The sequence below is a fragment of the Miscanthus floridulus genome, chromosome 2 (assembly GCF_019320115.1).
Source record: "Miscanthus floridulus cultivar M001 chromosome 2, ASM1932011v1, whole genome shotgun sequence".
NCBI classification, from domain to species: domain Eukaryota; kingdom Viridiplantae; phylum Streptophyta; class Magnoliopsida; order Poales; family Poaceae; genus Miscanthus; species Miscanthus floridulus.
Window position 1 is genome coordinate 14744256 of NC_089581.1, and position 144179 is coordinate 14888434.

The window sequence follows — 144179 nt, forward strand, 5'->3', positions numbered from 1 at the left end:
CAAACACTGCGCCCAATAAAATAAAAAATTAATTTGGCCTTTAATAATTGTTGCAGTTAAGAGATCGGGGTATATATAGTTGCTAGAGAGACTAAATTACCCTTGGATAATATCTATCATGTCTTGGTACTATGTTTGCTCTTTTCTTAACGAGTCTAAGATGCTCAACCGACTATTGGCCATATCGATGACCATCAATATCCAGTGATTGCTGCATATGTTTTTATACACAAATATGATCGACATTAACTAGAGTCAACGTATATATATATATATATATATATATATATATATATATATATATATATATACTCAAGTGAGTGTACCAAGACATATGGACATTTGCTCAATTATTTGCTTACTAGCTAAGCTATCTCTCATATATAAAAATATAGTGTGAGGATATATAATTTATATATATACATGTAGCTTTATATATATATACACTTTAATAGTAGAAAATAATCACACTTACAGACAATAGCAGCTAATGAGACTTTTGTCGAGAGAGTCTAGGTGGCATAGTTGGTGTAATTCTAAAAACTCGACATATATAACGTCATCGCCACGAAAGTAATGTTGGTTTCTAACTCTGACAGAAACAAAGTTCTCTCCCTATTCACACGCCGCCATGTACCACTTGTTTAGCAGGTACATTTGCGTACCCAGTTCACCTAAGGCCTTAGGGTTGTATAGACTCTTTTCATGTTTAAATTTCTTTCAAGGATCCACTTTCGGAGCAGATGGTCCTTCAGCGAGCACTTGGGCAAGGTCCAAACCGGTATCCTCGTAAAACCGAGCCAGGTCCTCAAAATCGACGTCCAGTAAGTCTAAGTTTGAACCATATTCATTAGGAATGACAAGAAGGGGGACTGATTGTTGCGATTGTTGTCCGAGTTGTGCAACACCTTTCCCTGCTCTAGTCTTTTTCTACGCCGCCTCAAATGACTTGGTGAGAGAGCGGTCGTAGTTCGATTTTGACAGGGTCTTTTGAGATTCTCGCTTTTTTTTGGTCCACCTTCTTTCTTAGAAGATCTGGAAGTAGGTAGAAGTACGGTTTCTCCGGGTTCTCCCTCGCTTCTCGTTGCTTTCTTACTTTTTTGAAGAAACTGTTCACATCTTTTTATATTGTAGCATTTAATTCATTTTCACTTTTCTCGTAAGACAGTTTTTGGGGAATAACTGAATTAGAGGAGGCTTTCTTCTTTGCCGGCTAGTGGGCCAACGGCTTCGTTTGCGGGGCGGACCTCTTAGGAGCTGGCTGCTTCTTGGTCATCAAGGGAGATGAGGCAGTCGTTGGAGACCTCCTTGGAGATGGCGGCGGTGGTGGCGTTGCCACCTGATTGCCTGGAGCACTATGATGATCTGGAGATTGAATAATTGGACTTAGGTTGGCGGAGGCCCTACTGTGTGAGTACAAAAAATAATAATTAGGTATAAAAAATTGTTATTATTAATCATGCATGTCAATAGAAAATTAGTGAAAAAATTATTTCATTCACTTTTGTCCGCACCTATTGTCTGGCAGTTGAGGAAGCGGCGGTGGACTAGAGACCCCAGGAATAATGATGTAGCGCTTACGCCATAGTATGAATGTCTTCTCTGCTTCTCCTAGAGTCTTCTCCCCATCACCTCCTGGAATGTCAAGAGCCAGATCACTAAAACCTTTGTTAACTCTATCCACTGAGACGCTAACATATCTAGGTGGTATTATTGCCCCATGGATTCTTGGTGTCTTGGTAGGATCTGGAGACGAAAAAACACCAAGAGCCACCATGATTGTGGCATTCTCTTTTGGAATATGTAGCTCACATGATGTAAACAGTGCAGTGATATCATCCACGAGAAAACGTAGCATATTGCGTCATCTTGATTTGGCAACTCCGTGGAAGCGCAGCTGCTTTTCAACTGATCAAGGGGGCTAATATTAATGTTAATTCCTAGATCTGATGTCTGCCTTTGGGCACTCATTGCTATTTACACTTGCTTTATGATTTCATCCTGCATTCTAGCATGCATGTCTTTTTCGTGCTCCTGTGCTTGAAGCAACGCCTCCCATGACTCACGAATATATTCCTCCAACCTGCTGATCCGCACTGCTTCCTTATCCTTCCTTCTCTGTCGGCTTCTGTAGGTATCTCTGTCGTTAGGGAAACTATGCTCCCAAGAAATGTTCCGTCCTAAACCTCTCATTCGGCCACTGTATTCAGTAGTCCCGATGGCATACGTCAGTTCATCCTTCTCTCTATTGGGCCTAAACGCACCAATAGCTTTAGCTTGTAGAGCATAAGAAAATCTTTGTGTTGCTCTTTCAAGTTTTGGGCCATGAACCAGCTTCCCGGTCTCTAGGTCCAATCTTTCCCCATGAGCGAAAAACTAATTCTTCGCGTGTTTGGGCCAATTGAGTGATTCTGGTATGATACCCTTGGCAAGAATGTCTGTTTTCATTTTTTTCCCACTTGGGAATGGTAGTCGTGTAGCCACCTGATCCCATCCCATGGTGGTATACCTTCTGTCGGGCATTCTCTTGGTTCCTTCTCACCCGTTCCTCACCCTCTTCCGATGTCTTGTACTATACAAAATCATTCCAGTAGGGCCTCAACTTCGCGAGCGGGCCACTAGTATTGAAATTGAGTGTTAGGTTCTTCTTGACGTATTTCGTGTATAGGGATTTCTTCTAAGTCTGGAATTGTGTGGCCATCTTCTTCATAGCCCACTTTTGAACTAGCTCCTTCAATTCATCATCGTTGATATCATCATAATCATCCGCTTGCAACGTGAAATGTTGAAGGATATCATCCCAAATTAAATTCTTATCAAGATAAGAGATAAAACTAACTTGAGGCTCGTTGATCTTTTGCTTCCATTCACGGGCACTGATCGGAAGTCTGTCCCTTACAAGGCACCCACAGTGTTGCACGAATTTCCTTGCATGTGGACCAAGTGATTCGTCTGTCTCGATATTGAATTCCGATATTATGTAGCGCCCCTCCAATGGCTTTTTCGGGCCTCGAATATTTTTGCTTTTCGTCGTTGTGGTCGTCGATCCAGAGGGCTACGTATAAAAATAAATAAATAGATATCATGTGTACACATAATAGCTGATAGATATTCAAATATATATATATATATATATATATAATATTCAAATATATATATAAATATATATACCTCGCCAGTATTTTCTTGATTATTTTCAAGAGCCAGGTATTGACTCCCATCATCTACATCCTGCTGGTCATCATCGGCAAATTGAGTGCCGGTGTTGATAATATCCATCCTTTCTTCATCCATGTTGTCTCTCGGGGCAGCCATCTAGCTTTTACACCACTAGATATATCTATAAAAAATAAAAACCATATAACTATAAAATAGATCGAGTCATGTGCTTAAATTTAATTAAATAACTACACTCGAAATTCAAGTCTCCAAAGCATAACTTTGATTTCTTATTTTCTAGAAATCCATACACTAGTCATGCATATGCTATTTAATGGATAGAGCTAGGGGATTAAACTTAAATAATTATAGAATTTAGGGTTATTATTTACATTGAGCTCTGGTTAGGGTTTGCATGCGCGGAACTTGATTAGGTATATATAAGAGTTTGGAGTGGAGCTCGGCCGGGTTAGGATTAGGAGCGAGTTCAGGATATTAGGTTATATATATCCTGATCTACATTGGTGTATATAAATATATCAAAATTCATGTCACCTTAATTATGAAGAATCAAATATATATAACTATAGAATTCAAGGTTATTATTTACGCCTTTGTTAGGGTTTAGAGCGAAGCTCGGCCGGTTTAGGGTTTGGAGCAGAGCTTAGGATATTAGGATATACTCACTGTTGCTCGCATATAGTACGACGAGCACAATTATGTACCATGCTTAAGTTACTACAATATATAGTTACTTTTAGTATCCAAATAAATTAACTCAAGTGCTGATATATATGTACCATGCTTAAGTTAGCAAGTCTAAAATATTTTATATATTTGCAACCAAGATGAGTGGTTTGAATAAATTTGCGTTCATCTGAACCATTATTAAAACTAGTTGTTTTTAAAGAAATGAATGAACTTTTGGTTGATATTTGAAGAAAAATACATTGAGTTAATACAATCATCTTGAAAATACTCTCCACCCTAGATATATCATGCACACAAGCACAGTAAATGGATAATAACCTGTAAATAAAGGAGATGAAAATTTTTCTTTTTGATACTAAATCATTCCTGCAAAGCAACAAGCAACAAGCAAGTAGTAGCTGCCGCTCCTAATAGGACTAGCAGTTTCAGACTCTACTAATTGCAAGCACGATGGCGAGACGAGCATGAGCACAAGCACAGTGAGGAGATTGAGGACGACGAGCGTGGAGGATGACGAGCGCGTGGAGCCGGCCAGGACAAGGTGCGCGTGCGCGTAGAGCTAGCCGCCGAGGACGAAGGACGAGCTCGAGGCGCGGTGCTGGCCGGAGGTGATCTCTCGACGACAAGGATGAGCACGTGGCAACGGGAACGACGACGAGCGCTCTGACAAAGGGGACGACGACGAGCGCTCTGGTGCTCCGGTGAAGGGGACGACGAGGATGAGCGCGCGGCAATGACGAGGAGGTAGGCGCACGCGTGGACGACGACGACGACGGAGGCGGTTCCAGATCAGATCTGGGTGAGGGCGAGGACGACGGTGGCGGATTTGGATCTATGTGTCGCGCTCGGATGGGAGAGGTGTGAGCCAGGCCACTGGCGGAGACGGCGAGAGAGGTGCACGTGTGTGGAGGTGGTGCTGGAGGCGATGAGGAGCAGTGGCGACGCGGTGGCTCTCGGCGAAGAACAAGAGATGATGGAGGGGGAAAGAGAGGAGGCGCTATATAGGGGGACATTTAGTCCCGGGTTAAGCCACAGCTCGGGACTAAATTTCATGTAGTTCCAGGTGATGGTTAGGTGAAGCCATAGCCCGAGACTAAAGGTCCTTTAGTTCCGGGTGATGGTTAGAACCAGAACTAAAAGTCTGACCTTTAGTCCCGGGTGCAGCCACGGCCCGGGAGTAAAGGGAATTTTGGCGGGCCACGAAAATATAGCCCATCTTTAGTCCTGGGTGGTTGATCAACCCGGGAGTAAAGGTGAGCTGCAGTTTGGCTTCCCGCCGGTTTCTAGAAGTTTTTCTTTTTTTATATATTTCTTTTATATAAATATGCAGAGAGTTGTTAATTGCCTAGTAAATAAAATATTAGCAAAAAAATTACAAAAAGAATTCCTGGACCTAGTTTTGCATTATTGTACATAAGAAAAATCTGTAACCTAAACTCTTTTGTTTTACCGTATAAATATTTAACATAGTGTAAATAATAATCATAATTTCACCATGCAAAAATGTACTACTTAATTAAAATCATTAAAACTATTGCTTTTCGATAGGAAATTAGTTTTCACATCTTATTGACGTTGAAAATTCATTTAAGCCATAGAAAATATGAAAACACGACAAAAAAATCTGAAGTCATAATTATTACATAATAGGTCTAATACATCACCATATCAAGTCAGGACTAAAACAATTTTTTGACTAATTTTTTCACATCAGATGCATTGCTTTTGCTTTTTGCTTTGTGTGACATGGAAATCCCACCATCAAACACGAATTTAATCTAAACATAGAAAAATAGGAAACACCTAATAAACATCTGTGAATTCACAATTATTACATAATACCTCTAATACACAATATTAAATATCACTATATATATCAAGCGGGCACAGTAGTGAACTTCTTCTTAACGTATATCCCTTGGTTATGATCGCGTCGTAACCATGGAGTGTCCTCATTATTTAGCTGGATGCTTGGGTCTTTGTTCACTATGAAGGGTGGAATTTGGTCATTCTTTTCATAATCTTCTGATATGTCTGACTTGTCTTCAATTCCGACGATGTTTCTTTTACCTAAAAGAACTATGTGGTGTTTTGGCTCATTGATTGGGTCGTTGTTGTTTTTCCCTCTCTTCGGTTTTGTAGACATGTCTTTGACATAGAACACCTTATTCACATCCTTGACAAGGATGAACGGTTCGTCTTTGTACCCAATATTGTTGAGGTTCACGGTTGTCATTCCATACTGGTTGTTGACTGCTACCCCGCCTCCAGTCGCCTTTACCCATTGGCACTTGAACAAAGGTACCTTAAAAGTAGGTGCATAGTTTAGTTTCCATATCTCCTCTATGCGGGCATAATATGTTTGCTTATTTCTATTAGGGTCGGTGGCATCTATGCGGACACCACTGTTTTGATTGGTGCTTCTTTTATCTTGGGCTACTATGTAAAATGTATTCTCATTTATCTTGTACCCTTTGTATGTGAGGATATGCCATGATGGCTGCCTAGCCAACAAATACAATTGCTCAACAATACTCTCATCACACGGACATTCTTTTCGCAACCAGTCGCTGAAAGTTTCCATGTGCTGACGCGTAATCCAAGCTTCAGACTTTCTTAGAAACTCAGATCGGAGTAACTCTTTATGTGTCTCGATATACGGATCCACCAAGGAGGAGTTTTGCAGAACTGTGTAGTGTGCTTTATTAAAATAATTGTCCTGCGTACCAATATATGTTTTCTTCCCTAGTGTCCCCTTTCCACTTAGTCTCCCCTCGTGTCACGATTTAGAAACACCAATCGGGTCAAGATCGGGAATAAAGTTAACACAAAACTCAATGACCTCCTCTGTTCCATAGCCCTTAGCGATGCTTTCTTCTGGCCGAGCACGGTTGTGAACATATTTCTTTAGGACTCCCGTGAACCTCTCAAAGGGGAGCATGTTGTGTAGGAACACAGGACCGAGAATGTTAATCTCCTTGACTAGGTGAACTAGGAGGTGTGTCATGATATTAAAGAATGAAGGAGGGAACACCAACTCAAAGCTAACAAGACATTGAACCACATCATTCTGTAGTTTAGCTAGATCCATTGGATCGATTACCTTCTGAGAAATTGCATTAAGGAATGCACATAGCTTCACGGTGGCTAGACGTACATTTGGAGGTAGAATTCCTCTTAATGCAACTAGAAGCAATTACGTCATGAGCACGTGGCAGTCATGGGACTTTAAGTTTAGGAATTTCTTCTCTGGCACATTTATTATACCCTTTATATTCGAGGAGAATCTAGATGGTACCTTGATGCTTGCTAGGCATTCAAACATGCTTTGCTTCTCTTCTTTGCTAAGAGTGTAGCTGGCAGGACTTAAGTAATGGCGTCCATCATCTGTCTTCTCTGGATGTAGGTTGTCTCGTTCTTTCAAACACCGCAGGTCCTATCGTGCTTCAAGTGTGTCATTAGGCTTCCCATACACACCCATGAAGCCTAGCAGGTTCACACAAAGATTCTTCGTCAGGTGCATCACGTTGATCGTGCTACGGACCTCTAGGACTTGCTAATAGTGTAGCTCCCAAAATATGGACTTCTTCTTTCACATGGGTGTGTGACCGTCGGCGTCGTTCGGAACAGGTTCACTGCCATGTGCCTTTCCAAATACTACTTTTACATCCTTGACCATATTGAGTACATCCTCACCAGTTCGGTTGTTCGGCTTGGTTTGGTGGTCTGTCTTACCTTTAAAATGCTTGCCTTTCTTTCTTAGGGGGTGATTCGCAGGAAAAAATCGACGATGGCCAAGGTACATGACCTTTTAATATTTTTTCAAGAATATACCTTTAATGTCATCAAAATAGTGCATGCATGCATTATATCCCTTGTTTGATTGTCCTGAAAGATTACTTAGAGCAGGTCAATCATTGATTGTTACGAACAACAATGCTTGCAGGTCAAAGTGCTCCTATTTGTGCTCATCCCACACACATACACCTGGTTTGTTTCACAAAAGTAGAAGTTCTTCAACTAGTGGCCTCAGGTACACATCGATGTCATTGCTAGGTTGCCTTGGGCCTTGGATGAGCACTGGCATCATAATAAACTTATGCTTTATGCATAACCAGGGAGGAAGGTTGTAGATACATAGAGTAATAGGTCAAGTGCTATGACTACTGCTCTGCTCCTCGAAAGGGTTCATACTATCCGTACTTAAAGCAAACCTTAAGTTTCTTGCGTCATTTGCAAACTCCAGGAATTCTCTATCGATTACTCTCCACTGGGACCCATCAGCAGGGTGTCTCAACATATTGTCTACCTTACGATCTTCTTTGTGCCATCGCAACAACTTTACATGGTCTTTGTTTCTGAACAGACGTTTCAAGCGTGGTATTATAGGAGCATACCACATAATCTTGGCAGAGATTTTCTTCGTGGGACGTTCGCCCTCAACATCACCAGGGTCATCTCGCCTGATCTTATACCGCGATACATGACATACCGGGCATGCATCTAACTTCTCGTACTCCTCGCCACGGTAGAGGATGCAGTCATTAGGACATGCATGTATCTTCTGGATTTCTAATCCCAAAGGGCAGACTACCTGTTTTACTTCATACGTAGTGGCGGGCAATTCGTTATCCTTCGGAAGCATCTTCTTTTGGATTTTCAGTAACTCCTCAAGTCTCTTATCAGATACACCATTCTTTGCCTTCCATTGCAGCAATTCCAGTGTGGTACTCAACATTTTCTGCCCCGCATCACAAGTTGGGTATAGCAATTTCTTGTGATCCTCTAGCATATGCTCGAACTTGATCTTCTCCTTTTTACTTTCGCATTCTTTTTGTGCGTCACAAATGGCCTGACCAAAATCATCAGTGGGCTCATCTTCTGCCCCTATCTCTTCTTCAGCTTTCCCCATTACAATATCATTGAAGGCACCATATTCAGCAATAATGTCATCATCGTCCCATTGCTCTTCTTCACCTTCTTCCATTACAACCCCGGTTTCTTCGTGCTTCGTCCAACAAATATAGTTTTGCATGAAACCCGACTTCAACAAGTGTGAATGAAGACTCTTTGAGCTAACATATTCTTTCAAATTATTACATATGGCACATGGGCAGCACATGAAACCATCATATTTGTTTGCCTCGGCCACACGTAAGAAAGAATGCACGCCCTCAATGAACTCTTGGGAGCGGCGATCAGCATTGTACATCTAATGTCGGCTCATCTGCATTACATGACATACATACCGTATTAAAACCTAGAACATAATTAGTTAATTATACGACATGCATGCCACCACACAAGGTATTAATTTATGAAAGTCTCGCTACAATGTAGACAATCCCAACTACCACTAAAAAAACTAAAGCTAAAATACACTTCAGCAGCATAAGGATTCCGCGACCAATCCTAACTAAAACAGGCAGATCATGTGTTTGTTCAACATCTATGGGCTTCTTCCGCAGGATCACTGCCTCATCAGCCGCCGTAGCCGCCTGTGCAAGAGAGTTCTGCACGTGTTCAACATACGCTTCCTCCCAGTACCAGCCTGAACATCCAGTGCCATCCCACTGAAATTAAAACAAAAAATTAGAACTTTAATAACAATCATCAGGAAAATAAGTATAAATTAACCATAATCATTAAATGCGATAAAATAACTCACATTGCAATCCGGACATTTGTAGAAGATACGGCTCTTGTTGGGACACTCCTTTCTCACCCGGTACTCCATCACAATCTTCTCCTCACACTTGCCACATGCAATGAGAGGGAGGTCCGGCCTCAGTCGCTTTGGAACCCGATGAGAGACTAAGGACTCAGAAACAGTTGTCATCTACTCTCTATACTCATTTTTAATATAATATAAATTTCTCATTTTATAAACAAATAAAATTAAAAAACTCTAAAATTCTCTATATCTCTAAACCATGAAGTGTACTATGCACAAGAAATGAAAGCTGAATACTAGTTTTGAATAACTACTTTAACCTTTATTCATCCAAATATGCAAACTTTAAAGTGATTTTGAGCTTAAATGGCTTACAAATAAAAAAATCCACGATAAAAAACCACATATATCTAGTCCACAAAATGAGATATGCTACTGATGAAACATTAGAGTATAAAGTTGGTAACCTTTAGAACCGAAGAATCGATGGAGGAATCGAAGAAATCTTGTGATTACCGGCGATGAGAAAGAAGAGAGGCCGGCGATATGAAGCAAGAACACTGAGCTCGAAATGGCTCGGGCTCAGGGAGGAAGAAGGGGTATATAGGAGGGGACCTTTAGTCCCGGTTGGAGACAGAAACCGGGACTAAAGGTCCCTTTCTAGTCTCGGACGGAGCTTCCAGTCGGAAGTAGACTTTTACTCCAGATTGGAGGGACCAACCGGGAGTAAAAGTTAACCTTTAGTCCCGGTTGGTAGCTCCAACCGAGACTAAAGGTCCTCTGCAGCAAAAGCCTGCTGCAGTAGCCGTTGGACAGGGGCCTTTAGTTCCGGTTAGAACTACCAACCGGGATTAAAGATTTCTCTAGTCCCGGACGCGAAAAATACTGGAACTAAAGCTAAATTTTAAAATGGATCAAAAGTCATTTGTCTACTAGTGAACTCTATCTCACTGCCTCTTTGTTTCTTATGACATCCAAGCCTACATGTCTGTCTCTGTGGGGGGTTGCAGTGCATGTGTCGAGTCCGTCTTCATACGAACTTGCAAAATGAGTGAAGCTACTTTTTCAAAGAACCAACGAACTCGCAAAGTAGTTTCTGGACTCCAGATGTGACGCTGTAGTAGTTTTTCCCATTTACAAGAGTGGTGACGGTAGTTTTTTTATTATGAATGCGAGTGTGTGACGGTAGTTGTTTTTTTAAAAGAAACGGGTTGGATTTTATTAAGCATGGAGAGATATTACGTCCATCCCCTTGCAAAAAGGAGCTCCCATAACAAAATAAAATTACATTGAAGTTCTTCGTAGAAGCTCCTGGAGGTCGACGTTTCAGTCGACCGGAATCGCTGCTGCTCGCTTCCCCTCCATCGCCAGCAACAGAGAAGAAAGACGAGGAGGAAGCTCAAAGCGGACACCTCAACAGACGACGCAACATCGTTTTTGAAGATATCCAAAAGTAGCACGGTAGTTGCTTATGCGCATGGCATGGGTATTGTCCAACTGCCAAGTTTTTGAGAGGAAAGCCCACGATGATCGATTCGGCCTGGAATTGAATAAATTGGGCCTCGTTAGAACCAGCTTGGTAAACCTTTATGGGCCCAACTTCTTGCGATTTGATTTGTCCGACTCCGTTTGTGCCTTTGGCAAACGGTCTACGGTCCTAGTTGGTCTCAATCAAAGAAAAACGGAAGGAATTTTTTTTCTACCTACTAATATAATGGTGAGCCTCAGATATTTGATCCACCAAAAACCCATCAGTCGATTGAGCCCAAAATGTTGTTCCGGTGGCCGAGTGCCGAAATATGCACATCTCAGACTATCAGCCTGTTTGCTGGTTGGTTTCAGCCAGCCCAAACCAGCCAACTAACAGTGTTTTTCTTTCACAATAAACCAGTACTAGCTAGCCCAAAAACCAACCAGCAAATAGGCCGTATGAGAGTACTCTAAGTTTCAACTTCATCTCAAAATCTCAAAATACCCATCAGTGCACTGTGTTGGATACGGTTCCAAACAGTTTCATCTTCAGCCGCAACAGTGAGTGTGGGTCAGTCATGTCCTGTCATTCTGTCGATGGAAAAAGGCTAAATGACTCCCTCAGCTATTGCAACTCGGCCACCTCACTCCCTAACCTATAAAATCAGGTATTTAAACCCCTCACATTTGCCAAACCGTTTATTTTACCCCCTGGCTGGTTTTGCTACCCGGTTTTGGCTAGGTGGCACTCCAAGCTGGCAGGTGGAGACATAATAGAGGCAGGCCCAGCTGTCAGAAGCTGACAGCCTTGCTACGTGCCGCCGTAGACACCCTGCGCCTAGCATCACCGTCACTGCACGCAGCCACGCACGCACCGCGCCGGGCTCACCGCTCACGCACCACCGCCTAGCGCCCAACGCCCTACCTCCGACGTGGCACTGGTAGAGAACCGAGCTTTACTCCCGGTGGGGAACCCCCTCTAGTCCCGGTTCCCCACCCGGGAGCAAGCATCCGGGACTAAAGGGGGGGTCCTTTAGTCCCGGGTCAGGAACCGGGACTAAAGGAGGACCTTTAGTCCCGGTGGGTAACACCAACCGGGACTAAAGGTGCCTCCTGACATGCCACGATGGCCGACACCTTTAGTCCCAGTTGGTAATACGAACCGGGACTAAAGGTTTTTTTCTTTTTTCTTTTCTTTTCATTTTTTTGTTTTCTTTTCAAAATAGGTTTTCGAAGTCGTATTGTACGCTGCTAATTATACATTTATACGCGCATATAGTATGTTTCGGTTCAAGCACAATGAACGTATTAAATCACACAATTCAAGCATAGAAAAAAAAATATATATATATATATATATATATATATATATATATATATATATATATATATATATATATTACATGCATGCATGCATATGTGTATTTTACATTATATTATTTCATGTGCATATATTACAAAAGATTGCATTATAGTTGTTGTGACATAACAAGTTTCCTCTCATCCTCTAGCTTGGCTTCAATGGCAGTGTTGGGTCGAAGTAGAACTCGCCCTTGGAATCGATGACCTGCTCATTAAAAAATCCAGCTATAGACTCTTAAATTGCTTTGATTTGGTCTTGCCGTATGACCTTTTCCTCCAACCATCGAGTTTGAATTAAAGGAAAATAAATTAATATATGTACATATATATATAAAGACATAGTAACACAATCAATAATAATAATTAAATGAATATATAGTGTATTTTTAACGTACTTTGAGTCTCTCTGTAGGAGTTCTTTGGGAGAGCACCTTGATAAACTTGCAAACATAGTAACCACAGTAGTTGTTCCCCTGTTCCTGCCTCAGACACCACTTTACGAGAAAAAGATTTGTCATCCAATCTGGTGATCCGGTGAAAGCTATATGTTTAATTAATAAAGATGATGCGATTCAGGGGACTTACTTTCAAAGGGATTACATTCAGTGGCGCTTTGCATTTTTCCATGTGTTGCTTCTCAATAAAGGTTTTCCAAACACTGCCCAATAAAAAATTTGCCACGTCATCAGATATAGTTAATCATCATATTTGTGTGTATATATAGTTGCTAGAGATCCCGAAATTACTTCTAGATAATATCTATCATATCTTGGTAGTCTTGTTATGGTTTTCTCATCGAGTCATAGATTATCAAGTGACTTTTCACCAGATCGATGTCCATCAATATCCAGTGATTGCTGCATGTGTTTATAGGATATAACGCATAACACTCATTAATTAACTAGAATCAACATATGAGCCATTAAGGCTATGATCGACATGATTAACACTCACTTGAAGTTATAGGGAAAGAGTATATCCTTCTTGTGGCGTTGGTTCACTAAGAAGTTCATGAGGTTACTCTCTGACTCAGACTTCCAATTAGTCTTTGGAGTAATTGAGTCTTTGAATACTATATGGGGATCAACAAAACCAATTTCATTGCAGCTTTCCTTTCTGAGCTCTGTCATTGTAAATCTGCATATATATAGTACTTGTTAGGATAATTTATATGCATATACACACATATGATGAGTTTAATAATAGATCGAAAGAATTATTACTTACAGGCAATAGCAGCTAATGATAACTTTGTCCAGAGAGGTCAGGTGGCATAGTTGATGAAATTCTGCAAAGTCAACATACATAACATCATCGCCTCGGAACTAATATTCGTCTCTAATTCTGACACCAACGCAGAAGTCTCCACTGGTAGACGCCTGCATGTACCACTTGTTTAGCAGGTACATTTGCGTTCCCAGATCAGATAAGGCTTGAGGGTTGTATAGACTCTGGCCTAGTACAAATTTTCTCTTCCAAATATCAACCTCCGCCGCACTCTCAATGTTTCCATCACCAAACATCTTGTAAAGGTCGAGACCAGTCTCATCAAGAAATTCACCAAGGTGATCCAAATCGACATCCGGAGGTATGTTTGTCTGATGCATTAATCCTAAATTCGAACCATATTCATTACCAACAACTAGCGGGGGGATTGATTGGTGCGCTTGTTGTCCGAGTTGGGCAACTCCTTTCTCTGCCCGCTTCTTTTTCTGTGCCGCCTCAATTGACTTGGTGAGAGTGCGGTCATAGTCTGATAACATTGATTTGGACGGCTTACGAGATTCCTGCTGTTGTTGCTGGTAAGAAGTCACCTTTTTTCTTAGAATATCTGGAGCTACGAAGAAGTACGGTTTCTCCGGGTTTCTCCTTGCTTCTTGATTCATTTTAAGTTTGTCATAGAATCTAGACATGTCTTTTTTATATGCATCAGTTCCTTCTTCCTTCTCTTCAAATATTATTTTGGGAATAGCCCTTGGTTTCACGGTGGCTTTCTTTACAGGCGGGGACTGGTTCTTCGTTTGAGGGGCTGGCCTCTTGCTAGGCTTCTTGGTAGGCGGGGGCGGGGGAGGCGTTGGAGACCTCCTTAGAGGTGTTGGCAGCAGCGTTGGAGACCTCCTTGGAGGTGGCGGCTGCAGCATTGGAGACCTCCTTGGAGATGGTGTGGATGCAGCCTCGTCTTCCAACACAATGTCATCGTACAGAGCACTATGATGATCTGGCGATTGAATAATTGGATTTAGGTTGGGGGAGGATCTGCTACAAAAAAAGGAATGACATATTATTATGAGTAGATTGTTAATTATTTAAGCCAATACAAATTAATGATGTAGTGTTTTCATCCGCACGTACCTATGGTGAGGTAGTTCAGGAGGAGGTGGAGCCGACATCCCTGGAATGATGATGTAGCGCTTGCGCCATAGAATGAATGTCTTCTCCGCTTCTCCTAGAGTCTTCTCGCCATCACCTCCAGGAATGTCAAGAGGCAAATCACTAAAACCTTTTTCAGCTTTATCTACCGAGATGGTAGCATATCCTTCTTGGATTATATTCCCATGAATCCTTGGTGTCTTGGTTCGGTCGATAGGATTAACAAGACCGATAGCCACCTTGATTGTGGAATTCTCCTTCGGAATGTGTAGCTCACACGTTGTACAAGGTTCAGTGACGTCATCCACAGGGAAGCGCAGTCCTGTGTCCCCTTGATTTGGTATCTCCGTGGAAGCGCAGCTGCTTTTCAACTGAACAGATTGGCTAATGTTGATTCATGGCTCTGATGCCTGCTTGCTTGCACTCACTGCTATTTGCACTTGCCTTCTGATTTCCTCCTGCATTCTCGCTTCAAGGTTTTTTTCCCGCTCCTGTACTTCACGCACCGCTTCCTCCAACCTCTGGAGCCACTGTGCCTCTTCTTCCTTCTTTCTCTAGCGACTTCTGTAGGAAGGTCTGTCCTGAGGGAATCCATGCTCCCATGAGACACTTCCTTTGCCTCTAGTTCGGCCACCATGTTCAATAGTCCCGATGGCGTATGTTAGCTCATCCTTCTCTCTGTTGGGCCTAAACGCACCACTAGCAGTAGCTCTCTAAGCATAAAACAATCTTTCTGCTGCTTCTTGCAGTCTTGCGCCATAAACACACTTCCCTGTCTCCTGGTCTAGTGTTCCCCCATGACTGAAAAACCAATTCTTTGCACGTTCTCCCCACTTGAGTGATTCTGGTCTGATACCCTTGGTAAGATGGTCTGCTTCCATTTTGTTCCACTTCTTAATGGCAGTCGGGTAGCCACCTGATCCCAAGGTATGGTGGTATGTCTTCTATTGGGCATTACGTTGGTTCTTTATCACCCGACTCACACCCTCTTCCGAAGTCTTGTACTGTACAAACTCATCCCAATAGGGCCTCTGCTTTGAGATCGGGCCTGGGACAGTAAAATCTGGTGCTATGTTCTTCTTGACATACGTCGTGTATAGGTGTTTCTTCCAAGTCTGAAACTGGGTGGACATCTTCTTCATTGCCCAATCCCTAACTCACTCCTTCAATTCATCACCATCTATTATATCATCATAACCATCTGTTTGGAGCGTGAAATGTACCAAGACATCATTCCAAATTAACGCCTTGTCACGATCGGAGACAAAACTGATATGAGGAGCATTGGTCTTCTTCTTCCATTCATGGGTACTAATCGGGAGCCGGTCCCGTACAAGGTAACCATAGTGATGCATAAATTTCATTTTATTCGGCCCCCCCGGTTCTCCTGTATCCACATTGAACTCCGAGATGATGAAGCGACCCTCCAATGGCTTTTTGGGACCTCGAAAATTTTTACTCTTCGTTGTAGTTGTTGATGTCGATCCAGAGGGCTACAAAACATAAACATTATTTTTAATGTCATGAGCACACATAAGACATATGATAATATATATAGCTAATAATAAAAAATATATACTTGGCCAATATGTTGTTGCTCATTTTGTTCAAGAGCTAAGTACTGACTCCCGTCATCTGCATCCTCTTGCACGTTATTTTAGCACCATCATCGCCGGCAACTTGAGTGCCAGTGTTGATCAAATTCATCATCAACTCCTCCTCATCCATATTTCTCGGGTCGGCCATCTAGCTTCAAAAAACAAAACCAATATATAGTACATCAAATCTTTGCTTATTACATGCGTAAAATCTACGAACAATATGCATTATTAAATCTTGCCCCTCGGTCACGGACGCAATTCGCCACACTAGGACGAACTACGTCGGTACTAGGGCGAATTAGGGCTATACATAAACGGCCGAGGGCAAATTGCGTCGGTGACTAGGGCGAACTACGTCGGTGACATCAACAGCGCGGTTCGCCCCGGTGTGCTGACGACGATGACGTGAGGCGGGCCGGCGTGCTGACGACGACGACGACGTGAGGCGGGCCGGGGCGGTGTCGGTGCGTGATGTTGTGATCCTATGTACCATGTGAACCATGTAGTCATTCGTCATATGAGAAAATTCTATGTTAATAATGTAAGTATAAGTCATTATGAAATGTAAGTATATGTGTCTTATTGCTCATATAACCATTACTATTTTCGAAATGATAAGAATTTATTTTCTTTTTCTACAGGCGATCTCTGATGCTATGATATAAAGTTTGAAGATAGTCTTCTCGGAAAAAAATATGTAATGCTCATATTACTTTAGCAACATTAATATATTATATCTGTATATTCAAAGTTCACAAATGAAGAAACATTGAAGTTTTCCTTCATTTGTCTGTAGCCAAGCATGCAAGTCCAACCAAAACTGCTAACATCATCACATGTGATATTTTTGATAAACTAAAAAACGCTTAGTTTACAAACTGGGTATCAAAATTGAGTTCCTATTTGACCATTATATATCCTACAACAAATCCTTCAAAAAAAAAGACCCTACATGAATATATTTGGATAAAATTTCGTTAACAAACATTGATCTATGAAGATAGAAAAAATTCTTCTATTGAAACTGCATCTTGGAATAATGGCATATCATATAGTGATGAATATATGGCGGTTGATGGGCTGGATCATTTTCAGCTTTAGTGATAACGACAATGGTTGCCATCCTGAGGAGTTTGTAACGAAAGTTCATTAGCGGATGGTTCGTAGCGTTGTTTCCAAATAATATATAGCGTGTTTATTATACAAGCCATGGATTTACATTGATCTAATTAATTTCTAAAGTAATTTCATTGGTGGTCCTTAATTAAACTTGTCATGAGTTCAGGTCCCAGCAGTGATCTTAAAATGTATTTTTGTACCATAAAATGCAGTTTTTGACACTCTAATTAAACTTGCTAATTTATCCATATAATATCCAAATATTCAAAACTTGCGTTAAGATATGTTTTTTATTTAAAATCATTTAGAGTTCCAAATATTCATTTTTAGTTCCTAGATTTTGTGATTCAAAATTTGGAATTTTCAATCGACCTCGAGCGTTGACATGGCTTACACCAAAGTTGTAGTTTTTGACGTGATCTATAACTCGGCAGTGGAGGGCTCGGACGAATGTACAAAGAGATCGACGAATATATCACCTCGATCGAGCTCGGCAGTGTGGAGGGCCTCGGGCGCGGTGGGGCAACGCGCGGTGGAGGGCCTCGAGCGCGGAGGAGGGCGCGGTGGAGGGCCACGGGCGCGCGCGGAGGAGGGGCATGGGCGCGCGCGGTGGAGGCCGCACGAGGAAGAAGAGGGCGGCGCCGATGTCACGGAAGGCGAACGGACGCGGCGCGAGGAAGGAGGGCGGCGGTGTTCGACGAGGAAGAAGACGAGCGGATCGATCTGCGCCAGGCGCTGGAGGTTATATATCAGAGAGAATTACTCCCGGTGCCAGCCACCAACCGGGAGTAAAAACCCTTTACTCCCGGTGAGTATTATCAACCGGGAGTAAAGGTACCTTTACTCCCGGTGCGTGTTACCAACCGGGAGTAAAGGTATAGGAGTAAAGGGTTTTTTTGGCGGGCCACGAAACTGTAGCCCACCTTTACTCCCGGGTGGGCTTCCCACCCGGGAGTAAAGGTGGCCTGCAGTTTCGTTTCCCGCCTGTTTTAAGCAATAGTCTTGTTAAATACAATAGAAATGCAATAGTTTTTGTTAAATACATAGTAAATTAAATAAAAGGCATAAAATTATTTTGTTAAAAATATGAATTTTCTTTTTGTTTATTGCACATAGGAAAAATCGATAACCTAACTTTTTTTATTTTTTGTTAGAATTATAAAACATAATGTAACTAATATTTATTATTTCATTAATGCAAAAATGTAGTGTTTAATTAAAATTATTAAAACTATTGGTTTTGGACAGGAAATTTGTTTTCACATCATTTTAACGTTAATATTTTAATTTTTCATCACTCAGTATCCTAATTTACCTTTTTGAGAGAGAAATCCCACCAAATCAAACATTGATTTAATTTGAAACATGACATAATAAACATCTGAATTCACAATTATTACATAATATCTCAAACACACACTATATTAAATCACTATATCATCAAGTGGGCACAGCAGTGAACTTCTTCTTTACGTATGTCCCTTGGTTATGATTGCTTCGTAACCATGGAGTGTCCTCATCATTTACCAAGATGCTAGGGTCTTTGTTCACTTTGAAGGGCGGAATTCGGTCATCCTTTTCATATTCTTCTGACATGTCCGACTTGTCCTCAATTCCCACGATGACTCTTTTCCCTGAAAGAACTATGTGGCGCTTTGGCTCTTTGGTTGAGTCATTATCGTTTTCCCCTCTTTTTGGTTTGGTAGACATATCATTGACATAGAACACCTGATTCACATCGTTGGCAAGGACGAATGGTTTATCTTTGTACCCAATATTACTAAGGTCTACTGTTGTCATTCCATACTCGTTGTCTACTGTTACCCTGCCTCCGGTCACCTTGACCCATTGGCACTTGAACAATGGGATCTTCAAAGTAGGTGCATATTCTAGTTCCCATATTTCATCTATGTGTCCATAATATGTCTGCTTATTCCCATTCGGGTCTGTGGCATCTATGCGGACACCACTGTTTTGGTTGGTACTCCTTTTATCTTGGGCTACTGTGTAGAATATGTTCCCATTTATCTTGTACCCTTTGTATGTGACGATATGCCATGATGGTTGCATAGCCAATAAATACAGTTGCTCATGGATGCTCTCATCACCTTGACATTTTTTTCGCAACCAACCGCCGAAAGTTTCCATGTGCTTATGCATAATCCAAGCTTCAGTCTTCCCTGGAAACTCGGATCGTAAGAGATCCTTGTGTGTCTCAATATATGGATCTACCAAAGAGGAGTTCTGTAGAACTATGTAGTGCGCTTTATTGAAATAATCATCATCCGTACCAATATATGTTTTCCTCCCTAGTGTCCCCTTTCCGCTTAGTCTCCCCTCATGTCTCGATTCAGGAACACCAATCGAGTCAAGGTCGGGAATAAAGTCAACACAGAACTCAATGACCTCTTCTGTTCCATAGCCCTTGGCGATGCTTCCTTCTGGGCGAGCACGGTTGTGAACATATTTCTTTAGGACTCCCATGAATCTCTCTAAGAGGAACATGTTGTGTAGGAACACAGGACCGAGAGTGAAAATCTCCTTGACTAGGTGAACTAGGAGGTGTGTCATAATATCAAAGAAGGAAGGAGGGAACACTAACTCAAAGCTGACGAGACATTGAACCACATAATTCTGTAGTTTAGCTAGATCAGTTGGATCAATTGCCTTCTGAGAAATTGCATTGAGGAATGCACATAGCTTCACGGTGGCTAGACGTACATTTGGAGGTAGAATTCCTCTTAATGCAACTGGAAGTAATTGCGTCATGAGAACGTGACAGTCATGGGACTTTAAGTTACAGAATTTCTTCTCTGGCACATTTATAATACCCTTTATATTCGAGGAGAATCTAGATGGTACCTTGATGTTGTTTAAGCATTCAAACATGATTTCCTTCTCCTCTTTGCTTAGAGTGTAGCTAGTAGGACGTAAGTAATGGTGTCCATCATCTGTCTTCTCTGGATGCAGGTTGTCTCTTTCTCTCAAACAACGCAGGTCCTGTCGTGCTTCAAATGTGTCCTTAGGCTTTCCATACACACCCATAAAGCCTAGCAGGTTCACACAAAGATTCTTCGTCAGGTGCATCACGTCGATCGAGCTACGGACCTCCAGGACTTGCCAATAGGGTAGGTCCCAAAATATGGACTTTTTCTTCCACATGGGTGCGTGACCGTTAGCGTCTTTCGGAATAGGTTGGCTTCCATGTCCTTTTCCAAAGATGACTTTCACATCATTGACCATATCGAGTACATCCTCACCGGTTCGGTTGCGAGGCTTGGTCAGGTGGTCTGCCTTCCCTTTAAAATGCTTGCCTTTCTTTCTTACGGGGTGATTTGCAGGAAGAAATCGACGATGGCCAAGGTACACGACCTTTTGACATTTTTTCAAGAATACACCTCTAATATCACCGAAGCAGTGTGTGCATGCATTATATCCCTTGTTTGACTGTCCTGAAAGATTACTTAGAGCAGGCCAATCATTGATTGTTACGAACAACAATGCTTGCAGATCAAAGTGTTCCTGTTTGTACTCATCCCACACACGTACACCTTCTTTATTCCACAAAATGAGAAGTTCGTCAATAAGTGGTCTCAGGTACACATCAATGTCATTGCCAGGTTGCTTCGGGCCTTGGATGAGCACAGGCATCATAATGAACTTCCGCTTCATGCATAACCAAGGAGGAATGTTGTAGATACTTAGAGTAACAGGCCAAGTGCTATGACTACTGTTCTGCTCTCCAAAAGGATTGATACCATCTATACTTAAAGCAAACCTTAAGTTTCTTGCGTCATTTGCAAACTTCGGAAATTCTCTGTCGATTGCTCTCCACTGGGACCCATCAGCAGGGTGTCTCAACATATTATCTACCTTACGGTCTTCTTTGTGCCATCGTAACAATTTTGCATGTTCTTTGTTTCTGAACAGATGTTTCAAGCGTGGTATTATAGGAGCATACCACATAACCTTGGCAGGGATTTTCTTACGCGGACGTTCGCCCTCAACATCACCAGGGTCATCTCGCCTGATCTTATACCGCGACGCATGGCATACCGGGCATGCATCCAATTTCTCGTACTCTTTGCCACGGTATAGGATGCAGTCATTAGGACATGCATGTATCTTCTCTATTTCTAGCCCCATAGGACAGACAACTTGTTTTGCTTCGTAGGTAGTGGCGGGCAATTCATTGTACTTCGGAAGCATCTTCTTTTGGATTTTTAGTAACTCTCCAAATCCCTTGTCAGATATACCATTCTTTGCCTTCCATTGCAGCAATTCTAGTATGGTTCCCAACTTTTTCTGCCCTGCATCACAAGTTGGGTACAACAATTTCTTGTGATCTTCTAGCATCCGCTCGAACTTGATCTTCTCCTTTTCACTTTCACATTCTCTTTGTGCATCACGAATGACCTAACAAAGATCATCAGTCGGCTCATCTTCTACGGCTACCTCTTCTTCAGCTTCTCCCATTGCAGTATCATTGAAGCACGCACCATCAGGAATAATATCATTGTCGTCCCATTGTTCTTCTTCACCTTCTTCGATTACAACACCGGTTTCTCCGTGCTTTGTCCAACAAATATAGTTTGGCATGAAACTCGACTTGAACAAGTGTGAATGAAGAGTCCTTGAGCAAGGATATTCCACCGTATTCTTACATATGGCACATGGGCAGCACATGAAACCGTCGCGTTTGTTTGCCTCGGCCGCATGTAACAAAGAATGCACGCCGTCAATGAACTCTTGGGAGCGGCGATCAGCATTATACATCCAATGATGGCTCATCTGCATTACATGATATAAATATCATATTAAAACCTAGATCATAATTAATTATTTATACAACATGCGTGCCACCACAAAAGATACAAATTTATGAAAGCATCGCTACAATGTAGACAATCCCAACTACCACTAAAAGAACTAAAGCTAAAATACATTTCAGGAGCACAAGGATTTCGCGACCAATCTCAACTAAAACAGACAGATCCCCCGATTGTGCAACATCTTTGGGCTTCTTCGGCTGGATCACTGCCTCATTAGCCGCCGTATCTGCCTGTTGTGCAAGATATTTTTGCACGAGTTCAACATACTCTTCATCCCAGTAGAAGCCTGAACATCGTCCACTGCCATCCCACTGAAATTAAAATAAAAAATTAGAACTTTAATCACAACCATCATGAAAATAGGTATAAACTAACCATAATCATTAAATATGATAAAATAACTCACATTGCGATCCGGACACTTGTAGAAGATACGATCCTTGTTGGGACCCTCCTTCTTCACTCGATACTCCATCACAATCTTCGTCTCATCACGACACTTGCCGCATGGAATGAGAGGAAGGCCTGGCCTAAGTCGCTTTGGAAACCCATGAGAGGCCGAGGACCCGGAAGCAGTTGCCATCTACTCTCTATACTCATTTTTTAATACACTATAAATTTCTCCTTTTATAAACAAATAAATTAACAAACTATAAAATCATCTAGATCTCTAAACAATGATATTTTTAATGGTCATTGTGTTCTCGTCTTTTACTGTGGCAGGTAAGTAATTCATATGATATTTCCGCAAATTAACAGAAGAATGGGAATGTACACACATAATAGACTACTACGACGATATCGGGACGTGTGAATAAATAACCATCCGTACTAGTTGACCTTACTTACGTGATCATCTCGACGAGCATTTCTCCACCGGACGGCACCGTACTTGGCCACGGAAGAGCTCCAATTCTACGAGGAAGGGAACACGGTCTTCCACGACCGTTGCCGCTCTCCCTCGTAGAATCAAAGCTCCTCCTTGACGTCCGTTACCGCTCGGCAGAGAACATGCTCGCCGAAATGAACACGGTCCACTAGTTCAACTAGTACGGATTTTCTATAATTTTCTAACTATTTTCTAAGTTTTTCATTTCATAAAAAGTTAAAATAAAAAGTACGGTGATTGACAGACTACTGCGACGATATCGGGACATGTGAATAAATAACCATCCGTACTAGTTGAACTTGCTTACGTGATCATCTCGGCGAGCATTTCTCCACCGGACGGCACCGTACTTGGTCAAGGAAGAGCTCCGATTCTACGAGGAAGGGAACACGGTCTCCCACGACCGTTGTCGCTCTCCCTCGTAGAATCAAAGCTCCTCCTTGATGTCGTTACCGCTCGACAGAGAACATGCTTGCCGAGCTGAACACGGTCCGCAAGTTCAACTAGTACGGATTTTCTATAATTTTCTAACTATTTTCTAAGTTTTTATTTATATATACTACGTTTAGGTACGGTGATTGACAGACTACTGCGACGATATCGGGACATGTGAATAAATAACCATCCGTACTAGTTGACCTTGCTTACGTGATCAGCTCGGCGGGCATTTTTCCACCGGACGGCACCGTACTTGGTCAAGGAAGAGCTCCGATTCTACGAGGAAGGGAACACGGTCTTCCACGACCGTTGTCGCTCTCCCTCGTAGAATCAAAGCTCCTCCTTGACGTCCGTTACCGCTCGGCAGAGAACATCCTCGCCGACCTGAACACGGTCCGCAAGTTCAACTAGTAAGGATTTGCTATAATTTTCTAACTATTTTCTAACTTTATATTTATATATACTTTAACCTTCTTTCATGTAAATATGCAAGCTTGAAGTGATTTTGAGCTCAAATTGCTTACAAATGAAAAAACCACAATAAAGAACCATAAATATATATAGTGAACAAAATGGCATAAGAAAATGGTAAAAAATGAGAGTATGAGATTGGTAACCTTTACAACTGAAGAATCGACGGAGGAATCGAAGAAATCGACGGAGGAATCGAAGAATGGATGGAGGAACAATGGAGGGAGGGAGGAAGCAAGAACACTACTGCAGTGAGCTTCAAAATGTGCTGAGCTCGGGCTCGGGGAGGAAGGAGGAGACGGCCGATTTATAAAGGGAGAACATTTAGTCCCGGTTGATGGATCCAACCGGGACTAAAGGTAACTTTCCAACCCCGGGCGCAGCCACGGCCCAGGAGTAGACCTTTACTCCCGGTTGGAGCCACCAACCGGGAGTAAAAGTATACCTTTAGTCCCGGTTGGTGGCTCCAACCGGGACTAAAGGTCCCTGCCACCTCTGTCTGGCGCAGTAGCCGTTGGGCAGGGACCTTTAGTCCCGGTTGGATCCACCAACCGGGACTAAAGGTATCTCTAGTCCCGGGCGCAAAAAATCCCGGGACTAGAGCCCATTTTGGCCGAGGATCAAAGGTCTGTTCTCTACTAGTGTGGCTAGGTGCTTCCAGCGCCGCCAGTGTGCTCCACGCCGCAGTGCCACGCTAGGCAGCCAAGGAGCGTGAGCACCGAGACATGGTGGACGGCGCTGCCGCGCGCCGGCTCAGCTGCGCAGCAGGTCGCGGCGACCGCGGCGCCTATCCTGGCCAAGGAGTGTGGGCAGCGGCGCTGGCATCGTGAAGGCTGAAGGGGCACCGGGACAGGCGCTGCTCATCTGTCGCGCGCTAGACGGCGTTCCTCGACGCGCTCGCGGGGATCCCGTCCTCCGATGGTCGTAGGCTGTTCGCCGTCGTGCCTCTCAGTCTCAGCCCAGTGCTCCTCCGCCTTCCCGTCGACAGCGCGAGGAGAGCAACACGGTGCGCCAGAGGAAGGCGAGCGAGGGGAGCAGCACAGAGATGGAGCGCTCCTCCGCTTTCTAGCATGGTCGCATGGATGTAATCAGATTGTGTCGTGGAGCTATTCTTGGCTTCTTGGCGATGCATTGGATCACATGCTGTACAGGTGCGTGTTTCCTCTCCGATAAGCACGCGGCGTGTGGGATCAACACAAGAACGAGATGGATCGGAGGCCAAGGCGCTCGCGGACCAGTCGATGGCCGCGGCTCCCCAAGCGCAGCTGAAGCAGGCCGCCGCCGCGGCGCACGTGAGGGGAAAGGCCGAGGAGAAAGGCAGCGAGGCCCGACGTACGACACCAGATGCTGCTTCACCCAACCCGGCACCGGATCCTGCTGCGTTCGGCCTCCGTCCCGCTGCTCCCGTGCCGCCACCTCTCTGTCCGCGTCGACTGCTACCCAGTCCTCCAGATCAGCGCCGTGCCGCGGGGCCTTCGAGGCCTCTACCCTCCTTTCGCTGGTCGCCGCCGTTTGATCGCCCCCTCTCTGGTATGGGGCCGAAAGGGTCTTACAGGTGGGGCGGGGCTAGCTTGGTCAGCCACATAGACAAAACTGGGAGGCAAAACCACAATAGGGGGTAAACTAAACGGTTTGTCAAAGTTGGGGTGCTTGTTACCTAGTTTCAAACTTCAGGGGGTGAAATAGCCACACTACTAAAGGTTAGGGGGTGATGTAGACTTTTTCCTTCTGTCGATGGAATATGAACAGTTTTTTTTTTTTTGCTTTCCATAGTGGTGGGGGTTAGGGTGGGGCCGGCCGTCAGGGTGCGGGTGATGGGGAATAAAAGCACTCGCGCTATTTCGCAAAGAAAAGAGAGCCAGCCAGCCAGCCTAATCGCGATGGCAATCTACCTGTTCGGTTGGCTGGTTCGTATCGTTGTTGGTTCGTTTATGTGAGAGAGAAGTACTGCTGGCTGGTTCATGTGAATAGTGCCCATGTGAGAGGGCTGGCCAGCCAGCCCCAGCCAAACGGGCGGGGCATTTGGAACCTTCCGTTAGTTACAGCCTATCACACGGTATCATCCGATGGTGCGAGCATTGCTTCGGCTGCACACTGGACGGTGGACGGGCCCAAAAAGTCCAGATCAGTCAAGGATGGCACCCACAAAAACAGTGATGCAGTACTGCAGTAGTGGTCTCACAAAGCAAGGCATGGGGATGGAGCGTACCGGCCGCCCAGATCTACCGGAGCTTCCTTGTCAAGCAACGCCTAACGAAGAAAGACGCTCAGCTCGTAGTAGTGGCTAGAGCTAGCTAGCTTCACGGTGCACGCATGGTTTAGTGCTCGGTTTTGATTCGATCGGTAGCTTGGACTGAGGCTATCATTTTAGGAGATCGATCATCTATCGATTGATCAACCACCAATTGGATCCAATGATGCGTGCCATTTTATGTCGTAGGGTAAACGAATTATCCTAGATAGGCAGGTTAATTATTATTATATTAGGAGGACGTGTGACGTGAATGTCATGTACATACGTGTGCCGACACCGAGAAATCCTACTGATGATGAGTGCGTACGTATGTACAGGTTCTGTCTGTTGCAAGCAGCAGCCAACACCCTGCAGATCGAGCTACTACACAGAATAAGCCCTTGTTTAGTTCCATGAATTTGGAATTTGAGGTTATTGTAGCACCTTCATTTTTATTTGGCAATTAGTGTTCAAATATGGAGTAATTAGGCTCAAAACGTTCGTCTCGTAATTTTCCACCAAACTATGCAATTAGTTTTTTTTTCACCTACATTTAATGCTCCATATATGGGCCGCAAACATTCGATGTGATAGATACTGTAGCACTTTTTTGGAATTTGAGGTCCAACTAAACAAGGGCTAAGAATAATATGCAATCGTACAGACGACACCGGGAGCATCCAATGATCCGTCCAACCATGTCCATGTCGCGCAGGTCGGCGGATCGAAGCGCCACAGCGGCCGCCGCGGCCTGACGCCCTGACCAACCGACCAGCCGACGCCGCGCCGGTGCGTGCGTGAAACGGGCACCGAAATACCAGCTGGTCCGCACGCACGCACGAGGATAAGGGTGTGTTTAGTTGGGGAGGTGAAAATTTTTTAAGTGTCACATCGGATATGTCGGAAGGATGTCGGGAGGGGATTTTGGATACTAATAAAAAAACAAATTACAGAACCCATCAGGAAACTGCGAGACGAATCTAATGATACTAATTAATCCGTCATCAGCGCATGTGGGTTACTGTAGCACTTAAGGCTTTTCATGGACTAATTAGGCTTAAAAGATTCGTCTCACGATTTTGCCGAGAACTGTGCAATTAGTTTTTTTTTCGTCTATATTTAGTACTCTATATATGTGTCCAAACACGTTCTTTTACTGTAGGAGATAATTTTTTTTTTTGAAAACTAAACAGGGCGTAAACCAGCCGCCGCGCGCACCAAACCGTACGTAGCGGCCGCGCGTGCCGGCGTCCAGCCAGGCAGGGCCCCGGCGTAACGATAACGTACGGCCGGGCGGGCGACCCAGCCGTGCGCGGCGTGCTGTGCAGATTCCGGCCGTATCGGAGACGGACGGGACCTACGTGACGATGAGAGTGGTTGCTAACAGAAAGCAGGATCGTGACAGCGTGTAGTGCCAGTAGCCCAGTACTACCACACATGGATGGATCGCACGCAGCTCATGTAGCGGCCCCACGCGCACGTCCCGGCCGGCCGATTTGGGCGTGACTGGATGGAGACTGTGTCGGTGGAGGCTTTAGCGAGTTTCATTTACATTAAATATGTCGTCACATAGTCATTTGTGATGACATGATAGTGTATTTAAGAAGAAAGAGAAGAAATACTTTTTAGCATGATTACCAACTATATATGAGTCATGAAATTAAATGTCTATGAAACTACAGAATGAAACTTTACATTGAGAGTACTGACCATAAACTATCCACTGAAAAACAACGCCATAAACTATCCACTAGTGGGTGTTTCATCAAAGTTTCATTATCTTAAAAACAACGCCATAAACTATCCACTGAGACTGGCCTAACCGTCTCTACGGCTGCTTATCCCGTTTTGAGATGAAATTCGGAATACTTCATCTCTACTGAATCAGAGTTGTCAAAATATTGCAACTCAAGTGAACCAAAGATGTCATGTTCTGTAGGGTCAGCGAATGTAGGCAGTTTACTAGAGGAACATGCATGGTTCTTCTAAATTAATCCTACGCATGCAGTTAATATGGTGAAGAAAGATGAATGTAACATGCACCTTTATGCAACAGAGCTCGTCCAATACTGCCACCGCAAAAAGTGTCCCACTTTGGTATTCAAATTAGACTTCGCCAAGGCTTTTGACTCTGTTAGTTGGGACAGCTTGCTCGCAATTTTACATGCCAGGGGGTTCCCACCAACGTGGATTCAATGGATGACCCAATTGTTCACCACCTCTCATTCCTCGGTCCTAATCAATGGCTGTCCAGGAAGATGGATCAAGTGCAAAAGGGGGCTGCGGCAAGGTGATGCACTGACTCCATACCTCTTTCTTTTGGTGGCTGATGTCTTACAGCAGCTGATCAAACAAGACTCGGGCATCCGTCACCCCTCCATTGACGGTCCATGCCCAGTCTTACAATATGCAGACGACATGCTACTGCTAGTCCGTGCGGAGCTGACTGATGTCAGGCGGCTAAAGACAACATTAGATGACTTTGCACTGGCCACTGGACTTAAGATCAACTTCTCCAAAAGCACTCTGGTGCCCATGCACGTTCCTGAGAACCGCCTTCAGCGCGTTGTGCGTATCCTGCAGTGTCAAAAGGGGTCCTTCCCACAGGTATACCTAGGTTTGCCTCTGTCCAATGTCAAGTTGAATCTCGCCGCTTTCACCCCGCTCATCTCCAAAGTGGACCGTCAGCTTGCTGGGTGGCAGTCAGCCCTCCTGAACCACCAAGGGCGGCTTGTCCTCATCAATTCGGCACTTGACGGCCTTGCAACCTATATGATGCAAGCTGTGGCCCTCCCACCAGGAGTGATCGCGGCCATTGACAAGAAACGGCGTGCCTTCCTCTAGGCTGGAACAGATAAGACCTCAGGAAGCAAATGCCTAGTACGATGGGAGGTTGCCCAGAAGCCAAAAGTTGAAGGAGGATTGGGGGTGCGCGATCTGGCTACACAGAACGCCTGCCTCCTCCTTAAACTGCTGCACCGCCTACACCATACAGAAGAGTCAGCATGGGCAGCCTAGGCATGGCAACACACAGACCTATCAACATTGGAGGGGGCCAATGACGGTAACCACTGGGATGGCCTGAAATCTCTACTGCCAGCATACAGATGTATAACCAAGGTCGTCATTGGAGATGGTGCATCTACGACGTTCTGGTGGGATTCATGGACAGAGGGCACCACGCTGGCACTCAAATTTCCCTGCCTACTCAGTCACTGCACTCAGCCAAATGTTTCAGTCAGGGAAGTATGCATTCGCGGCCTTGCGACCATCCTAGTGCCGCGACTCTCTCCCCAGGCATGCAGCGAGAAGGCTGAGGTCGAGGCTATCATTGCTTCCATCAACCTACAACAGCAGCCAGACGAACGCTCCAGCAAGTTTACTTGCACGGCGAACAGGCTGGACACCGGCAGCATATACCGTGTCTCGACACACTCCGGACAAGTCAGTATGATTGACAACTTCGTCTGGAAAAGCCGTGCTCCCCCCCCCCCGGGTTTGGTTCTTCGGTTGGTTGCTGCTCCATGAAAGAATTCAGTGCCGAGCAAACCTCCACAACAAGCATGTCCTGGATGACGACATTTGCGAACTCTGCGGCCAATCCGCTGAGACATGTGACCATCTCATCTTCTAGTGCACGGTCGCTAGATCTTTCTAGAACCACCTTGGATGGAGAGACCTGCCTATCCCTCCTGTCAACAGGCTCTGGGAATTGCCCAGGCCGGCCGAGGTGCCATCAAAGCTCTTTTCTACAATGATTCTCCTCTGTTGCTGGCAAGTTTGGAACCATAGGCACGACGTCGTCTTCCGTCAGCAACAGCCTTGCCTTCGGCGGCTGCTTGCTACTGCCAAGGAAGCATGTCGCCTCTGGAGCTGCCGCCTAAAAGTCGAAGATCGATGGATAGTTGACAAGTGGTGCGCAATGTTTGTAATGAACTAAGCTCTCCTACCTCCTCATTTGTAATCTAAATATGACTACGGGTCCTCGACCCTGTAGGTGCCTTGGCACCCTCCATCCACCGGCTCGCCGGAATCAATGGAAAATCTATTCAGGTGGGGCTCTCACCCCTCCGGTGATGTCTTCAAAAAAAAAACATGCACCTTAAACAGTGCAAAATGTTGATTGAGTAGTTAAAACTTGGCATCTGTGCAATTGCTCCGTGACATCGTGTCAGGGAATACTGTGGTCGCACTCCACTTGCTATACATAGAAAAATAGGATGTGATAAAGGGAATAAGACAACAATAAAAGAAGCGAGCAAAGAGAGCCATGCATGCAACTAACGGACATGCATGCATATTATTCATGGACAAAATAGGATCTAACCAAGATGACTTCCCATGCAACACAACGAGAGTACGAGACATATTGTATAAACTAGCTGGACAACGAAGTATATTATCAAAAGCTTTGCCTCGATCCAGTTATCAAAAGTTTTTTTTTTTGATAAAACGTATCTGTATTACTTAGATAAGGAAAAAAGACAGACACAGACACATACAGATACGAAGGTACGGAAAATAGAGACAGCTGTCCTAACAAATATGCACGGAAGCCCCTAGAGAAAACAAAAATCACAAGAAGGTCCTTGGCCACCATGCTCGTTCGAGAACGCCGCCACCGTCCATCTCCGGCGTCAAGAGCACCCGCCGCCGCCCAGATCTGGAGGAGCCCCATCGCGTAGAAGCTTTGTATCGAGCTACAGTAGTCGCCCGACGCCGAGGCCGGGTCGATTCCGTCGTTGAAGAAACGTCGGCCGGGGACGCACCCCGAGCTCCTCCGACCTTAAATCGAAGCTCGCCGTCGACTCGCGCCGAGGGAAGCTCGAAGCTCGATCCATACTCCAGCAAGCCGCATCACCCGCAGCCATCTCCGCACCCTTGACAAAGTACGCCGCCGACACCGCCGCCTCTCCGAGACGACGGAACGGCAGTCCGCGCAGACTCCTGTACAGCCGGTGAAGCCGGACTACACCTCCACGCGCTCGTCGCCGGCACCGGAGTAAAGCGCCGTCAAGACGGGGAAGAGCACGAGAGGACCTTATTCCTTGACGACGACACCGTCGCCGCCTCGACGCCGTCGCCGGACACCAAAGGCAAACCCTACACCTAGAGGGACCTAATCTACACTGTCGGGTGGAGAGCCACTCGTTCCCCTCACATCCGAGGCCAAAAAGTCCATCAGAAGCGAGGAAGAACGGTGGTCTCGCCGGCGGAACACCTGTGTTTGTCTCCGCCTCCGCAGTCGGCTGGAGAGTGAGAGAGGTTTCGAGAGAGACCGGAAGCGAGGACGGTCAGAAACCGAAGAACGAGCTGCTGCCGCAGGCACACTCGACTGTTCCTCTCAGATTATTACATGGAGGAACTGTGCCTGCATCTTGTACGCATGCATGCTGGACACCAGCGCCCGGCGCCCCGGCCGTAGCTCGATCTCTTGTCACGTACTCCCTCTGTCCCTTATTGTGTGTCGTTTCCGGTTTTCGTGCCACAAGTTTGACTCGATTTGTAGAAAATACGTGCAACATTTGTATCTCCAAATAAATTTATTAAAAAACTAGATTCAAATATCTTTCTAATGATACTAATTATGTACTATAAATATTAATATTTTTTAATATATATTTAATCAAAGTTGTTTCTTGGGAATCGCAAACGACAGATAAAAAGGGACGGAGGGAGTACTGTCTGCTTCATTCGACAGTAAATCCACTGTTGACGCACACGTTGTAATATCGTCTCTTAGCAGGTACTAGCAGTAACTTGATGAGATTTATGTCCCATTTGTAGATTCCGCACGTTACCGTTTGTTACTATATGCAGTACAGCAGGTACGTTTCCCGCCTGTTCCAAATAATATACTTACATATTCCTCGGTCCCATATTAGTTATCATCGGTGGCGGAGCCAGAAGTTCTGCATAGGGGACAGCCAAGTACAATCATAATTAAACTAAATAAAAGTGATTAATCAAACAAAAATGATTTAACAAATTATTGCTAAGTTACCTTGATCACTGCTCACTAATTGCCTAATAGTGATAGGCCTTTGTATAATTGTATAGTTCGTGGCCTAGGGCTCCCTGTTCGTCGCAGATCCGCCCGTTGTTATCATTCGAGCTTTGAACACAAAAATTAAGAAGAAATAAAAAAAAGGTTTGATGCACATGAAACAGGAAAGAGATATAAATAGAGATGTATTAGAAAAAGAGAAATGCGTATTGAGAAGTAAAAATGACAACTAATTCAGGACAAGTGTAAAAGGCTGCCCGTTGTTATCATTTGAGCTTTGAACACAAAAATTAAGAAGAAATAAAAAAAGGTTTGATGCACATGAAACAGGAAAGAGACAAATAGAGATGTATTAAAAAAAGAGAAATACGTATTGAGAAGTAAAAATGACAACTAATTCAGGACAAGTGTAAAAGGCTAAAATAACAACTATTATGAGATGGATGGAGTAGTTCTTGTTTAAAAAATACTCACATTCACCGAGATTTTAGACTTGTAAAATTCTTTGTAACATCATCTACAGAATATATTATTATTGAATTTTTGGCTGGTAAACTTAAGATGCACCTTCCTATATATATATATATATATATATATATATATATATATATATATATATATATATATATATATATATATATATATATATATATATATATATATATATATATATATATATATATATATATATCCACTCATCCTAGGTTGCTTTTATTCCTAATGGACACATTACTAGTGGTAATAATAATATTATAGCTCAAAAAATAGCTTACTCCTTCATGTTTAGTAGCTGGGATCAGCAAATAAACTTTCTTACTTAAAATTAATCTTGCCAAGGTCTTTGATAGAATCGAATGACATTCTTGCTCGCCTCAATCTAGCTAAAAGTTCCATTAGTCTGACCAAGGAGTGCATATCTTGCACCTAACTCTCAGTCCGTCAATTCTAGCATCACCCTTAGTTCCACCCCAACGAGGTCTCAAGGAAGGTACACCCTCTCGCGTAACCTTTATGTCCCGTACAAGATTAATATATGAGTCTGGTTGTTCACTTTGCTTGGATGATAACCCACAACCAAATATCCCCTTCTCAGCGCCGTCACGAAGTCCAAAATGCTACCCTCACACATCCTTTTGGAAGACTTCAGGCCACTATTCTAAATCTATCTTCTACAACTCTTTTCTCAAAGTAAAACATTTCCTGAGTAGCGCAACTGTTTCTATCAAATCCACCAGAGGCACACTAACATCTAGAGCCAACCCTAGCGCTTGGGGTTGGACAATTTTCATGACCATTTAATGCCTCTCTTGGTTCATTCTACCCTAATTAATATAGTTGTTGACCAATCTGGATGTCAAGAACCACCTCCTGGAATACCACTTTTTACCATGTTCGCTTGATCGTATTAGCCATGCTTATCAGCCATGATACAGTATTTTTCTCTCACAACAAAATAGCATAAGCCGGCTTATAAGCCACAGAAATGATCAAACGAACAGGGTGAAGCACTAGCCATACTTATTTATAACGTCTTTAATCAATACAGTTGTTGACAAATTTGGACCCCAGAAACCACCTCCTGAAATACCACTCTTATTTATAATATCTTTGTAGAATTTTTGTATGTGCCAATTGTTTTCACGTAGGATCAAGACCACCCCCTCTGGAAGCTAGCCAGCATAGGTTAGTGCACTACCAAGGAAGTTTAGAAGTGTCTAATCACGTAAGACCATGCCTAAACCCTCTCGAGGACTAGAAGAATCATACGTACCACAAGTAGTGCACATCATCAAAATAGTATGGCAACACACAACTGTCCCCCAATCACCACTTCTCATGGTGGTTGCTTAGACAGGCATTGGCAATAGTAAAAAAGCCTCACGATGCTTTTGTCTACATTGATAAGAATTATAAGTATTGTGGTAAGGAAAATACTCTCCCTAAGCTCCTACAAGAACTTCACTTTTTCCTTGCTATCTTGGGGGCTTACACCTTGGTCAACCACTAGGCATAAGTGAAGGTGGCAGAGGCAACTTTCCAACTCCAAGAGTATCCCGAAGGATAGAGTTGGTGATCAACCAAAAATCGATGTTTGTCAAGCGACTAGGATACCATTGCTGTCAATAATTGAAGTGACAGAGCAGTGGTAAAAAAAAAATCAATGGCCAACATATATCGAAAATCTTAGAGATCCTAGATTGGTCTCTTGCAGAAAAACCAGAGATAAATGCCAAGACGATAGTAGGCTGCGACGACATCGCGACATGCCCTCTTTTTGAGATCACACACATTAAAAAAATCAGAAGACATGACAACTATGTAACACTTTGCCCACGTGTGTTTTGGTTGGTGACCTGCTGCCCCCAAACACTTTTGCCCTAAGTAGACTCTCATTTTTTGACATCTGTGTAGACTATATGGTACTCACTCAAATATTATTTTTTATAAGGTGTATTAGTATTAAGTCAGTCTTTTAAATGATGCTAGCACTATTAATTTCCTTTAAAATACATAATCAATTACTACAATAACAAAGTCTTGTCTTACTTAAAACACGTGAAATAAGAACATATCAATATATCTTTTTCACAAAAATACATATATCCAGACTAATTGATCGACAAAGTCTACAACATTTGGCCTTTTCGAATCCTAGTACGCTCTTCATTTTAAAATGAATGAAATAATATATAAGATTTGTAGTAGTCCACTATCTAGAAAAGATCAAAGGTAGTTTAGTGGATGATTCTAAAAAAAGTAGTTTAGTGGGGGCAAGATAGTATCTATCCGAATCTTAAAACTTCAATTTTCCTAGGTTCCCGAGGCAAGATAGTATGGCCCCGTTCGCTTCGCTAAAAAACAAGCTGAAACACTGTTCCGGCTGATTTGGTATGAGAGAAAAACACCATTTCGACAAAAAAAACAAGCTAAAAAAGACGGATTATAAGAGAAACGAACATGGCCTATCTATGCAAATCTTAAAAACTTCATTTTTTCTAGGTGAATGCGCGGAGGTAAGACACGCACATAGTAGGTCCAAGCTGGCAATCACGCAGTGGATAAACTATGGCACGAGCACATTTCCCCCTGCCTGCGCTTGTCTACAGCCTCGAACCCCGGCCCTATTTGGCTGGCGGAAAAAAGACCCATCCTAATATTGATGTTGATTTATTTTAAAAAAATACTATTATTTTGCTAAAACAATACCGCTGATTAGTTCCAGCGAACCCGGCTCCACTTTCTCCCTCGCGGCGGCAACCAATTGCTTCGGGACAGCTCGAGCCAGGCACATGAGCGCTTCTGTTCTGCGAGCGTTTGGTCGAGACGAGCACATGCCGAGGGAAACGTAAGCGGAACGCGAGAAATCGCTGGGCACGGCGCACGGGGCGGGTGCGAGTGGACCGGCGGCATGGTCCGGTTGCGCTTGCGGCCTTGCCTTGCTTGCGCGCAGGCCCAGCGCAACCGCAGCGGCAGCCATCGCTGATCTGCTGGCTGCTGCCTCCTCCGTTCCGCTGGCCCCACCAGGGCCACCACCAGACGACGACACCGGCCCTTTATTCCGCCCGCTTTTCTCCCTTTTGCCCTTGCGACGGACGGACCCATCCCTCTTCGCCCATGTTTTCACTTGGCTCCCACTCCAGACTCCACTTCCGCTGCCATGCGTCGGCTCCGCTCCCCCCATCATCTTGAAACGAAACGAAACGAAACCCCCAAACCCCAAGAGGCCCAAAACCACCGGGGGATTCCGCGAGATCTGAACGCCATGGTGGCCGCCGGGGCAGCAGCGGCCGCGCCCCGGCTGAACCCGTCGCCGTCCCCGCACCGCCGCCGAGCTTCCTCCGCGCTCTCCCCGGCAAAGTCCAACTCCAACACCAACGCCAACGCCAACGCCGGCGCCGGCGACGCGCGGCCCAAGCCCAAGGCTAAGGTCGTCTCCTCCCGCTACCTCGCGCCCTCCTCCAAGTCCACCTCCACCTCGACCTCGACCTCGACCTCCACCACCACCACTTCGAGCTCCAACTCCACCTCGACCTCGGCGTCCACGCCCTCCCGCCGCTTCGCGTCGCCGCTGCCGAGGCGCTCGGTCTCCGTCGACCGCCCGCGCCCAGGCCCGGCTGGCAATGCTGCCGTCGGGGAGACCGGGGGACCCAATGTGGGCACCACCACCACCACGAGGAGCCTCTCTGTGGCATTCCAGGGCCGGTCCTTCTCCTTCGCGACAAGCAAGGCGAAGCCTGCCACGTCCCCGTCTCCGTCGCGGCGACCACAGGCTTCGGCGGCGGGGTCCATCACGCCGGAGAGGAGTCGTCCAGCTATGGGGACAGTGCCGGAGAGGGGGAAGGGGTTTGAGGGGGGCCATGCTCACCACAGGTGGCCGATGTCGGCGAGGCTGTCGCAGGGGTTTGAGGGGAATCCGCTTACCAAAAGCTTGGATTGCTCTTTGCACAAGAGGGACGCGGCCGTCCTTGCTGCTGTCCGGTCACTGCGGCAGTCCATGGTGTTTGAGGAGGGGGTGCGGCGTTCCTCGTTCGATAGTGGGGACTACCTGATGTCGTCTGACACAGAGAGTGTGTCGTCTGGGAGCAATTCAGGGTCTCAGGATGCGGGCATTGGCATTTCGCACAGAGCACGCCCATCCCCAAAGGGTATGAGTGTGCCAGCACGGTTCTTGCAGGACGCTGCAGTCAGCAGGTCACAAAGATTCGCAGATCCTGGCACTCCATACTTGCCGTATACCTCTGGGTTGGCCGCATCTCCAAGGACGGCGCCGGTCAAGAAATTGCTGCAAAATGGCTTTGTTTCATCTCCACTGAATCGGTCAGTCAGGCAATCTTCACCAAGTAAGCTTACAGGCAATCCATCAAGGAGGATGTCAAGCCCATCACGGGGGAGAAACTGTGTGGGGTCGGGCACTTCATCTTGGGATCATCAGGGAAGAAGCTCATCTGGTTATGCTTTGAATGGTGAAGTGAGGAGGAGGTGGCATGGGGGTAGTAAGGTTGACTGTGAACATCTATTAAGAATTTTATCCAATCGACATTTGCAGTGGCGGTGTGTGAATGCGCAGGCTGATGCTGCACTTGCTGCACAAAAGTTGACAGCAGAGGTGAGTATATCCATTGACAAACCAATTTATGGACTTCTGAATTCTAATACATGAAATGTGTTCCTCCTGTATAATTAACATAAATTGATGTCATCTCAGAATTCAGTAGTATGTGTAAATGGCTATATATTTGGAATTTATAACTTGCTTGATTTATTCAAATTCAGATTAGTTTGTGTAAGATGTAATTGATTAAATTCAAGGCCAGCATTTGCAAGCTAGCTATAAGCAGGAGCTATGTGCTCGCACTAATCATCCGATTTCACTTATTTTCACAAAGTAATTCTGTGAAGTTTACACATCTTATAGGTTGCAATTACCTTTGTCTTTTGCGCCATAGTTTATGTTATCCGAACTTTATATTTATCGAAGTTTTTTAGTTCCTTGGGTGTAGGTTCTTCAATAGAGGCAAACTGGGCAATCTATGTATATCAGAATACTAGATAGAAAGCATCTTGTCAGGTCACACACACGCAAAAACTATGTAACACAGTTGGAACGGCAAAAAGAACCAGGAAAGATTTGACAATGACATGCCTTTTATGTTGGAGCTGTAAACAAAACTAATACCAGTAGGATCTGCTTGAGAAGTATCAGTTGGCATGCTAAAATATGTCATGTTCATTAACTTTTAGAATGGAAGTTTGTATACTGCACCTGTTCATTGCCAAATGGAAGTCTGTCTACCCATTTTTATTATCTTATTGGTTAACTGAAACTCTGAAAGTACTACTATTTCAATTAAAAAATGCTAGGCAAAAGCCTTAATTTCAACCATAATATTTGTGTAGCTAAGATTGCCTTTTCTACTTCATTACTTCTCAATAACCCTTCTTCTTTGGCCTTTTCACCAGAAGTACTTATCTGATGCATGGATTACTACCCTAGGGATGCGTAAATCTGTTGCTCTTAAGAGGTTCCAGCTACAGTTATACCGAAACAATTGGAAGCTCATGACAGTTCTAAAGGGACAGGTAATAACCAATTTTAGTTTTCGGTGCATGACTGCAAGTAGTATGCTGCCTTTTAGTTTTCGGTGCATGACTGCAAGTAGTTTGCTGCCTTTTTCATATCTTTGCAAGATCATTTTTCTGCAAGTAGTTCATCGGATTATCTGGAATTATCCTCCATGTCTGGCTGACATTTGCTAGCCTGTCAGGCATTGTTAGCAAGATAATATTTTGCCAAAGAAAAAGAAGCCCCTGAAAAACTGAGACCTAGTTAGTTATAAGCCCAGGGCCATTGCCCATCTTGACAGATGTATTCAAATATCTGCACAGTTGCAGGCTGGCCGTTTTGATTCTTATTTCCTCTGCTCAATAGATTACACATGGTCCTTTACTATGAACAACTGTAAAGTTAAAAAGGAAGACCAGCTCACCAGCATGTGGACTCTGTAGTGGGGCCTTAGATATAACTGTAAGCTTTTATAGTACTTAATTAGTAACAACTTTAGCTAGTTGTATCTTAACCTGGTAGTAATTCACCTTTTACCTTTGCCTTGTTTCTAAAAATCTAACGAAAACTGCTTGATACAGATGGGTTATCTAGAAGAATGGTCTTCATTAGAGAGGGACTATGTGGATTCTCTATCTGGAACTGTGGAGGCTCTAACTGCCAGCATTTTGTGCCTTCCTGTTACTGATGGAGCAAAGGTTGTTAATAGCACACCATTGTGCATACTTGTTTCTATATGTTTCTCTTCTGTTCTCTGTGTATTAAAGATCAGTTTCTTCTTTGCCACTTTGTATTTGCAGGCTGATATCCAAGATGTGAAAAATGCCGTTGGTTCTGCTGTTGACATCATGCAAACAATAGGAAGTTCAATATGTTCATTATTGGCTAAGGTGCTGTGTACATTGAATTGCTTTCCTGTTTCATTTTCTTTGTCACTAGTTGCTTGTCAACCACTACATCTTAATTTATGGACATGGGCCGTATAAAAGAACTAGCAACCTGCATAACAAGGCTTAACAATGGATGGTTGGATTGGTTGAGACTTAATCCCAGCCAGCCGATTCCCTCATCAGGCTGCTTTAGAAACATTCTCCAATTTCTCAAGCATAGGAGATGATTTTTCTCTTCTCTAGGGTCTGTAGAGTAACGTCCTCATTATGCATTTGCTAGTTGGGGTTAAAAATTAAAGATATTACAACTGAATGCATTTCAAAGCTCCAATTATCTTAGTAATCAATTTTGCCATCACCATACCAAAAAGGGGGGAAAAACTATGAGCTCTTGTGAGGCTTGCACAAAAATAATATAGCACAAAGCAATTTTTGAGAGGCTTACATTTGGTGAAATATTTGTTCCAAGTTGCTGCATTTGTTATTTTGTTTGACTGAAATCATCTGTCGGTGTGCAGCTGGCTGGAACAAGTATTTTGGTTTCTGATCTTTCCAAAGTTGCTACCCAAGAGCGCACTCTAATGGAGCAGTCCAGGGAATTGCTGTCCACACTTGCAACAATGCATGTAAGTACTGAGATCCAATCCAGCCGCCTCCGGTTCTGACCCTATGTATATTTATAGCATTTCTAATGGACACAATCCAATAATTTTGCTGAAACAGGTCAAATACTGTAGTCTACAAGGGCAGAGAGTACAGACAACTCACAGGAGCTCTATGCATTCCTAGTCAGACTACTACTATAACCCCCCACTAACCGAAGAATGTAGGTGCAATTGCAAATTCTGGTGGCTTGGTTGGTGCCCACAGAGCAATCTGACTCATCTGAAGGTGCTATCTAGACTAGTCCCAGTAGTCTTGGCGGATATGGCCCTCTAGTTCTGATTGCTGATTTTGATGTATGCTAACCAATGCAGAACAGATGGCATGCAATGTGTATAGATGTATCTCATTTGTTGGTTTTAGCTGAGGAATAGGTCAGATGCTAACTAGCTAGTAGCTAGATTGGGTTAATTTTGTTAATCATCAGATGACTAACGACTACCAGGGAAATGCAACATAACTTCTAGCGGTACATTAGATTGCTTGCCTAAAAAACACGTCGCTATTTCGATCTTCGGAGTGACATGGTTACTTGTTGCCGATACAAGTATCCGACTGGGGCTCACTGCGTGTGGATGTATGTAGGCTGCCCTCGTGCAACGTTCCATCTGCAAATGGTATCCCATGATTGTTGTAGCCTAATATGGCTAAAAACCCAAAAGATTTGGTTTGTTCGTCGGTTCGTACATGAATCCAGGTCTGTTGGCGTCAACGTTGAGACAAGATCTGCCCCTCCTGGTCTGGCTGGTGCTTCGAAGCGTCCCAAAAAAATGAATTACGCGGCCCTAAAATCAATACAGCTGGTACAGAAATAGCGCGTGGCCACAAACCGTGCCCTCAATTTGCTTCACAATCTGTGCAAATTCACATGGCGCGGTGGTCAGTGGTGACTGAGGAATCACCAGGCTGGGTTTCAGTGAAAGCATAAAGGATCACGACAAGCCGGCACCTGATGCACACGAAGGGAGCAGAGCAGGCAGAAAATGCTGAAAGCGAGGGCGTGGCAATGAATCGGGTCGCTTCACTGCACTCACGGGCACGAGGCGGGGTAGCCATCATTGCAGTTGCAGCAGCGCCCGAGCGGGACCGACGGTTGCACAGCTGCCTCTGCCTGCGCCGAGAGGCCTGGTGCCGGTAGCCATCATCCCATGCCCATGCCGTGGGGCGAGATCGATTTACCGGAAAGAAAGCTTCATCGCCCGCAGCGGCCACGACGAGTCCATACGACGCGACTCGGACCGTCGGACGCCTGTGACCTGTGCCCGGCCGAAAACGGCGTCAATTGCAGGAGAAGCAGCCGCGGCCGACACAAGATGAATCATTGTGGCTGATTAGCTGGTGGCACCTCTTGATCTTGCTACAGCGCCTTTCTGTGATCCTGTCCCGTGTCTCCTCCACGTGATAAATCTGGAGATGTTGAGGGGATTGGTCTCGTCTTACTGACCCTGAGGCTGCAGCATTCAGCAACGACAGGAGTGGCAAAAATCCAAATGCCTTGGCCATCTAGTGCATGGTTCCTATAGCCCTATAGGGGAGGAGAACAGAGAACGCACAAGAACTTATTGAAGTGAATGGTAATACATGCCAGCTATAAGGTGATGTGAGCACCTCTTGTGCATGTAACTCTAACTCTCCTTATTAATACATGCATTTTGGTTTTGGACGAAACCTGGTATAGTATGTAGGGATAGCTCAGCACAGCAGGGCTGCAGCGGTAGAAAAGCGCCACGTTTTTCTATATTGAAGACTGCATATTCGATTCTTGGTTCCTGCAAGGTGAAGAGAGTCAGAGAATATTACAGGAAGAATAGTAAGTCTAGACGTCTAGTCACATCTCAGTTCAGATATTCCTGCGCTTGACGCCTTTGCAGATAAATCAAATTACCTGTCAGCTGCGTCTCAGCAAGTACCCAACATCCATCCAGTCTGCTGAAATCAAAAGAACAGTGCCACAGGCTCACAGCCTTGACGCATAATCTGCAGTCTGGAATCAGGCATGAGATGTGATGAATTGAACTGGCATTGTCAATCCAGAAGACCAAAAATGTATTTAACACCTTTCAATATGAAGCTGAACATCCAGATATACTGAAGCAGTCTTGAAAGAAAAAAAAAATCCAGCACAAGTTTTTGCTCAGATACAAAACATGCTGATGTGGTGACATGTAACTGCATATCTAGGACAAACAAATACGAGAATTAACACCTTTCAATATGAAGCTGAACATCCAGATATACTGAAGCAGTCTTGAAAGAAAAAAAAATCCAGCACAAGTTTTTGCTCAGATACAAAACATGCTGATTTGGTGACATGTAACTGCATATCTAGGACAAACAAATACGAGAATCAAATGAGAACAATCTTTATCAGGGCAAAGTAAACCAATTCAGCCGCAAATATATCAATGTTTGTTTGAATGCCAAAGAGTTTGGAAAATCTGACAAACTCATGACGCAAGACCAGTCAAAATGTTTCAACAACACATGTGGAAGTGGAATGTACAGCATACAAGAGTGTGCACGCATTGAATGAATTACAAAGGTAAATTACCATGGCATCATAAGCTTGATAAGGATAGAGGATAAACAATTGTGGATATTCCATATATTAAAACAACAAAAAATGTGAAAACGACGAATTCACATACATTATACAATAACAAAACAGAATTAGGAGTCAGGGCGATGACTGCATAAGTGCTTTCTTTTCCTTCTTGTAAATGCTATTAACTGGCCACTGCCAATTCTTACAGTCTGATGTCTTTTCTCCTCTGTTTTTGTGGTTCCCATTTTATTAGGCTCTATGGTTGAACGGATCTCAGGATTTTCATGTGAAGTAACCGTCAATTTTCTCTTTTTAGTTATTTCATTTGGACCTAGATTGTCATGGTCCTCAACGCCAGCAGAATCATCCCTGCTAATCGTATCATTCTTTTCTCCAGTGAATGAATTAACACTTCTCTGAGTTCTCTCTCCAACACTAGTGATAAGCAAATCTTCAGCAGGTATAGCAATGGGTTTCTGCACAACTGCAGGGTTCGAAGGGCCATTTTCAATTGGGTACTTGCCATTCTCTTGAAACATATGATTTTGCACAGCATTGACTCCACCCTGAACGACACTGTCCTCAGGTTGTCTCAATAGCATCTTGCAGTTCATTGCGCCCTGAAACTACAGCAGCAGATTCTTCCTGTTCAGAGCCAGAGGGAGGTTTGACATCAGCTGGCACTGAACTTAATTCTTTGTTCATAGACGTATTCAAGGTTTCTCCAGGTCCGATGGCATTGAAGGGTTGACTGATCGTTCCCTCACCTGTACCATTCTCTATTCTTGTGTCTACATCATTCTCAGATGCACCAGTGATTTTCTGCAATTGCTCAGTGTGTGATGATACACTCGAGATCTTGTAGAATTCTGGAAGCACTGAAGTTTTGCACACTGTTCCCTGACCTGCAATTTTACCAAGATGTATATGAGTGATCTACACCATGTAACTGTACATTAATACATTACTAATACACTAATAAGTAATAATGACCTCATCCACTTTACCATTAATCAAAGGTGCACCAGCACACTCCTGCAATTCAGCTGTAACCTTCTTGGGTATTTTAATGCTGTCCATAGATACAACAGTCTCCTGCACTTCCACAGCCTCTATGAACGCATAACCATCCTTCACATCTGAATCTAAAATATCCTCTGGTGTAGCATCCTCCGAGGATGTGTTCATAATATCAATCATAGCATCCTCTAAAGGGGTGCTAATAATGTCCTGAAGATTTACTTCTGTCATGGTTAAATCAAGAGGGTCTTCACGAGGATGCAAATCTTCAGTTTTGTTATTTGTGGTGTCACCTGTTGTGAGAAGTGCTAAATCAGGAGTACCTCCCGTGGGTTGAATTCTCATCATTTCGTCCAACTTCAGTATAGTGTTTCCCTCGACGTGATCATCACCAACCTGTTCCATCTTCGCAACAGTAGCTTGAGTAGGAGCCACAAAATTTAGAGAGATTGTGGCTGATTTAGCACTTCCAATTCCTGTTCCAGTTGGAACACCACTTTGCATAATCTGCACAACAATTCAAGACATAAGCATGTCCTCTCTCTTGCGGTTTAAGTAACTAGATTTATAAGGTCATGATGTGAGAACAACCTGCTTAGCCTCCGCCATTTTAACAGTGATGTACAAATTAAGTGATTGCTTCATCCTTTTTGCATCAATTTCACTTTGAAATAAGGTTCTAATTCGTCCCTGCACTGTATTTACCAAATCAACCTGCTTGTGGTCCAAAACATTCATCAACAACACATGACATGTATTCATTGGACTCAACACAGACAGATCGAAAAAACCATTTTAACAGTATTACCAGAACTTTATCAGTATGCCCAGATAACTGATAGGATATGATTGGACATTCAACTGGAGTGGAGATCCAATGACGTGTAATTCGCCAATACCATTCTAGGTAACAATTCCTTGCATGAGTAGGATCTGAAGTCCCTGTTTCCTGGTGCTTAACAACAGAGATGAGCCTGTTCTCCCATTCCTTAATGTACTTATTATGGTAAGTAGGCCAATGTTGATCAGCTTTACCCTGCATTGTAACACGTTCAACAACCTCAACTGGGTCTGGTATGTGCTGCAACATTCCAAATTGTAGCAAGACGTGATCAGGCACATGCATTTCCACTATCTGGAAGCATATTAATGGAGTCCTTGATAGCCAAACTGCAGATCCAAATGTGCATATTGCAGGAAGCCCAGCTACCAGGTCTGGTGTGTATGGGTCCCATGTGATCTGGAAAGCATAAGAAATATTACAGTGATATCATTTTCCTCTTGTAATGAGCATCTAAAAGCACAAACGCACTTCCTGAAGTAATGGAACACATCATACCTGGCAATCTAATATAGTATATAGCCCATGCCTACAAAACTCATGGTCCATGGATCGGACATTTTCACGGTTCTTGAAGGCAACATTCCACCTAGTTATCAGATGCTTTTCATATCATGGAGTATATATTGAAGTGAAAGAAAGTGGTAATAAAAAGCAATCTGTGGTAAAAAAGAACCAAGAAAAAAAACCTATTGAAGTGAAAGAAAGTGGTAATAAAAAGCAATCTGTGGTGAAAAAAAGAACCAAGAAAAAAACCTGCATCCAAGGGGTCGGTCATCGGGTAGAGCCTTATTCTCTAGTCGTTCAGGACAGCCTATCTGGATATGCTCCCACGCCCATATCTGCAATGTTTCTTGCAGAACATCAATTCTAGCATCAATCAAGAGAGCAATTTCTGCACTACACAACTAAGACATACTACCTGAAGAAGAGTGAGAAATGCACAGCAATTTGCTTTGCCCTTCATGCTGGCTTTTCCGAGCTCTCTGTAGAGGTGCGCAAGAACAGCAGCCCCCCAGGCCATCTCTCCTGAGGCATCGAAATCACGGAGTAGGGCCAAATATCGTAAGTGCACTCTAGTTCCACTTGGATCAGGAAATAAACTGTATCCGATTTGGTACAGTATATAGGCTCTTGCAGCATACTCTACATCTGCCTGATTAGCGCTTTCTGGTAATGTTTTGAAAGTGTCATGCAGCCATGCCATGTTGATAGAACCACCTTTGATCTGTGGAGGTTCTTGACCCAGAAGCTGTCTGCACAATTGCTCCCAATTACAGTTTGTCGGGCCAGTGACAGGAGCACCATGTACACGAAGTCCAGTAAGAATTGCCACATCCTTCAAGAGCACTGTAATTTCTCCAAACCTCAAATGAAAAGTCTGTGTTTCACGCCGCCACCTTTCAACCAGTGCATTTAACAAAGCATGGTCTAACTGGACCCTCTTCAAGAAAGATAGGTGGTAAAACCCAGAACGCTTCAATAACACAAGCATTCCCTCATGTCTCACTTCCCACTGATTAAGCCTGGTGCCATGTTCGATAAATCTAACAGGTTTGTAGATCTGCATAACAAATGGATGACAATCAAGATAAGCTCAATAACTGGATTTTCTTTGAAAGGCCCAATAGATAAACTGAACACATTAATTAATTGGAAATAAACATGTAAATGAAAAATTAAGGACAAGTTCTAAAATGTTACTTTCCCAACAAATATAACTTGTTAGTTCATATATGCAACTGCAATGCTTTAATTTCTCTATGAGAAATATTGATGCTGACAAGCATACGAGTACATGTTAGTAATTACGAGAGCATGGTCAACTGAACGTACCGCATGCTTAAGCGGCAGGCTCCAGCATAAGCAACTGCAATGACTAGCCTAAAGTACTAAAAATAAGCGCGACAGGCAACAGCCTCCTGCTTTTCGTAACACCATGAAACCAATCATAGAAGAAGCTGTAGTTCACATGAACATGCGCATTTGTGGTTTGAGCAGCCTACAACGTTGTAATGCCACTAGCAAGTCCCCCTAAGCGAGGTGCTAGGGTTTAGCAAAAATGACCTGCCCTTGGGGCTGAGCTGCGTCGCGGAGCTCCTCAGCCGCTGCGTCCATGGCAACGAGCGCGCGCGCCCGCGCGAGTCGGAAGATTTTCCTCGTCCGTTTTGGAACAGGGTGGAAGACGGCGGCGTGTTGCGGGTGGCAGGCAAAACCGGCGTCTAGTTGCTCGCGAGCTCCGAGTAGGGACTGGGGACCGTTCGACTTCGACCGGGCCAAAAGCCCACTCCGGCCTCGTGATCGCGGGCTGGACCAACTTGACGCGACGATCCAATCACCCGGCAAATTGGAGAAATCTGAAAAATAGAAAACCAGTTTTATCGTGTATTGGGGCGCTAAAACGGTGAGCAGACGCAGACGCAGGACCAGCGTCTGAGAAGAATCAGTGTAACCTGTTTTTTTTTAAAAAAACTAAACTTTTAGCGAGAACATGTACATGAATATCCTCACAAAAACACTAAATACTGAAACCAATAGAGATCTATCAAGCCAATTAACCATGACACCTCTGGCCTGGTGATCTCTATCTAAAGGTCTCTAAAGGCTGAAACCCTCACTCGAAAAGTGTCACTCGGAACTCGAGGTTCTTAGAATCCAACTACACCTGAGGACTTAGGAGCCACTCTTAAAACCGTGCGAAGCCTAGGTCCGCGCACCCCATAGCTGGCCTCGAATGGCACATGTCATGCAGTGTCAAGCGACACAGTGTGCGCAACGCATCTCTTCTAGCGTTGACCCGTTGACACAATCCCACCTAGCCGGTATGGTGAGGGGTGTTAGCGCCATCCTCTTGAACCCAACTAGACGACCAGAATCATCCGAGATACATATTGACACAAGGGATATATAGGAATGAAAATAAGAGAAAATGCACATGAAAACCTCTCTCTCATTCTTGTTTCTATATTTTGGGTTCGAAAAAACAGGGATAAAAAACTAGACCAGGGTATGTGGACGTTTTGAAACGGACAAATATCAATAGAGAACCGAAAAAATTAAGTTAAGGTCACATGATCTAATAGGTTTAGCGTTTAGTTTCCCAAAGTTCATTCGATACTTCCATTTTGTGCTTTTTGAGAACTTTACTTCATCAGCTAGAGATTGAACTTTGTCATAATAGATGCTTGAGTTCAAAATTCTTATAAAGGCTAGAATAAAAAGAATTATTTTTTCATAAAAGTATCAAAGTTATAGACTAGATTTTTGTCGCTACTTCGTTGACACATGAGCGGCTAGGGATGGCGGTTGGACCCATGGGTGTGAATGCTTGTGAGCATCACGCCCGCTAGCAATATATGTGGATGCCAAATCATACCTGTAGGATTCATCGGGGGCAAGGGCCTGAGATGAGTGAGCCTCACACCTACGGATGCCTATTGTGGCCTAGAACAAAAAGGACCGACCTACCTAATCAAATAGGATAAACTTGCTAATGGGCACAACTTAATATTGAGGACACTTTTTATTTATGCAATTAGCTCTTAGGGCACCCTCAACAATGATATCTCAGATGACTCTTAGAGATCCAACTCAACATTTTGTCTATGTGGAAGAAAGAGAAAACAGAGAAACCCAAGAGATGTCTCTTATTCCCACGCCTAGCTCAGACGAATTTCGAGGCCAATCGTGGGGCCCTCCACGCCCATGCCCATTCCTCTCCCTCTCCATCTTGCTTCTTGCGTCTTAGCTTCTTTTGGTCATGTGGCCCCGTTTGGTAGAGCTCTCGCCAGCTCCAGCTTCTTTGACGCATTCATTGTTCATGCACTGTTCACATTAGCTCTTTTCTCTCTCTCATCTCTCCTCTCACAAAGCCTGTAGGAGCAGGTGAAGCCAAACAAAACTAGCTTCACCTGCTCCCACTGGCTCATGAGAGGAGGAGAGAGGAAATAGAAAAAGAGCTCTTGTGAATAGTGCATCAACAGTGAATGCGTCAGAGAAGCTGGTGAAAGCTCTAGTTTAGTTTTAGTGAATTGATAAAACCCTAAGTGCTAACCTAGTTTATTAAAGTGATCATGAGATAGGTAGCACATTCCAAGTAATGAAGCAAATGAAGATCATGACATGATAATGGTGATGCCATGGTGATGATCAAGTGCTTGGACTTGAAAAAAAGAAAAAGAAAAACGAAAGGCTCAAGGCAAAGGTATAAGTGGTAGGAGCCATTTTGATTCGGTGATCAAGACACTTAGCGAGTGTGATCACACTTAGGTTCGATAGCTGTACTATTAAGAGGGGTAAAACTCGTATCGAAATACGGTTAGCAAAGTACCACTAGATGCTCTAACTCATTGCATATGCATTTAGGATCTAGTGGAGTGCTAACACCCTTGAATATATGTTTGTGAAAATATGCTAACACACATGCACAAAAGGTGATACACATTGTGTTTAACACTTGGGAGCAAGGGTTCGAAACTTCACCGATGGAGCGTCCGCCCGTACAGAAAAGACAAGATTCCACAGAGTGCACCGGACGCTGTCCTCGTGGGACCAGACGCGTCCGGTGGCTAAACCTAGGCGTCGGTCAGTCAGTAGAGACTGACCGGACTCTGAGCGAGTCCGATCATGTGTGACCGAACTCTAAAAAGCAGCGTTCGATCAATTATAAAAGAAAGTGGTACTCTCGGCCTGTGACCAGATGCAGGCGACCGGACTCTAGCTGAACACTGTTCAGCGTCCGGTCCTGCTGATGTTGCGGCGCACAAAGAAGAGGGTAAGTGATCGAACGTTGGGCGAGTCCGGTCAGGCGTGATCGGACGCGTCCGGTCACGACTGGAACCTTACTGGAAGTGCCCGAACGCTGGGGTCCTGTGTTCGGTCCTACACTGTAGAGCGTCCGGTCACAACTTAAGTGCACTGGATGACCATTGGGATTGGGCGATCAGCATTTGAAGCAGGGGCCACATGGCGTGCATCGCGCGACCGGACGCTGGGGTCCTGCGTTCGATCGATCTAACCAGCGCGTCCGGTCGCCTTGATTTTTCAGTGAACAGAGGAGCCAATGGCTCTATTCGTGGGGGCTCTCTATTTAAGCCTCATGGCTGGCTCAAGCTCACTCTCTTGGCCATTTACATTGACATAGCAACCTTATGAGCTTAGCCAAAGCCCTGCCACTCATATCCATTATTGATTCATCATCTTTGTGAGATTGGGATATAATCCAAGTGCATTGCTTGAGTATTTGCATCTAGAGGCACTTGGTGTTCGTGTTTTGCTGTGGGATTCGCTTGTTACTCTTGATGGTTGCCGCCACCTAGATGGCTTGAAGCAGCGAGGATCGTCGAGCGGAGGTTGATGATTGTCTCCAGCTCTAATCGTGGTGATTGTGAGGGGTTCTTGACCTTTCCTCGATGGAGAGCCAAAATGTACTCTAGTAAATTACTCGTGGCATATGTGATCCTCATCTTGTGTTGATTGTGTGGCACCCTATTGAGGGTTTGGCGTGTGAAAGGTCCTAATATGGCTAGAGGGGGGTGAATAGCCTATTTAAAAATCTACAAATCAACTAGAGCAATTTGATTAGTATGATAAATAGCGTAATGCAAACTTGCTCTAGCTCTTCAAGGGTTGCAAGCCACCTATCCAACAATTCTAGTTGCAATGATTACTTAGGCACACAAACTTGCTATGTAACTACTCACTAAGAGCCCTCAATCTTGCTACTCTAAAGAGCTCAACTAGATGAATATAAATAATAAAGCAAGCTCTCAATTCTAATTACACTAAAGAGCTTGTATCAACTAGTTTGCAAGAATGTAAATAAGTAAGTAGGGTGATTTTACCGCCATGTAGGGGATGAACCAATCACAAGATAAATATATAGCCAATCACCGGGAGAATACCAAAGACAAAAGACAATCGATTTTCTCCCGAGGTTCATGTGCTTGCCAACATGCTACGTCCCCGTTGTGTCGACCAACACTTGGTGGTTCGGCGGCTAAGAGGTGTTTCACAAACCTCGTCCACACGATAGGACACCGCAAGAACCGGCCCACAAGTGAGGTAACTCAATGACACAAGCAATTTACTAGAGTTACCTTTCGGCACTCCGCCGGGGAAGGTACAACTCCCCTCACAATCACCGGAGATGGCCACAAACAATCACCAACTCATGCCAATCCTCCACCGCTGCTCCAACCGTCTAGGTGGTGGCAACCACCAAGAGTAACAAGCGAAATCCGCAGCGCAACACGAATACCAAGTGCCTCTAGATGCAATCACTCAAGCAATGCACTTGGATTCTCTCCCAATCTCACAATGATGATGGATCAATGATAGAGATGAGTGGGAGGGCTTTGGCTAAGCTCACAAGGTTGCTATGTCAATGAAAATGTGCAAGAGAGTGAGCTTGAACCGGCCATGGGGCTTAAATAGAAGCCCCCACGAAATAGAGCCGTTGTACCCCTTTACTGGTCACAACGCGGGCTGACCGGACGCTCCGGTCATGTTGACCGAATGCTGGACCTCAGTGTCTGGTCGTGCGATGTGCGCCACGTGTCATCGGCTTTAAATGCCGATCACCCGATTTCAACGGTCAAGTGATGACCGGACGCATCAGTTAGAAGGTGACCAGACGCTGGACCTCAGCGTCCGGTCATTTCCAGTAAGGTTCCAAACGCGAATTTTCACAACCGGACGCGTCCGATCATGCCCGACCAGACTCACCCAGCGTCCGGTCACACAATGTCTCTTCTGTGCGCCCCATGTCAGCGTACGTCAGCACTGACCGGACGCACCTTGCCAGCGTCCGGTCGCTTTTAGCGCCAGCGTCTGGTCGAAGACCGAAACACACGCTCACTGCTGCAACTGACCGGACACGCCGGTCCAACAGAGACCAGCGTCCGGTCACTTATAGTGACCTCCGTCTTTTCTGTTTAGGGCGCTAGTGGAGTTTCTTACCCTTGCACCTAAACTTCACCACCCTTGATCAAATGTGCCAACCACCAAGTGTATCGCCTTTGTGCACAGGTGTTAGCATATTTTCACAAACATTTTCAAGGATGTTAGCATTCCATTAGATCCTAAATGCATATGCAATGAGTTAGAGCATCTAGTGGCACTTTGATAACCGTATTTTCAATACGAGTTTCACCCCTCTTAATAGTACGGCTATCGATCCTAAATGTGATCACACTCACTAAGTGTCTTGATCACAAAAATAAAATGGCTCCTATCATTTATACCTTTGCCTTGAGCCTTTTGTTTTTCTCTTTCTTCTTTTCCAAGTTTAAGCATTTTATCAACACCATGCCATCACCATCGTCATGATCTTCACCATTGCTTCATCACTTGGAGTAGTGCTACTTATCTTATAATCACTTTGATAAACTAGGTTAGCACTTAGGGTTTCATCAATTAACCAAAACCAAACTAGAGCTTTCAGCGTGTGATGCCAATTAGCGCGTGAACCTCCAAGTGAGTGAATCGCCACAACGATGATTAGCTTGCCGGCAAGCAAGTGAACCTCGGTAAAAAATCATTGTGTCATCATTTGATTCCGAGGTGATTGGTCTTCATTGGTATTCATTCTTATGATTGATTGGTTTATTCCTCGACTCGGCGGTATAACCATCTTGCTCTCTCTCTCTTTACATTACCGCAAATTAGTTGTCAAGCTTTTTAGTGTAGCTAATTATGAGAGCTTGTTAGTTTGGTTAGTGTGGCTCTTTAGTTAGTCTTTGAGAGCACACTAACTTAGTGTAGTGACATAGCCATTATGTGGATAGAAACTATATAAACTAGAATTGTAGTAGGTGGCTTGCATTTTTAGTAGGCTAGCGCAACACTTGCTTCACCTCATATTTGTCTAACCGGTTTGCTAAGTATTCTTGTAGAAATTTTTAATAGGCTATTCACCCCCCTCTATCCATTAGGACCTTATAGCTGGATCCATTAGGAGCTCTACAAATGGGGCGCCCTCACCTTCACGGCAAGGATGGGATGAGCGCTACCTGCTACGGTGGTCCAGTGGAGAGGAATGACTATCGACGGTGGACTAGGGTGGAGGAGGGGCGCAAGAAGCAGCGGTGGACTAGAGCGGCGGGGACACGGAGGGCAACGGTTGACTAGCGCACATGACACACGGTGGCTGAAAGCTCTAATTTGGTTTTGGTGAATTGATGAAACCCTAAGTGCTAACCTAGTTTATCAAGTGATCATGAGATAGGTAGCACATTCAAGTGGTGAAGCAAATAAGGATCATAACATAAAGATGGTGAGACCATGGTGATGATTAAGTGCTTCAACTTGAAAAGAAGAAAGAGAAAAACAAAAAGCTTAAGGCAAAGGTATAATTTGTAGAAGCTATTTTGTTTTAGTGATCAAGACACTTAGAGAGTGTGATCATATTTAGGCTTGATAGCCGTACTATTAGGAGGGGTGAAACTCGTATCGGAATGCGGTTATCAAAGTGCCACTAGATGCTCTAACTCATTGCATATGCATTTAGGATCTAGTGGAGAACTAACACCCTTGAAAATGTTTGTGAAAATATGCTAACACATGTGCACAAGGTGATACACTTGGTGGTTGGCACATTTGAGTAAGGGTAAAGAAGTTAGAGGTGAAATAGAGTTGGTCACAAAGATGTTGGCGTACTGACCGGACGCTGGGTCGCTCAGCGACCGGACGCTGAAGGGCTACGTTCGGTCGTGTTGTTGGTCAACACAGTACGAAGTCACAGTGTGACCAGACGCTGGCAGGGTCCGGTCGAGCATGACCGAACACGTCTGATCAGCAAAAATCGGTTTTGGAACCTTACTGTAAACGATCGGACGCTGGGTGTTTAGCGTCTGGTCAACTCAGGCGCAGCGTCCAGTCAAGACTGATGACCATTGAAGTCAGGACACGTGGCTGACTGCAAGCGACCGGACGCTGGGGGCTCAGTGTCTGGTCAACTGACCAGAGCATCCGGTCAGCTCGTGTTATGCCCAGTGAAGGGGTATAACAGCTCTATTTCGTGGGGGCTTCTATTTAAGCCCTATGGCCGGTTCAAGCTCACTCTCTTTGCCATTTACATTGACATAGCAACCTTGTGAGCTTAGCCAAAGCTCTCCCACTCATCTCCATCATTGATTCATCATCATAGTGAGATTGTGAGTGAATCTAAGTGCATTGCTTAAGTGATTGCATCTAGAGGCACTTGGTGTTCGTGTTTCGCCGTGGATTTCACTTGTTACTCTTGGTGGTTGCCGCCACCTAGATGGCTTGGAGCAGCAAAGATCGTTGAGTGGAGGTGGTGATTGTCTCCGGCTCTGATCGTGATGATTGTGAGGGGTTCTTGACCTTTCCCCGGCAGAGAGCTAAAAGGTACTCTAGTAAATTACTCGTGGCTTGTGTGATCCTCATCTTGTGTTGGTTGTGCGGCACCCTATTGAGGATTTGGCGTGTGAAGCTAATTAGCGCATGAACCTCCAAGTGAGTGAATCACCACAATGAGGACTAGCTTGCTGGCAAGCAAGTGAACATCGGTAAAAATTATTGTGTTCATCATTTGATTCCGAGGTGATTGGTCTATATTGGTTTTCATCATTGTGATTGATTGGTTCTTTTCACGACATGGCGGTATAACAATCTTGCTCATACTCTTACATTACCACAAACTAGTTATTAAGCTCTTTAGTGTAGCTAGTTGTGAGAGCTTATTAGTTTGGTTGGTGTGGCTCTTTAGTTAGCTTTTGAGAGCACACCAATTTAGTTTAGTGGTATAGCTATTGTGTGATTACATATACTGTCTAAACTAGAATTGTGGTAGGTGGCTTGCATATTTAGTAGGCTAGCGCAATACTTGCTTCGCCTCCTAATTGTCTAACCATTTTATTAAGTGTTGTTGTAGAAATTTTTATTATGCTATTCACCCCCCTCTAGCCATTAGGACCTTTCAAGTGGTATGAGAGCTGAGGTCACCATTATTTGAGGCTTAACAACCTTCGGTGTTAAAATAGCTAAAATCAACAACACCAAGAATCCACCCCAATTTGATGGCTCAAATTATTCTTATTGGAAGTCAAAGATGACCACACATATCAAGTCAATCAATAGAAAGGTATGGAAGGTGGTAGAAACCAAAATTGAGATTGAGGATCTAGAAAATCCCACCATGGCCGAAGAAGTGCTTCTTCAAAACAATGACATTGCTCTAAGTACCATTCATGATGCAATTGATGTGAGAACATTTGAGCAAATCAAGAATATTGAGATGGCTCATGAAGCTTGGAAGAAATTGGAAGAATCATTTGAGGGCACTTAAGCCGTGAAGGGTGCAAAGGCATATATTCTCAAAAAGAAGTTTGCAAGCTTCAAGATGAAGGAAGATGAGAGTGTGCCGGATATGTTCCATCAGATGGAAGTGATTGTCAATGATCTTAAAGCACTTGGTGAGAAGATAGAGGACAAGGACTTCTCCAATAAGTTCTTGAGATGTTTGCCCGCAAGATTTAGCATGTTGGTCACCTTGCTAGTGAGGACCGGTTTGAACACAATGACACCAAACCAAATCTTAGGAGACATCATGACCGATGATGCTTATAGAGATGATGATGAGAAGGAAGAAAAGAGGGAGAAGAAAGATGAGAAGAAGGATGATAAAAAAGAGCGTGGCATTCAAGGCCACATCATCTAAGGGCAAAGCTAATCAAGAAACATCAAGTGAGAATGATGATTCATGGGATGATGATGATGATGAGAAGATGGCTCTATTTGTCAAGAGATTTGACAAGTTCATGGTAAAGAAGGGCTATCGTGCTAGAAGAAAGAAGTCTTCATCCAAGAACAAAGAAGAGTCAAGAAGGTACTTCAAGTGTGGAAGCAAAGACCATCTTGTTGCTCAATGCCCATATAATAGTGACAATGATGATGACAAGAAGAAGAACAAGAAGGACAAGAAGGAAAAGAAAGAGAAGGACAAGATGAGCTTCAAGAAGAAGAGTGGTTCATATATGGTCACTTGGGATAGTGATGCTTCCTCAAGTGATGATGATAGTGATGATGACAAGATCACCAAGAAGAAGGTTCTTGCAAGCATTGCTATCAATGAGAAGCCTTCTCTCTTCGACTCTTCATCATGTTTCATGGCTAAGGCCACTAAGGTACAAACTTGTAATGATGAAAGTGATGAAGAACATGATGATGATAATGAACATGAAAATGAAAATAATAGTGATAGTGATAGTGATAATGATGAACCTACTAAGGATGAATTATTTGACATGCTAGAAGATGCTAAAGAACACTTTGACATTAAGAGAAGGGAATGCAAGAGCTTGAATAAGGAGGTAAAAGCCCTTAAGCAAGCCCTTGATGAGCTCAAAGCAACTCATAAGAGGCTAGAGGAAGCCCATGAGAAGCTTGGCAAGGCCCACAAAAAGCTTAAAAGGCTCATTCCACTTTGCTTAATGAACAAGATAAAAAAAAGCATGTTGAAACTTGTGATGTAGGTGTAACTTGTGATATAATTGATGAATCACTATCTATGCCTATCATTGTTGCTCCTACTAACCCTTCTTATAGCACTTTCACTTCTACCTTATCTAATAGTGATGGTCTCACTTGTGATGCCTCACTAGTGGTTGAGAATGAGAACCTCAAGAAGGAGGTCAATAAGCTCACTCACACCTTAGCTAAGGCTTATGGTGGTGAGGACCGCTTGCTTATGTGCTTGGTAGCCAAAGAGCTTCTCTCTATAAAGAGGGATTGGGCTATACCCCCAAGAAAGGCAAGGCGGCCTTTGCTCCTCATAAGACTAGTTTTGTGAAGAACAATGATCAATTTTGCACTAGTTGTAAGCAAGTTGGTCATAAAAAGCAAGAGTGCAAAAATAAGAGAAAAATGCTAATGTATCCTCCCTTAAGCTTGATTCATGCTATATGCTTACTAAGGGTACAAATGGTGTGAAGGCTAAGTTCATTGATAAACCATGAATGAGCTCAAAGAAAAAAGTCATTTGGATACCAAAGAGCTTAGTGACTAACCTTCAAGGACCCAAGCAAGTTTAGGTACCTAAAAAGAATTGATCTTCTTTTGTAGGTCAATTATAAAGCCGGATGAAGGCATTGGGTTCTTGATAGTGGGTGCACTAAACACGTGACTGATGATGTAAGAATGTTCAACTCAATCAACACCAATGGCAATGATGGTTATGATAGTATCACATTTGGTGACAATGGCAAAGGCAAGGTCAAAAGGCTTGGTAAGATTGCAATATCCAATAACATGAGCATATCTAATGTGTTGCTAGTAAAGAGCTTGAATTTCAATTTGCTATCCATGGCTCAATTGTGTGATCTTGGATTCAAATGTATATTTGGGATAGATGATGTAGAAATCATAAGTGTAGATGGCTCTAATTTGATCTTCAAAGGCTTTAGATATGAGAATCTATACTTGGTTGATTTCAATGCTAGTGAAGCTAGATTGTCCACATGCTTATTCACTAAGTCTAGCATGGGTTGGTTGTGGCATAGAAGGCTTGGTCATGTTGGAATGAAACAATTGAATAGATTGGTTAAGCATGACTTAGTTAAAGGCTTGAAAGATGTTGTGTTTGAAAATGATAAGCTTTGTAGCTCTTGTCAAGTCGGCAAACAAGTTGGAAACACCCATCCTAAGAAAAGTATGATGAGCACTAGTAACGCATTTGAGTTATTGCACATGGACTTGTTTGGGCCAACACAATACACTAGCATTAGTGGTAACAAGTATGGCTTTGTGATAGTGGATGATTACACTAGATACACATGGGTATTCTTTCTAGTGGACAAAAGTGATGTATTTATAACTTTCAAGTCATTTGTCAAAGGCACTCACAATGAATTTGAAACAACCATCAAGAAAGTTAGAAGTGACAATGGTAGTGAGTTCAAGAACACTAGAATTGATGAGTTATGTGATAAATTTGGAATTACACATCAATTCTCGGCCAAATACACCTCTCAATTAAATGGCTTTGTTGAGAGAAAAAATAGGACACTCATTGATACAAGGTCTATGCTTAGTGAATATAATGTGAGTCAATCCTTTTGGGTCGAAGCTATCAATACGGCTTGCTATTGTAGCTGAAAGCATCTAGGCCCCTAGTTGGGTTTCGGTGATTAATGACAATATAAAATTACTATGACTAACGTGTGTTTTGCAGAGGCAATTAAGTTAGGTCATGGTAATAGAGATCGATTCGGCAATCGAGGTGGTCATGCCCCTATGATGGAAATCGTTTCAGTTTTCAAAGGATGGACGACAAGGTTAAGGATGGACTAGTTCTAAGTGTCGATTGGAGTTGGAGTGACACTTAGAGTAGTTTAGAACTTTGTTTTTCCTTTGGCCATACTATTAAGGGGGTATGGATGGGTAGCTTGACCTAGGTGAGTCTAGTGAGTTAGGTGTGGTACACACTTGTTATAACTAGCACCAGGTAGCTCCAAGATAGCCCTTAGATCTAATGGAGCAAACTTCATTCACATATGATCGAGAGTTGGAAGTGAATGGAGGGTCAAATACTGATCGGACGCTGGCTCCGGTTTGACCGGACGCTGGCTCATGGTCCGGTCAGTTCATTTGACTAAGGTGTTTACGTCTGGTTTGACCGGACGCTGAGAGGTCAAGTGATCGGACGCTGAGAGATAGCGTCCTGTCGACTCCAGTAAGGTTCCAGAGAGGGAAAATCATGACCGGACGCGTCCGGTCATACTGTAAATACTAGAGTTCGGGATATACTGACCGGAGCATCCGGTCAACATGACCGGAGCGTCCGGTCACCCCGTAGAGGCATATAACGGTTTGTTTTTTAGCCCATGTTATAAATAGAGCCTCCACTCGTGTGTGGGAGTACTTTTGCTCATTCCAATAGCTAAGAAACACCTTAGAGAGTGCCAAGAAGAGCAAGGTCCTAGTGAGGTGGTTGAGATTTGAGAATCCCAAATAGAGCCCTCATTAGTGAAGATCAAGAGTAGCAAAGTGTGCATCCACCTTCTCATTAGGTTTGTCATGGTCAAGTGAGAGTTCGTGCTTGTTACTCTTGGTGATCGCCATCACCTAGACGGCTTGGTGGTGATTGGGAGCTTGGTGATTATCCGGAGAGCTTGTGGATGACCCAACTCAAGTTGTGAGCGGTTGTGGGTGATTCACCATGATGGATTGTCAAAGAATCAACCCATAGAGAGCACTTGATCCTTACGCGGATCAAGGGTGAGCTACACCCTTGTGCAGGTGCTCCAACGAGGACTAGTGAGGAGTGGCGACTCTCCGATACCTCGGCAAAACATCGCCGTGTTTCCTCTCCTCTCTTTACTTTATGCATTTACTTTGAGCAATTCAATACTTGTCTTTATATTCATAGAATTGCCATGCTATAGTAGAATTGGAATTGAGGTTGCAAGTCTTTTGTGTGGTAGAACACTTAGAAACACTTTCTAGGCACAAGGGGTTAATTAGGCTAACCATATGATTTAATTATTGCAAAGAAATTTAGAATTAGCCCAATTCACCTCCCTCTTGGGCATCTTAATCCTTTCAATTGGTATCGGAGCCTCATGCTCATATTTTTAGGCTTAACCGCCTAGAGCAAGATGTCTCACGGGGATGGACCTCTGCCTATCTTTGAGGGAGATGATTTTGCTTATTGGAAAATTTGCATGGAGGCGTATTTGGAAGCTCTAGATGTTGGTATTCTTAGAGCCGCCTCACAAGGCTTCTTAAAACCTCGAGATGCTACTCACCTACAAGGCGATGAGGTAAATTACGAGAAATGGAATGCAAAGACTCGAAACACCATTTTTAGAGGCATTTGCAGATATGTGTTCAATCGGGTGAGGAACCACAAAGACGCCCATGCACTATGGTCGGACGTTTATGCGCTCCATGAGGGAACAAAGAGTGAGCATGAGGAACGCTATCATCTTGTCATGAAGAAGCTCAACTCTTTTGAAATGGTTCCTAAAGAATGTGCTAATGAGATGTATTCACGTTTGAATGTTCTTGTAGAGGAAGTTAATGGGCTTGGACTCACTCAAATGCAACCATCCGATGTTGTAAGAAAGATATTGAGTATCCTCCCCATTAACAAATATGGACATATTGTGACCGTGCTACATCAAGGTGATCTTTCCACCGCTACACCGACACAAATCTTGGGAAATATCAATGCTCATGAGATGTACATGCACATCACACCTCAAGATGGCTCATCCTCTACAAAAAAGAAAGAAAAAGACTTAGCATTCAAAGCAAGCCAAGAGAAGGGCAAAGCAAGGCTTGAGTATGAGAGCTCAAGTGATGATGAAGTTGATGACGAAAGCCTTGCTCTCATGGTGAAGAAAACTACCAAGATGCTAAAGAAGCTCAACAAGAGTGGCATCAAGTTTGATGGCAAGAAGAAGAAGTTCTTCACAAGCTCTAGAAGAAAGCCAATCTCCGAGATAGATTGCTACAATTATAGAGAACTTGGTCATCTAGCTCACCAATGCATAAAGCCTAAGAAAGACAAGTTCAAGAACAAGAACAAGAACAAGAACAAGGGCAAGAAAGATGACTCAAGCAATGAAGATGAAGATGAGAAGAAAAAGAACAAGCCATACAAGAAGAGAGATGGCAAGAATAAGGACTTCCACAAGAAGAAGAGTGGAAAGGCTTACATCGTCGGTGATTGGCTCACGGACATTGATTAATCTAGTGGATCATCCGATGATGATAGTGACGATGAGAAGGTGGCCGCTATTGCTATTGATTCTTCATCATCTTCACCGCCACCACCGCCATCATCCTCTACACACCTATACCTTATGGCCAAAGGTGAACGAAAGGTATCACATGACGATGATAGTAGTGGTGATGATCATGCTCATAATGATGATAGTGATAGTGATAGCGATGATGATGAATATGAGTCACCTACTTATGATGATCTTGCTAAATTGCTAAAGAAATACACTAAAATCATTATAAAGACTAGAGCTAAGAATAAAAGGCTTGAGATTAAAAATGATTCTCTCTTAGCTAAATGTGATATAGCCGAAAAGGCTAGTGTTGAGCTTAGAGAAGCAAATAAAACTATGTCATCCAAGCTCAAGGAGTTCAAATCTTCTAAGAAAAAGCTTAAAGATAAACATGATAAACTTGAGTGGGTGCACAAAAAGCTCATCACTAGCCACAACAAGCTAAAAGATGAATATACTACTCTCAAGATTAATTATGACAATCTTGTTATTGCTCAAGAATTTTTACCCAATGAGCCACATGATGCTACTAACAATGTTGTTAAGATTGATATAGCTACATCATATGATGATTTAATTGATGAGAGCATTGAGCAAGGATCTAGTGGCAAAGGCAAACAAGTGGTTGAGTGCAATAACTATGATGAGTATGTCAAGCTCAAGCATGACAATGAAAAACTCAAGAAAGAGTTTGAAGAGTTCAAAATCCACAACACCATTGTGCTAGAAACCTTTGATCATGATGGTGACTTGGTCCATGAGAATGAGAAGCTAAAAGAAGAAAACAAGAAGCTCAAGGAAGAGGGGAACAAGGTTACACTCAAGGAAGATAAAAGTAGTGATGCACTCAAGGAAGAGAACAAAAAGCTCAAGTTGGAAAAAGAGCATCTCAAGATTGGATTGAGTAAGTTCACAAGAGGCGAGCGTTATGCCCAGTGAAGGGGTATAACGGCTCTATTTCGTGGGGGATTCTATTTAAGCCCCATAGCCGGTTCAAGCTCACTCTCTTAGCCATTTACATTGATATAGCAACCTTGTGAGCTTAGCCAAAGCCCTCCCACTCATCTCCATCATTGATTCATCATCATAGTGAGATTGGGAGTGAATCCAAGTGCATTGCTTGAGTGATTGCATCTAGAGGCACTTGGTGTTCGTGTTTCGCTACGGATTTCGCTTATTACTCTTGGTGGTTGCCGTTACCTAGACGGCTTGGAGCAGCAAGGATCATTGAGCGGAGCTGGTGATTGTCTCTGGCTCCGATCGTGGTGATTATGAGGGGTTCTTGATCTTTCTCCGGCGGAGAGCTAAAAGGTACTCTAGTAAATTGCTCATGGCTTGTGTGATCCTCATCTTGTGTTGGTTGTACGGCACCCTATTGAGGGTTTGGCGTATGAAGCCAATTAGCGCGTGAACCTCCAAGTGAGTGAATCGTCACAATGAGGACTAGCTTGCCAGAAAGCAAGTGAACCTCGGTAAAAAATCATTGTGTTCATCATTTGATTCCGAGGTGATTGGTCTACATTGGTTTTCATCATTGTGATTGATTGGTTCTTTTTACGACACGGCGGTATAACAATCTTGCTCATACTCTTACATTATCGCAAACTAGTTATTAAACTCTTTAGTGTAGCTAGTTGTGAGAGCTTATTAGTTTGGTTGGTGTGACTCTTTAGTTAGCTTTTGAGAGCACACCAATTTAGTTTAGTGGTATAGCTATTGTGTGATTACATATACTATCTAAACTAGAATTGTGGTAGGTGGCTTGCATATTTAATAGGCTAGCATAATACTTGCTTCGCCTCCTAATTGTCTAACTATTTTATTAAGTAGTGTTGTAGAAATTTTTATTAGGCTATTCACCCCCTCTAGCCATTAGGACCTTTCAATGGCGCGGAGGGCCGTAGATGGCGAAATGGCCCAATGCGGAGGCCGACGTGTACGAAGACAGCGGCCATCGGTGTGGAGACGGATCGGTGCGGACGGTCACGGCAGCCATAGGTGCTGCAACGTTGGTGGATTACGATGTGCGGCTCATCCCATGGATGAAGACGGAGTGGAGGAGAAGAAAGTTGTGGGGCCCAAGTGGCGTGCTGTATGAGATAGGTTACTAGAGAAGGTGTCTCATGTGTTGGCTCTAAAATGACATGGCAACTTATGAGCTAGTTAGCTAACTCACTTGTTAGGGGTGCTCTTAGGGCACCCGCAATGGTTAGAGCTAGTTACTGGCTCTAAGCCAACTTATCCAATAATGCTAACTTTTAGCACATAGCTTTTAATATGAATAGCCCCATATAACATTCTCACATCACCTTGAAATGTGTGCAAGAGCTTAGCTCTTGATTAAGAGCTAGCTTCTCTCTCTTCTATTAAAATATGAGAAAAATACTTAGAGCTAGCTTAAAAGCCAATGGTTGGAGCTGCCCTTAGACACTTTATCTATTGTCTTAAAATAATAGTTTCCAAGGTTGGAGAGAGAGAGAGAGAAGTTAGCAAATACAAATATTGAATGATGTCCTAAAGCAAATTTACTTAGTCAAGTCATGTGCAATTACTAACAACATGCTTGATATCTATATAGGTCCTAAAGTGTCAATCTAATTTCCAAAAACTACTACTACCTATTGTATGTGTAGAAGACTAAATGTGTAATACAAAGATATAAAATAACCATTATTTTAAAGTTTATATACTTTTTAATACAATGACGATGATAAATGGCTTATATACGGGTATATGTGTGAGTGTGTTGGAGTGGATTATGGTGAAATTAGTTCTACTAAGATTTACTTTAAGAGCATCACCAGTATGAGTCGGTTTATCAGGTTAAAAAGGTGACACACTTAGGCAGTGTTTGGCACCGGCTCCTGCGGCTCTGGCTCCCTACGCGCAGCACTGTGCAACCCTGTTCTTACCTGTAGTAAGGAGCCGGACGGGAGGAGCCCCAACAAAAAGCAACGTGAAAACAAGAGGAGCAGGAGGAGCCAGGGATTCGAGGCTCCAACGGCTCCTCCACAGTACTACTACGTTACCCGGAGCCGAAGTCGCCGGAGTCCCTCCAAACAGGCCCTTACGTTGCGTGGTTCAACTTATGCTTCTTTCGCCACACATATATACAAATAAAAAAGTGCAAGCCTCTCACACATTCTCCTCCTAGTGGCCCTGTTCGGCTACCCTATATTCGGTTTGTTCGGCTTGTTTTTTCAGCCAGAACAGTGTTTTTCTCTCACAACAATTCAGCCAGAAACAGTGTTTTTAGCCAGTTTCAACCAAGTTTCAGACCAGCGAACGGGACCACTGGCTATTTTTCATACAAACTTCATCCATGCCAATTTTTTAAACCACGATGAATCGATGCAACAAGAACATGAGTCAGTTCTTTCTCTCTCCTTGAATGCAACAAACTTCATCCATCGCTGTCGGACGGTTCAATTTATCGCAATCCATGACTATGAGTTGCTTTTTTCTCGCCACTAGAGATGACCTAACCTATGTAGATTAAACTGCAGACACCTAGTGTATTGGGAGTACACATGTGACATGTTGCAGAGTGTTTACCACGCCCGTACCCAACGGCCACCATTGCCAATTTGTCATTCCGGCACGGTGCGAAACAGAAGATTTTCCCGAGATTTTTACGGGCGCGAACCGGGAAGCCGCGAACCCATCCATCCACGAGCCACGGCCGAGAGGGCCCGTACGGCCGTGCGTGTCGCGCGCTCGCTGAGAGGCCTCCTCCGTGCGGCGGCAGCGAGCCCTTCGACGCCCCCAATTAAGGATGGCAACGGGATGTACCCGTCGAGTATCGCCGGAACGTTCTCTTCTCCGCTATGGAGAATTTATCCCGTCCTCATCCCCGTTAACTGTCTCGGATATAGATTCTTGTCCATCTCCGTACCCGTCGGGTATCAGTCGGCTAACAGATATCCAACAGGTACTGCATACCCGATAAACAAGGACACTTGGGGTCGCAGCTTTGCAATTGGAGACGTTTCTTTTTCACCCGGGTATAAGTGTCGGAGTCTCAAAGATGTCGAGGAGAAGGAGCGAGGTTGCGAGGAGGACGAACAAAGGTGGCAGAGAGACCGAACTGAGGAAGCGAGGGGCACGAGCGCTCGTGAGGCAGGGGTGCTTGTGCTGCTGACGGAGATGGTGAGAAAAAATTGAACTAGGGTTCCTAGAACACACAAACTATATATATGATTGTTCAGATTTGGACCAAAATACCTATGTTGAGCGTCTTTGGGCCTAATACTCGCATGACAGCTCAAATAGTCGGGTTCCCCAACGGGTAACGGGGACGGATAAATAGGGAACGTTTCTGTACCCGCTATACCCGTCGGGGATGGATTCTTGTCTATTTAGATGCCCACAAATAAAGATATAATCTCATTACTGTCCCCCTCTGATGGATCAAATAACCGTCGGGTATCAGGTATCGGGCCCGTTGCCATCTTTACCCCCAATTCCCCAGCACGCCCGCGCCGCGGTTTCATGGCCTGGTGCGCCCTGCGCAGCCGCGTCGTTCCGCTCCCGGCCTCCGCCGCAACCGCCGCGCCCCAGGGCCTCCTCCTACGCTTCCTCCTCTCCACCGCGGCCCCGCGCCACGCGCACCACCACCGGCGCCGCCGCCTCGCCCCCACGGCCTTCGCCGCCGCCGCGGCAGCTGCGGCTGAGGCGCCGCTCCCCATGATGCCGCGCTTCGGGCGGGCCACGCGGCACCCCGGGGCCGCCGCCTCCGTGGCGCGCGTCTACGCCGACGCCGACGCCCAGCGGCCCAAGGAGTACTGGGACTACGAGTCGCTCGACATCCAGTGGGGGTAGGCACACGGAGCTGGAGCTCGGCTTTGCACCGTGATCTCCAGATTTGAAGGGTGTAGGGTTTTCGTTCTGATGCGTCTGTCTGTGCAGGGAGCAGGATGGGTACGAGGTGATGAGGAAAGTGGGGAAGGGGAAGTACAGCGAGGTGTTCGAAGGCTTCCGGGCTGGGAGCGACGAGAGATGCGTCATTAAGATCCTCAAGCCCGTGAAGAAGAAGAAGGTCAGGTTTTGCTTTTACAATGCTCTGTTGCGGTGGTTGTCACATTTCTGGCCACCGGTGATGGTGATGGGCTATGGATGGAATCATAAAACTGAAACACTGGGACTGCCTTGTAGTGCTAGATTGTTGTATACCAATGTCTACCAGTCTCAGCTGTTTTTGTGTTAGGTCTGAGGATTATCTAGTTGGCTAGTTGCTTCTACTACTTATCCACTTAGGATGCCAAAGAGCATGTGGCAGTGTGGTTTGGAGACATTGTAGTTGCTTCTATATGCTTTTCAGCTATAGAGACAATTTGATGTTTATCTTTTTTTTTCCTTCTATTTGCTTAGATTTGTGTGACATCATAAGGATTCATGTGGATGTCTTTTATGATGATCCAGATAAAGAGGGAAATAAAGATACTTCAGAACTTATATGGGGGGCCTAACATTGTAAAACTACTTGATGTTGTCAGAGATGATGAATCAAAGACACCTAGTCTGATCTTTGAACATGTCAACAACACGGACTTCAAAGTGCTCTACCCTACGTTATCTGATTATGATATCAGATATTATATTTTTGAATTATTAAAGGCAAGAAACTGAACCTCAAAAGTGCTCATATCTGTTTCTTCTGTTGTCTTGTTCGTGGTTCAGCTATTTCATTTTTTAACTTCTTTTTCATGATATACCTGTTTGATTCTGATAACCTTTGCAATCAATGTAAAATTAAATTCCCTTTGTTTTTCTTGCACGTCACTGAGGTTAGAAGTTTTACGAGTTGCATTAGGCTGATAAGTATTCTCTGATTTATATTCTTTTGCTAATATAATTCATGAATATAAGACATAACGTAACAGAGGTAAACCTCTCAATGCTATAGTACTTAGTGTAGCTTGTTAGCTCCTGTGATCTTATTGCGCACACAGAAAAAGAAAAAAAAGATAACTAATTCTACGAGATAGTTCCATGCCTTTGTTTTCAAAAATACTTTAGCCAATATGCTGGTGCTGACTAATCATTCTATGTTGAATAGTGAATATTAGAATATGGTAACTCTGCATCTGTTTGGAGCTTTAGACGCTCAAGGTCTGCATTCTATTGAGTATTGAGTCACTCATGGAACAGTAATTTAACTGCAGAAAATAATACAGATGACCTACAATACGTTATTTTCTGAAATATCACAGTTCATAAATTCTTATTAGATTCTGAGTACCCATTAATCATATAATATTATTCCTGTAAACAAAATTTAGATGTGCATGATCAAATCAAATTCACATGATGGACAGAATTTGAACCGTCATATAGATGTTTAGAGTTTGAACAAAAAGCAAACGGATTCCGTTATGTATCTGGACAAGCATCGTAATTCATAAAGACCAAAACAGATGCAGCATGTGGTGCTATGATGTATTTTCATGTACAGTTTGTTCTGTGACCTAATCTGGGCTAATAGGTTCAGTTTTCTTGAGGATAGCTAACTATTTTACAGTTTTGCAACTTAATAGTTCAAACCATTCTATTTCTATCAGGCTGCATTCAACTTGATGGTCTTAACTTTTCCAGGTATTTGTGTAGGCACTAGATTATTGTCATTCACGCGGTATAATGCACCGAGATGTCAAACCCCACAATGTCATGATTGACCATGAAAAACGCCAGCTTCGTCTTATTGATTGGGGTCTTGCAGAGTTCTATCATCCCAAGATGGAATATAATGCTAGAGTTGCTTCAAGGTCAGCTGCCCTGCCCTGGCTTCGAAAATTGGCTGTTCTTGGACTTGTTCGGCATTATATTAAAAATATTTTATTTGTCCAAATATTCATGATAACTGTTACTATTAATAAACCATGAATATTTTGTTGATCCAATGACCTCACCCATTCTATGTTCTTCTAGTAGACCTGTAAATCACAATAGGATTTTGATGCATCGTTATATGTTCTTCTAGTTGGATGACTCTTTTGATGACACCAATAGGCGCTTTGTGCGGAGAATCCAAGAATCTGAGGTCAGAGAGGCGTTGAAAATGATGAAAGGAGGTAAGGCGATGGGACCGGATGGTATCCCAATCGAGGTGTGGAGATGCCTCGGGGACATAGCTATAGTATGGCTAACCAAGCTGTTCAACCATATTTTTCGATCGAACAAGATGCCTGATGAGTGGAGGAGAAGTATATTGGTACCGATCTACAAGAATAAAGGAGATATTCAAAGTTGTACGAATTACCGGGGAATTAAGTTGATGAGCCATACTATGAAGCTATGGGAGAGAGTTATCGAGCATCGCTTGAGAGCAATAACGCGGGTCTCTATGAACCAATTTGGTTTCATGCCCGGAAGGTCAACCATGAAAGTCATTTTCTTAATAAGACAAGTTATGGAGCGGTATAGGGAGAAGAAGAAGGACCTACACATGGTTTTTATTTACTTGGAGAAGGCTTATGATAAAATACCAAGGAATGTTATGTGGTGGGCTTTGGACAAACATAAAGTCCCAACGAAGTACGTCGGGCTCATTAAGGACATGTACAACAATGTTGTGACTAGAGTTCAAACAAGTGATGGAGACACGGATGACTTCCCGATTAGGATAGGACTACATCAAGGGTCAGCTTTGAGCCCTTATTTGTTTGCTTCAGTGATGGATGAGGTCACAAGGGACATACAAGGGGACATCCCTTGGTGTATGCTTTTCGTGGACGATGTAGTGCTAGTTGACGAAAGCCGGACAGGAGTGAATCAGAAACTGGAGTTATGGCGGGAGACTTTGGAGTCCAAAGGTTTTAGACTCAGTAGAACTAAAACTGAGTATATGAGATGTGACTTCGGCACTACTACTCGGGAGGAGGAAAATGTTAGTTTGGAAGGTCAAGTAGTGCCTAGGAAGGATACCTTTCGATATTTAGGATCAATGCTACAGAGGGACGGGGATATTGATGAAGATGTTAGCCATAGAATCAAAGCAGGGTGGATGAAGTGGCGGCAAGCGTCTGGTGTCCTATGTGACAAAAGGGTACCACAGAAGCTAAAAGGCAAGTTTTATAGGACGGCGATTAGACCTGCTATGTTGTATGGTGCAGAATGTTGGTCTACGAAAAGACGACATGCTCAACAGTTAAGTGTCGCGGAAATGCGTATGTTGCGTTGGATTTGCGGTCATACAAGAAGGGATCGAGTTCGGAACGATGATATACGTGATAGATTAGGGGTAGCGCCAATTGAAGAAAAGCTTGTCCAACACCGGTTGAGATGGTTTGGACATGTGCAACGGAGACCTCCAGAGGCACCGGTGCGTAGTGGAATCCTAAGCCAGGATAGTAACGTGAAGAGAGGCAGAGGAAGACCGAAGTTGACTTGGGTAGAGGCAATAAAAGGAGACTTGAAAGGATGGAATATACCCAAAGACTTAGCCTTAGATAGGAGTGCTTGGAAGACAGCTATTCACGTGCCTGAACCTTGATTGCTTCTGATGGGTTTCAATTCTAGCTTACCCCAACTTGTTTGGGACTTAAAAGCTTTGTTGTTGTTGTTATATTAGTTCTGGTTCATCTCTTTGTTTAGTACTAAATTCACGTTAGATTTATGTTATACCCAGTATATAAATAGTAAATTATTGTGTAGCACTGTTTCTTAAAAAACATCTGTTTAAAAAGGCGATGCCTAGGCGCTAGCTGCTAGGCAGTGCACTGTCTCACCATCGCCAAGCACCTAGGTGTTTTGTCTAGGCTTGACTTGATGTATGTTATTAAAAAATGGGACAAATTAGGGATGAAGAAAGATAAACTACAATCATATTCTTATAGATGCATGGTAATATCATTTTTTTTTCTCCTGTTCTGATATGCTAAATTTCCTATATCTAGCATGGCAGTACTCTGACTGGGCACAAAAGAACAAACGCCTAGCAATGACTAGAAATGCCTAGGTGCTAGGCAGAGCCTAACCACCTGCCTAGCTCCTAGCGCTTTTTTAAACATTGAAAATATATTACTCTCTAGTTGCCTCTCGTTGCCTCTCTCCCCTTGGTTTACCATGTCCTTTTGCTATTTACAGATGCTACAAGGGTCCTGAACTACTTGTGGATTTGTTAGATTATGATTACTCTTTAGATTTGTGGAGCCTTGGTTGCATGTTCGCAGCAATGGTAAGTGGCAAGACTATGATCAATTAGTTATCTTGGCTAACAGACCTGTGTTGATGTGCTATATGGTCCTAACAGATATTCCGAGTGGACCCTTTCTTTAGTGGCCAGGATAATTATGATCAATTAGTGAAAATAACTGAGGTAAGTTTGAAGCTGCTCTGTGTTGAAACTTCTTGTCATCGTGTTTTTCTGTATCACTTAATCTAGTGCTTTAAATGGAATAATGCAGTGATTGCAAGCCAGCACAAATTAATTGGTTCATCTGACATTATTGTTTGCATGTGCTATGTCTGCTTTAGAGTCATCCTAGAGTTGTTGATGGCAAGTTCATATGTTACTTTGACATCTTTTATTTGGACCTTAATAGCATACTGTCATAGCCTTGGTTGTACAGAAAGTTGACTGAATGTAAACATTACTAAAACTAGCTTATTGTGTATGGTTGATTTATGGATACTGACATATCAGTGGCACGTATCACCATGCATATTTACTGCAAAGTTTATATATTTATAAACAATTACTAGTCCAATTTTCATTAGTGATGGCTAGAGTATTAAAAAAATGTCTAGATGTTGCTGTATCTTCTATGTACTGCCTTTGTGTTCATTGCCATTATTGCATCATCTCCTTGTGTTGCTTTTGAGTTCATTGTGATTGGCTACCACATCTTGTATATGTGGTGCACCACAGTTGCAGTTGTGATTGAATACACCCTAAAGATGCTAAACCTAAACCCTAGCCATTTTAGCTGTACGATTTCCTCTGATCCTCTGCTCCTGCATTTCATGAAGAAATGGTTGTTTGAAAGCATTTTTAATGTCTTATTTGTTTGTATGATACATGCAATACGTGTTACTGTTCTGCAGGTTCTTGGCACAGGAGATTTGTATGACTACCTTGAAAAATATGGCCTGCAGCTTGACCAACAGCTTGAAAGACTTGTTGGAAGGTCATTGTTTTGGAGTTCGGATAATCTTGTAGACTATCATGATCTTTATTTTGGATGATCTAATTATGTTTTCGTGGCTACAGACATAATAGGAAACCATGGCCCAAGTTTGTCAATGCTAGGAACAGACACCTTGCGACACCTGAGGTGACTCTTGTTGCCTTTTGATAACTGTAGCCTACTCCCCATTTCTTGTTTTTTTACACAAGTTTCTACCTTTTACAGGCTATTGATTTGGTAGATAAACTCCTCCGGTATGATCACCAGGAAAGGCCTACAGCCAAGGAAACCATGGTACCTCTCTGGCCTACATTCTTGACGGAAGTTACTGGATGAGTATGCCATGCATATAACTTCAAAACTAGCTTATGCTAAAAACATCTATTGATGTTTGCAGGCTCACCCGTATTTCAATCCAGTAAGAAGTTCCGAAAGCAAGACAAATTCATAATAGCTAATTATCTATAAGATGCACAAATGTGCACATTCTTTTTTCTTCCCCGAGTGGCCCAATACTGTCATGCAAGGCAAATGGCATATTTGACGGTCCTTTTGAACTGGTGCAAAATATGTAGAGAAATACTTGATTTTAAGGCAGGTGCATGCTTTGTTCAGCATGATGTCATGGTCAGCATGTAATGTAAGTGTCAAATTTTTGTGTGAGTTAATTCCTTTTCTCTACTTGCCGTTCTAGTGCGAATAATTTATTTCACCAGTTTGCTTGAACACCGCATGACTGATTTATATGGTCATTATTTACCTAAATCACATTTCAATGTTAACGGATTCTTTTTGTACCCTCTACCAGGGTAGTCGCCTCAGTTAAATTGTTAAAAGTGTTCAGATTGTGTCAGTGACGATGTTTGCTTGGATGGAGGAGAATTTTGAGGTAGCTCACCGTCGTTACTGCCTTTGCAAGCACTAGTTTCTCTTCGTCTTTTCTAAGGCTGGGGCGAATTCTGTTTCCATGGCCCTCGCGTCTCCTTTGAGATACGCAGTGGAGCTTGATTGGGTCCTACTCGTAGCTGTAACAGTATCCGACATTTCGAGACTTGGTCAAAAGTGAACTCATAGCCAGTGATCAATTCGAAGTTGTTGACCTGCCGTAAGCCAAAAGTATACCGAAGTTGTTCTGCCGTATGCCAAATATACCGAGTCAGCGGGGAATTCCAAGTTGTTGACCTGCCGTGAGCCAAAGCCCAAAAGTATAATCTCACCGAGTCAGCGGGGAATTAACAGCACCGCTCGTTCAATGTTCATATATATAGGAAAATTACGAACCAAGTCAGCAGGGAATAGCACCCGCTCATTCAATATTCATATAGGGGTATGGGGTTTAGGAAAACTACGAAACACACAAGGCTGTTTACAATGTCCGGAAGAGATAAATCACGAACTGACCCAGGTACCAACGCTAAATCAAGCTCCGAACTCCCAAGTGTTACTAGAACGATTACAGTGAATAGTTCTGACACAGCAAAAGACGATCTTATCTCAGTGGGAGCTTTCAACCCATCCGGTTCATTATCGATGTCATTTGTTTTGATCGCCCTGTTTCCAAGATGGCGTGTGATATACCATACTGAATTATCGCCCCACCGCCCCAGGGGCCAGGGCAGCAAGCAGTTCTCACTTCTCACCTAAAAAATCTGAGCAGCTTTCACCTTAATCATCTCGATCTGGTTTGGTCGGTAACCGTCTAGCTTGCAAGTACGTGTTAGCAACCAGCAAAGGATAACAAAAAAACTACTAGCGGTTTCCAAAGCTTTTAGGAACAAAAGTATATCATTGGTACATGTTGTAATTCAGAGGAACCAGAAACATTAGTAAGATCGCTGTTGCAAACAAAAAGGAACATGTGTTCAATTCTAAATTGCTCCAAAATTCTATATAGTCAATACATGACAACGGAAAATGCCAAAAGATGATGACAGTGGATGTGCTTGGGCGCAACTTATGCCACCATACTGGCCTCAAAACGCATGCTGAACCTGCTACAAGTTTCCCAGTGTAAATTAGTCCGCAACCTAAACTGACTATAAGCTCTCCAATTACAAACATAAACAGCCGGCCAAGCATTACTGCCACTTGCAGGAGGATTCAGCCTATACCCATAATGGCTCCCCCAGATACGAAGATTAGAAACCAAAGAAACCAAGCTCGGTCGCCCTTTCCTTCTCGAATGTCTCAAAGTACTGGTATATGATTGTGACAGCGAGCAGAATACCAGTTCCTGAGCCGATTGCACCCATGAAATCAGCTAGAACAGTCAACGCACCAATGCACACTCCACCAAATGCTGCAGCAGTTGGGATGTATCTGTTCAGTTCCTTTTGCAGGTTTGACTCACGATGACCTGGCATCACCATTTGTTGTTCCTGTTGAAATGCCAGGGTAAGGGTTTACAGGTCACTCTAGCATGAAAATCTTGCATTTGAAAAATATCGTCCTATTAACACTAGTAGTCCATATCCTGCAGCTTACTAATAACCATGCAAGGGTATCCATTTGTGTGATAATTTTAAATTCATAATATAAGTTAAAAAAAAGCAGACAAGCACGGCAGCGTGTGTTTTGATGGTAATAATGTTGGACAAAGGTCATGACATATAAACTATCATACATGGCAGGAACAGTGACTCAGGGGTCCGCGGGGCAGGGGGTTGCTATCCATTATTTTTACCTTCAGCTGCTTAGCAACATCCTTCGCTGATGAACCAGAAACTTCAATCCATGTCTTTGAGAAGAGAGCACAGGCTGACAGCATAAAGACCACATAGAACAATGCATGGAATGGATTTGCCAGAACATCAGCCAAGCTGCAAATTCAAACATTTGAAGCTCGCATCATTAATAGTTCATTCAATGTTAACAAAATCATAAGCAAAGAATCATCAAAGAGAAGGCAGTAAAATAAAAGAAATTAATTATTCACCTTGATGGTGCAGTCACATAGTAAGCAAGACCACCAACAGGAACAGAATGGCCAGAGTACTCAGATTCCTTCCATTTCCCAAGAAGGTTAACAAGGAAATTTCCACTGTATTTCCTGTAGAGAAGCTGCCATAGAAACATTTTAGTCCTTGCACATTCATGCAAAGATCAATTGTAATCTTTGCATGTAAAGATCAAATGTAATGCAGCACCAGAATTGAAGTACATACCTGGGATATGAAATAGAGGTTGGTAATCAGTGCAGAGTGCAGAATGATAGGCATGTTGGAAGTGTAGAACAGCTTGATTGGGTATGAGCCTTGTTGACCACGAGCATTCTTTGACCTCACTGGAAGCACAACACGGAAGCCTTGGAAGTAGATAACTATGAGGAAGACCAAGACAGTAGCAAGTAAATTGGTCACATTTGGAAGATTCTGACGGTAGAAAGCCTCGCGTAGAGCACGGACTTTATCAGTTCGAGTAATCAACAGATGGAACAATGCAATGACTGCCCCTTCAAATTCAGCACCACGCCCACTGTTGATGGTTGTTGGGCTAAATGCCTTCCAGATGATATTCTCACTACATGGGAAGGGGGGTTTACTGTAAGCTAGCATGTACAGAATAGCAAATCAATGAGTGGTGGCATTTAATATGCTTACCAGATATTAGTAGCAATGAACAGAGAGATACCAGACCCCAAACCATAGCCTTTCTGTAGGAGTTCATCTAGACAGATGACAATGATACCAGCAAAGAAAAGCTGAAGTATAATGAGAATAGCATTCCCAGTTCCAAGTTGGCTCACACTGCCATACATTCCAGAGAGAACATACGCCACAGCTTCTCCAATAGCAATCAGGATACCAAGCAACTTCTGCGCACCATTCCTGAATAAAAAGTACACTATGCATCACGAGAAAATCACCAGACACAAGAATAAGAACCATAAAGCTTTGCAGTTCTCAATGGCATTCAATTGATAGAAGGATGGATATGCAACATAGAGTGTAGCATGTCCATATAAGGAAAGTATCCACCAGTAGATATAGAAGTAAACTTGACGTATATATTATTCAACAATACTTACAGCAGAGCACGATCCTCCCTCACACTGTTGTCAACTTCAATAATCTTTGATCCCACTAGAAGTTGCACCACCATTCCAGATGTCACAATTGGAGTGATACCCAGTTCCATAACAGTACCGCGGTTTGAAGCAAGAATAACACGCATCCAATAGAAAGGGTCAGCACCAGTAGTTGAATGAATGCCATAGAGCGGGAGCTGACTGCAGACCAGGAAAATGAAGAGAGAAATGACCGTGTAGATCACTTTCTCTCTGAATGGTATTTTCCTATCAGCACTCTGTACTTCTGGCAAGAAAGCCAGAAATGGCCTCACAAGATGCAGTACTCGAAAACCGCCAGCCATCTCTCTATATTAAAGAAGAGATATTGATCAGCGTTATGTACAGTGTGCACCAAATCTAGTAGCATAATGAAACCCTGCCTACTCTATTGTGTGGTCACAATTCTGATGAAAAAGATGCATCCATCCATTATAGGTAAAATATAAGTGAGCCTACCAAAATACATGTAAATGCAGACAAAGGAAGAGTAGCACAAGAAAATGAAAACCAAAGCTAATATAACCATCAAACGCGTAATATGGAAAATGTGCAGAGAAAAATAAATTCTTGCATTAATTTGCCATTTAACCCACTCATTTCCTTGTAGTGACTTGATCGATGAAATTCAGTATAGAAAAGCGATTTAGAGAGCTGTACGTAAGTACCTAACTGCACAAAACGAAGAAGTGAATTTGTGGTACCTATTGTTGCCAACACATCTAGAAGGCCAGGCAATTTGCATGATACGGAAAAAAATTGTTATAATCTTCATCGGTGAATTAGCTTGAGTCCCAAACGTAACTAAACTCTAACTACAATCTGCATGACGGTTCTGCTTGACACACGGAATTAACAAAAGGAAACTACCCACAATTCAAACATCAAACACACCGCATATAACGTGGCCTCACAACTCACATACTACACAAAAACAGGCGCGGATCAAAATTCTACAGAACACACCGACCAAGTAACTGTATATGGACCCTAGATTCGTATATGGATCTGGACGTTGCGCCTACTAGCTCAATCACATAAAAGAATGTCGAATCCTTCGAAACAAAAGCCGGAACCACATGATACGCTTCTAAACTTCACGCCCACAGATCTCGGAGAGACCCAGGGTGTACACATGTACACCCGATAATTTTTTAACAAAATCGGAGTTCGTAACTGGATCAGATCCGATCGGAATACAAGTACCTTAAGCTAGGATCTGGGTGCTCGGTTTCACAGCAGGAACGGAAGAGACCGGGTGGGGTGGGCTGGGCGTACCTGTTGGGTGCTCGTCGCCGGCGAAGTGCCTGAGAGACAAACCTGCGCACCTGGCTTAAGGCGGCGGCGATCGCCCAGTCGTCGCCGCTAGAGACAGAGCGCACGCGAGGGACACGGGAGAACCACGATAGAGACAGAGGGTGGAAACGGGAGAACAAAGGCAGGGGCGGAGGCCCACAGTTAAGCTGGAGGCTGCCGCCGATCTGGTAGTAGTTGGAACAGTATGCTGTATGTAGGCTGTTGAAAGAATCAGGTTGTTGTTGGGCCAGAAGTTGTGTGTGCAATCGCTCCCAAGTACAGTTAGATGGGCCAGTGACAGGAGTACCCCATACACGAAAGCCCAAGAAGAACTGCCATATCGTTCGAGGCCACGTTTAGTTCCACTAAATTCCTAACTTTGAGACTATACAGAAAGAAGATTTCCCGTCACATCAAACTTGCGGTATATGCATAGAGTACTAAATGTTGACAAAATCAAAAACTAATTGCACAGTTTGGTTGTACTTTGCGAGACGAACGTTTTGAGACTAATTAGTCAACGATTGGACAATTATTACCAAATAAAAACAAACGCTACAGTACTCTACAGTTACCTCTGTTTCCGACGGCGCTGATTCAGGCCAGCAACTAAACGCGGCCCAAGAGCGTTGGGCTTGGTAGCCTAGGCTGGGTGTCTCGTATATTAATGGACAGGAGGGCAGGACGAGGGCCTGTTTGCTAGAAACTTGCCTCGCACAGAAAAGTTGGCTCGGAGGCAGCATCCAAACAGCCCCTTAAGGCACTGTTTTTCCTAAAAAAAAAGTTAAGGCATTGTTTGGCACGGCTTGGAATACTACCGTGTGCTGAGCAGTAAGAGGAGATGAAGCTAAAATAATGATTCTATCGACTTTTAGTTCAGAGGAGAAAAAAGTCGCTTCTCGTTACCGTGCACGAATTAAGGAGTCACAACTGCATTCATCCGGAGCTCTGCCAAATGGGACCTAATTAAGTTGATGCAACCGATATTGTTTGTTTTCATACATACTAGCACATATATCCACGTGTCATAACAGGAGAGAAAAAATCTGACATGTCTAAACCCAATAAATTTGGTATAAAACAATTTTTATAGGAATTACACATATTGTTAGGAAATAATATCATTTGGATAATCTTGACCATTGGGTTATTTTAACAATCAACCGTACGTGCCTTTAACTTTTCTATAAGTGTATTTGATATATTGATCTAGAGGGAACTACTTGATGATCGTAACAATCAATGTTGTAGATCTTTCTTTTTGTCCGATGTATATGATATGAAATCCTTGGGTTAATGAGGACTAATAAATGTTCATAAAATTAACGATGTAGTTGATTATTTTTATTAACCTTGTAATTTGCAGACCTCTTGTCAGCAAATGTGGTGGTTTTTAACAATATTGTAATAAGATAATAGATAGATCAATCTCACAAAAAGGATCCAATTAAAATCCAATAAACTCCAAATCACATGCAAGCATGATGAACTTAAAAATGCATATATAAATTTAAATTTTAAGGTGAGAGGAGCGTTGATCTTAGGTAAAGTTGACAAATTGGAAATAAAGCATGGCACATAATTGTGTCCGGGGCAGATATATATACATGGTTTAATTAAGGGGTGCGGACACACCCACGGAAAAGTATAAAACAGTGATTCTAACTAAGCTTTCATCACGTACTATTTCTGCAATCCTAGCGCCCACAAAGAAACTAATAAGCACGTCGTCCCCTCCAATTTGCTTTAGCTCCGTCCCTGAATTGTATTATGTCGTTGCACTCCTGATTGATCCTAACTATATCTAACCTAGGTTTGTTTCGCTAATGAAAACGCCAGCTCCACACCCATTCCTTTTGTAACTGAATTGTTGAAAGTAAACTGAAGTTGGATTGGTGATAATAATATACCTTACCCTATGTGCTATGTCCCTATGGCAACTTAAATCGATCGATGATTATGATGTTCTACCTCCATGATATATACCAGTGTACCATAATATCGATCTATAACGACTGCAGTCCCCGGCCCCGGCATCAAAATGAATTTTGTTATTACTGTGTACATACACACCTATCATGGATTACTAGCAGGGAGCCCCGCGCTTTGCGCGGGCATTAAAAAAAAATATGTATAGGGTGGTAGTGCTTATTATCGGGTGTAGTACTGTTCACCGTACCCGTTAGTGTTTACAAAAAAAACCGTTACTGTTTACCTCCGCTGCTACCAGTTATGGACCCGTTACTGTACCCCCGACCCGTTACTGTTTATAAAACCCGTTACTGTTCATTGCTCGTTGGCTGTTACCGGAACCGTGATCTGTGAGAGCGGTCGGAGATCCCAGGCTGCACGTCTTTTATATATATATATATATGTATAGTTGGCTGTTACCGGAACAGTGATATGTGAGAGCGGTCGGAGATCCCAGGCTGCACGTCTTTTATATATATGTATATTATATATATATATATATGTATAGTTGGCTGTTACCGGAACAGTGATATGTGAGAGCGGTCGGAGATCCCAGGCTGCACGTCTTTTATATATATGTATAGATTCATGGCAATGGAAGCTGCCAAAAAGAACCTGAGCTTCAGTGAATGCGAATCCCACGCCCTTACACAGTTTGAACTCGTGCTTCCAACACTGTCGACTCCATCGAGGCCAGCGGGGAGGAAAACAAAAACGTCGTCGTACTTGTACGTACGTACGTCAGCCGGCTCGGCACAGCGCCCACCAAACGCGGCCACCTCGACATGGGCCGGTGGTCAGCCGGTGCCCCTCCTGCGCGGTGCCGGGAGCCAACACCGCGCGCGGCGATCCACGCGCCCTACCCGCACGTGGTCCCGGGGCTACTACCTTAGATACAGTATACGTACGCGGAAAATTCAGCAAAACACGCGCGTACGGGATGCGCGGCCCTCCCTCCACGCAAGTACGCAACGGCACTGCACGCTCCTCACATGTTGGTCTTGGGCGGCGCATGACCGATCGGCGACGGGAACGACGACGACGGCTGCGCGCTGGCACGCTGACCGACTGCCATCTGCTGCTGCTCGCGGACTCGCGGTACTCGCGTTGCTGATGGATGATGGCTGAGCACAGCTGGAAACCGCCGGCCGGCGCCTCTCCTCCTGGCACGGTAAAGCGCCGGCACCGCGCCAGCATGTGGCCCCGCCACTTGGATAGACGGAGTACTCGTACGTCCTGCATGTGCATGGGGGTCTACGTGAACGCATGCTAGCTGCTAGCTGCCAAACCACCAGTCCCGCCGCGGCCGGCCGTGGTTCAATTCATCGGCGGTGTACAGGTAGCTGCAACCCTGCAACGACAGGACTTTTCACTCCATGTCCATGTTGTGCAATCTGCCAATTCAAGTGCGCGGCGTCGAAATCTTTGGTCCTTTTTCTCTGCGAAGCGACCAGTACTTGGGACTCAACTTTTGTGCAATGGGAAAGGCCAAATGCATGCTCAGATCAGCTTTCCTCGTGTTGCACGTAAGATTCTACAGTACGGTGTAGGGCATGCCTGCCCAGCTCTATCTGTCGTCGGCTAAGGCCCTGTTTATTTCCCCAGCACTTTCAGCTCATGTGTTTGGTCAAATCGATCTAAACACCTAGGTCAAAAGTGAGCAGGGGGGGGGGGGGGGGGGGGGGCTTGCACCTAGATCTCCTTGGAGATATTGGAGAGCAGATAGTTAACGATATGCTGGCCCTTCGCAACCCAAGTTTCATACTCAGGGTTGGGGATGAGCTCAGTCGGCTTGTCGACCGCCTTGGGGATCTGCTTCGCCGGCATCACAATGTCGGGCTCGAGATAGTGCGCTATCTGCGCACCGCGAAGAGCAGACAGCACCTGGGCGCTCCATAGGAAAAAATTCCCTTTGCCCAGCTTCTCGGTGACGGGACAACCGATCAGAGAGAACGATTGTTGAAGCACGGAAGAGGAATCCATCGAGAATATTGTGGACTAACCTAGCTCTGATTACCATGTGAAAATGGTTGGAACGTGATGCCCTCTCAGGCTCACGGCTTCGTGTTAATATAGCCAGGAAGAGCCCCTGGCGTGGCGGTACAACTTGTACAACAAGAAGAAGCTAACTACTTTGGTAACTCTAGATCACATCACAAGATTACATCAATCAGGAGATACCTATCCTATCTAATCGAAGTCATGATACTTGCCTTCACCCGCAATCCAAGCCTGAGCGCACAACCAATCTTCAAGAGATATCAATCAACCATCAATCAACCAGATATTACGGTCATGTGATCCTATTGGATATTCTTAACAAGGGACACCTCATGCCCCCACCCACCCGCGCCCACCCCACCCGCGACCGCCCGACGCCTTCCGCAACCCCCTGTGACGCGCCCTCCCTCCACCCCGGCCGGTGCGCCCTCCTCCCCCCCTGCCCGCCGTGCGGCCTCCTCCACCGACGGCGGCGTCATCTCCTCCCTCTCACCATCCTCCTCCCCTGGATCTCGGCGGCTTCCTCTCCTCCCCCGCGCCCTCCTCCTCCTCTGAATCTCGTCACGGAGCATTTGGACCTCGCGGTTGCGGCGAGCGCCTCCCCCTCGAGCATCGCTGACGTCTGCCACTTCAGCTCCCCGTCGCCGTCTGCCGTGCCGCGGGCCGGCCTCACCCCTCGGTGCTGACTATCATCGCCGCCGAGCGTGCGGCTGGGAGGGTAGGGGGGAAGAGGATGGAGGGGCAAATTGGTAATTTTTTATGGAGGACTAAACTTTTGCCATGGATCTAAACACCTCAAGCAGGACTAAAGTTTAGTAGCAAAACTCTAGGGGCTATTTTTTTTGCCATAGCAAATGGAACTAAACAGGGTCTTAATTAGCCCCTGACCATGCATGCCAGTTCCTCCCAAGTGGCAAGTACTCTGCTACTACTACTAGCTAGAGTTTCCGTTTAAGCTTGTCAGAGAAGAAAATTTGTCTGGTTATTGACATGACAGTTCATTATCTATTTCAAATGATAATACTCCCAAGAATGTAATTATGGGAATCGTGCCGGTCAAACTGGCTCATATTTGACCAAATTTATAGTAAATAATATTAGCATTTATGTCTCCAAATAAATTTATTATGAAAATATATTCTATAACTAATGTAATGGTATTTATTTTGTCTCATGAATCTTAGTACTTTTTCATATAATTTGTCAAACTTTTGAACTCTTTGACTCCTCGAAATATGAGAATTGTATTCTTTTGCTAACGGAGGGAGCAATAGAGACCGATCACAAGTCACAAACATGATCAACACTACACAGGCAGGAACGAGATAAACTCTCAGAAATCTGCTGTAGCTAGTGCATACGGCCGGGCAGGAATCGGGCTATGGGTCTCCTTCCTTGCATAAGTACAGCATGGGGTGAGAAAAGCAGCTAGCGTCCTCTCAATTCTCTCAAATTAAAAGGTCGGATGTCTCGGTGTGAAACATATCTATGGTGGGTGTGTCTCCTGCCGCAACCCTAACACAGTGGCTAACACCATATTTATCTTGTTCGCTTGATCGTATCAGCCATGCTTATCAGCCATGATACAGTGTTTTTCTCTCACAATAAAACAGCATTAGCCGGTTTATAAGCCACATAAATGATCAAACGAACATGGTGATTGTCTACATTTGTCCTTTAGTGAACAGTTGGGGTCAACACGAGACCACCCTTGAGGAGAAAACATGGGTGCGTAGGCAACGGTACGAGACAGTAGGACTGCGAGGTGTGTCCTATATACACTGCTATGCAAATTGCATTAGAGACGGCTGCGTATATGACCGGCCGTTAGTTACAAAAATAACCAAAGGCCTATGGAAATGTGTACAAGGACTGCCTACAGGCCTACTGTCTACACTTCTATAGAAGCAGACAAGACTACACGGTTCTGTCAACTCCATGCACAAAAGGAAGATATGGATACTATCTGTTGGTCTCTGTACCTCGTTTCCATGTAGTATATACTATACACACACAGAAAAGCAAGTTACAAAGTCGTATGTATACTATATATAGTAGAGTATATATATCTTTATGCTTGCAAAAATACGTTCGCACGTGAACTCTTCGCCTATGTATAATGTATATCATGAAACATCGTGAATTCTAGTCTAGAGCATGTTTGGATCCTTTCAGATTTCACAATCTAAACAGCCACCAACTTCATAAGCTAGCTAGCTTCTACAATCTTAAAAGCTAAATGAACCTAGCTTCTATTAGCTTCTAAAAGTTAGCATATGGATCCAAACGCATTCTAAGAGTAAGAGTAACGACAAGTCATTTTTATGCGACGACGGAAAAACACCATGATGGTAAATATATCAGCAGTACACCAACGACAACACAGACAGAAAACTCTTATCTCTTCGTACTCTCTAGTCATTTCACATTTTTTTCATGACAAACTCTTTTGTCTCGTACGCTTGGAGCTCATCAGTCAAAAGGTTGATGACCTGAGAGTGGTGAAAAGCCGCACAGCGTGCATGCATGGAGACGGCCGGACGTCTTTCACTGTTCGGGCCTTTTTATCCTCACAACACAACCTTGTCACTGGTCAGCGATAGGATATGCTTGTATGTGCTGTTCCTTTCTGGCTACATTTGTACGAAGTACTATACCTACGTACTGGGCCTTTTTTTTTTTTGATCGCGGTGAAAGTGAAACCGACACTACTGGATTCAGAGCTTTGCCGGGTACCGAATGCACCCGGCAAAGGCTACTTCGTACTCGGCAAAGCCTTTGCCGGGTGCAGCACTCAGTAAAGAGCCTCCGGCAAAAAGTTAGTCAACAAAGATTTCTTTGCCGGGTGCTTTTTATCGGGCACCCGGCAAAGACTTTGCCGAGTGCAAACCCGGCACCCGGCAAAGAAAAGTGGTCGTTACGGCGCCGGCTCCGTCATCCCTTCTTTGCCGGGTGCCATGTCAGAGGCACCCGGCAAAGAATTTTTTAATTTTTTTTTTCAAATTTTCTTTGCCGGGTGCCGTGCCGTGGAGGCACCCGGCAAAGATTTTTTTATTTTTTTTTATAATTTCTTTGCCAGGTGTCGCACAGCGAGGGCACCCGGCAAAGAGTTTTTTTTTATTTTTTTCGTAATTTATTTGCCGGGTGCCAGGTCATGGGGCACCCAGCAAAGATTTTTTTTTGAAAAAACTTTGCCGGGTGCCCTGGCCCTAGCACTCGGCAAAGCTGGGAATCCCAGCTTTACCGAGTGCCAGGGCCAGGGCACCCGGCAAAGCCTCAAAAATTAATTTTTTTTATTTTGTTTTTTGATTCTATAATTACAAACACAGCATATAAAAGATATATATCACATCTGAAGCATCACAAAGACAATATAGCACATATATATCACATCCATCTCATAACAAACTCAATCCCACACATATATATCACATCGCGAATACAATACCTCACATACACGACATCACAAACATAATAGGTCCAATTACCATCGAAACAAGTCGATAGTGGATCACAGTGCATCACATGTCCATCAAGCGGTGAAAAAGAGATACAAACTAAAGGTGGGGAGGAAACTGAGTGCCTGGTGAAGGAAACTCAGCACCGCCTGCTTGCGCCTGAGATGGGTTATTCGAACCCGCCGACGGAGGCTGCATAAAGGACAAGAGATTCAGGTGCTTAGAGTGGGTCATCTAATGAAAGCACTAGTCGAAGCAATATGGATTCATACTCACTGGACTAGCTACAACTGGTGGCGACGCTGGAGCGAACATCGGCACAGGTACACCGTTCACTTGCCCAAAGTTCTACAGGAACATCGTAATCTCCGCCAGCTGCTTGGCCTGTCTCTCCCGCTCGGCCCACTCGGCTTGTCTTTCCCGCTCAGCCACCTCGGTCCTCGCCGCCAGGTCCCGCAGCTCTTGAGCCATCCTCTCGTTCTCGGCCTGCAACATTTCAATCGAATGTTTTAGTAATATAAAGGTAACTAAGTTATGTAAAGATCAATGTACGAAGAGTTAAACTGGACTAACCTGGAGTGCGTCGACCCACTGCTGTGAAGGGGACGGCCGTTGGCGTATGGCCAGGCCTCCGCTCGGGGTACTTGCTCGGATCTGGGAGAGGGAGGGAACAGAGCCAGACTCGAGGGTGCCATCGCCAAGCCAGTACCGCCCATGCTTCTTGCCCTGTCTGATCCTCATGATAGTCGTGCCATCAATGTCGTCGGTGCTCGGATCCCAGTCTGGCCCTAGACCGACCTTGCCTCCGATGCGTAGGAGCTAATGCGGGTGTGGGCGCTTGGGTTGCTGTACGACTCGGGTGGGTCATCCGGGCTGAAGGTGACAGCGGAAGTCGCCTTTCCCTTGCGGGCTAGTCCATACGCCATGAACATGGACAAAGGCTGGCCACCATGCGACGCCGACTGCGAGAAAGACAAGATGATTAGAAGAAACATGCAGAATGGAGCGTCAGAATACTAAAAATGAATTCACGTACCCAAGCTTGCTTGTACGCGCCGAGGCTACGGCTGCCTTGGTGGTGTGTGGGGCATGTTGCCTGCAAAGCCCGCTCCCGGTGGGCTTCGCGTTCCTAGATATAACCCTCTGTGAACCACCTGTCCATGATCATCTCCCAGCAGTCGGCAAAGGACTCGCACCACCATGGAATCATCTACATGTCATAAAGAATTTGAGATGTAAGATGACCAAATGAAAACTGCTTAATCTCAAAATGAATCAGTATTCTTCTTCTTCATTTACCTCAAGGAACTGTTCCTGGGCCAGAGGCATCTGTCTTGCCTGTGTCTTGCTGACTTTCTGACCAAGTCGCGTGGCGTAGTACTTGATGATGCAAGTGAGGCGCTCCTCGTAGTGCATGTCGCTGATGCGTTTCCTGGCACTTTTCACCAAGTTCTTCTCCGCCCTCTCCTCCTGTCCCTCTTCACACCTGAAAAAGTCTGTAGACAGACACACTATATCAATTCATTATGTCAAAAAGTGTCAAATGAATGCGACGTATTGATCAAAGTTGTGCGAACGAGACTTACCCAGAACTCTCTCCTGACCCGCTCCTGCTTGTCTTCATAATCTACGTCGGGGGCAGATTTGTAGTGGTCCCACGATTTGGCCAACCCCACAGTCCCCTTGTGCGTGACAATGCCGGGGTAATGGTGCCTACACACAAGCCCAAGATGTGGTTGGGGTTACGTGAGTCACCAGGCGACACAACCTCCCAGTGCCTGCACAAGTCATTAACAAACATTATTAGTTTCTTTGACAATTTTCAACAGGTTATATGAAGTAGCTGTGATTAAATCTAAAGTTAGTTACCTGTCCCCCTAGGGGCGGATCACTAGGCGTAGGGGAGGAAGCGGAGGCCTAGGGAGTTTTGAGGGACCTCGCAAGTAGGGGCTAGCCATAGCAGAGGCAGTGGAACTACTTCCGGCCTCGTCGCCCTCCTGTGCCTCTCCCTCACTGTCCGTCGCCCGAACCTTGTCCGTCGCTAGAACCTGCTCGTCCTCCGAGGAGTCCGTGGTACGGCGCTCCTCCTCCGGCACATCACGCAGCCTGACTAGAGGAGGCCGGCCCCTCCTGCTGCCGCTCCCGCTGCTCCTAGCCCTCTGCCTCCTCCCGTCCGATGCGTTCTCTCCGGCATCTACGTCTGTAACAGAACCAACCAATTATACGAAATTAAGTAAGAAAATCATCCGCCAGAGCAGACAATTTAGCAAACTTAAGCCCATATAACCCGGTAGTCCGTGAAATCACGAAGGATTTCAAACCAACTTCCATTCCAGCCAAGATCATAATAAGTTTAGCGGTCACCATCACATATTACATAAAAGTTTGCATCTCAGATACATCAGAGTTTAAACATAGTTATTACAAAACAAGTTCAAATAAAAGTAGCGAAAGCCATTTGTTCAAACCACACACACTCTCACACTGAGTTCAAATACAGTGCTAGCGAATGATCATCTCCAACAAAAGCATCAGACGAGACGTAAGGAATGACCATGCCCATGGTCCTAAGCATCACCCATCGTAGGGTAAAGGCAGTTGATACAGTAGCCGTAATACATCTGCCCATCTACAACAAGTGGGAATAAAACCCTAAGTACGAGAAGGTACTCAGCTAGACTTACCCGACATAACCAAAAATAAGTGACACCAAGGATTATGAAGGGCTTTATAGTAGGGTAGCTGACTCATTTGCGAAAAGAAGCATTTTTAGCATTTCAAGACCCTTTTCAAAAGCATTATTGTCAAGTTAATTGTTATTAACCTGTCGACTAGATTTGCACCTATACTAGAGCAAACACGTGATTAAGCAGATAATGATAACCAATGATCATTAAACAACTTCCATACTATCATATTTATTATAACTGTCCAAGTGTTCTATAAACATTTACTACGATGAAGTCACTCAAGTCAAGTGCTCACTGTCCAGGAGCAATGGCGATTTGAATCGATTTCTAACCAGCTGGTGATTTATTCCTTACACAAACCTCACTCACCCGCTAAAGTGAGATATTGATCACCGAGTCAACTATCCAGGAATCTCAAGTTTGCCAGGAACCACATGTACCCGAGGGCCGACTGACTGCACTTTGGTCTTATCATCTTGCCCCCGTGTCCTACCACACTTGCTCCGGCACAGTGCGCTGCGGGCAATCTACTCAGCCCGAATAATCTCCCAGCTTCGCGGTCGGAAGGTACTTTATCCGGCCAGCTAAATGTAAGGCATGCGTTCAACATGACTCGAGGCCCAACAACGGTCGGTCCTTAATCGACACAGACAGAAAGCACTACAGTCCAAAACTCTGCAAGTCTCTGTCCGGTCTCAACTTCATTTAACACTTAGTTATACCATGACTTCATAGTCATCCAAGCAGATCCAGATAACCACCTATAGCTCGTAGGTGACAGGAAATCACCCGACTTCTACCGGTCTAAGCCAGCTAAGCATTGACTCGACTGCGGATACCAGGGTAACAAGGATATAGTATAACAAATGTAAACAAGGTATAATGCAGCAACGGTTGCAAACAACTCCTGAACGTAATGCATCAATCAAAGTAAAGCATTGAATTAATAATTGCAAACCGAGAGAAAATGCTCCGGGGCTTGCCTCTCTCGAAGGAGCTCGGGCGGTGATTGGGGCACTCCGGAAGTTCCTCAACGTCCTCCTCGTCGGCTTCGGGCACTTCCTGCGGCTGCACCTCGAGCTGCTCCTCGGGCTCCTCGGGTATGACGACTGGGTTCTCGGTTTGCGATCCTATATGATGCAATGTGCGTAAGCGCGTATGCAATCGGTGCATCGAATGAGATGAATATAATGGATTTGTTTGAATGCAAGGTAGTCAATATCATCCAAGAACATATACTACAAGCACATGTCATCTACTGGATTCTCTTCTACTACTAATATGCTAAATCAACACATCTTATTAAATGCTTCAAAGATACACCAAAGCTTTACTAATTTCTTAATCACACAAAAAGCAACACTTAATTAAACCCTAATTAATAATAGGTTTGAATAGTAACATCTATTTTTATTGCTTAGAAAAATCTTAGAAAATTACTATAGCATAGTACTACCCTAAGTAGTCTACTATCATATTTTCATGGTGTTTGAATGAGTGGATTAGCCTACACAAAAATAACAAGCTATGGTAAGATTATGAACATGAAAATACTTTGTACTATGAAAAGTGTCCAACAATAGAGTTAGTATTTTTCCTATGTTCTTCATAGCATACAATTACTGTACAAAAATTATCACATGCATGTTTTATACAAAGTTTGCTCTCTAGCTAAAATAACAAAAATCAGCCATTAAAGGTACTTGAACTACACCTCAAAAATTTTCCACAGCACATGCATGAAACATATTTTTCCTAGGAAGTACTTTACATAAGAAGATCAACAAACTTGGAATCATATTTTTCTGAAGCCTATAGGTTTTTCTACATATTTTTCAAGTTTTTAGCAATATCCATGATTAAATAAAGTTCTACGGAGAAGTATCCCAAAAATGACATGCAATAATTTTCCCAAATAGATCTGGTGATAAGGAACCTAGAAAAATTTATTTCAATAGATTTGGAGCAAATTTGAGTATCCAAACATTTTCCAAACCATTTCTATTTTCAAATAATAAAGAAAAATTGAAAACGAATCCTCCTATTGCTACTGGGCCGGCCCGCGGGAATCAGTCGGCCCACGGCCACATTTGGCCTACGTGGCCTAAGCAAAAGGAAGGGGAGGCGGCCCGGCAGGGCGTCGGCCCATGGCCTCTCGGCCTGGCTCGGCCGAGGCGAAGCCACGCCGGCGCTGTGACACCGCGGCGGCGTGGCTCGGCCAACGAGACCGGCGGCCATTGCCGACCGTGACAGGGCGAGCTAGCGGGCGCATGCGGTTCACGAGAAGCTGGCGAAGGTGGGCAGGTAGCTAGGCAGGGTGGAGAAGAGGAGGAAGGTGCCTTCCACGGTGGCCGAGCACAGCGGCGCCATGGCCGACGGTGGCGAGGTGCGAGGAGGCGCTACCTGAGCTCGATAGTCGGCAAAAGCACGAGCACCATGTGCCAGAGAGCTAGGCAGAGCTGCGGGCACACGATTGCTGGCTGAGGTGGAGGAGACGCGGTGAATTGGACCGGTGGGTGGCGGTGGCGCTCGGTGGCCGCAGCGAGGAGAGGCGGGCACGGGAGAGCGAGAGAGCGCGCGGGATGGAGTGGAGAGGAGCGCATCGTGGTTGGCAGGTGAAGGCGGGTGCATGGGTGCGGGTGCAGGCCGGCTGCGACGCGCGGCGACGTCGACGGCGCATGGCCGCCACGCAGCGGGCGTCCTCTGCCGCGGTCGGCGCGTGTGCGAGCGGCGAGCAGGGGAACGACGCGGGGCTAGGCCGAGGCGAGACGCGCGTAGGATGGCGTGGCGCGTGGGCCGGCTCGTGAGGTGGACTGGCGCGCTGGGCGGGCGAGGCGCGCGGCAGGCGGGGACGCGGGCCAGGCCGGCTTTGGCCATGGGTCGGGAAGCTGGGCGGCGACCTGTTAAGCGAAATGAAATTCTTTTCTTTTTATTTCTCAAATAAACGTAATTAAATTCCCATTTTTGTGCCATTTAAAGTATTTTCACAAATTGGTGTAAGAATGAAATTTGTTCCATTTTTCAATATCTACAACTTTGATTTTATGACCAAAGCCAAATTCTTTCTAGATTTTGAATTATAAAATCAAAGTCAATGTTTAACTCAAAACCCTAATTTTTGGGAAATTGTTTTTGAAGCAAAATTTTAAATTAATTTGAATACAAACCTTACTCCAAAAATTAAACTAAATAATCCTAGATGATTTACAATAGTAGCCAAACATGTTTTACTAGCCTAGCAAATATAATCAGAGCAAAATAACTCTAACAAGTGTATGCAACATTCAGGTTTCGCAACATGTTTCATATGTTTCGAAGCAGCGTTTCAGTTGTTATTTATATGATTATGCATGTATGATTTGGATGCTTGATGATACATGATATGTATGATTTGCAGTGCCTAAATGCTGGCATAACACCGGGGTGTTACAACGTCCTCACGTGCCCTCTAGTACCTTGAGTTCACGTTCCTTGGCCCACTGCCGCCCGCCATCTTTGTTCAATCACCTGCAATTAAAAAGAAACAAACAAGACATCATTACATGTATTAGAAATAGATGCTAAGTAAATAAACAAAACACGATTACAAAATAACATAGTATTACATGTATTAGAAGTAATCATCATTATTGGGATTATCTGGATCATATGTCTCGTCATCACTATCAAAATTGTCCAAATAAACAAGACTGTCCGAAGGTTCAATGTTGCCTTCATCGTCATCATCTAAATGTAATCGCTTAAGCATTTATGTCCTTGGCATTTTGCACCTCATCTCCTTCTTCCTCGTCATCAACCCTTTCATTGTCTACTTCCATTCCAATCGCCTCGGTTAAGTCTATCACCAACCTCCCTTATAGCCCATCTTCTTGATAGAACTCTCCATCATATGTGTTTGGGTTGAAGTTGTAATCTTCATCGTTTGGGACAGCTAGTCTACCATGTGGCGATACCTGGTGCACAATAGACCAACCCTGAAGAGCCTTGTTGCCTTGGCATGCGTATGACAAATAATAAACCTGCACGGCCTGATCTACCACAATAAAGACATCTTTTCCTTGATAGATGAAATCGTGTCGAATCTCGACCAATATTAGGGCTCCATTTCGTCAGTCGAGGATTGAACCAGTGGCATTTGAACATGACGAGACGAAGAGGTTTTGAACCATAAAATTCAAGTTCATAGATATCTTCAATTATGCCATGATACTCGAGGCCATCAGTGCTGGGAGTACAAATTCCGCTGTTTGTGGTTTTTCGATGGGGCCGAGCTCGCTCGTAGCTTCTTATGTGAAAGCGATATCCATTCACATCATAACCTGAATAAGCTTTCACCTTACTATCGAAGCCATTTGCAACCTGTCTCAACTCCTTACTCATAGTTGCATCGGTTTGGGCCTGCAAGCGCAAGAAGGAAAGATTGCCGGACTAAGTACGTGAAACTCGGAATCTCAAACTAGGTACGAGGTAAATTGGACAATACCTTTGTTTTGAACCAAGAAATAAAATCAGGCCTCCCTGCTCTCGGACCCTGTGAAAGAAGGGTGTCAGTTTGCCGTGGGGTAGGATCCCTTGGTTGATGCCAGGATACACGAATAAATTCCCTGTGCAAACGAGAAAGAATCAGTTGGATGTAGAATAGTGACAGTGTATTTAAACAAGTTCTTTGAGAACTTACTCAATGAACGACTTCACCTCGGGTAGGTTGTGGAACACATATAGCATGATCATGCGCCACTCTTCATTTTCCAACCTCTTATTGGTCGATCCACTTGACCTGCCGAGTTGCCCTTGGAAAAGGCTAAGGTTGGATTCATTCTCGTCAATATTGTAGCGAGGGAGTGGATTATGCACGCTAGGAAGGTTCTCCGTGTAGTATAGCTATGTGAAGTTTGTCACCTCCTCTAGAATGGAAGCCTCTACAATGGTAGCCTCAATTTTGGCTTTATTTCTACATTTTTTGCGAATAGCCTTCAGACATCTCTTGATTGGGTAGCACCAACGGGCCTACACAGGCCCCCCCATACATGCCTCATATGGGAGGTGCATAATCAAATGCTGCATCGACAAGAAGCCAGGTGGAAAGATCTTCTCCAACTTACAAAGCAACTCAAGTGCCACTTTCTCTAAGTTTGCAACCATGGTCCGAGATAGCTCCTTGGCACAAAGCTGGTGGAAGAAATAGCTCAACTCTGCCAGCATTAGCCAGAGATGCTTAGGAACGTAGCCTTGTACCATCGCTGGAAGAAGCCGCTCAATCCATACGTGGTAGTCATGACTCTTCATGCCGTTGACTCGCATAGTGCCTAAGTTCACTCCCCTGCTCAGGTTCGCCGCATACCCATCAGGGAACATTAACGCCTTGATCCATCATAGTACTTCCCTCCTGTGTTCAGGTTTCAAGACAAAATCGGCCTTAGGCCTTTTCCAGTTCTTGCCGTTTGCAGGAGGCCGCATCACTTGATGTGGTCTATCGCACAACGTTGCTAGGTCCACTCTAGTCTTAGGGTTGTCCTTAGACTTGTCAGTGTCCATGAGTGTTGCCCAAAGTGCCTCGGCGATATTCTTTTCAGTGTGCATTATATCAATGTTATGGGGCAGTAGGAGGTCATCGAAATAGGGGAGCCTCGTCAAGCCAGACTTATGAGTCCACATGTGTTGCTCACCATATCCCACAAAACCACCTTTTTCATTGGGCAAGAGAGCATCTATCTGAGCATGAACCTCAGCACCAGTCTTCAAGTGCGGTCTAGGATCCGTGACTGCGACACCTTTCCTAAAGTTCTTGGTGTCCTATCGAAATGGATGGTTGGAATCTAGGAATTGACAATGTTGATCGAACGACGAATACTTACCACCCTTCTTCAACCAAATGAACCTCACAGCTTCCTGGCATATTGGGCACAGGAACTTCCCGTGAACACACCAGGCGCTGAATAACCCATACGCCAGGAAGTCATGCATGGAGTACTGGTACCAGACGTACATTTTGAAGCTTTCCTTTATAGCTCGGTCGTATGTCCATACCCCTTAATTCCAAGCTTTGATCAACTCATGAATCACAAGCTCCATGAACACACCCATCTTACTCACTAGGTGCCCAGGAATTATCAACATCAAGATCATGTTATGTCATTGAAAGGCGACGCCAGGGGGGAGATTGAGGGGGATAACAAACATGGGCCAATATGTGTAAGGGGCAGACATCATGCCATAAGGATTGAACCCATCTGTTGCCAGCGTGACATGTACATTACGAGCCTCATCGGATTTCAAATGATGCTTGTCATTAAAGCTGGTCCATGCTTCACCATCAGATGGATGCACCATCTTGTCAAGATGGTAGCGTTTGCCATTCTTGTGCCATGTCATCTGTTTCATAGTTTCCTCGGTCATGAATAGCCTTTGAATCCTCGGCACGAAGGGAAGGTGTCGTAGGACTCGGGCGGGTATCTTAAGCTGGGTCTTCTAGCCACCACCATCACTAGACTCTACCTCTAGGAACCTGGAGGCTTTACACTTCGGACAGTACTTTGCCTCCTTGAGTTCTTCCCAAAATAGGACACACCTATTCGGACAAGCATGTATCTGCTCATATGGCATCTTCAGTGCTTTAAGGAGCTTGTGTGCCTTGTACATGGTTATTGGGAACCTAATACCGGGGTACCCCAGAAGGTGGAACCAATAACCACCGAACGTGAAAAACTTCTGGACGCATAAGGGCACCGTTTCATCCCTTGTTCAAGTGACAGGGGTTTGGTTCCGCCTCGCCCGACGCCTTTGGGAGATAACTCTGCCTCGCCCAAGGGCTCAAGGTTAATCTCCGTCTTGCCCGATGCCATGGGGACAGGCTCGGTCTCGCCCGAGGGCCAAGGGATAAACTCTGTCTCGCCCGACGCCTTGAGGGCAAGCTTGGTCTCACCCGAGGGCTGAGGGATAGATTCTGCCTCGCCCAACCCTAGAGGGGCAAGGTCGGTCTCACCCGAGAGATAGGAATTGGTCTCTGTTTCGCCCGATGGCAAGGAGCGAATCTCACCCTGCTCCATATCTAAAGATTGGATTCATCCTCCCTGGCAACTTCTCCCTATGCCCTCAACATGATAAGTATAGGACAAGACAACACGTTCGGGTCAGCTATGGCTCCAAGGACCATACCCTGCGCCCTGGCAGGAAAAGTACTACCAGGGGATGACAGGACAGGTGCTTTGGACCCTTTCGGGCGTAGCAGAGCTCGAAAGGTTGTACAGGTGCGTGCTCCTTGCCCTATAGAGTTGTAGGCTCCGCCTTCAGCCTTGGGACACGGAACCCGACGAAGATATATGACAACCACTATGCTCCAAAAAAGGACTTAATATCTCCACGCACGATGAACGTTCCGTCACCACGCTATAGACCCGAGGGAGCGGCACCCGCTTCTCGACCCCTCAGGTCCGCCAAGACAGAAGGCCTTGACCATGTCGTCGCTCTGGACCCCAACCCCTCGTCCCTCCGACAAAGACTCACAGGAACTAGAAGGCATGCGGAGCAAGGCTGGGGGATGCTCATAAGTCAAAACCACTATACTGTAGCCCATACCCTGCGCAGGGCAGCACTTTGTAACCAACCTGACATTCTATAGAAACATCAACAGTATTGTAGGCGCTTACCTTCCTTCACACTCATCAGAGTGATGGACCAGGCCGGGTAGACGTGAGCCACAAGACTAAGTAGAGTACGTGTCCAAAGCCCTCACCTTTGTAAAACCAGCCCCTTCATCTATAAAAGGGGATGGGCTTCCTCCATCAAAGGGGGACTCGAAAGACCGAACAATACAACGCACTCATACACACAGTCAAGCGGCTACGAAGCTCTTGACCTCCTTTCAACCCTTCCATCAGAGACTTGGGACCAGTCCCTCTCTCGATCGTTTGTACCCCTTACTACAGACCGTTCACGGTGCTAATAACATGAGCAGCAACAAACTGGACGTAGGGACATTCGGCCCGAACCAGTATAAATCTTGTGCCCTTTATTGCACCATCCGAGCCTAACACGCATTACTATAAATTTACTTGACGGTGCTTGTACGAAACACCGATAGTTGGCGCGCTAGGTAGGGGGCTTGCGCGTTCCAAATCAGGCCTCGGATGGCCACCCATGCAATCACCTGGGCCCCGGGCGCACACCTGTGTTTCGGCGACCTAGATTTCATCATCACACTAGGAGGAGAGCTGTCGCTGACTCACTCAGCCGCCCTATCTCCCCCTTCCATCAACTTCAGCCGTCTTAGGCTTGAGGGCCCGCCGGGCAACTCGCAGGGGGTCCTGTCATCAAGGGAGGCCTCTCACAATGACACCCTATGTCCGGAAGGGTTCGTACGGAGTGCCCCGATAGCGTTTCCATTCGGTTTCCACAACGCTGTGGCAACCACTGGCCGCCTTCTGGCGCTACGTATGGTTCAATCCCCCACGGACATCAAGTTCATGGGGGCGATTGAGCAGGATATGAAGACCCTCTACGGCCTCCTCAATGTGGAGCCAAGATCGTTCTCTAGCTCGGATTCCAGCACGAGGAGCCACCACCCTTCTCGGGAGTGCTTCATGACGTAGGCCCTCGAAGGTCACGTCGAAAGCACCTCCAGGGAAGAGGCTAGCCCTACAAACCACCCTAACAGCAGATCTGGTGAAGAGATGACAGCCCCATCTCACCTAAGGATGGAGCAGCTGAGGGCCCGTCAGCAAGAGATCGATGAGGCCGGACAAGGGCTCGTTCGGGAGTATGCGGACATCAACCGCGAGATTGAACGCTGCAAAGACGGGGGGCGCACGCGCGCCATGGCCCGCACCATACACCAAAGGATCCTCACCGACGATGGGGCCCTTCCTTACTTCACCCGAGCCAGTCAGAACATCGCTGCAGCAACCACCTTGCTGCATGGCCTTCTAGAGGCCGCGACATCCGAGGATTGTCGCGCCCGCCGAGAAATTCGCACGCTGCTTGAGTGAGCGGCGGTGCAGCAGGCGGAAAGTTCATTATCTTGATGACACGAACCCGACACCAGCCAACGCACACCCATAGCGCATCCTACCAAGGACATGTCCGTTCACCAAACACCGCCGGCCGGCAGGCAGCCCTCCGTCGTTCCAGTACAGGTGTGCCACTGGGGCAGATCGACCTGCCCGTCACTTTTGGGGATCGGTCCAATTACCGGACTGAGACCCTCACCTTCGATGTAGTGGGGTTCCCGAGGACTTTCCACGCCATCCTAGGGCAACCATGCTACGCGAAGTTCATGGCCGTGCCTAATTACACGTACTTGAAGCTAAAGATGCCGGGCCCCCATGCGGTCATCACCATCGGCGCCTCCTTCCAGCGCGCTTACGAGTGCGAGGTCAAATGCTGCGGACACGCATCCACCGTCATCGCATCCGAAGAGCTCGCCACCCTTAGGGAGGAGGTCACTGAAGGGATACCCGATGCAAAGAAGTCATCCAGATCGTTCGAATCGGCAGAAGGCTCCAGGGACGTCCTCTTGGATCCTAGTAGCTCCGAGGGCAAAAAAGTCCATATCGGGACCGTGCTCTCCTCCAAATAGGAAAGCGTGCTCGTCAACTTCCTCTGCACCAATAAGGACATCTTTGTGTGGAAACCCTCGGATATGCCGGGCATCCCGAGGGAGGTCGCCGAGCATACTCTCCAAATCCTCCCGGGCTCCAAGCCAGTGAAACAATGCCTACGCCGCTTCGACGAAGAGAAATGCAGGGCCATCGGCGAGGAGATAGCCAAACTACTGGCCATAGGATTCATTAAGGAAGTTTACCACCCAGAGTGGTTAGCAAATCCTGTTCTTGTCCAAAAAAGAGCGGGAAATGGTGAATGTGTGTCGATTATACCGACCTCAACAAAGCGTGTCCAAAGGATCCGTTTCCTTTGCCATGTATAGACCAAATAGCAGATTCCACCTCGGGGTGCGAAACTCTCTGCTTCCTTGACACATACTCTGGCTACCATCAAATCACGATGAAAGAGTCCGACCAGCTCGCGACATCTTTAATCACTCCCTTCGGATCGTTTTGCTACATTTCGATGCCATTTGGTCTGAAGAATGCTGGGGCAACGTACCAGCGCTGTATGCTCAATTGCTTCAGAGACCTCATCGGGCGAACCATTGAGGCCTATGTCGACGACATCGTAGTCAAATCCAAGCGAGCTGACCACCTTGTCACTGACCTTGAACGAACCTTTGCAAAACTCCAGGCAAACAACATCAAACTCAATCCCAAAAAATGTGTTTTCGGGGTCCCAAGGGGCATGCTGCTCGGCTTCATCATCTCCGAGCGTGGCATCGAAGCCAACCCAGAAAAAATATCAGCCATCACAAGGATGGGCCTGATCCAAAACATAAAGGGGGTTCAACGGATCACAGGGTGCCTTGCCGCCCTCAGTCGATTCATTTCACGCCTCGGTGAACGAGGACTCCCCCTTTATTGACTCCTGAAGAAAACTGACCGCTTCGAGTGGACGGCCGAGGCTCAGGAGGCGCTTGACATGGTTAAGCGATTTCTAACTAAACCACCGGTCTTAGTTCCTCCATGCAGCGGAGAATCCCTCCTACTATATATATCGGCCACCACCCAAGTGGTCAGCTCCGCCTTAGTAGTAGAGCGAGAGGAAGAGGGACATGCCTTCAAGGTACAGCGCCCTATATATTTCATCAGCGTTGTGTTATCTGACTCCAAAACCCGCTACTCCCAAATCTAGAAACTCCTCTACACCGTCCTCATCACCAAAAGGAAGCTACGCCACTACTTCGAGTCGCACCACGTGACAGTAGTGACGTCGTTCCCCATCGGTGAGGTCGTTCGTAGCCATGACGCTACGAGAAGAACCGCAAAGTGGGCACTCGAGCTGATGGATCAGGGCATTTCTTATGCCCCCCGAACGGCGATCAAATCTCAGACACTAGCTGACTTCATCGTAGAGTGGACCGAGGTCCAGATGCCACCAGCAGCCGTCGATCAAGAGTACTGGACAATGTACTTCGATGGATCGCTGATGAAGAAAGGCGTCGGAGCAGGACTAGTCTTTGTATCTCCCCTCGGGGTCCACATGAGGTACATGGTTTGGCTTCATTTCCCCTCATCAAACAATACTGCAGAATACGAAGCGCTCATCAACGGCCTATGAATCGCCATAGAGCTGGGCATCCGACCCTTCGACGTTAGGGGCGACTCTCAGCTGGTCATCAACCAGGTCATGAAAGAGTTGTGCTGCCATGATGCCAAGATGGAGGCATACTGTCAAGAGGTCCGACGCCTGGAGGACAAATTTGACGGCCTCGAACTCAATCACATCCCCAGGCGCCTCAACGAAGCGGCCGACATGCTTGCAAAAGCAGCATCCGGCCGAGAGCTAGTCCCAACAGGCGTCTTTGCCAGTGATCAACACAAACCCTCGGTACGCTATGTGGGATCGAAACAAGCCGACGATGGCCCTTCTAGTCCGACCCTCGGGGCTGATCCGCCAACTGCTCCGCCAGACCCCGAGGTCATGGAGCTTGGAGAGGACCCAGCAGTGGAGTCTGACCCTCCCGATGACTGGAGAACGCTTTACCTCGACTACCACCTCCATGACATACTACCGGCAGACAAGACGGAAGCCTGATGGCTCGCACGATGTGCCAAGTCCTTCGTTCTTGTAGAGGGCGAACTTTACAAATGAAGTCACATCGGAATTCTGCAACTCTGTATCCCTGGCGAATAGGGAAAACTCCTGCTGGGCGACATCCACGGTGGAGTATGCGGTCATCATGCCACACCAAGAACCTTGGTTGGGAATGCATTCCGACAAGGTTTCTACTGGCCCACCGTGGTAGCCGATGCCGAGCAAATTGTACGCACCTACGAAGGGTGCCAGTACTACGCTCGGCAAACGCACCTCCCGGCCCAGGCTCTCCAGATGATCCCCATCACGTGGCCCTTCGTGGTCTGGGGGCTCGACCTGGTTAGGCCACTCAAAAAGGCACCCGGGGGCCGTACCCACCTGCTTGTCACCATAGACAAGTTCACAAAATGGATTGAAGCTCGACCAATATCCATGATCAAATCTGAGCAGGCTGTGCTGTTCTTCCTTGACATCATCCATCGCTTTGGAGTACCGAACTCCATCATCACAAACAACGGCACACAGTTCACCAGAAGGAAATTCATTCGATTCTGTGATGAACAACACGTCCGGATCGATTGGGCAGCCATCACACATCCCCGGACGAACGGGCAGGTCGAGCGCGCAAACGGCATGCTTCTTCAAGGCCTCAATCCCAGAATTTTCAACCGATTGAACAAGTTCGGCGCGCGCTGGCTCGCTAAGCTCCCGGCTGTGCTCTGGAGCCTAAGGACAACTCCTAGCCGAGCCACCGGCTACACACCTTTCTTCATGGTCTACAGCTCCTAGGCCATTCTTCCAATAGACCTCGACTATGGAGCACCAAGAATCAGAGCATACGACGAACAGGGAGCTGAGGCATCTCACCAAGACACCATCAACCAGCTGGATGAAGCCCGTGACATCGCCCTCCTTCGTTCAGCTAAGTACCAGCAAGCGTTGCGGTGGTACCATAGCCGACGGTGTGGGGTCGAGCCTTCAATGTCGGAGACCTCATCCTCCGTCTTGTGTAGAGCAACAAGGACTACCACAAACTCTTCCTGCCCTGGGAAGGGCCCTACGTCATCACAGAAGTACTTTGCCCAGGCGCCTACCGGTTGAAAACCATCAACGGCGAGGTCTTCACCAACGCATGGAACATCGAGCAGCTACGTCGTTTCTATCCTTAAAATAAGCTTACACTTCCTCCTTATCAGAATTTGTCATAACAAAACCCCTGATCCTTAGTGACATCCGACCCCTGCAAGTCATGAGGGGTCAGACCTCACTCGGAGGCTAGCATGTGATCGTAACATATGACATGTGTGATACAAATATTACGCTTGCAAAAAACCTCCTGTGTTATATTTACAAACATTCTCTAAGTTTTCCGTTCACCTCATAAACAAGTCTCAAGGGCTAAGATTTTGGGAACTAATTCTGAATACAACTGGTAGGACTGCGAGACACCCACGCCCCAGCGGCTATAACCTCTTTGCTCACCAGTTCAATCAGAATTTGTTCGCCCATGTTCCTAGCTTATTGTGACTTATACCATGAGAGGGGTCGGAAAGCACTAAAATCTTTTCTACAAAAGAAGATAGATAAAAAATTGCTTGCCATAGGCAACGGATGTAAATTTGTTCATTTTTCGCACAAATTCATCACTTACAAGGCAATTTCATTACAAAAAGGAACAATATACTTGTAAATTCAGAGGACTGTTTACTCGGGGGCTTCCCCACAAAGTTATTTCATTACAGCCTCTGCTTAGCCCTACTACAAGTACTACTGCGGTCGCCGTGCCACGCTCTCCATCGGCGACGCCCGGGGCGTGTACACGGGCCAGCTCGTCTACTGCGGTTGCCGCGCCACGCTCTCCATCGGCGACGCCCGGGGCATGTACACGGGCCAGCTCGTTTACTGCGGTCGCCGTGCCACGCTCTCCATCGGCGACATCCCGATATCCCGCCGCTTCACTAGATCCTCGAAGGCGCCACCATCTGCGACGCCTCTGCCGAAGCGTCCGGGGACTATGCCATCGTCGTCAGCCGCAACCTCAACAGCGACGCCACCGCCAGGGCATCTGGGGACTACGCCATCATCCCCAGCCATAACCCTGACAACGGCGTATGGGCAGGAAACGCCTCTTGCCAAAAAGGAGCACAGCGGACGACGACGCAGTCGACGACGTACGACGCCCACCGGCGCCTCTTCTCCTTCGGCAGCAACGACTCTTCACCAAGGGCGGCATACACCATCTCATCTACGTTGGATAACCTCCGGCTCGACATCATGCACCAGACTCACGAGCGAATTTGTGAGTTCTCTCTCTCTCTGGCATTACTCTTCCTCACTCAGGAACTGCCACGACGCACGGACGCGTTCGGCGGAAAGAAAGAAGGAGAGATAGCAGCTCGGAGGTAGAAGAGGAGGTGGGATGAGAACTCCTCTCCCCCTCCCTATTTAAAGAGGAGGCGCAGTAGCTAAGGAAGGGCCAAAGGTTGGACGAAAAGCCCTCTCCCTTCCCCTCTTTAAATACGGAATCAATGCTGATTGATATCTGAGGGGACACGTCAGAACTAACGGGACGTACCCCGGTCGACGAGGCGTCCCCCTTTGGTCAAATTGAGTACTACCAGGGTATGGCCCACCACTGACCCATTTCGGACGTGGCAATTAAGGCGCCCACATAGGCAGAAAGCCCTTCACCTCCCCATGCAGGACAACAGACGATTCGACGACAGGACCTTTAGGATCTCCTAGGCTGGCCGTTCGGCCCAAAGGACACGACGAACGAACGTCCAAAGAAAGATAAACATCTCCGCTTTCTTACTTTACGCATTAAAATTCATTCTCGAGCTCCTGACCCAAGGCGGGAATATGAACATCACTCGGGGGCTGCCGAGGATATCTACCAATCTAGACATCCTTCTCACCCGACCCCCTCCGTATGCTTGAAACTGAGGATGCGAAACACGGGCATAGAACTTTGAGTAAAGCTGGATGAACTAGCAGACCCTATGCCTCGGTAGCTATGGTGTTTCTATTCACCAGAAAAATCATGCTCAATGCCCCTCGCGTCTCCAGCTTTGATGACTGCCTTCTCAGGAAGGGTTCGGAGGGGTCCGCCTACAGAATCTCCCCCAAAGGAGAAGCTGTCAGGATGCCTAAGCTAATTAAACAGCTCGGACCGCCACCGAGATACGAAAAACAAAGAATAGTGATTCTTATGCATGTTACTCCAACCTCATCGCAAACATTAGGGTCCGAACCCCTCACGAACACATCTGGTAAGAGCTTTTCGTCACTCATACCACCAAGGTAACGTTACCGACCCCGCCTTCATTTTGATTATATTATACGTAGGCAAAACGTCCCAACGCTTCATGTCGCATCACGAAACGGCCGTTGCCTCATTCGATATAGGCGACCACAGGCTGAGGTTCGAAGGTCGGCCCACGAAATGCTCAAGGCCACCTCATGCCGAACAGAGCTAGGGAGAGATAACCGAGACAAGCCCCAGCGGCCCTACCCGACCCTGCTCAGAAGCGGACAGGGACGTCTTGACCTTTTCTCGTTCGATTCTAATCCCGAGCCAAACCCACAGAATCTCCATCGAGGAGAGGCTATCGGGCCACCGGAGCCTATCGAACGGTTCGGGCATCTGCCGGGAGGCGGGTTAAGAAGTTGTGGAATGCCACAAGAGGGCTCTGCCGACCCCATCAGCAAATAATGGACCCAGATTCCACACGAACATACCCGTTAGTGAGCTCGTTGAGCGCGACACTTGAGCCATTGAGGCAAGTGTCGTTCACTCAGCCCCTCCGATTGCGAAAACCGAGGATGGGGTAACACGCAAATAACGGCCGACCCCTATCAGACCCTAACAAGGCTCAGGGGCTTAAGCCAATCGATACAGGGACACAGGTTCGAAGGCCCCACCTTGCCAAGCCCAAAGAATCCCCTGTTTGGGATTTCTGTTGGAAGACACGGCGGGGAATATTGCGATGCCATCCATGGACTTCGTCGACCCTATCACCAAAACAATAGTTCTGATCTCCAGTAAGGTCTGACCCCTAGCATTGGTTAAGGTACGGCTACCTCCTTTCTTCCTTTTGAAACAATCTCCTCGCATCATGACTAGCGGCATAATTCAGAGGAACCGATTGGTAAGATCGCAAAAAATTAAACGTTTTACGACGCAAAATCATGAAACCGCAAAAAATACCGACACTTGTCCACATATTACATATAAGTTGTTCTCAAAATTGTTTGACTAATTACTCCCATGGAGGGAGAACCATCTCTTTTAGATTGTCTGCCAGGTTTTTTGCAAGGGGAGCAACTATCTTCTCCATTTCCTCCAGCTCTTCATCCTCGTAGGTGGACAGGAAGCCTTCGCTCATCACCTTCAGGTTGATCTCCTTCTCATAATGAGCATGGGCAATGGTGAAGGCCTAGGTAATCCTAGCGTGAAAGGCACTCTCCTCAAGCTGGCCCACCCGAGCCGTGATACCTACGACACGAGCCACGAGCCGGCTAGTCTCCACCGGCTCCGTCACATTCAGGGCATTAAGGACCACCCCGACCGCAGCTTGTAGAAGATCGTGTTCATCGCTCTCAACCTGAAGGGCCCTTCGTGCATAGGCAGCCTCTTTTTCCAGCTTGATGGAGATGTTTTCAGCGCTCAACCTTCGGTTCACCGCGTCACCGAGCTCCGCCCGGAGAGAGTGGACCACCTTGACGTCCTCGTCCACCTTCTGCTGGAGGGCCATGGCCCTACTCTTGGCCTCCCGCCGGAGTTCCCGCTCGATCTCCAGCTCCTTCAGGACTTCGCTGGCCTTCTCATTGGCCATGGCATTCCTCTGCAGCAGCTCGTCTCTCTCTTTTTGGAGCCTGGTAATCTCCTCTCAATCCAGTTTAGACCTCGCCGACAGATCCTCAAACATCCCATGGGCCTCCTCTGTGTCCTGACGTGCCTGGGCCTCCCGCTCCTAGGCGGTAGCAAGCTGGGTGGCCATGTCTGCTCATAGCCGGGCCTCCTTGGAGAGGCGATCCCACTCTACCTTCTGCTCATGGAGGAATTGGGATTTATTCCGGCTACGAGCAACAAGAATCTGAAGAGGAAGAAGACTAGTATCAGAAATGCGAAAGCACAAAAACATACGAAGAAAGAAGAAAGCCCAAAAAATACCTGAGTGGTAGGGATAACGATCTCATAGAGGGCTTCTCTAGCCTGGTCCAGGGCGTTCAGCATGGTCAAGATCCTGATGTCAAGACCCTCCCGCTCCATGCTCTCGGAATGATCATCGAGCGAGAAAAGAGCCGACGTCGGGTCCTGAGCGGCCATCCACTAGAGCGGTGGCTCCCCCCGCGTAGGGGAGCGGCTTTCTCCCAACAAAGGGGCTGGGGGCAGTCCCCTCCTGACCCTATGCGGCACCACCGCCGCACTCAAGGACCCACCGGCTAGACCCTCCTCCGTCTGGGCCGCTTCGAGCGCCACGGGTGGATCCACCTAGGCCCCTGGTGGCGCGGATTGCACTACGCCCTCAGGCGCCACCACAACTGTGCCCGGCTGATCCTGGCCTGGAGCGGTCACTACCACCTCCACCGGCGGTATGCGGCCCTCGGCTGGCCATTCCACGTCCGCCACGGAGGAGGCCGCTCACTCAGTAACCTCCACGGGTGTGGGGGCCACCACGGGCACCGTCGGGTCGGCCAACACGGCCCCGACGTCGGCACCACTCTTGCCCGAAACGGGGGTGACTCCAGGCGACGCCTTCTGTCCCGCTTGAATGGCGAGACTCTTCTTGGGCGCTAGCCCCAGGGGGTGACCCATCCGTAAGAACCTGCACAAAGGTAATAACCATTAAGTCAAAATAGAAATAGAAAAAAGGATGAAAACAGGGGAATCAGCAGCTTATGTTGACGTCCTCGGCCGGCGGAAGCATTTTGGGGATGGATCCCCAGATCCCTGCCCCAACTCATCTGGGCGGGACCATTTCGAGCCTGCCCCCTGCTCCGAGGCAGGGGGGTTCATCTCGTGGGGCGTGGCTCCAGACCCGCCCCCCTCCATGGTCTCATGGGGCGCGACACCAGAGCCGCTCCCCTCCATCGTCTCATGGGGCGCGGCACCAGAGCCGCTCCCCTCCCCCGTCGCTTCGGGGTCGGCAGCGGTAGGCCCGCTTTCCTCCACCCACCGGTCCTCGGCCGGCACACCGTGCGAAGCGGCGGACTCACCGGCCTCCACCAACCTCATCGATTCACTTCCCTCCGCATGGAAAGGGAAGGGTCCCTGCACGGATGGGTGCCCACCTGTCAGCGTGTCCTCGTCCTCCAGGATGTCCCAATCCACGCCGACGGCTACCTCGTCGTCGTCATCATTGTCGTCGTCTTCATCCTCACTGCTCACATCCTCTCCCCGATCCCGTGCCTCCTGCTTCAATCGCTTCGCCTTCTTCATCTCCTCCCTTGCTTTCTTGGCTCGCTCGGCCGCGAGTCGATTTGCCACCGCCATGACCTTGTCCTTCGGTAGCGGAACCGGACTGTCCTTGAAGACCAGCCCCCTCGGCTGGTCCCAATGTCACAAAGCAAGTGTTAAAAAAACAGAGATCTAGGAAAAAGAAAAGAGCACGGGAAAAGAGGGCTTACGAATTCAAAGAATCCAGGCTCCGGCCGCATTGGGGGGTGTCCGGGCATTGGATACACAATGTCGAGGACCCTGCCTGCAGAATCCTTCGTCGGCTCCGTCGCCTCCTTGATGCACTGCGCCACTTCCGAGTAAGGGAGCGCCTCGTCAACGAGCACCGTCCCCTCGAACGATATCCTAGGCATCATCCGATGCAGGGGAAGCACACACGCCATCAGGGGCGCCGCCCTCCTCGCGTGGTAGGCACCGATAATCCCCGTTCACTTTACACCCCGATCCTTTAGGGCTTAGAGGGCGAAAAGAAGGTTGGAGATGCGTTTCTTATCTTTGAACTGGACGCCCTAGCCCTATGACTCCGGAACGTCCATAATAAGACGTCTAGTATACTTCGGTAGGGTGGCGCTCGCATCATCCCTAACATAAAACCACTGCGAGTGCCATCCCTTGTTGGATGTCACCAGACGCATGTATGGGTAACCCTTCGACCGAGTATGGCATAGATGAATGCTGGCACATCCCATCGGTGCATTCACATCTTTCCCCCCAATCTTCCTCTTTGACAGACTAATGTTAAAGAAATACCGCCACAAATCAAAATGGGGATCGATTCCCAGGAAACCCTCGCATAGGGCAACAAACGCTGCCATGTGCTGAATCCCATTAGGAGTTAGATGCTGCAGCTCTACCTCATAGTAATTCAACAGCCCCCGAAGGAATCTATGCGCGGGTACCCTAAATCCCCGCTCATGGAAGATGGCAAAAGAGACGACATACCCTTCAGGCGGCACCGGCTCACCCTCGTTGACAGGTAGCAACCACTCCTGGACGACGGACAGTGGGCGGAGAAGGCCACGGTGGACAAGGCCCTCCAGACGCCAGGAGGTGATGCTTGATCTGCCCCACAACTCCATTAAAGCAGTAGGGAGGAAGGGTAGGCGCGAGCTTGACGGCGGCTGCAACACGAACGCAAGTCGGTCGATGGTGGCGGTATGGGCGCTGGAGGCAGGGGTGATTGGCGGCGGATGTTTCAGAACGCAATGGCAGTGGAGCAAAATACGGAACCCTGGAGGCAAACCCTGTGGTTTTATAGGGGGCGACGGACGTGAGAAGGGCAACCGTCCGCCTCGATCTCTGGGCCTGCCACGCGCGCCGCCGCGTCATGTCGCGGGACACGTGCCCGTAGTCCCTATCCTCTCACCCCAAAAATCTTGGCGGACGGTTCGCCTTCCCCAGGCGAATCTGGACTCTCTACCCACCTAGAAAACGCAAGCCATGAAGGCCTGTTCTTTTCTCTTTGGCCCACCTAGCGCCCAGAAGCTCGTTGGCCGGCCCAACTAAGAAAGGATCCGTGATCGATCCAAAATCAAGGGCAGAAGCACCGGTTAGGTCAGCCCCGAATCAGTTCCCAGCGAACGGGATGCCATGACCCACTCAGAAAAACATCCAGTTGATAAAAAACTAAGTCCTTTAGCCTTACCCGCGAAGGGACCGATACAACCCCCGGGCGACTCTACTCGAATCACCCGGGGGCTCGGGGGCTACACCCATCGGGTGCGCTCGCGCGCACCCTCTGGTAAAGTAACTTCAACGAAGTCAAAAAAACACCCTCCAGGTGGTTCTACTCGAATCACCTAGAGGCTCGGGAGCTACTGTCGAGGACCTAATACCGGGGTACCCCGGAAGGTGGAACCAATAACCACCGAACATGAAAAACTTTTAGACGCATAAGGGCGTCGTTTCATCCCTTGTTCAAGTGACAGGGGTTTGGTTCTGCCTCGCTCGATGCCTTTGGGTGATTACTCTGCCTCGCCCAAGGGCTCAAGGTTAATCTCCGTCTCGCCCGACGCCATGGGGACAGGCTCGGTCTCGCCCAAAGGCCAAGGGATAAACTCCGTCTCGCCCGACGCCTTGAGGGCAGGCTCGGTCTCACCTGAGGGCTAAGGGATAGATTCCGCCTCGCCCGACCCCAGAGGGGCGAGGTCGGTCTCACCCGAGAGATAGGAATTGGTCTCCGTTTTGCCCGATGGCAAGGAGCGAATCTCACCCTGCTCCATATCTAAAGATTGGATTCATCCTCCCTGGCAACTTCTCCCCATGCCCTCAAGATGATAAGTACAGGACAAGACAAGATGTTCAGGTCAGCTATGGCTCCAAGGACCATACCCTGCGCCCTGGCAGGAAAAGTACTGCCAGGGGATGATAGGACAGGTGCTTTAGACCCTTCCGGGCGTAGCAGAGCTCGAAAGGTTGTATAGGTGTGTGCTCCTCGCCCTGTAGAGTTGTAGGCGCCGCCTTCAGCCCTGGGACACGGAACCCGACGAAGATATACGACAACCACTACGCTCTAGAAAAGGACTTAATATCTCCACGCATGACGAACATTCCATCACCACGCTATGGACCTGAGGGAGCGGCACCCGCTTCCCGACCCCTCAGGTCCGCCAAGACAGAAGGCCTTGACCACGTCGTCGCTTCGGACCCTAACCCCTCGTCCCTCCAACAAAGACTCATAGGAACCAGAAGGCGTGCGGAGCAAGGCTGGGGGAGGCTCATAAGTCAAAACCACTGTACTACAGCCCATACCCTACGCAGGGCAGCACTCTGTAACCAACCTGACATTCTACAGAAACATCGACAGTATTGTAGGCGCTTACCTTCCTTCACACTCATCACAGTGATGGACTAGGCCGGGTAGACGTGAGCCACAAGACTAAGTAGAGTACGTGTCCAAAGCCCTCACCTTTGTAAAACCAGCCCCTTCATCTATAAAAGGGGATGGGCTTCCTCCATCAAAGGGGGACTCGGAAGACTGAACAATACGACGCACTCATACACATAGTCAAGCGGCTATGAAGCTCTTGACCTCCTTTCAACCCTTCCATCAGAGACTTGGGACCAGTCCCTCTCTCGATCGTTTGTACCCCTTACTACAGACCGTTCACGGTGCTAATAACACGAGCAGCAACAAACTAGACGTAGGGACATTCGGCCCAAACCAATATAAATCTTGTGCCCTTTAGCGCACCATCCGAGCCTAACGCGCATTACTATAAATTTACTTACCGGTGCTTGTACGAAACACCGACAATGGTCTTCGGCAACACGTGGTTTTTTGGAAGCAGGGTGCCAACCACGACTAACACCTTATCGAAGCCTTCTTGACTCCAGTTTAAATCGGACTTCAACCCCATCAAGCGACTTATGGCATCCAGCTAGGAGACCTCAGAATAAGCGTGAAGGGGTTTCTGTGCCGAGTCCATCTTGTACTTGAACGCATCTACGGCTGCCTGCATCTCCGCCTCCTCATGTCCTTTCAGCAAACTGTGCTTGGTGAACGTCATCTACCATGTCTGCTACCCCGGCATCAGCATCGAAGGCCTCAACATGTTGTCTCACCACCTCCTCTCTCATACGATCGGCTTCACCATGGTGGACCCACCGGGTGTAGTTCGGCGTAAACCCATTCTTGTGCAGATGTGTACCCATGAGTTCCTTGTCTAGCATTCTCCTGTTACCACACTTGTTGCAGGGACACAAAGCCATTTTTGGGAATTTTGCGGCCTTGCCAAATGCATGATTCAAGAAACGATCGGTCTTCTGCATCCATTCATAGCTAGCATCACCCTGACTTGTCCGGCCCATGTACATCCACTGACGGTCCTCCATCCTCTAGCATATATAACATCACCACATGTGACCATCAATTGCATCTATGCGGTGTCCCTACTCTCTAATAGGTGAGGATAGGTCCTAATCCCACCCGTGGATGCATAGATGAGGTTAGTTTCCATGCTCCACTCCTATCCGAGATGGAATTTCGGTAGCACCTCCCCACCGTTCTCCCGATACACATCCTGCAAGGGAGAGTGTGTATCCGGAGAACAACAGAGAGGTGATGCCGAAACACCATCTTGAACCAGAACGGAGCATGAAAACTAACCTCAACTACGCATCCGCGGGCTATCCAAAAAGCGTGGACAATCCAAAATAGATACGGTCGTAGATATGCAAAGGTCCGCATATCTCTGACCGTATCTCTTTTGAACGGGAGACACCTAACTAGGTTACGCAACCAAAGACCACATACGGATAGAGGGTTATACCTAGGGTGGTGGTGAGGTCCGAGTAGCGGGGCGGTGGAGAGTCGGTGCAGTGGCGTGTCGACGCGGTGTAGGAAGACCCGCAGTGCCGACGAAGACGATCGGGGTCGCCGAGTCCCTCCCACAAGTCCTCCTCCTGCAAAAAAGGGCAAAAATGGTTAGTGTCGACTCAAAATTTCGACAGCACCTCCCCTGCATGGGGAGGTTCCCAAAACCTGTAAAAAACATGGCACGAAGGCCAACAACCATATATATACCAAACATGGCACGAAGGCCAACAACCACATATATACCAAACATGGACACGAAGGCCAACAACCACCAATATATCAAGAGGAGCCATGTACTTTAGTTCTCTTTCCATGCACATGAAAGTATTGAAGTAGTACAACAACAATTACTACTAACCCTACAACTACTACTAACACTACTACTAACAACTACTTAACTACTAACAATGCTAATAGTAAGAACTACTTAACTATTAACAACAACTACTACTAACCACTACTACTTACTAACTACTACTATTTACTAATCCTACAACTAACACTACTAACTACTACAACTAACACTACAACTAAAACTACTAACTACTACTACTAACACTACAACTAACTACTACTAACACTACTAACTACTACTACTACTACTAACACTACAAGGGTAGGGCTTACCTTGGCGGCAAGAACGGCAAGAGCGAGGGCCGGCGACGACAGTGGGGATGACCGCAGCAGTGCGAGGATCAACGGCCAGTCGGAACGGCACGGGGATCGATGGGTGGTCGGGTCGGCACCTTCCTCTTCTTCCTCCTCCCCCTTCTCTTTCTTCCTCTTTTTCCTCCTCCCCTTCTCTTTTTTCCTCTTCCTCCTCCCCCTTCTTTTTCTTCTTCTTCCATCCTCCTCCCTTCTTCCACCTACCTCCTCTACTGCTGGTCGACGGTGGGAGGAGCCCGGCGGCCGGACCACGGGCAGCTGGCCTCCTCGGGGATGGCCGGTGAGGTGGGGCCGCGTGGCCGCCGCGGTCGGCGAGGCTGGGGCGCCGGGGCCAGGCAGGAGCGCCGACCGAGCGCCGGCCGGGCCGAGCGCCGCTGGGGTCGTCGGGGCAGGGCCGTGGCCACGGGGCCGCCGGATCCGGGCGGGAGCGCCGTCCGGCCACCGGGGCGAGCGCCACCGGGTGTGGGCGCGGCTCGCGCGGCTCGCGCGGGCACTGGGCCGCCGGTGCCGGCGCCGCGGGGTTGCCGGGACTGGGCGGCAGAGCAAGGCGCGGGCGAGGCGCGGGAGAGGTTTTAGGCAGCCGACGTCGCAACTTGCTCGAAACTTTCTCAATTTTTTACCAGGGCCTCCACATGTGATAACAAGACACGTCGACAAGTTTCGTGATTTTCGGACATCGTTTGGATTTTATATAATTTAAATAAACTTCCCCCGCGAGTACATCGTCATGTTACGACAACATGATGCGCGACATTTCATGCCACTTCGTGCATACGGCCTCGACATAGCCTAAATATCATGAATACTATTTTTTGAATGACCAAATTCTATTAGTTCATGTGCCTGTAGTTCAAATTTGGAATAGTCGGAAAAATTCAATGAAACGGAAAAAATTAAAGAAATATAGTTAAAAAACTCATAATTGTCCCAAATTTTAAAATAGTGATATATTTAATGTAGCAAGTCCCCACAAAAAAATGGGGTCAAAAAACAAAAAAAAATTTGCCGGGTGCCACCCCGGCAAAGAAGCCTTTGCCGGGTGCCAGGTCATGGGGCACTCGGCAAAGAAATTGAAAAAAAAATAAAAAAATTCTTTGCCGGGTGCCTAACGGCGTGGCACCCGGCAAAGGTTGACGGCAGCTGTCAAGCCGGCCACCTTTGCCGGCGGCCATATTTTGCCGGGTGGCCGGCACCCGGCAAAGACCAATTTTTACCGATGGATGGAATTTGCCGAATGCCCGGCACCCGGCAAATGTTTCTTTACCGGAGGCCTTTCTTTGCCGGGTACCGCCAGGTCTGACACCTGACAAAGAATTTCTTTACCGGATGCTCGATAAAAAGCACCCGGCAATTTTTTTTTCTCCCGGCAAATCTGCCGTTTCCTGTGGTGCCGACTCCCACACATGTGCCCACTTACCCGGGTTTGCCGTCCATACGTGTCGAATTGTCGGACGATGGGCATCTTGGAAGACTGGGCCACTGGCACCTCTCGCGCGATCTGCGGCAGGCCGATCTACACATGGCACGACCAGAGCTCATCATCTACATGCATGCTGATTGCTGATCATCCAGATAGCTCATCTAGGAGGACAACGCTGATAATCATCATTTATTCATTTACATGCACGTTCACTCAGATAAAGTTAGGATACCGAAAGGACTACGTGCTCCATATTGGAGTAGTAAAGCAAACTACACTCCACGTACTACTCCACGTAGTAAATATTGTACTCCATTTTCATAAAAAAAAACTGTACTCCATGTCTCCATACGTGGTTATAGCTGAAAGGTGTTGATGTACGATCGGTTCCGCGGCATTATGCGCAACATATCGTCCTTGCTCGTTTCGCTGAAAAGTCAGGTTAAAAAGTACTATTCGCTGATTTGTTGTGAGAGAAAAATACTGTACCATGACTGCTGATAAACCAGACTGATAAATTCAAATGAACAGGGTCATCATCGTCACCTGAAATTAAGCACGATTACCTTAATTACCAGCCCGACAAAGCCGCGTGCTAGCTGCACGTTCCCATCGTCACCGAGAGACGATGGAGCAAAAGCGAGGAGCGTCGGTCCCGGCAGCCGCCCGCTTAAATCCTGGAGGGAATTGAACGCACACCTAGACGGCACAAGCACGACATACGCACGAACGCACGTTCCACTTCGCGACCACGCCGGTCGGGCACGGCCGCCCCGCCGCGACCCCAGCGGCGGCCGCTAGCTTGATGGTAAGAGCGTACGGCCCGTGCCGGCCGCGCGGCCCATGCATGCCCCGCCGCAACCGCGCAACCCTGGGCGCGCACGCCCAAACACCGCTCGTACCACTGTCGCCCGGCCGGCCGTGTCGCTGGCCGATTGCATTGCATTGTTGCGCGCGCCGCCGTGCGTGAATCACGCCGCACGCTGCCACCGCGTGACCGCGGACACGCATATTGGCAGGAGGCGGCATGCATGTTCCGGGACCATACAGATCGAGCCCGCGGTGCCGGTTGGCCGGCCGGCGGGGACGGACGGACGGACGGACGTACGTTTTCTGCGGCCGGACGTACGCGCGCGATTAGAGGGCCGGCCGGCCGGCCGGCCGGTATGAAGGCCACGCGCGCCAAGATTAAGGGCCGTTTGGTCGCCAGCCCCGGCCCCCGACCCGGCCGTGTGCCTGTCTCCATCTCTAAGTCCACGCGGGAGCACGCGCCACATCGCATTGTCCTCCATCATGCATGACAGTACGACGTGCCACGTTCTATATGCCATGCATGCATGCGCTTCTCTCTCTAAACGTACCCCAATTATGTTACTGCGCTGCTTCGAGCCCATTTGATCTTTCTTCGAGCTAGATGTCGGATCGGAGTTGGTGGAGTTTACTAGCTAGCTAGGCTTAGGTGCAGCAATTTAGACAGAGATTATTGCTACCATGCATATCTAGCTTATTAGATCTCTAGGCTATATCTATGGCTAGCTTGCGATTACTTTGACTAAACACCCGAATCGATAGAATCGAGTATTTCATCACACGCTAGTAGCTTCGTCTTCGATTCCCATGCAGACGCAACGTGATAAAATTCGATCTCATCTCATCGTCCAGCACATAGTATCATTCACCGAGAAACCAAATTAACCCAGGGAGGTGGCACGCATATCCACCAAGAACACACAAACAACTAACACTTGCGACGCATTCGAGCCCCCCCCCCCCCCCCCCCCCCTCCCCATCACCGGCCCTCTGCCGACTTTGCACCGCCCCCTGGTACTGTCCAAGGATCGACCGGCACGCCTGTGACAGCCCTCTCCGAGATGCCGGGACAAATCGGATCGTATCACTTGCCAGGCCTTATACAATGTGATATGGTTCATGCATTTGCCCTAGCTAGTCCGCGTATAGCCTAGGGTTCAGCAATCAAAGGAACACACAGTACACTGCCGTGCTTAAGCTATACTAGGAGCAATACTACGTGCTGGCGTCTGACCGAGTGACCGTGTCATCTCCATCTCCAGCAGTCCAGGTTATAATTTGCTAAAAGAAACGTGCAACGAAAAACTGGCGGGCATATGCATGTTGCATGTATCGTTTCCGACCGACCGAGCCCCAGAAGATGTGTGGGTGTCATTAACTCCCGATCCCATCCTCGTCGGAGTTCATGTGTAAAGGGACTAGTGGCAACCCGCCGGCAGATCGATCGATCGACGATAGATGCGAACAAAAGTTTCCAGCGAGCACGCTGTCGATCTATCGGGCCGTCACCTTTTTTTTATGGTCTCAATGCAAGATGAGAGACAAGTGCAGCGCTTTAAGGGTCTGCTTGGAACAAAGGAACTAAAAACAGAGGAATAAAAAAATCACAGGAATATGATTGGTGTGCAGTGGCAAAATAAAGGAAAGAAAAAACGCAGAAAATAGAGGAAAGATGTGTTTGGAATACAGGAATTCGTAACAAGGGAATCGCAAAATATATGAAGATCATTATTAGTGTCTAACGATAATATGTTAATTGCATAGTTTGTCTATATTTCTCCTGCATGTGGGGCCATTGGTGCCCATGGACTCAAACCATGATGGTTCATTGTTCAATACAGTTGTAGTCCACTTACAGGTCTCTTTTCCTCTTCCTGTTGCTATAGCACGGATAAACTCCACTCTTTTCTCTTCGTTAGCACAAAATCAACGACAGAGAGTGAGTCGTTACATCGGTCTTCGTGAAGAAAGAAAATCCACGATAACTAATTGGATTCTTTTTTTCCTGTGTTTTGTTCATGCAAGGGAGTTGTTTCTTAGGAATGGAAGTTGTAATTCCTTTGTTCTAAACGGCAAGTTGTAAAGCCTTTTCACAAGAATAAATTCCTCTATATTTCATTTGAAAATCCTAAGTTGGTCCACTGGTCCAGGACACTCTCGGGCACTTGATTTGCTCAACCCGATCTACACCCAGCTGGGGCCCCTCAATTAAAGCAAGTGTCGTCTTCGACATTGTTATTACCAGAAGATATCAAATGCGTTGCCGCGGCAATTGCGAAAAAATTTAGAATAAAATTAAGTGAAGATGATACGGATAGCTTGCATTAAGATATTAAGGCCCTGTTTGGTTCCAAATAAGTCACCTACTTATAAGTTAAAAAGTGAAAAAAGTGACTTATTTTGCCAAACACCACCAACTTATAAGTCACCCCTGCTTATAAGTTTTAAGTTGGTTCACCCCTGCTTAAAACTTATAAGTCACCCTTTTTCGTATGGGGCCCACACCTTTAATGAACTTATAAGTCATCTACAACCAAACAGGCATGACTTATAAGTCACTGGTTTTCAGTCACCTGACTTATGGAAACCAAACAGGGCCTAAAAGTTATTGGGATGGATGGCTATTAGGGAAGAAAGTAGCGGAGCTAGCAGCAAAAAAAAAGGAAGAAGGGGGGCATTACGTGAAAAACAGTTTATAGCAACGAAGTTTTTTTAGGGGCGGCTGGCATTAGAGCCGCCTCTACAGTGGCATACTCGGGCTCCAGCACAGCAGCCGCCCCTGCTGTGTCCATTTGTAGGGGCGACTGAATCACCAACCGTCCCTACAAATACCCGTTGTATATATAGCAGCCACCTCCAGCACGAGAAAAAAATTCCAACCCTAACTCCCTCTCACGCATCCACATCCGCCTCTCCCTCTCCCTCCTCTCTCGGCGGCGGCTCCGCTCCCAGATCCACATCCTCCTCTCTTGTCTCCGCTCTCCTCTCTCCCTCTTCTCTTAAAGTCTGTTTCCGTTCGAATACCCGCTGCTTGTGTACGTCGTTGTCTGATCCATTATGTTGTGATTCATATTGCAATACCTTCTGAGTCGTTTTTAAATGACTCTGAATAACACACTGACCTGTTCTCTTGCTTCTTTGATAAAATCAGGTCCAAAGTAACCACGGTCACCCACTTCAACCCAGTTAAGAGGTGTTCTACATTTCTTGCCATACAGGGCCTCAAAAGTGCCATACAAATACTTTTTTGATAGCTATTGTTATAGGAAAATTCAGCTAAAGTTAAGTATTCATCCCACTTTTCTGGATAAGAAATGGCACAAGCTCTCAACATGTCTTCAAGTACTTGGTTGACCCTTTCTGTCTGACCATCAGTTTGCGGATGATAAGCTGAACTTCTGAGGAGACGAGTACCAAGACATTTCTGGAGTTGCTCCTAGAAACGAGAGACAAAGACTGGCCCTCTATTAGAAACAATGGTAAGAGGAACTCCATGTAGGGTCACCACCCGATCAAAATACAACTTGGCATACTTGTTGGCTGAATACCTTGTATCCACCAGGAGGAAATGAGCGGACTTGGTAAGGTGATCCACAATGACCCAAATAGAGTCATACCCCTTTGCCATGCGTGACAAACCCACAACAAAGTCCATGGAAATATTCTCCCATTTCCAAACAGAGATATGCAAGGGCTGTAGAAATCCTGGCGTACGCATATGGTCCGCCTTAACTCTTCCACAAATGTCACATTATGAGATGTATTTGGTAATATCATGTTTCATATTAGGCCACCAATACAAGTGATGCAAATCATGATACATCTTGTTACTTCTCGGATGAATGGATAATTTGGAGTTGTGTGCTTCATCCAAAAATTTTCTCTTAAGCTCATCACTTGAGGGAACCACCAATCGGTTCTTGAACTTCACCACACCTTGATCATCAATACTGAAATGAGGACCACGCCCTTCGGCAATTAACTTCTTGATAAGCAGAATTTCCAAAGCATCTTGCCTTTGCTCTATAATAATTTGCTCAAGTTAATCCAAGACTAGAGCAATATGGGCTAACACCTCAGAATGGTTGAGAGACAAAGATTCTTCTTCAACTTGATGAGACTTCTGACTTAAGGCATCAGCTACCACATTAGCTTTTGCAGGGTGATAATGAACTTCAAAATTATAATCCTTGATTAATTCAAGCCACCTCCGTTGCCTCATATTCAACTCGAATTAAGTGAAAATATATTTGACACTTTTGTGATCTGTGTAGATATGCACTTTATTTCCCAACAGGTAATGTCTCTAAATTTTTAGAGCATGCACAATTGCAGGTAGCTCTAAATCATGGGTGGGATAATTCAACTCCTGCTTTTTCAGCTGATGTGAAGCATAAGCGATCACACGTCCGTCTTGCATAAGCACACATCCCAGTCTAATCCTAGAGGCATCACAATACATATCAAACGACCTATCAATATCTGGTTGGGCAAGAATATGAGCAGAAGTAAGAAACTTCTTTAGGGCTTGGTGAAAGGTCCTAATGGCTAGAGGGGGGTGAATAGCCTAATAAAAATTTCTACAACAACACTTAACCAAATGGTTAGACAATTATGAGGCGAAACAAGTGTTGCGCTAGCCTACTCAAAATGTAAGCCACCTACCAAAATTCTAGTTTAGATAGTGTCAATTCACACAAGAGCAATGACACTACCCTATGTTAGTGTGCTCTTAAAGACTAACTAAAGAGCCACACCAACCAAGCATGCAAGCTCTCACAACTAGCTATACTAAAGAGCTTGTTAACTAGTTTGTGGTAAAGTAAAGAGAGTGGTCAAGAGGGTTATACCGCCGTGTAGATGAATGAACCAATCAATCACGAAGATGAACAACAATGATGACCAATCACCTCAGAATCAATGATGAACACAATGATTTTTACTGAGGTTCACTTGCTTGCCAGCAAGCTAGTCCTCGTTGTGGCGATTCACTCACTTGGAGGATCACGCGCTAATTGGCTTCACACGCCAAACCCTCAATAGGGTGCCGCACAACCAACACAAGATGAGGATCACACAAGCCACGAGTAATCCACTACAGTACCTTTTGATGCTCCACCGGGGAAAGGTCAAGAACCCCTCACAATCACCACGATCGGAGCTGAAGACAATCACCACCCTCCGCTCAATGATCCTCGCTGCTACAAGCTGTCTAGGTGGCTGCAACCACCAAGAGTAACAAGCGAAATCCGTAGCGAAACACGAACACCAAGTGTCTCTAGATGCAATCACTCAAGCAAATGCACTTGGATCACTCCCAATCTCACTAAGATGATGAATCAATGATGGAAATGAGTGGGAGGGCTTTGGCTAAGCTCACAAGGTTACCATGTCAATGAAAATATGCAAGAGTTGCCCCTTGAGCCGGCTATGGGGCTATAAATAGAGCCCCCATCAAATAGAGCCGTTATACCCCTTCACTGGGCAAAACGCGCTCTGACCGGACGCTTCGGTCATACTGACCGGACTCTAGACCCAGCGTCCGGTCAACTGATGTAAGCCACGTGTCATCCTGTGTTCAACAGGAGTCGTCTAATCTCAATGGTCATGACATGACCGGACGTGTCAGTTACAAAGTGACTGGACGTTGGATCTCAGCGTCTGGTCGTTTCCAGTAAGCTCCCCGAGGCGTATTTCTTCGATCGGACGCGTCCGGTCCACCTTGACCAGACATAGACCAGCGTCCAATGCAATGCCCTCGGTACTGTGCAGACCCGTCAGTTTGACCGGACGTAGAAACCAGCGTCCGATGCATCTCAGGTCCAGCGTTCAGTGCAACACCGAAACTGGCGACCTCTCTACCACACCTGACCGAACGCGCGCTGCCAGGGTCCGGTGCTTTCAGACCCAGCGTCCGGTCAGTTGACCGACGCCAGTGTCTTCGCGATCAACTTGTTTTCACTTCTAACTTCTTCACCCTTGCTCCAATGAGCCAACCACAAGAATTTGCATCTGGCGCAATAGAAAATAGGCATTTCATTTTCCCGAACCCTGCAAACACCAACTCCTTTGTAGATGTGCCAATGTGGCAGAACCGCCCGAAATAACGTACTTACGGAGGCGCTCGTCTTTCACCAGACACTAAGCACCCTGAAAGCGAGCTACAGCGAGCGGTGTCCGTCGGGCACACCCCGAGGGAGAACCTAAAAGATCCACATTTTTCCCAAGGATCCAATAATAAAAACAAGTTACAATACTTGTTCATTTCATACATCAGAGTTTCTTAAAAAGTACACTATTACAATACCAAATACCAGAGTGCGGAATAATAAACAGCGGAATTTAAATAAGCATCTAGCGATAAGGGACGAGGATTTCGTCTGAGTCCACCAGAAGAATCCTCCAAACAAAGGTACTTCAAGCATCACCTGCAACAGGGGTAAATAAACCCTGAGTACACAATGTACTCGCAAGACTTATCTAACTAGTGGGAATACTTTTCCGACTCCAAGGAATATGAGAGGCTTTATGGTTTGCTGGTTTTCTTTAGCAAAATAGCACTAACAGTGAGTCCTTATTCATGTCTTATTATAAGCCGTATTAAGTTATCATCTAGCCAGTCTATATGAGCACCTATTCTACTTTCAAGCAAGAGTTGAGCAATCAGTTCCATTCTTCTCCTTTCAACTTCCAGTTCTTACTACGATGCTAGAGTTAAGACAAGCCGTACCGACTCGGCGGCGATTCGCGAACCAATGTGCCCAGCTGGATGCCTCGAAACACATGCCCCGCTTGTACCCCAGGCACAAGCAGGACTAACCCATTACTCTCCCATCCTGGGTGTCTAGGTCCCTGTCCAAACTTGGACTCCAAGCCCCCACTCCTGAGTCCCGGACTCAGTGTGGTGCAAGGACCTCCACCACCTCCTCTTCCCACCAGTCGGTCCAGAAAGAGCCGGATCCATGACAAGAGAGCAACAAGCCTTCCCTGCGCCCATACCCAAGTATGCGCTCGGGACAATAGATCTGTGACTTGCCTAGCGTCCATTGCAACGACCGGTCCTTAATTAACACAGACAGGGAAAAGTGTAACCAAGTCATGCCCTGTTGGCCGTAGGACACAATCCTTTACACCCACCAGCACCCAAACTATATCCCTGTCCGGTCACCATTTTCCTTTCCATCATTTTATCATGAGTGATCATATTATCACCTATTTGCGAGTAACGACAGGTTACTCACGCTACTGGTATTCTGAGCATAGCAGCTACTCGACCTGTACTAGTAGGACTCATAGGTAGATATATTTATGCATGTAGTATCCATAAAATACCTATAACGTAAATGTACATTATAGATATATATTCAGTGATCATTTAAAAATAGGGGTTATGCATCGGGGCTTGCTTTGGGCAGACGCGGGGTCAGCAGGGTCAGCACCAACCGGCTCCTAGGCTTCCTCCTGTGCGAAGATCTCCTCCTCATACTCCTCGATCACCTCGTCGTACTCCGGCTCACTGACGGGCACGAAGTCTACCAGCTCGTGATCTACATGCATGAAATGATGATGCAATGCTTAGGAATATAACAACAGTAGCTCTTAAAATAAAAGTACATTGATTTAGCTACTAAGCTATGGCTATCGACCACGGTACTAGGCTACCTATTGTCACCGATAACCATTTCGAAGTATCATTATTGCTATAGCAACTTCGGCTATTCTTACCCCTAATGCTAGTTTACGCTATATACGATAAAGCAAAGGTAATAGCTACTCTATCTAACAACTTGTTCTAAGGCTACAAAATTTACAGCAAGTACATAATATCCTAGTGAACCGATTGTGAAATTTTCAAAGCTAAAACTATTACAGATTTGCCACAATAATTCCTACAATATATTAATCTATATAATACTAAGCTTTCTAATTAGACTTTATGAGCCTATCATCATAATAGCTAACCGTGCACTAACTACACTAATAAATAGATGTCATTTTTGTGAACCTAACAAACTTGGTTTCACTATTTTTGTACCACTACATAATTTACTATAAATTATTAAAGTTCAGCTAAAATGATTATTGAATAAACATTTGCAATTGCACTGGAAATTGGAAAATGCAATCACAGCGCAGCCCACATGCGCGCGGCCCAGCACTAGCAGCGGCCCAGCGTGGGCGAGCACACGCGCGCGGCCCGGCAGTGGCGCGTGGCCCAACAGCACGAGCGTGGCCCAGCGCGGGCGCGCGGATGTAGGCGTGGCCCGGCGCGGCAGGACGGTGCGGCGCAAGCGCGCGGCGTGCGGGCGCGGGCAGCAGGCGACTAGCGTGGCCCAGCGCGTCAGCGCGGCCTAGCAGGCGGGCGGGGTGCGAGCGCGGGTGCACGGGCGCGGCACACAGACGTGAGCAGGCCGCGGGCGGGGCACAGGCCCAGCGCAGCAGCAGGCCGAGCGAGCGTGGGCGCGCGGCGGGCGCGGCCAGCGCGGCAGTGTGGCCCAACGTGGCGGCCCAAGCGCAAGCAAGCCCAGGCGGCTGCGGAAGCAAGTCAGCGGCGGCAGCACAGGCGCAATCGCGAGCAGCGCGGCCCGTGAGCAGGCCAGCGAGCGGGCCAGCGAGCGGGAGCAGGTCCAGTCGTATTTCTAATGTATTACGGGCTTTATTTCCCTGCATGAAAGCGGCCCTAAAATATATGTGATGCAGGAATGACATCATGCTGATGTCAACAAGCTAACAACAACAGTATGCACCTCCGGCTGCTCTGCTTTCTTGCTCGGATGTGGTGCGTTGGAGTTCATCGACGCTGCTACTAGCTCAATGCCGAATAGTGCGATGGGAGTATGGCTAACTGGAAAAAAATGGTGGAGTGCTGCTAGGCTACTTTGCAGAGGCGGCCGTGTTCGGAACTTAAAGCGGCCGGCGATGGTGAAATTTGAATGGACGCTCTGACATTGTACTACCGCACAGTGGTGGGTTAGGCACCGCTTGTACTTCCGTTCATCCCTCACACGTGCATGAAAAATAAAGATGGCCAGTACAATGGTTTGGCCGGCCACCGTCCAACACAACATGACAACAACCTGTGTGGCTTTGCGTGCAAACATTAAAGTGAGAGCCAATTGCATGCATGCGTTCATTAGCCTTTTTGTTTAATAAAAATTCGTTTAGGACACCAATAATATAACGTGACATGAAGCTTAACATTTATTTCTTGTTTCGGATAAATGTTTCAATGCCGTATATTGATTTATACTCCCAATTACACACATGTACAAACAAGTATGATGCTCATGCAGAACTTTAGCAAAAAGCTGTACAATGTAACACCGAGGGTGTTACAGCCAACACCACCAAGTGTATCACCTTATGCACGAGTGTTAGCACTCCACTAGATCCTAAATGCATATACAATGAGTTAGAGCATCTAGTGGCACTTTGATAACCGCATTCCGATACGAGTTTCACTCCTCTTAATAGTACGGCTATCTATTCTAAATGTGATCACACTCACTAAGTGTCTTGATCACTAAAACAAAATGGCTCCTATATTTTATACCTTTGCCTTGAGCCTTTTGTTTTTCTCTTTCTTCTTTTCTAAGTTTAAGCATTTGACCATCACCATGCCATCACCATTGTCATGATCTTCGCCATTGCTTCATCACTTGGAGTAGTGCTATCTATCTCATAATCATCTTGATAAACTAGGTTAGCACTTAGGGTTTCATCAATTAACCAAAACCAAACTAGAGCTTTCACTTGGAAAGCTTCTTCACAAGCCAAACTCCATACAAATTTGACATCCTTCTAGAGCAACTTTATCATTGGTTGAGTTATTTTGGAAAAATCAGGGATGAAGCGCTGATAATAACCAGCATGAGCAAGGAACTGACAAATCTGATGCACTGACTTTAGAGATTTCGAATTTAACACATCCTGCACCTTGCCAGGATCCACAGATATGCCTTCAGGTGTTAGGACATGCCCAAAAAACTGCACTTGATCCAACCAAAACTCACACTTGCTGAATTTGGCATACAGCTTATGTTCCCTTAACCAGGTCAGGACTATGTGAAGATGTTGTTCATGCTCTTCATTGTTCTTGGAGTATATCAAAATATCATCAATGAACACCACTACAAACTTGTCCAACTTGGACATAAAGACTGAGTTCATGAGGTACAAGAAGAATGTAGGAGCATTGGAGATACCAAAAGACATGACTAGGTACTTATAGAGCCCATACCTAGTAGAGAAAACCGTCTTTGGTATATCCTGTGGCTAGATCTTAATTTGATGATACCTAGAATAAAAATCAATCTTTGAAAATACTTTTACACCAGCCAACTGATCAAACAAAGTATCAATATGAGGTAAAGGATACCTATTTTTAATGGTTACCGCATTGAGAGGGCAATAATCCACACACATCCGAAGAGTGACATCCTTCTTCTTCACAAAAATAGCTGGACAACCCCATGGTGAAGAACTAGGAGGGATGAATTCCTTCTCCAACAATTCTTCTAACTATTTCTTCATCTCAGCCAGTTCCTTTGGTGCCATGCGGCAGGGACACCGTGAAATAGGAGCCATACTAGGTTCTAACTCAATGACAAACTCCACATCCCGGTCCGGTGGTAACCCAGGTAGATCTTCGAGAAAGACATCTAGAAACTCACAAACCACATGAATAGAGGCAAGATCAGGAGAGGCTTTAGTATAAACAATGACTAGCAAGGCAGGGACTGAGGGCATAAGGAGAGACATTCTATCCTCAGAACAAGGAAGCTTCAACTCAACAACTTTCTGCCTAAGGTTCAGGACTATCCCATAGTTTCTCAACCAGCTTATTCCCAGAATTGCATCTATGCCTTGACTAGGCATCACCATAAACTGGAGATCATAAGAGTGAGTTGCTAACACTAGTCTTACTGTATCTGTTCGAGTTTTAACGCACAACTACGCACCCGAAGTTCTGATTCTATAGACAATAGAAATAGCCATAGTAGATATATTGTTCCTTTGTGCAAACCCCATACTCATGAATGAATGTGATGCACCAGAATTAAATAATACATATACTGGGTGGGAATCAATGGTGAACATACCAGCCATCAAGGGCTCTCCCTGTGGGATCTCCTCAGCCTCAGTGAAGTTAACATGTCCTGAGCTGCTCATGGGCACCTTATTCCTAATGATAGTCCTCTTTACCAAACGAGAGTTGGCTGAAGGTTGAGAAGACTGAGTAGGCTGGTTTTGGCGGCACTCACGAGCATAGTGACCCTCCTTGCCACACTTGAAACAAGCACCCGGCTTGTTCCCTATCCCTAATGAGGTAGAACCTGCTATCCCTAAGGCTGCTGCACCTGCTAAGTAGGTGCATGGTACTGAGTGGAAGGTGCCTGGTGAGTCTGCTGAGTCTGGCGAGACGACTGTCCACCTAGAGAGTGATAGAACACCCTCCTCACAACCTATACCTTCTGAGATTATGGGTGACTAGAAGACCCAGTGATCACCCTCTTGCGCTTTCACTTAGCCTAAGAGTCATGCTGAAGTCCTTCTATAGCAATAGCCGCATTCATCAAAGCACCAAAGGTCTGATAGCCCCCTGTATACAGCTTCTCTTGCAAGATGCAAGAGAAACCATGATTGAAACGGTCCATCTTCTTCTCATTAGTATCCACATGAGTCCTAGCATACTGTGCAAGATGGTTGAACTTGTTCACATACTCCATCATAGTCATGTTTCCTTGCTTTAGCTCTAGAAACTCGAACAGCTTCCTGTTCAGCAAACCAGCAGGAATATAGTACTGACAGAAAGCAGTGGTAAACTCCTGCCAAGTCACATGGTGGTCCATAGGCTGCATGGCATTGAAAGTGACCCACCAAGCACTAGCAGATCCTAAAAGCTGTTGTGCGACAAAGCGCACCTTCTGCTCATCAGTCACATTGAGCAGCTAAAACTTCTACTCCAGAATACGAAGCCATTGCTCTACGTCCAAAGGCTCAGCAGTTGGCGTAAACATGGGTGGGTGTGTCCCCAAAAAGTCCTGATAGGAATAGGGCCTCTTAGGACCATGGGCACCACACCTGTTCCCGCCATTGCCACCGGAGCCTCCACGGACAAAGCCACCAATAGCCTATGCTAGCATCTCCAAGGCACGGGCCGACTCACGACGAGCAGCCAACATCTCAGCCATCATCTTGGCATGGGTCATCGGAGGAGGTGGTGGTGGCGGAGGAGGACCAAGGAATGGGGCCTCATGGCTCTCTCCGTTGGCATTGCCATGATCATCGCCATGACCATTTTCACCCAAGTCTTCACCAAGACCATGGCCCGTCCCAGCACTGGTGCTCCCACAATCTGACCTTAGGTTCATCTGTAAACATATGAACCCACCATTAGGGAAAAAGCCTCCATATTTAGAAACAAAAGGCTAAAGAGATGATAAGACCCAATTGGTTAAAAGCGAGACTTTTCCTTGAGAGTTCAAGCATTTCTCTTTATTTATTATCCTATCAATTTACTATCCAAAAATTATATGTGTGTGGGGGGTTTAATTTAAGCAAAATTCTCTTTTCATGATGCATGGATCGACCTATTCGTTCGCTCTAGCCAAAATATAGCGGCATTCGTATATAATTTTTGGCACAGCGCACACTCACTTCCCATACACTAATGGTTCTTACGTAGCATAAGTTAGTGTATCTGTAGAAGATTGATTAGATAAAATAGTGCCACTAGACACTAAGCACCTCGAAAGTGAGCTACATCAGACAATTCCGTCGAGCACACCCTAAGGAAGAACTCAAAACAATCCACATTTTACATCTAGAATCCAATAATGAGTATGAGCTTACAATACTTAGTCTATTTCATACAACAAGAGTTCTTGAAAATTATTTATTATAATACCATAGTTCAGAGAGACAGAGTGCGATAATTAAACAACGGAATAAAAATAAACATCTAGCAGAAACGATACAAGGATCCGTCTGTGTCCACCAGAAGAATCCTCCACACAAGAGTTACTCCTCAAGCTGCACCTACAACAGGGGTGAAATAAATCCTAAGTACACAATATACTCGCAAGACTTACCCGACTAGTGGGAATAGTATCTCGACTCCAAGGAGTATGATAGGCAATTTGGGTTTGTTGTTTTCTTTTTGTTTGCAAAAAGCATTACTAGGAGTACGACCTTAAGATCAAGTTTTATTAGCAGTCATGATTACTTCATTAGCTAACCATTCTAAGTAAACACTTATTCTACTTTCAAGCATGGGTTGAGCAATCAGAACCATTTCACCATCTTTCATCTTCCAGTTCTTACTACGGTGCTAGACCATAGCCAAGTCGTACCATCTCACGAAAACAGCGATTTGTGAACCAATGTATCCCAGCTTGGTACCCTGAAACACACGCCCTATTTGTACCCCAGGCACAAACAAGACCAACTCATTCCACTCCTGTCACGGGGTCTAGTTCCCTGTCCAAACTTGGACTCTATGCCCCCACACTTGAGACCCGATCTCAGTATGGTGCTTAGACCTCCACCTTTGCCCGCCTCGGATCAGTCGACCCGGAAAGAGCCGAAACCCATGACATGAGCGTAACGAGCCTTCCCGCTCCCATAAGCAAGTATGTGCTCAGGATAATAAGTCTGTGACCTGACTACCATCCACAACAATGGACGCTCCTTAATCGACACGGATAGGAAAAACAGTGTAATCAAGCTAAGCCCCATTAACCGCGGGACACAACCTGTTACACCCACCAATACACATATCATATCCCTGCCTTGTCTCCATTTTTTCTTTCACTCTTTTTATCATGAGAGTATTTATAATAATCACCTATTATGAGTTACGGTAGATTACTCACGCTACCGAAAACCTAAGCATAGCCACTACTTAAACCTGCACTAGTAAGACTCATAGGACAAATATATTTTTGCATGTGGTTTTCAAAAAAATTCCTGTAACGTAAATGCACATAACACATATAAACAGTGATTGTAAAAAATAAGGTGTTATGCACCGGGGCTTGCCTTGGGCTGGCGCGGTATCAGCTGAGCCAGTCAGTAGTAGCTCTAGGACCTCTTCCTGCACGAGAATCGCCTCCTCGTACTCCTCGATGATCTCCTCAAACTCGTGATCGTCGGTGGTCATGATCTCCGCCAACTCATTCTCTACATGCATGCGATGATGATGCAACACTTAGCATTTAGGCAACAACAACTCTTAAACTAAGAATACGCATACTAAGCTACTAAGCTAGCTCTAATGACTAAGGTACTAACCTAACTATCATCTTCATCAAGCAAGGTGTTGGATTCAACTAACAAACCCTTAGCTTGGCAAATTAAGGATATATCTTTATTGGTACTAGTGATTTAATGTATATTGAAACAAAGAGCATTTAACTAGCCTAATGTTTAGTTTATTTTAAGGCTACAAAAATTACAGTGAGCACATAATAATACAATGAAGCTACCAAAAAAATTTTAGGACTAAAGCTATCACCAATTTACCACAAAAATTCCTACAATATTTAACCTAATAATATTGAGCACTCTCAAATGATTTAATAGCTCCTAGTATCGATATGTATATATATGAACTAAATACACTAACAGATAGAGCATAATTTTAGGAACCTAACAAAATTTGTTTCACAATTTTTGGACACCTACATGATTTTATATTAATTGCCAAAGATCAGCTCAGCAATTAAATTAGAAAACTATTTCTAATTCCTTATGAAAAAAGAAAAATGAATTCTCCCGCGCGGCCCACGCGACACAGCGCGCGCAGCGGCCCACAGGCGCGGGCCACGTGAGGCCGGCCCACGCGGAGATGGGCCGTGCCGGGAAAAGTCTGCCCGCGCTGGCGATTTAGTAAAAGAGACCTCGAACTTCTCCTAAATTATAACTAAGTGCTAACACTATTTCCCCCTCTCTAGAACCTTCTCTCTTAACCCCCTAGCTTTCCAGGAATTTCCCCAGGCACACCCCCGGTGACCCAGCACACGGCAGCACGACGACCGGTGACACAGCGCGGCTGCGCCGGCCACTAGGGACCTACGACAGACCACCGAACAAGACGGTCACCATCTCTGACCTGAGCGGCTACGCTAAGTGGCGGTGCAGGGTGACACGACTAGCTAGGGGAGGCTGCAACGACGCGTGGCCATCCGCGATGGCGGCACCACTGTTCCGGTGAGCTGGGATAGCTACAGGCCTAATTGGTTAGCACGTGAGCATCAGGAGGTTACCATAGACCAGGCCGAGGTGACTATTGGAGCGGAGGATGATGGAGGAAGGCTGGCCACGTGCGGCCGAGCCGTGTGGCGGCGCACCGCGGTGGCACGGTCGCGTCAGCAACGATGGGGAGGCAGTAGCGATTCCACTGATGTGCGCAAGATGGAGAGGGTGGCAAGGCAAAGCTAGTGGTGCAAGTAAATTGGCTCGGGAAGGACGGTAGGAGGGCTGCCCATATCCACGACCGGACGTGGCCTTATCGGGATGGCGGCAGGGAACTCCAAAATTGGAGCTTGGCATTGCCTTCTTCATGGCTGGGTGGGCTCGGGCAACGAAAGCACCTGATGGTGAAGACGTGGGTGCGCTGAATTGAATGGAGGTGATCACTCGATGGCCAATTGATGGCGCAGCGTGACGGCGACAGTAGAGAGAGACAGTGGGGTACGGTCGATGGCTCGACGTGTGCGCGCCTTGGCCGGATGTGGTCGATGCGACCGTGGAGACCCACGTCCAGACGCTAGCAGATAGGCACGCGCATTCGCGATCGACGTGGCCCGCGCGCCACAGTGCCATCAATGACAAGGCGACGGCGAGCCCGGCCACGTGCGCACAACAGAAGCGGCATCGCACTGGGTCGGTAGCGGCGCAGTGATGCAGAGGGAGGCACGGACATGACGGCAAGGCGACGACATCGACAACGGCTGCGTCGCGGTGCGGGGCAGGTCGACAGTGCGGTAGCATGACAGGGCCGGCGGCATTACCGCCTGGCTGCGCAAGCAGCGGCGGCGACTCCGCGCGCTAGGAGCCAACGGCGGCCTGGCCACAGCCAAGCCAGAGCAGCCGTGGCCGACCACGCGCGGCAGCGCGCGTGCGCGCAGAACAACCAGCATAGCAACACCGAGCGTGGTGACCGCGCCCATGCGGCCAACCAGCCCGAGACCGTATCGTGCACGAATTTTAAAGCGCCTATAAAAACTAAACGGTTACTTCTGGACCTCAACCATCTTCACCATGCTCAAGATAACATATGAGGCTACCAACCCGAGCTAAAACATAACACATTTTCTTAACTTGATTTCACAAAATAATTTATCAAACATGGCATTATCTAGCTGTCTATACAGTCAAAAATCTTCTAAGTCTATGAGCTGAATTTGATTACAATTTTTATTTCTAGGCTATTATAAATATTGGCTAGAAATGTTATTTGTCTACAACAAGTATTTCATTGCCATCTACAAAGTTCATATTTTAAACTTTATTTAAACGCTACACATATGTTCTATAGTGTTTTTGCTCACTAAGAAATAGTTTTAAACCATACTTGATATACATGAGCTAATGAATCGACTTTCATTTAACATTTTTATTTGTCATTTTAGGTTACGAGAAATTGATCTATACACTTTATCACATGCACTAACACATAAACACGATGCTCATGATATGTTTTAGTAAATAATTTAGGGTGTAACACCGAGCGTGTTACATTAATCTTTTGCGCGCTTCTCCATGCCACTGTGGAGTCAAATCTAAAATTTGCCCGTAACACATCTCTCCACCGGACCAGACAATCCATTGGCAGTCCACTAACGCGGATTTGGTCCGGCCGGGCTAATCCCCTGTGCCATGAGATTAGCGGGACACTAATCCTAGATTAGCGAGAGCCTGCTTCCCTGCCTGCCTACTGTCAGCTGTCACCCGATGCCTGGGTGGCTTGGTATTTGCGCCCTTGGGGGTCATATGGTCCATGTGATGTTTTCAAGCTTGAGAGCTAGGGCCCTACATTTCCGGCACACGACAGCAGTGGCCGTACGTTCCTCTAGTGTCTTGTAACTCCAAAACGGTTTTCTGGGGAGCCTGCTGTAAAACAAACAGGCAGGATCAAACGATTCTAATATTTATCGAGGTGATTGTCTGGAGCTTGTCCTTTGGCTGCACGCTATAGCCAGCTAGCTACTAGACCGCAAGTTGTGAGCATATATATGCATGTCCCCAGGGCACAGATCGACTGCAGTGTGTGTGTGTGTGAGAGAGAGAGAGAGAGAGAGAGAGAGAGAGAGAGAGATTAGTCGAGTGCATGATACTTGCATTGGTTGCATTGTTAGATTCGCTACAAGTAGACATTGGTGAAGTATTACGAGAGCTTTAGATTTGCGTAGTATCTTGCGATGCCGTAATCTTTCAAGATACTCTTCCTATGAATGAAACTGGTGTGATAGCTGTGATGGTTAGGACTTGATTACGTGTACAGAAGAGTTGTCCATTACAAAATGTCCTAGTGAGATTTTGAACCTAATAGCTCTGGTACCAATGATTTTTTTTGTACTGATGAAAAAGGAAACAAGGAATGCTAGGCATAAGTTTGAACAAATGAGTACAAGGACTTCGAAACTCTGCCTTTTAGCTATATACTCCTAAGTTCTACTTCATTTTATAGGTGTAAGAACATATTCGTCGTAACCGGGAAGTAAACAAATAGCCTATACAATCTTCGTTCCAAAAGAAAAATAGCCTATACATTCTAGGTGAATGGTGCCTAAAAAAATTCCTTCACTGTTTCACTAAACATTTTCATATTTCAGAGTATATACACTTGTTGAATAAATCAACTCTGAACATTACTCTGAGAAAAAAAAATTAAAGTGATAATATAAAGGTTGATAGGTTACAGAGTAATAAGACCCGCAAAATAGTGGGAAAATACAAATGTCTGTTTAGCAATGTAATTATTCTCTCTTCCTCCACTAAGATGTTCTAGATAGGGTGCCAAATTTAATTAGCTGGTGTTGCTGTCCTCTCTATAAGATCCGCATTACCTTTTTTTATCAAAATAAAGTATCATGATAGTTAAAAAAAAATTCTAGCAACTAGGTGAACCATTTCTAACGAGATGTAAGACAGTGAGATCTCTTTATTTGCTTCAGCACACCCCTGATAGAAATGATTCCAATCTTAATAAACCAAAATAGATAACTATATGTAATACGCATTATTACGGCAGAGCAAATATGTATTCATCTCGCAAAGTAAACTCAGACCAGATTTTTTTCCCTGGCCAAAGATTCAAACATGTACCTATATATCTCAAATCATAAATTAAGTTTATTCATCTACGCTGGTGGGTTAGCTGCATTTATTGCTGATTATTATGTCGAAATGATGTGTGCAAGGCATTTGTTCCGCCTGAACGCGTCTTCCTGCGCCTACGGACCAGCCCAATATACTTCCCACGTATGTCCCTTCTGTCGCTCCTGCTGTCCGCCTCGCCTACTACTGCTCCGCGCGCCCGCCCCGCTGCTCCTGCTCCGCCGCCCAACGACACCGACAAGCACCGCCAACACAAGGAGAAGCGCCAGGTCCTGGCGCGGATGCCCTCCGGCATGGCCCTGCTACAGTTACGACGCCCCGATACAGACGACAGAGGAGGCCACACCAGGATATTATGCATGTTGCAAGTGTACATTTCAAATGTTTTCAGATATTTTAGAGGTATATTACAAATATTTTATACAGATGTTGCAAAAGTAGATTGTGTTGTTGCATATGTTGCAATGGTTCTACATGTATGTTGTAAGTGTGTTTATCTGCATGTTGCATATGTTTTGCAATGGTTTTCAAGTGTTTTTGTAAGTGTTTCAGACACATGTTTCAAGTGTTTGATATGTCTTCAAACATATGTTGAAAGTGTTACATCTGGATGTTTCAAAAGTAGATCGGTTGTTGCACACGGAATGCGCGTGGGAAGCGAAAGGGGGCTCGAGTGGCCCCTGCGTGGGCGCGCGAAACGCAAGCATGGGCGAGGGCTTGCTGGCATGGGCGGGGAGTACAGGCGCGCGGGAAACGAATCCGCCCAGGCCACGGTACCGTCCGACGGATCGGTATCCGATCGGACGTCCGGGCGCCAGCAATTCCGTTATTATGTAGTACATGTTGCATTACAACAACAACAATAAAGTCTTTAAGTCCCAAACAAATTGAGATAGACTAGAGTTAAAACCCAGCAGAAGCAATCAAGGTTTAGGCATGTGAATAGCTGTTTTCCAAGCACTCCTATCTAAGGCTAAGTCTTTGGATATATTCCATCCTTTCAAGTCTCCTTTTATTGCCTCTACCCAAGTCAACTTCGGTCTTCCTCTGCCTCTCTTCAAGTTACTATTCTGGCTTAGGATTCCACTACGCACCGGTGCCTCTAGAGATCTCCGTTGGACATGTCCAAACCTTCTCAACCGGTGTTGGACAAGCTTTTCTTCAATTGGTGCTACCCCTAATCTATCACGTATATCATCGTTCTGAACTCAATCCCTTCTTGTATGACCGTAAATCCAACGCAACATACGCATTTCCACGACATTTATCTGTTAAACATGTCGTCTTTTCGTAGGCCAACATTCTGCACCATACAACATAACAAGTCTAATCGCCGTCCTATAAAACTTGCCTTTTAGCTTGTGTGGTACCCTTTTGTCACATAGGACACTAGATGCTTGGCGCCACTTCATCCACCCTGCTTTGATGCTATGGCTAACATCTTCATCAATATCCCCGTCTCTCTGTAGCATTGATCCTAAATATCAAATATATCCTTCCTAGGCACTACTTGACCTTCCAAACTAATATCTTCCTCCTCCCGAGTAGTTGTGCCGAAGTCATATCTCATATACTCAGTTTTAGTTCTATTGAGTCTAAACCTTTGAACTCCAAAGTCTCCCACCATAACTCCAGTTTCTGATTCACTCATGTTCGGCTTTCAACAACTAGCACTACATCGTCCACGAAAGCATACACCAAGGGATGTCTCTTGTATGTCCCTTGTGACCTCATCCATCACTAGGCAAACATATAAGGGTCCAAAGCTGACCCTTGATGTAGTCATATCCTAATCGGAAAGTCATCTGTGTCTCTATCACTTGTTCGAACACTAGTCACAACATTGTTGTGCATGTCTTTAATGAGCCCGACGTACTTCGTTGGAACTTTATGTTTGTCCAAAGCGCACCACATAGCATTCCTTGGTATTTTATCATAAGCCTTCTCTAAGTCAATAAAAATCATGTGTAGGTTCTTCTTCTTCTTCCTATACCGCTTCATAACTTGTCTTATTAAAAAAATGACTTCCATGGTTGACCTTCTGGGCATGAAACCAAATTAGTTCATAGAGACCCGTGTTATTGCTCTCAAGTGATGCTCGATAACTCTCTCCCATAGCTTCATAGTATGGCTCATCAACTTAATTTCCCGGTAATTAGTATAACTTTGAATATCCCCTTTATTCTTGCAGATCGGTACCAATATACTTTTCCTCCACTCGTCAGGCATATTGTTCGATACAAAATATGGTTGAACAGCTTGGTTAGCCATATTATAACTATGTCCCCGAGGCATCTCCACGCCTCGATTGGGATACCATTCGGTCCCATCGCCTTACATCCTTTCATCCTTTTCAACGTCTCTCTGACCTCAGATTCTTGATTCTCCGCACAAGTGGCTATGATACTTCACTGATATTTTATTTTTAAAATCTTGCATTAAAGATTTTAAAAATAAAATATCAGTGAAGTATCATAGCAAATGCCTGTTTTTTCAATATGTAACGTCATATAACTGCATATTATGAATTGCAAAAAAAAAGTGCATATCATTGGTATTGAAATAACGTCAAGGCATAGGGGCTTTGGCCCCTCTAGTTTCTTCAAAAAAAACGTCAAGGCCACCTTTACAATGCAAGAAAAAAATCAGCATGGTTGAGAGAAGAAGATGAAACAGGACAATGTAAGTTTTTTTGAGTATCTCGCTACCAGTGACCCTTCTCTCTTCCTCCTCAAAAAATGGATTCAAATCGAAGCTGGACCGCCCTTTTTGAGAGATCACAAACGCTTACGTGCTGGAGTGAGCGACAGAGATTGCAGGTGATGGTCACGCATCAGCCAGAGCGCCTGTATGAGCATTATTTGAAAGGGAAAGCAGCATTGGGGAGTAGTGGGAGTACCAACAAGAGATCATCTGCTGCATATCTCCCGACGAAAGAACGTTTAGAGAAGATTTTTACCATGAGTTTAGGATAACATCGTCATATGCACAGCAGAGGCGACGCAGAGACCAGAGTGGTTATTGCTAGTCCAAATGCGCCATGGAGCACTCAGGTCCATGTCATGGAGCCACGAAGCACTGCACTCAGGTCGATCTCATGCGGAGGTTACATCACGCGAGTGCCGACGGAAGGGGAATTTATGAGCTTATACCGCTATCCAGTACCCATCGCTCTCGTGTCCCCCTCAAGAAAGGAGCATGTCGAAATCGACTGCTGCGCCTGCGCTCCATCGATATACTCAGACGAGCTAATTAACCAACTCTGCCTAAACCCTCATCGGCCCTCTAAACCTGGAAAGGGAAAAGAAAAAGGACCCATTTAATCAACGGCATGCGTAGCAACCTTGACGTAATGCAAGTTGCCACGCTTCTGATTGCATCACTTCTCTGTAGCTGGACGCTGGTGCTGCTAAAACTTTCTGAATGCCCGTTTGGTAGCAGTCTCTCTCTGTTTCACGATATGCTTTTAATGGCCTCGCGCGAGAGAGCATTGTTTCACGACATATATCCGTGACTTTAAATGCGAAGTGTGATCTGAATTTTGCAGGGAAATGGGCACTTATTAATGTACTGCAACTAGGTTTCTATGTTCCAGGATGTAAACAACCAGTACACATAATGGCAGGTATATAAGGACATATACTAGTACATCCCTTATTTCTAAAAATAAATAAATAATTGGCATACTACATCGAAAGAGCCCGGGAGTGCGGTAGCGAATGCAGTGACTGATAAGAGCAGCCACTTTCATAGAGTTAAAGAGGTGGTTAGAACTGACTGGTGATTGGCGACAATTGCCACGGCGCCGTGTCGCGCATTAAATTGAACGGCGACGGCGCTGAATACGGCCGATGAGAATGACGGCGCCATCATGCCGCCCCGGCCGTTCACCGCGCCGCGCACCCTATCTGCTAATCTACCCCACTGTACTCTGCTCTATCTCCTCCGATCCTGAAACCGTCTGCGCCGCGTGTATTGCGCCACGCGGCCTCACGCCATCGTCTCACTGCCCTCGCCGTCCGTCTGTCCATCTGAGAAGGACGGGCATTTTTTTTTTGGCGGCTGGCTTTTTTCACAGGTGCGCAGTAGCTTGGGTTTACGAGGCGTTCGGATACTAATAAAAAATAAATTATAGAATCCGTCAGTAAATAACGAGACGAATTTCTAGTTAATCCATTATTGGCGTGTGTGTTACTATAGCACTTTATTGTCAAATTATAGACTAATTACGCTTAAAAGATTCGTCTAGTAAATTAGTCGTAAACTGTACCATTAGTTATTTTTTAAGTCTATATTTATATCTAAACATTTGATCCGACAGATGTAAAGTTTTGGAGTGAGAACTGTACAAGGGCTTGTTCATGGCCGGTTACGCAGGGCTCCACAGATGTGCTGTGCCGGAGACAACTTTGGATCTGCCGGGAGACAACTTGGACCTGCACCGCCGGCAATGATACCGTCTGATCCTCGACGCCCATTTGTAAACTGGCGAAAACTCTGCCTCGAACACCTAGTTTTACAGAGTCTGTTGCGCTAATGCGTTTCAGTTCAGGATTTCTGATGGACTCTGAGCTCTATGACGCTCAACTTCATGGCATGCTCGAGCTGGACGTTGACATCGTCGAGCGCACAACTCCTGAACAGGCTGAACTTTACTCTACTTTCCCATATAGTACGGTTTATTACTTTCTTGCTGCAGATAACTCAGAGCTGAACACCGGCGTGCAGAGTGTTCTGTCCCCGGCCGAATATATAACAAGCTTGCTGAAAACGACATGTTGTATGTCAGATAGCAAAAATTCCTTTTGCCCCAACTCAACTCCTTGTTTGATTGTCGAAATAGCCTCTCTGTTCCCCACTTTGCATCTACTGAGAGTGACAGTGAGCATAAGATAAGAAACGATCTTTCTGGATGAACGACAGAAAAAGGCATTCCTAGAACATGGTTCACTCGATTGTGCCATGGTGATTAGAATATCTGCATGAAAGCATGGACATACATAGGCGTATAAAATTGAAATATCCAAGGAAAAAACAAAAGGCCCTCTCCTCCCCCGCGTCGCTCCGTACAGGGCGACACGGGGGCGACTCCTCCACCGTCACCACCCACGCCGGCGCTTCAGCTTCCTCTTCGCTTTGGTCTATCCACCTCGGGTGTTGGTGTCGCCGTAGCCGTTTCTTCTTCGCAGCGGTTGCTTGGTCGCTGGCGGATACGTCTTCTTCTTCGCAACGGCTACCTGGGCGCTGGCAGATACAGTCTTCTTCTTCTTCGCAGCGGCTACCTGATCGCTGGCGGACATTGTCGCCTTCTCCTTCGCAACGACTACCTGGTGGCTTGCAGATGGATGCTGAGCTCTCCGCAGCGGCTACCTGGTCGCTTGTGGATGGATGCTAAGTTCTCCGTAGCGGCTACCTGGTCACTTGCGGATGGATGCTGAGCTTTCTACCGGTGGATGCTTTGCCACCACGGCTTCACCCACCCTATGTTGGTGACCTTTGCGCGGATGTATTTTTTCTTTGGCAGGCATAATCCGTTGGTGTTTTGAGCTGGAGGTTTCCCCTCGTGTTTTCTTGTTGTTTGTTTGTGTCTTTGGGATCCCGTCGGTAATCATAGGATTACTTGTGAGTCTTTTGTATCCGTGTAAGCTGTTCTTTCGGCACTCCCACTTCTTCTTAATGAAATACACGTCAATGCGTGCTCAAAAAAAATTGAAATATCCCTCACCATATACTCCCTTCGTGCTAAAAAAATACAATTCTCAACTCCCGAAAAGTCAATTTCAAGTTTAATCAAAATCTATATAAAAATTTTATAATATTTATGATACCAAGTAACTATCATTAGATTAGATATAAAATATATTTTCATAGTAAATCTATTTAAGGACATAAATACTTAAGAAAGTTTGACTCGCCCTAAACCTAGAATTGCATTTTTTTGGAATGGAGGGAGTACTCTCTTAGTTCTTCACTTTAGGTTTGTTCTAAACCAAACTTCTCTAACTTTAACCAAGGGTAAAATATATGAACATCTTCAAGTTAAATAAGTGTTCTACCATAATATATTTCATGGAGAATTTTATAAAACATTTGATGTTTGACTTAGGAAAAATCCAAATGAACTATAATTTTCGAATGGAGAGAGTAGCTCTATATTTTCTTCTCTACAAAGTTCTACCACACGCAATAACTGAAATTAAACCCATTAGGTACAATCAAACGTGTTCCCTGCTACGAAACAAACAAAACAATCCATAAAGGTAAATGATCCTTTGGGAGCCATGAAGTGGCATCATAGACAAAAACGATAGTTCTGTTCTTCATTGCTCTTCTTTTGCCAAAAAAACTGCTCACAAGTCACAACAAACCAAGTACTTAATTATAAAAAACAAACTAAGTACTTGTTTTTAAACATATTTTTTCTTGAGTAGATCACAAAAATTATCAATGTGGTCAAAGGCTAGCCTTACGCTGAATATGCATAAGAGCAAGCGCTAATTTTTAGACAAGGGTAAGCACATAATTATATCAAGGTTCAACTCTAGTCTTAGTTATTTAACAACTACACCAAGAATGTGGCTTGCACAATTGTGCGGCTAGGATATAGTCCATTGCTTACGTAACTTAGACAATTTTCTTCTTGACCCTTTGACTCTCATTCACTGCTCTCAAACAAATAGCTTCATAAGTATTTAGTATTGCTACAAGTAGTTATCCATCGTTAATGATCTAAAGCTATGTTTTATTTATTGCTTGGTTGATGCCCAAACCTCTCACTACATATGAGTTTCAAGCATCGTCAACTACCTCCTATATATGCCAAGGATTCATAAGGCCCAATTGCTTTGTCGACACTTCTTGCTATTGCTGGATCTTGTGGTTGTAAGATGAACTCCGCAAACATCTAACTCCCCCTAGTTAGAGTTATGACATCAAGTTATGGGCCGGGGAAGCACCTATAGTCCCAATGTTTCAAAAAGCACTAGGTAGTAGTCAGGCGGATGGGCTCTGCCCAGCACCTAGGCATGCCTAAAGCATCATCTAGGTGTTGCTAGGCATTTGTACTTCTGTGAACGGATCAAGTAATGTGTTGCTAAATAGAGGGAACTCAACATATCAAAACAAAAAATCGATGTTACCATCCATCCATCATCAACAATATGGTCATAATTCATGTTTCCCGATCTATAGTTTGACTAATTTTCACATATGTATCAAGCCAAAAACATCTCTATGCTTATAAAAACTAACAAAATGCTTGGGTGTTAGGAAAGGCACTGCAACTCTGCCTAGCACATAGGCATTGCCTTTTAAAAAAAACTTATATCTTCCCATATTGACGGTGGGGAACCATGATTTTCAAGTTGGGTAAGAAAAAAAATGCAAAATATATATGATGGCAAGATAGATTTGAATGCAAACGGTTCACACTATAAACATCACCACCAATTAGAGAAAATAGTTTGCTCTAGCTTATTTCTTTTCTATTTCTCAAAAACTTATTAGGATCTACCTGAAACTAAAAATCACCATACCCAAGTAGCTATTTGTGCACGAAAAAAAAGAAATGGGGAATGAGAATTAGACATTCTCACCTACTAGGGTGTTAGCTCATGGCTTACTAGGTAGAAGGAAATGCCGCCTGCTAGGCCACCTGCTTGACTTGACCGAGGTGACAAGCCAGATTTGAGAGACAAAAAGAGATGAGGTGGCATTGTGGATTTAGGCTTCTGTAGGAATGAGATGACCCGAGGGGAGGTGAATAGTTGTTTTTGAAACTTAATCGCGAAGGATAGCCAATATAAATACGAAGATGAACTAACGGTCTAGCCACATGACTACACCGTTGTAACTAAGTTCACAAGCACCCTAACAAGAGATTAAACAAGGAAGCAACTAGGGTGTCGGGCATGAGAGGGCTCACCTAAACAAGTCTAGTTGGCAAGATCAATGAACCTAAGCAACTAGAGCACAAGCTAGCACAAGGGAACTCCTACACATACTAGTAAGAAAAGGTAAACACTAGTAAGCAATTACACTAGAGAGCAACAACACTAGCGGAAGATAACACAAATAAAAAGCAAGTCTTAGAAAGTGCACCAATGGGAGACAACAGATGGCATGATGATTTTTCTCTCGAGATTCAGTGGCTTGCCAGCCACCTACTCCTCGTTGAGGCGAGTTCAAGGATTACCGATCCTCTCGTTAGCTCCTAAGCTTAGACTACCTCACAAGGTAGGCTCCAACGTGAGCATTGGACTTGAGACGATCTATCAACTTGACACTCCATGTCTCGCTTCTACTAGAGTTGCTCTTCTCCTTCCTACAGCAGGGACAACCGGACAAGCACAACAACCCCTCACAAGTCTCCTCCGGAGCACTACACAATCTCCTTTATTGGCTTCAATAGAGTCACAACCACCAGGTTGTCTAGAAGGTGGCAACCTCGAGTAACAAGCTCTCAAGCATGCATAACCAGCCCCTAGTGCCACTAGATGCTATCTCATTCAAGCAAATGCACTATATCACTCCCATCTCACCTCGAATGTGATCTCAACTTGGCATATGTGAGTGGAGGGCTATCCTTGTCTCTAATGTGTGTGGGTACAACCCTTGGGCACTAGCAAGCATCAACCAACCGGCTAACCCACCTATTTATAAGCTAACCCAAGAAACTAGCCATTACAAGATTTACACGGCTTCTATGGGAGCAATGGAAGATCTACTGCTACCACTAGAGAACCCACTAGAGAAGGCCTATTAGCTAACTCAACAGTCACTGCCATTGTGTCAGAACTGGTTGTTGCCCGGCCCCAAGCTCTTATCCACTCTTTCTGGTGGCCACCAAAGAAATCCAATGACCCCATCGAGCCTCTGCAGAAACAGCCAGCGTGAAGCCTACACCCTGTTCTGTCGTTGCTATTTCAGCTGATTTCGGTTAATTTAATAATATTTTTGTGAGAGAGAATAAACCAAAATAAACACAAGCCAGTTGAAAAGTAGATAAGCTCCAGAGCCCACTGAGGGCAACCACTAGAAAAATCTAGTGGCCCCTGAAACTTTTTTTTTTATTTTGACAATACAGAAGGTATTCGCCACCACCGGAAAAGTTTAGTCCCAGATCGCCAGACTTTTTTTGACAGTACAGAAGGTGTTTGTCATAAGAGCCACGGTGCACCCAGGCATGTCGGCTCCATATCATCTAGTGCGTATAGTCTCCTACAATGTGTTAGCCGATTGTTGCAACTACCCATTGGAAACCATTGTTGAACCCTTCGGTGCTACCACTAGATCATCTAGGTCTTAACGAACCACATACCAAATGACACTAACAAATCACTTTAAGTTATACTAATACTCTACGACATTTTTTTTTGCTAGTTTAGATTAGATTACAACACATATAGTTCTTTGATTAAGGAAATTTGACATCTTGAGTGCTATGGTGCACACCAAAACAACTATGCATACCATCGCAAAACTAACTACGGGTGGAGTTTAGGACCAAGAAAAGATAAAAGGAAAAAATTAGAGTGGATGAATTTTTTTTCAACAATTAAATATAAGTTTAACAGTTGAAAGCCAAAATATAAATTCATTATATCACAAAAAGGAAGCAACAAGAACTAATATAATTTAAACTAAGATTTTAACTAAATATATAGTCCTCTGTCCCTATGCAAATGGCATTTATTTTGGGGCCGAGCAAGGTATTAAAAACTCACAAGGGTACAATCTTAAATGATAAAACACATATATTATAACCGTTAAATTTATCACAACCAGATAGAGATTATTGTAGACTATCTAGATGGGTATTTATTATGTTAAAGAAAGAATATATATATATATATAGAAGAAACATAAACAAGCTTAATTAGTTGCACATACTAAATTTGTTTAGAAAACTTTCAATACCTATATAGCGCAAGATTTTGGACCCTACTGAAGCTGGAGTTGATTTATGCTAAAAGAAGATTAAGCCTACATAGTACTGAACAAAGTGGAAATGGAAAAGCGCGGACCCAGTATACCTTTTTCACCTGGTGGGGCCAACTCCGAGGTCCAAGGGTACACAAAGCCGGTATAAATAGCAGTCGCAAGCGGCTCTCACGCCATCAACGGAGCTGAGCCTCATGAGCAGCGGTGGGCAGCCGCCTTCCCCTGTGTGTTGCGGATCGCTACACCACCACTGTCACCACTCACCACTCACCACTCAGTTACTCACCCACATCCATCCCCGCCCACAGTGAGGCAGTGAGCACTGGAGACTGAGCAGCATCCCCTCTGCTATAGCTAGGGAGGCTGTAGTAGCATAGCAACCTGTTCTCCGATCCTACCGGCCGTCTTCTTCCCTGCACGGCGGCCGTCGTCTTCCCTGCACGGCCTGCGGCTCCGCTCGAAAGCTAGCTCCTACACGCCTGCAGCAGCTTTACCACCGCCGCGGCCACCTCTCCTTCGAAAAGAAAGCGCGGCGGCTCTTGCTATAGCTAGGTGAGCCTGAGCCTGATCCCAACCGCGCGCTGGGGCCTGTCCCGCGCACGCAGTCGCGCCCTGCCTAAGCAAGCTAGACGGACGCCGCCAGTTATTGCACCGGGCGGGGATGTCCGCGGAGTGCGTAGTGGGCGGCGGATAGCTGCGCTGCTACTCCTTCGTGCGTGTGTGTGGGGAGGAGTAATTGTGGAGGAGGCACGCACGCAAAAGGACGCTCTCGCCTCCCGCCCGCGCCGGCCCTCACGTGATTCATACTTGCGGCCTCCTCACTCCCTTCTTCATCACCCGCACCCCTCTCGCGTCGCGGCTTCGCAGCTACGTAGCTCTGGCCGGCCTCTCGTCTTCCCGGGAGATGGTCGAGGCGCCGGCCGTCGTGGTGGTGCGGGCGTACGACGACGACGACGCGCGCGACCGCGCCGGCGTGGAGGAGGTGGAGCGCGCGTGCGAGGTCGGGTGTATGAGCGGCGGCGGTAAGATGTGCCTCTTCACGGACCTCCTCGGCGACCCGCTCTGCCGCATTCGCCACTCGCCGGACTCCCTCATGCTGGTACGTATACACGACCACGTACGTGCTGCTCTCTCTCTCTCTCTCTCTCTCTCTCTCTCTCTCTCTCTGTCTGCTCTGTCTATACACCCACGTTGTGGTCGTGCCTGGCTGGGGGCTGCGGGCCGGCTGCGGCTAAGCACAGTAAGCAAGCACCACTGGCCCAGCGGCTGGCCCGCCAGATGCAGCAAGGTGAGGTGGTGAGCTGCTAGCTGGGCTCGCTCGACCAGTCGACCTAGCCTACCACCTGTCCTCCGCCCGTCCCCCATGCCTCCCGCCCTCGTCTCCTTTCGCCTCGTCGTGTTTCGTTTCGTTTCGTTTCTTCTCACATTCCGGTTCCGGAGCCCGTACGTAAGCGGGGCCCGGCCGGATGGAGGAACTCAACTAATTATTGGACGACTGCCCGAAACGCATGTTTGAACGGCGCCGATATGGAAAAGGTCGCGGAGACAGCAACCGGCCCCAACAGCACGGAGATCGCCGGACTCGTCCGCGGCTGCGTCAAGACCGTCGTCTATGGCACTGGCACCACCCAGCAGCAGGCTAAGGACGACGACCCCATCTACACCAAGGTTGGCTACATCCTCGGCCTCCGCGTCTCGCCCAGCCACCGGTACGTACGTACTCCTACGTGCGAATCCAACAACAAACGAACTCGTACAAATGTTGTTGTTTTCATCATCAAGAACAAGAATATATAGTCATGGCTCACTGTTTGTCACTGTTGCCGTGTGCGTGGCTGCAGGAGGAAGGGGGTGGGGAAGAAGCTGGTGGATCGGATGGAGGAGTGGTTCCGTCAAAGGGGTGCCGAGTACTCGTACATGGCGACGGAGCAGGACAACGAGCCGTCGGTGCGGCTCTTCACCGGCCGCTGCGGCTACGCCAAGTTCCGCACGCCGTCCGTGCTGGTGCACCCGGTGTTCCGCCACGCCCTCAAGCCCTCGCGGCGCGCGGCCATCGTGCGCCTCGAGCGGCGGGAGGCCGAGCTGTTGTACCGCTGGCACTTCGCCAACGTCGAGTTCTTCCCCGCCGACATCGACGCCGTCCTGTCCAACGACCTGTCGCTGGGCACGTTCCTGGCCCTGCCGTCGGGGTCGTCGTCGCGGACGGGACCGGGGTGGGAGGGCGTGGAGGCGTTCCTGGCCGCGCCGCCGCCGTCGTGGGCCGTGCTCAGCGTGTGGAACTGCATGGACGCGTTCCGCCTCGAGGTGCGCGGGGCGCCGCGCCTGATGCGCGCCGCGGCGGGCGCCACCCGGCTCGTTGACCGCGCCGCGCCGTGGCTCGGGATCCCCTCCATCCCCAACCTGTTCGCGCCGTTCGGGCTCTACTTCCTCTACGGCCTGGGCGGCGCGGGCCCCGACGGCCCCAGGCTCGCCCGCGCGCTCTGCCGCAAGGCGCACAACATGGCGCGGGACGGCGGGTGCGGCGTCGTGGCCACCGAGGTCGGCGCATGCGAGCCCGTCCGCGCCGGGGTGCCGCACTGGGCAAGGCTCGGCGCCGAGGACCTCTGGTGCATCAAGCGCCTCGCGGACGGCTACAGCACCGGCGGCCCGCTCGGCGACTGGACCAAGGCGCCGGCCCGGCACTCCATATTCATCGACCCGAGGGAGTTTTAGGCTCATGATAAATACACTTATTATTATTAGGCCTAGCTTTAGAGGGTTTTTTTTCCTCGGGCCGTCGTCCGATCGATCCCGTATCCGACGGCTTCTAGCTTGCTAGAGAGAGGGGGCTGCTTCCCACCCTTTTGCGTTTTCATTTCAAAACATGTGGTACGTACGCTTACTTAGGCGTAATTTCTGCTAGAGAATTTAGTTAGCTTTTTTTTCCCTCCTTTTGCTTATTAATCTGATGTGAAACACAGCTGCTCTTTCGTCTTGGCTCGAAATGGGAGCAGCTGCTTGCTTAGTTGTAACCGGTTCTTGGGCCTTGTTTAGATTGCAAGTTTTTCGTTCTCTCTCCGTCACATCAAATCTTTGGACATATGCATGGAGGATTAAATGTAGATAAAAAAATAACTAATTACACAGTTTGATTGTAAATTATGAGACGAATCTTTTGAGCCTAGTTAGACCATGATTAGACAATAATTGTCAAATACAAACGAAAGTGCTACCATACCCGATACTGATTCTTAACCTCAATCTAAACACGGCCTTATCGTTGGACCAGGGTGGAGACCAGCCAGCCTTTTCGTACCTTCTCCTGTCCTTTTCAGAGAACTAGAAAGGTTTGTAAGATTTGCTTCTTTTGTTTGGAGGATATATGCATCCCCTTCCCCACAAGGAGATGCTGCCTGTGATCTTGGGATTCTTTGCGAATATCAGCTGGTTGCATATTTTCTAAGGATTCTTTTAGCTTCTCCGGAATCGGATCCACCAAAGCTTAACTGAGATCGTTGAGACAACGATCTGACCATGAGCTGAGAATATAATCCTAACATTCTACTTCTGCTCTCTTTTTGTTTTTTCTTTTCTGTTTCATAGTATTGTTCTTTATGAGGATTTGGGATATTATGGTTGGCAAAACCATTGGCTCTGTTCTGCTGCACAACTTCAGTGCACGAACATTATTTTTCTCTCACAGTAGTTAGCATAAGCTAAATTTCACTCAAACAAACAGTGCCAATTGCTATCGGAAGAAAAATAATCAAGAAGCTAGCGTGCTTATTATGAAATGATTGGATATATGTACGATGGAGGTACTTATCCATGTAGATCGGTTTATGAGTCGTCAGTCGTGCCATAGTTATAATCCTACGATGATGGTGGTGGTTTTGTTTGTTCGTTTGCCTGGCCCTATTCGGTTTACTCCATATTCAGCTTGTTCGGCTTTTTTTTTTAACTGGAACAATATTTTTTTCTCACAATAATTTAGCCGGAACAATATTTTTTTAGCCAGTTTCAGCCAAATTCCAGACCAGCGAACGGGGCCAATTGTGACACCCATTATTGGCTTCATGAACATGAACATCATGTACAAGGTGCTTATCCGTGATTATGAGTGCTTAAAGAGAGAATGCTATCACATTATTAAGCACTAGTACAACGAAGTAAATCTCCGCAGACGATGCAAACTGATGCGTGATGTAGCCTCCACTAGCTTGTCATTAGCGCCTGTATCAAAGCACTGTTGTGAACTTATACATCTTATCCATCATTTAAGCACTACTGTGTTGTGATCAGTTTCAACGTCGTCCATGTCCACGCAACAGACGATTCCCGATCACTGCAACGATCAGAGACAACTAGCGCCCCGTTCGCTCGAGTATTTGCCGTACTTTTTCAGGGCAACTAATAATATTTTATTTTTTTCTCGTAACAAATTAACTAACAACTCGGGGGCAAGACTTCACTAGCTGCTCCGGTACTAGACTCAGTCAGTCACACGTACGACGAATTGACTTGACAAGAAGGAGACCCCTTGAATGCAGAAACTGTTGAGGACAGCAGCGTGAAAAGCGATGGCTTATCAGGTGATCGATCCGCCGTCCGTCGTCGTCTCGTCCATGGGTGGTGTGGAGTGGAGTGGAGGTGGAGCTGCCGCCTGGCCGTGGCCTTGCCGCGCGCGCGCCGCATACATAGAGTCATACAGATACAGATACAGTCACGCGTCGCCGTCATTCATGTTTTTTTCCAACGCCAAAGGACACCGGCGGTGAGAGCCTGAAACTCAAAGGCAGCCCAGTCCGCCAGGCGCCAGTGGGATGCATGGATGGTGGACCGGAGCGGAAACGCTACGGGC

The 144179-nt window shown here is 45.9% G+C and overlaps 6 protein-coding genes across 7 annotated transcripts; 3 read left to right on the forward strand and 3 right to left on the reverse strand.

Annotated features, from left to right (window-relative positions):
- Positions 1 to 36009: 36009 nt before the first annotated feature.
- Positions 36010 to 40413, forward strand: LOC136538013 (QWRF motif-containing protein 2-like). Its single transcript, XM_066529996.1, has 6 exons — positions 36010 to 37443; positions 38298 to 38417; positions 38982 to 39098; positions 39201 to 39290; positions 39809 to 39916; positions 40014 to 40413. Exons 1-6 carry the CDS (start codon positions 36100 to 36102, stop codon positions 40077 to 40079), a joined length of 1845 nt encoding a protein of 614 aa, XP_066386093.1. The 5' UTR covers positions 36010 to 36099; the 3' UTR covers positions 40080 to 40413.
- Positions 40414 to 41645: 1232 nt separating this feature from the next.
- LOC136536131 (uncharacterized) lies at positions 41646 to 47748 on the reverse strand. Its single transcript, XM_066528524.1, has 12 exons — positions 47736 to 47748; positions 46064 to 46080; positions 45282 to 45923; positions 45116 to 45201; positions 44858 to 44948; positions 44327 to 44758; positions 44110 to 44232; positions 43506 to 44025; positions 43129 to 43403; positions 42705 to 43064; positions 41839 to 42010; positions 41646 to 41722 (listed from the first exon to the last, which is right to left on the reverse strand). The coding sequence occupies exons 1-12, from the start codon at positions 47746 to 47748 to the stop codon at positions 41646 to 41648; spliced, it is 2808 nt and encodes a 935-aa protein (XP_066384621.1).
- A 16837-nt stretch (positions 47749 to 64585) lies between these two features.
- LOC136517804 (casein kinase II subunit alpha-like) lies at positions 64586 to 71046 on the forward strand. Its single transcript, XM_066511454.1, has 10 exons — positions 64586 to 64940; positions 65032 to 65161; positions 65545 to 65739; positions 66730 to 66887; positions 69208 to 69298; positions 69374 to 69439; positions 70168 to 70250; positions 70334 to 70397; positions 70476 to 70544; positions 70648 to 71046. The coding sequence occupies exons 1-10, from the start codon at positions 64615 to 64617 to the stop codon at positions 70699 to 70701; spliced, it is 1236 nt and encodes a 411-aa protein (XP_066367551.1). The 5' UTR covers positions 64586 to 64614; the 3' UTR covers positions 70702 to 71046.
- A 970-nt stretch (positions 71047 to 72016) lies between these two features.
- Positions 72017 to 75765, reverse strand: LOC136517794 (uncharacterized). Its single transcript, XM_066511444.1, has 7 exons — positions 75595 to 75765; positions 74278 to 74625; positions 73850 to 74077; positions 73415 to 73769; positions 73186 to 73310; positions 72934 to 73069; positions 72017 to 72628 (listed from the first exon to the last, which is right to left on the reverse strand). Exons 2-7 carry the CDS (start codon positions 74619 to 74621, stop codon positions 72389 to 72391), a joined length of 1428 nt encoding a protein of 475 aa, XP_066367541.1. The 5' UTR covers positions 74622 to 74625; positions 75595 to 75765; the 3' UTR covers positions 72017 to 72388.
- Positions 75766 to 83390: 7625 nt separating this feature from the next.
- On the reverse strand, positions 83391 to 102213 carry LOC136536132 (uncharacterized). The gene is made up of 6 exons (XM_066528525.1): positions 101874 to 102213; positions 85021 to 85242; positions 84811 to 84820; positions 84342 to 84528; positions 83846 to 84004; positions 83391 to 83528 (listed from the first exon to the last, which is right to left on the reverse strand). Exons 1-6 carry the CDS (start codon positions 102211 to 102213, stop codon positions 83391 to 83393), a joined length of 1056 nt encoding a protein of 351 aa, XP_066384622.1.
- Positions 102214 to 139525: 37312 nt separating this feature from the next.
- LOC136538014 (probable N-acetyltransferase HLS1) lies at positions 139526 to 142373 on the forward strand. 2 transcript variants are annotated; one of them, XM_066529997.1, is made up of 3 exons: positions 139526 to 140456; positions 140876 to 141048; positions 141181 to 142373. In XM_066529997.1, the coding sequence occupies exons 1-3, from the start codon at positions 140244 to 140246 to the stop codon at positions 142049 to 142051; spliced, it is 1257 nt and encodes a 418-aa protein (XP_066386094.1). In that variant the 5' UTR covers positions 139526 to 140243; the 3' UTR covers positions 142052 to 142373. The 2 variants fall into 2 exon arrangements, with proteins under 2 accessions (XP_066386094.1, XP_066386095.1); XM_066529998.1 differs by having other exon boundaries at positions 139527 to 140438; positions 141181 to 142372.
- Positions 142374 to 144179: the final 1806 nt, after the last annotated feature.

What these genes read in the sequence shown, in the direction of transcription:
- LOC136536131 (XM_066528524.1), bottom strand. An exon ending in GGCATACTGATAAAGTTCTG is followed by an intron (nt 44,233 to 44,326) that starts GTAATACTGTTA and finishes GACCACAAGCAG; the next exon opens with GTTGATTTGGTAAATACAGT. An exon ending in AAATGGCGGAGGCTAAGCAG is followed by an intron (nt 44,026 to 44,109) that starts GTTGTTCTCACA and finishes ATTGTTGTGCAG; the next exon opens with ATTATGCAAAGTGGTGTTCC.
- LOC136536132 (XM_066528525.1), bottom strand. Translation starts at nt 102,213, where the DNA reads ATGGCCAATGAGAAGGCCAGCGAAGTCCTGAAGGAGCTGGAGATCGAG. An exon ending in GCTCGTGGCTCGTGTCGTAG is followed by an intron (nt 85,243 to 101,873) that starts GTATCACGGCTC and finishes GTTCTGTTACAG; the next exon opens with ACGTAGATGCCGGAGAGAAC. An exon ending in CCCAGGAACAGTTCCTTGAG is followed by an intron (nt 84,005 to 84,341) that starts GTAAATGAAGAA and finishes TCTTTCTCGCAG; the next exon opens with TCGGCGTCGCATGGTGGCCA.
- LOC136517804 (XM_066511454.1), top strand. Translation starts at nt 64,615, where the DNA reads ATGGCCTGGTGCGCCCTGCGCAGCCGCGTCGTTCCGCTCCCGGCCTCC. An exon ending in AATGCTAGAGTTGCTTCAAG is followed by an intron (nt 66,888 to 69,207) that starts GTCAGCTGCCCT and finishes TGCTATTTACAG; the next exon opens with ATGCTACAAGGGTCCTGAAC. An exon ending in GTTGCATGTTCGCAGCAATG is followed by an intron (nt 69,299 to 69,373) that starts GTAAGTGGCAAG and finishes TGGTCCTAACAG; the next exon opens with ATATTCCGAGTGGACCCTTT.
- LOC136538013 (XM_066529996.1), top strand. Translation starts at nt 36,100, where the DNA reads ATGGTGGCCGCCGGGGCAGCAGCGGCCGCGCCCCGGCTGAACCCGTCG. An exon ending in CACAAAAGTTGACAGCAGAG is followed by an intron (nt 37,444 to 38,297) that starts GTGAGTATATCC and finishes CCTTTTCACCAG; the next exon opens with AAGTACTTATCTGATGCATG. An exon ending in CTGTTACTGATGGAGCAAAG is followed by an intron (nt 39,099 to 39,200) that starts GTTGTTAATAGC and finishes TTGTATTTGCAG; the next exon opens with GCTGATATCCAAGATGTGAA.
- LOC136538014 (XM_066529997.1), top strand. Translation starts at nt 140,244, where the DNA reads ATGGTCGAGGCGCCGGCCGTCGTGGTGGTGCGGGCGTACGACGACGAC. An exon ending in TGGTACGTATACACGACCAC is followed by an intron (nt 140,457 to 140,875) that starts GTACGTGCTGCT and finishes GATATGGAAAAG; the next exon opens with GTCGCGGAGACAGCAACCGG. An exon ending in CGCGTCTCGCCCAGCCACCG is followed by an intron (nt 141,049 to 141,180) that starts GTACGTACGTAC and finishes GCGTGGCTGCAG; the next exon opens with GAGGAAGGGGGTGGGGAAGA.
- LOC136517794 (XM_066511444.1), bottom strand. Translation starts at nt 74,621, where the DNA reads ATGGCTGGCGGTTTTCGAGTACTGCATCTTGTGAGGCCATTTCTGGCT. An exon ending in TATGTGACTGCACCATCAAG is followed by an intron (nt 73,070 to 73,185) that starts GTGAATAATTAA and finishes TTGAATTTGCAG; the next exon opens with CTTGGCTGATGTTCTGGCAA. An exon ending in ATGTTGCTAAGCAGCTGAAG is followed by an intron (nt 72,629 to 72,933) that starts GTAAAAATAATG and finishes GCATTTCAACAG; the next exon opens with GAACAACAAATGGTGATGCC.